Source organism: Malania oleifera, chromosome 13 (assembly GCF_029873635.1).
Source record: "Malania oleifera isolate guangnan ecotype guangnan chromosome 13, ASM2987363v1, whole genome shotgun sequence".
In the NCBI taxonomy this organism is placed as follows: Eukaryota; Viridiplantae; Streptophyta; class Magnoliopsida; order Santalales; family Ximeniaceae; genus Malania; species Malania oleifera.
The window spans coordinates 65466496-65594763 of record NC_080429.1 but is presented as its reverse complement, the minus strand read 5'-3'; the positions used below and the strand labels follow the sequence as shown (position 1 = coordinate 65594763).

Sequence of the window (128268 nt, the reverse complement as noted above, 5' to 3'; positions counted from 1 at the left end):
ATCTCAACTTCAATAAATGTTTGCGATCTCTACATGGTCGCCCCTCAAGGTCTCCTAGTTGAACTAATGGTCCAGACTCTTCGTATCTCTGGCCCAATTAGTCTCAAGTTCTCGACCTGGTAGCCCCTTAGGGTCACTTAGTCGAGCACTTGGTCAAACCTTGCAGCATTTCTCTTTCAGTCTGAACCTTGGAGTATTCTTTTGTGACCTAGTTGCCCCCTATGAATTGTGAAAATTCATATATATATATATCCTGTAAAAAGTCAACCTACATTTAACATTTATATACTAAAAATATACCTTTCCTTTTTTACATTGTTATCCTGAAAATATCATTCACTTATATCAGTTTATTTTCACATATACGTATCTAAATAAATAGTCCTAGGCTTAGAAAATGTAATTTAAACAATTGGCATTTTAAACCCCTACAAAAACATATGCACGTATATTCATAACATATTTCATTTTCCAATTAATTCATACAAATCTAGTTTAATATATGAATATCCTTACCTGGTTTCTTGAATTACGCTAACAAGGACCTCGAAAAGATACTTGCGGCGCTCACGCGAACCCTGAATAAAATATCATAGTTTCATTAAATCAATCCTAAATAAAATACTATTTTAAAATTTCTTAAGCCCATAAATTCCAAATAAATAATTATACTCTCAAATGTAATCAATTTACTTAATTCCCCAAATCCCACTCTCGCTTTGGAGTGGTGTCTAGGAAACCCAAATTAAAAATTTACTCCGACCAAAATGACGATGATCGAGACTAGGACTCCGTGGTGGTACCCGATCGTTGATTTAGCTGAATATTTAAGGAGAAATTAAGGAAATAGAGGGAATATACCTTTCCCCAAGAGTGGTGCCTACGTCGCTCCCATGATAAATCTGCTCTGGTAGAAATGTTGATGGCGGAGATAGTAACCCAGTGGTATCTTTGGTTTTACTATCAACCGAATATTGGCTGAGAAAATGAGGAGAGAGAGGAGGAGGATGGAGGAGTGAGAGAGGCGTAAAGAGAGAGATGTGAAGAGGCTCTGCAGTTCTGAAGATTGGAAGAGCTTCCTAAAAAAGCTACTAATAGATTTATATATATATATATATATATATATATTATACTTTAACCTATATAAATATCTTATAATAAACTTACATTTTATATATATACTCTTATATATAATATACATATATATATATATATCCTCATTCCAATTTTTTTTTCTTTCATACTATTCTTTTTTATTTATTCATTTAATTAATTAATTTAATATTAATTAATTAATAAATACTCTTAATTTTAATTTTTTTTAAAAATTTTTTTCCTGGGTTACTACATTCTTCCATCCTTAAAAGAATTTCATCCTCGAAATTTGCTACCCGATCCGTTTTCACATTTCTAAAATTTATTAACTCACTATATCTCATACATTTCAATACATATCATTATATAAATTTCTACATTATCCATAATTAAATAATATCATCATATAAACTTCTCAATCATTCATAATTAAATTAAATTATTATCATCTTAAACATAAACCCATACCTGCTCCCCTAGCATTCTGTAGCTCAAGTTGGATCAACGAGTAAACTCGTCCTAGACCACCTCTACCAAGTGGTATCTGTTGTTTTCCTCGATCTTGATTCTATGCAGGTACAACAAGTAACGATTTCCAACAATTCTTCTTAATATGCCCCAGTTTACCGCACCTAAAACAGCTAGGAGTCTGAAACCAATATTCACCCCTATGTCTCTTATTACATGTCTGACATACAAGGTAAGACTAACTATCCTGATCACCGGGATAACCCTGATCTCCTGCCTCCTGCCTCCTGCCTCGAGCCAACTGCCTCTTTCCCTTTCTTTCTTGATCCCTAACTAACCTCAGCCTGAAAACTAGATGGTGCAGGCCTCTTCTTTTACTCTACAGGCTCTGTGTTGCTCTGGATGCTCTTTTCTAGCACTGAAGTCTTATCTACCAAATCTAAGAAATTCTGAACCTAGAATCCCACCACCAATTCATAAATTCTGTGTCTTAGGCCTTTTTCAAATTTCTTGGCCTTCCTTACCTCATTCAGAATTAGGAACAGAGCAAAACGTGACAATTCAACAAACTTGGCCGCATATTCTTTGACTGTCATATTTCCCTACGTCAGGTTTGTGGACTGTCATATTTCCCTGGGCCAGGTTAGTGAACCCTTCAATCATTTCCTCTCTGACAGATGAAGGAAAATATCTATCAAAGAACATCTCCTTAAATCTCTCCCAGGTTAGAGCTATCTTTACCAATCTCTATTCCTCTAGTAGTTTCATCGAAAGCTACCAGTGTTTTGCATCTCTAGTCATCTTAAATGCGGCATAACTTACCTTCTGCTCGTTCGTGCAGCCGAGTACCTCCAATATCTCTTCTATCTTCTGAACCTAGTTCTTTGCAATCACCATATCAGGTCCTCCCTCAAAAGTTGAAGGGCTCAACCTCATAAACTCCTTGATACTACTGCCCTTATCTGCAGTTGGGTAGTTCTGTTCTCTAGAATCCTTTCTTATTTCTGTCATAACCTATCGGGCTATACCCCTCAGCATCATAGAGGTACCAATATCCTCTTCACTTGAAGTCTTTAAATCATCCATTCCTTCTACCTCTACGTCCTCATCTCTAGAATCCATCCTGAAGTTAGAACGGAAAAAAGATAAAAATTCCATTATCATAATCCCTTTCAACATAATCATTAATATAAATTCCGATATACACCTAATTTTTCAATTAGGACTAGTCTCACAGCTTAAAAATGAAATCATCTAAGGTTTACTGTGGCTTTTCTGAGGCTGCCGACTGCTTCAAAAAAATCACAGGAAATCGTCGACGTATTTTCGCCTTTAAACTACAAAACAAAATCCTATACTTCTCAACACCTAACCTATCCATCTAGTATCCTCGTCGTAACTAATTCCTATACTTTGGTATAAATCATCCCTAGGTTTGCAAATCTCAAAACCTAATGCTATGGCATTTCCATAACCAGGCGATGTGAATCTCATCACACTTCCAGCTAGACATTTCTCTAATACCATCCGTAACGCCCAGACCCTCTAAGTGGGTCTGGAGTGCTACTAATCCATTCATTTACCTACTAACCAACATTCTAATATCATTTATGTAGCAGAAAATATAAATATAATCTTCCAACAATATAATACCATAGTTTTTTACTTCTATCTATATACCAAAATCAACTTTTCATCCACCTGTATTTGCATATTTACATATCTCCAACAATTAGTATTCACAACCACCCATCTCTTAAAAGACTTCAAAACATAAAGCATAAACTTTATACATCCCAAAATATCATCAACATTATACCCTTTCTTTCTATAACTCAAAAATGTCGTAATAACCTCGAGCTCTCTAAGCTTGATCTCGTGGAAGTCCTAAAAAAGATAAATTTATATTCACGTGAGACATATCTCAATAAGGGAAGAAACAATATATTAAATCAGTATGTGGCCAACATGCAATTATAATCAACATAATATTCAACATTTGCAGATCTTTAACATAATTTCTGAAATCATTTTCTAAACCTAATCAATCAAATGCAAGATATTTTACCTACGAGAAAACCTGAGGATATAGGTGATTACCCGCCCATACAAGTAACACCCCTCTGCTTTGATACTTTAGGCAACCTGAAGGTCACAATTGAAGCATATCAGGGCACTCACCTACTCAGTAAGCCCTCAAGTGAGGAAGTAATCTCATACTCACACAGTTCATCCAAAGGTTTACCAGCAAAGGCTCCGGAGAATAGGGAAATCGACCTGCCCATACAAGTAGTTTCCCTCTGCCTTAGTATGTTATGCAGCCTACTGCTACACCTAATACTAACCAGGGCACTTGCCTTTCTCAGCAAACCCTCGGGCGAAGAGTTTGCCTCGCAAAAACGTAACATGTTCTACAAGTATAAATAATGACACTACCATAATATATTATTTTGTCTGTTATTATTCTGCATTTCTCACTTTACATTTCTCTTTCCCATTTCACATCATTCATATTTCAAATTTGATTTCCATTTCATTCATTTTCCTTTCATTTTCATTTTCATTTCATTTCATAATATACCCAGCATCTTTCAGTTGTTTTTGTGTTAGTCCCAGCATCTTTCAACTGTTTTTGTGTTAGTCCCAACATATTTCAGCTGTTTTTGTGTTAGTCCTAACATATTTCAACTATTTTTGTGTTAGTCCCAACATCTTTCAACTATTTTTGTGTTAGATCACATAGAAATGCGCTAGTCTGCTACCCAGCATCTTTCAGCTGTTTTTGTCTAGCATCTTTCAACTGTTTTTGTTTCTATGGTTGTATTAACACTCACATACAACATATTTCATATATTGTTTTCAAACTTAGTTCTTTTCCCGTACATCCTGTATCTTATGCATATAACATAATTCCACACAGAATTCTATTTTACTCATATCACACTATTTAATGGTAAAATTCATATATATATCCTATAAAATGAGCCAACCTACATTTAACATTTATATACTAAAAATATACCTTTCCTTTTTACATTGTTATCCTGAAAATATCATTCATTTACATCAGTTCATTTTCACATATACGAATCTAAATAAATAACCCTAGGTTTAGAAAACGTAATTTAAATTGTTGGCATTTTAAACCCATACAAAAATATATATATATACGTATATTCATAACATATTTCATTTTCCAATTAATTTATAAAAATATGGTTTAATATATATTCTCCCTTACCTAGTTTCTTGAACTACACCAACAAGAACCCCGAAAGATACTTGCGATGCTTACCCGAACCCTGAATCAAAAATCCTAATTCTATTAAATCAATCCTAAATAAAATACTATTTTAACATTTCCTAGACCCATAAATTTCAAATAAATAATTATACTCTCAGATATAACCAATTTACTTAATTTCCCAAATCCTACTCTCGCTTTGGAGTGGTGTCTAGGAAACCCAAATTTAAAATTTATTCCGGCCAAAATAATGACGATCGAGATTAGGACCCTGTGGTGGTACCTGATCGTCGATTTAGTTGAAGATCTAAGGAGAAATCAAGGAAATAGAGGGGATATACCTTTTCCCAAGAGTGGTGCCTACTCCCACGACAAATCCGCTCCGGTAGAAATGTCGGTGGCAGAGATAGTAACCCAACGATATTTTCAATTTTACGATTGGCCGAATATTGGCTGAGAAAATGAGGAGAGAGAGGAGGAGGACAGAGGTGTGAGAGAGGCGTAGAGACAGAGAGAGATGTGAAGAGGCTCTGCAGTTCTGAAGATTGGAAAAGCTTCCTAAAGAAGCTACTAAAAGATTTATATATATATCCTTATTCCAATTTTGTTTCTTTCATTTTTATTTGTTTATATAATTAATTAATTAATTAATAATTACTCTTAATTTTAATAAATTTTTTTAATTTTTTTTTCTGGATTACTATAGTGTGTGTGTATTCTTTCAGCTAATCTTGATTATTAAACAACTATAACATTTATACACAAGAACTCATTTGCCACACACTGTTATAGTTTATTTCTTCCTTACTGAGAGGTGTCTCACCTTAGCGTATTATTATCTTTTTAGGTCTTTCAGGTGATCAAGCTTAGAAAGCTCTGGGGGCCGGGTTAGTATTTTGGTAAATTTTGAGTAGTTGTAAGAGCAGTTATGTGTAAAACTATGTTTAAATTTTTGGTTATGTAATATGAAGTGTATGGACAGGTGAATATACATTTTGGGTTGAATAGTATAGAACTCTAGTATTTTATTTGAGGTTGTTTAATTATTTTGTTGCGTGAATAGTATCAGAGACGGTGAATGGTCTCATCACACCCCGGGCCCCACCTGGCAGGTTCGGGCGTGACACTGTATGTACAAAAAAACATCACAAATTAGTGTCAATTAATCTCAAAGATAGTTTTAGATACATAATGAAACTCTAATAAAATAGCTAGCACATTAGTTGCAAAATGTTAAAGTAAGCTTCAAACTATAGAAGATGGCCTTCACCTCAATTCCAACATACACAACCAGGGACTTGTTCTAACTATAGCACGTTAATAGTAAATGAATGACAAAATTAAACAAAATGAAGGAACTTATATAATCACAAAAAAACCAAAAAATAAAATTCCAAACTACATTTCAGCCTTCCCCAAAAAAAGAAATAATAATTATAGAAAACTCATATCTTCTTTAGATGTCCACACAAACACATAACCCAAATCTTAATATAAAGACCATTTAGTAAACCAGTCTTATCTAAAACCTATTTAGTGCAAACAAGTGCTCCCTTTTTAGCTTACAATAAAATTGTAAAACAAAGAAAAAGAAGAATAAATCCATAATCACACTCTTGAAATGTTAATACAGTCATAAAATTTCACAAGAAAGTGCAATAGAGATGACATCAATTCACAAGTAAGCAAGGAATTTCAACTTCCACATGTCCAAGCAATAGATCATTTTCCAGCTGCGGACAAATTAAACTATGCTTAGCAGCCAACAAAATGTTGAAGGGAAAAAAAATAAAAAATAAACAAATCCGGACAAGATTTCCTTCTTGTGAAGAAGAAGAGATAGAAAAGGAAGATTTGTAGAGGAAAATGATGATGGGGTTAAAGAAGAAGTACCTAGTAGCGTTGCCTAGAAAGGCGAGAGAGAAGGTTCTTGATTAGCTATAACCAGAGAGAGAGAGAGAGAGAGAGAGAGAGAGAGAGAGAGAGAGAGAGCTTTACCAAGAGACAATGAGGAGAAGAGGAGTCAAACATATTTGATTCTTCGGAAGCAAAGAAATTCACATGAATTTGGATTTCTAAAACCTAACCCTAGGCTTGGATTTATTTTTATGGATTTGGGACCTAGAGGATTTCACTTGGAATCCAAAGTCAAGCTTAAGTTGTGCTCCCAAATAATGGATTTGAAATTATGATCTCCAAATCCAAATCCAAGCCTCCAAACCCAGTGATCCAAACAAACCCATAAAGTTAATATAAAATTTCAAAATATACATAAAAAAAAATCATCAAAGAAAATTGCTCAATGAATATATCTCACCCTTAATTAAAGAAAAACTAATAAAATGACATGATGTATACATATAAATAATGAAATCCATTTTATTTTCTAAAATAGAGAAAAGTATAAGAAATTATAGAAAATATTTTTTACTTCCCAGAAAATCTAAATTTCATATACTTGAATATTACCCCTAGATAGATAATTGAGCCTCTCAAATCAAAATTTGGTCATCTGCTTTCTTTTCCAAAAATTTTTCAAAAGACCAAAAAGGGTTGAAAATTGATTTTTCATTAGAAAAAAAATCAAAGTTGTAGGATTTCAGCTGTAAACTTGAAAAGATTTTCCACCTTAAAAAATATTTTAACTCACACAATCTAGAATTTTTATTTAATTATCTTGGTAAATGGCAAGTGACACCTTGATATTTGCTGATTTTGCAACTTCATATATATATAGGCTTTTAAGGGACAAATTTTGATCACAAACACATTTTAACAATCCCCTTTGATTGTCTTATCTCTCATTCAACTTAAAACATAAATTGCATTTCAAGATTTGAATTGTTCTTACTATTGAAATTTCACAAAATCTGGATCAAAATGGGGTGCTAATAATTCTGCAGTGTATAGATATGAATAAGTCGAGTGTTACCTGGTAAAGTTTGAGCCAATGTCATTGTTTCAGATCTATTATGCCAATATACTTTCTTAGCAATTATATGAAAAAAAAAAATATTGTGGAAGCATCAATATTATAATTGGCATGCTTTAAGCAACAAAATTGTTTGTCATTGGTGATGACCACTATCTCGTTGTGCCTTGTTGAGAATCACAAGCCAATGTTGTAGTTTAGAGTTGGTGTCAAATTGCTTGTGGTTTTCAGGTGCACAAAATGAAAGTAATAATCATTTTGTTAATGTAAGACAAATAATAAAATATCAGATGCTATAGAAAGACTTAACTACATATTCATCCAACAATCTATTTGGAATAAGATCAACAAACCAATCAATCTAGTGTTGATCCAAGAGTACAACGGTCCTAATAGATAACTTTGACACAAACTAAATTGCTTAAGCACAATCACAATGCTAAAAACAATGGTCCGTAGTTTTCATCCTCTTTGAGAACAAATAAGAGACATTGACATTGCAAGTTAAATAAGATTCTTCACTATTCAAGTGTTGAGACCACCTTTATAATTATAGGGGGCAATGACATTTTCGAAAATCTCATTCATGAGAATAGAATTCATATTTCGAGGAAGTGAGGTGTCACAAGTATCACATTCCCATGCTCTAACAAATGTGGAATGAGATGTCATAGGTATCATATTTCTAGAATCTTTGAAAGATAGTGTGTAACAAATGCCCTCTTAGTGTCTTTTCGACTCCACATAAACTTGCAGGAGAACTAAGACTTTTGGAGACGAGATTTTAATAATTGTGGAAGCTCTTTCAAAAATTTATTATTATAGTCGCTCTTTCTTTGCAAATTAAGGATGTAATAAATGGACCAAATATGCACGATATCAAAACTTTCACATGTGACACTTGTCAACCATAACCAATGCATTTTTTTTTTACTGCTTTGTGAGGATTTGTTTGACAATATTTTTGTTTCTATTTATTTTTAATTTTCCTTCCATACAATGAAGAAACAAATTATATATAAGGGGATTCCCTTGTCATCTTTCTAAAACCCAAAATTAACCTCATATAAATTATTTTTTATTTGTTAAAAAATGAATATTTAAGGGTATAAATGTAAAAAAACACATTACAATTAACTTTTAACCATTCCTAGAAAATTAGGAAGTAGTTTTCTTCCCTTTAACCTCTTGTTTAGTTTCTAAAATGCTCTTATACTATTTAAATTTTAATTTTTTATTTATAATTTTTAAAATTTTTCTAAAAATAAAGAATCGTGAAGCGTGATTAGTTTTAGTTTTAAAATTATTAGTCAAATAAGTTACTATTTCTACTTTTTGGTTTTTAATTTAATTTTTAGTTTTAATTTTAATTTTTTTAATATGATTTTAGGTAGATTATTTTTATTCCCAATTATTATTTAGTTATGTTATTACCTTCTACCGGAAAGAAAAAACAACATCAGAAGCAAAAGCGGACGCTGAGTTGCATATCGGCCGTACCGGTGCTCCTTCCCTGTTTTCTCGCATCTTCACCGCTCTCTTCCCTTTTGATCCTCGACCGCACAAGGGTGCGCCATGCGTGACTGCAGCTCCATCACTCCCACACAGTGATCTCGAAGATTTCAATCGAAGGCAGTGCAATTCAACGATCATGGCTGGCTGGATCTCCTCCAAACTTAAAGTCGCCGAAACATTCCTTCAACAGGTCCTTCTTCTTTTCTTTTTCTCTGTTTGGCTTCCGAGGAAAAAATTGAGGGGCAGAGGCGGAATATTAGCTCTTAGATCATGCATTGATTGTCGTCTGCTTCATATGACGTAGAAAAAATGACATCACCTTAATTGAATTAAGTGAGAGTTTACAGCTTCAGTTTTCTCATCAATCGAAAGGGAGCATTACGATATGGATGTTTGGTTTTTTTCGTTTCGGTTGTTTTGAATTTTATTGTTCCAATTATGTTGCGAATGCTTCCAGTGGTTGTATTATTATTCTAGGTCATTTTCATTTCGAATCTGGCGATTTTGATCGTTTAATTGGATTGTTCAGATTGATCAGCAAGCAGCAGAGTCGCTGGGGAAGAGTGAGAAGCCACATGCGAATGAGCTGAATTATGTCAGCCCTCCTAGATCTGGCGGTGTTGTGCCTTTGAAGGATCAGCTGAAGAAAAGAACTCCGGAAGCTGATGATGTTATTGGTAAATTACGCAGTGATCCTAATTTCAATTTAGTCAATAATTGTGACCGTGATAAGGAAATTTCAAAACCCCTCTCGAATTCCAAGTCTATTACTGATAGTGATTGGACTGAACTGCTTAGTTCGGCCAATCAGTCAAAGCCTTCCACATCAAATCGTGTGCCTGCAATTCGTGGTGTGAGGAAAGATGGTAGGAAGCAAGGGAGCTCGGGCTCAAATTTGTTGGGATTGGAGGCCAGGAGGAACCAAAAGAGTAACAATAATGTTGTTAAGTTGGTGCAGAGGTCGGACATTGTGAATGGCAGTTTGTCAGATGGGAAGCTAAGTGATGGGGAAGAGTCTAGGATATCTAGTGTGGAATTGCAAACTGATGGAAACTTTCGTGAAGGACAAGAAGTTGACTGCAAGTCTTCAGGTTCGGACTCTATGGCGGAACCAAAGCATGATACCAATCAAGAAAGCAATGGTGTATTATATTTTATTGGGGATGGAGCAAAGCTACATTCTAGGGATGTTTCTCAGGAGGTAGTTTCACAGTCTGATAATAAAAATGATCCATTAGAACTGGTTTTGGAGTCAGGTATTGCTGATAAGCCCAAAGCAGCAATGGAGAGTTCTGTCACTGAGGATATGAATGGACGTTCTTCTTCAGCCAGTGATGCAGGGTCCGATTCGGATTCAGATTCAGGTTTGACTTCTGATTCAGAAAGTGATCATGAGAAAGAGGAGAGAAAAAAGAGGAGGGAGAAGATTATGGCTGAGAGAGTGGCCGCAAAAGCTGTTGGGGCGATCAAAGAGCATGAAAATGTGGTTGCTCGATTGGAGGGGGAGAAGCAGAGCTTGGAGAAAATACTTGAGGAACGGGCCAAGCAGCAGGCAGAAGAGGTCATGCTCTACAGCATTGTTTTATCTTTTATAGTTATTAAGTAGTGTGTTCTTAAATTATATGTGCAACGATGAATCAGAAACTGCTTCAATTGCTTTTAATTTATCAATTGTTTCTGCAAAAAAAGAATTTACATTATGCTTGTACACAAACTGTAAGCAATAAAATAATTATGGAGCAACATTTTGTGTTATTATGCAATCAAACTTTATTTACACATACATAATCATAGAACAGCATTCTATATTAATACGAGTAAGACCAGTGTAGAAGAATGTGGGATGAGGTATTGCTTATCTACGACATAAACCATGCTATAATTTCTAATTCGAGGCATTAATATAAATTGAAACTTGGGGGGCAAAGTCAAAATCCTACATTTCCTGAAGCGGAAACAAATTTTATCCTTACGACAAATCAACAATGAGTTGATTGAATTCTTTGTTAACCTAATCTGAACCATCAGAATTCTTATCTCCTACAATGTTCCCTATATCATTCCTCCTTCATCTAGGTTTTATGAGATTTCTGATCAAACTTGAAGTAGTCACGTGAAGCATGAAGCCCTCAGTCTAGATCTTGGCCCTTAGAATCCCACTCAAGATTTAGAAGGAAAAATTGGCTAATTTCATTGGTATTTCTTAAAAAAAATTGGGTTAGGTAATGTGGAGGGGCAAGCTAGATGCTGATATTCTCAAATAATTGTTCACTATAATTCTCTTCTTTTCACTTCCACTCTCATTGCTTTGTCAACTGATGATTATCACAGCCTTGGCTGCTGCAGGCCATTATAGGAGGAGATATTAGGCAATGTCCAGTCGAGATCGAAGGGAAATCCTTTGCCCTGAGACTGGATAAAGTAGGAAAGGGGATTTTATTTTAGTTGTTGAGCATAATGCAGTATAGGGGTCGTTTGTAACCACTTCTCAATAAAATGCTGAGCTGAAAGAGTGTTGAATTTGATTAATACTGGTGTAAGTACTGAACTGGAGAAGTTTTGAAAGAGTGAAAGTCACAAGGTCGTGTCAGAAAATAAGTACTGATTAGTTGTGATTGTTAAAAAAAATTAGACATATTTCTTCCTTTAATAAATTGTGGTAGTTCAATGCATGCATAGTTGCATGCAAGTAAATAAATTAAATTATAAGAGATTATACTTACGTGAAAATTATTTTAAGTTGTTAAATTTATAATTCTTATGTTTTAATAAACATATTTATCAATAAAAATTTAATTATATAATTTTTAATAGACATATTTATCAATAAAATGTAATTATATAATTTTTGATACATGCTAAACACATGTTGCCTACAGAGGTTGTGTTAATGAATTGCGCTGCTTTAATATTTATTGTGTGATTCTCATTTGCTTACATTGCTTACTGCTTTTGCTTACTTAGCATTCAATGATTGTGAATGTGTTTCTACGGTAAACTGCGGTATACTTTCAGTTGACTAGTTAAGCAAGAGTGTTTTAGCTAGTGCCGCATTGCCTTTCACAAGGTGTGAAGTGTTCGGCCCATGACAGTTGGTATTGGAGTTTGATTAATTACTTTGTGAATTTGGTTGCCTTCATATTTTGGGATTATGTGAAGCATCGGTAAGACATCATGAGAATTGAGAGAATTGAGGTGCTAGAGGAGCTGATTGATTCAACCAACCATTTGACCGTGGAGATGGCCAAACTTGCTACACGTCTTGATGCATTGGAAAGATTACAAAAACATCATCATGGTTCTATTGTGGAAATGTTAGAGGACTTCCATGCCACAATGGAAGCTTTATAGATTCAAATGAGTAATTTGAATGGCAATATGAACTTGATGGTTTGTGCTATGGGAAATTTCAACTCTATGAGGATAAAGTATGGAAGAGCAAAGGTGTTGGAATCTAGAGCATATTGGGGTGCATGTGATGCTAAGAAATTGGAGAACTTCTTATTTGACATGGAACAATACTTTCGTGTAGCAAAAACTAACTCAGGGGAGGCGAAAGTATCCATGGCGACTATGTACTTGAGTGATGATGCTAAGCTGTGGTGGGATACTAATTACGACTAGAGACATAATGGATGGTGTCTAATTGATTGTTGGGAAGGCTTGAATAGAGAGCTCAAGGCTCAATTCTTTCCTAAGAATGTTGAGTACAATGTTTGACGCAAATTGTGATATCTCAAACACATGGGCATATGAAACAATATTTTGTTTTGATGTTGGGTGTTTAGGACATGTCAGTGAGTTCTATTCCTTAGAAGGGTTCTAACTATGGGCAAGAGCATAATTTCATCGACAAACAGTTCAAGACTTGCCTACTTCACAAGCTTCTATGGAATGCTTGATTGACTACGCTAAAGAGAGTTCCACAATGTCCTAAGAGAGTGGCATGGGTGGAATCAGCAGAAAGTCTTTTAGAAGCGAGAACGCAAAACGGGGGAGTCAACATCGAGGCATTAACTAGCTTCTTTGCCTTGATTTTTCAACTCATTTAGTGGTAAGGGTAAGTTGGCATGCTTCTTATGTCGAGACCCTCACAAAGTCATTAATTGCCCTCACAAGTCATTGCTTAATGCATTGCAAGCTTCCATTGCATGTAATGCGGTTATTCAACATTGTCTCACCAGCCGAAGCATGTATAGAGACTCAACTTGAACTTGGAGAAGGACTTAGGATATATGAAAGCGGTTAACTTTGTTGCTTAGCCTACTTTGGGAGTAGTCAAACAAGTAAGTGATACTTCGAGTGGAATTCTTGAGAGAGATTGAGGCAGTATCGATGCTGTTTGTTTGTTCCCTTTGTCTAATGGGAGACCATCCTTACATGGTGCAAGCTGTTGCTAAGAAAGGGGATGATGAGAAGTTCCTCTTAGCCATACAACTCAAGAAAGGTTTGAGAAGGGGCGAACAAACATATCTTACCATGTTGGTGGTGTGCGAAGAAGTAGATCAAGAACGAGTGCCTATTGCCATCCAAACTATGTTGGATGGGTATAAAGTTGTGATGCTAGACAATCTATCTCACAACTTGCCTCCATGACGGATTGTGGAGCATGAGATCGAGTTGTTGCTAGGGGTGGAGCTACTTACTAAAGGGCCAATACTAGATGGCACCTCCAAAATTAGAAAAGTTGATGAAGCTACTTGATGAGTTATCATAAGCGGGCTATATACGCCCTTCCAAAGCAATGTTTGGAGCATCGGTGTTGTTTCAGAGGAAACATGATAGGAGCATGCGGATGTGTGTGGATTGCCGCGTTGTGGTGGCAATTACTACCCATACCCTAACCCTCCCATACCCATGATAAATAAAAGGGTTAGGTACACCCATATAATTATATGGGTCATAAATAGGTGACCCATTTTGACCCATTATTAAATGGGTTAAATGGGTGTACTCGCTTAACCCATCAACCCATTTAAATTTCCAACCTTAATTAATCTATTTAATTTATCACATTTAAAAATATGCTATAAGTAAATAACTAATATTATAATTTGAATTTTTACGTATGTAATGTAATTATGTATTGTTCGGTTTAATAATTTGACTTGATTTTCAAACTAATTAATACTCATGCATGTTCGTAATTGCTTAATTGGCTCAACTTATGCATGTCTGTAATTATGTCAGTATGTGATTATAGTATTGTCTATAGTCTATATTCATTATTTGTAATTAAATTATATAATTATGTAATTAAAATTATAATTAAGAAATTTACATGCATAATTTTATAATTATGGACAACTCGGTTACAATATGTACGTAATTATACAATTATGTGTATGTAAGTAATTTGATTTACTTTGATTTTTCAAAACAATTAATATGCATGCATGTACGTAGTTTTACATAATTGGTTCAATTTAGATATGTTTGTAATTTTATTGTTATGTAAATATGTTAATTGTTGACTATACTTATTATTTGAAATTAAATTACATAATTACGTAATTAATATCGTTATTCAAAAATCTATGTACATAATTTTGTAATTATGAGCAATTATAAATGTATACAATTAAATTGGTTCATATGCATACATGCTTGGTTTGATTTAAATATGTTTGTAATTACGTAGTTATGTAATTAAACAACTCAATTACATTGTTAATACTATAATTTGAAAATGTATGAACATAAGTTTATTATCATGGACAATTTGATTTGAAAATGTATGAAATGACGCAATTATGTATGTGCGTAATTGATTTAATCTGGTTTTCCAAACCAATTAATATGAATGTATGTACGTAATTACATAATTGATTCGATTTAGTTATCTCAGTGATTATATAAATATGTAATTATAGTATTAATTATACATATCATTTGAAATAAAAATTGATAACTATGCAATGAATTCTATAATTCGGATATCTATGTACATAATTTTGTAATATGTTAGTAGTTGGGTTCGAATATGCAAGTACTTGTGTAATTATATGTACATAATTGGTTTATTTTACTTATGAGTGTACGTAATCATGCAATTATGAGTGTACACAATTGGTTGGATTTGTTTATACAAACTAATTAATATGCATGCATGCATTTACGTAATTACATAATTGGTTGATTAAAATATATCCGTAATTTATAGTTGCGTACGTAATCATTATTATCGGTTTCAATTACCTCTTAAAATTAAACTATATAATTGTTTATGAAATCAACATTATAATTCGGAAATCTATATACATAATTTTGTAATTGTGGATATCGTTTAAATATATATGTATGTAATTATGCAATTACGAGTGTACATAATTGGTCGAGTTCTGTTATGCAAATCAATTAATATACTTGCATGCATATACGTAATTGCGTAACTCATTGATTAATATATATCTATAATTATATTGACATGTAATTATAGTATTTGCTATATAATTTCCATTTGAAATTAAACTATATAATTTATTATGTAATTAATTCTATAACTTGTAAATCTTTACATAATTTTGTAATTATTGACACATCATTTCAAATATGTACCTAATTATGCAATTATGAGTATACTTAATTGATTCAATTTGGTTATGCAAACCAATTAATATGAAGGCATGCATGTACGTAATTTACGTAATTACGTACATATTTTTCAATTGTGTGATAGATCGAATAACCTTCAAACATGGCGGGAAGTTGTCACAATGATAATACTTGAAGATAGTTATAAGTTTCAGTTGGTATTCAACTATTGATTTCATATGCTTTAAAATTAAATGGGTAAATGGGTTGACCCATGTCCAAATAGGTATGGGTCATAAATGGGTTAAATATTTTATATAAATGGGTCATGAATGGATGAATGGTTCTTAAATAACCCTACGCATTTTGACCTATACCCACCCATTTAACATGTCTAGTGCCGCACACTCAACAAGGTGACTGTGTGCAACAACTATGCTATTCCACTAATTGTTGATATGTTTGATTAGTTAAGTCATGCCAAGTACTTTACCAAACTTGACTTGTGGTCAGACTACTACTAGGGGAGGATACTAGATGATGATGAGCTGAAGACTACTTGCATGATGTAGTATGGGATGTATGAATTCTTGGTGATGCCATTCAGGTTAATTAATGTGGCAATGACATTCTGCACATTGATGAACCAGGTGTTTCATGAGTACCTCGACAAGTTTGTCGTGGTGTACTTGGATGACATTGTTGTTTATGAAAGAGCATCTACGGAACATGAAGAGCATCTATGGAAGGGGTTCGATAGGCTGAAGGAGAACTACCTTTATGTGAAGAAAGAGAAGTGCTCTTTTGCTTAAAGGAGCATCACATTCATTGGTCATGTGATTGAGCATATCTGGATGGATATGGAGAAGGTGAGAGCTATTAAAGATTGGACGATCCTAATGACAATGAAGGAGCTGTGTTCATTTTCTCAGACTCGCCAACTATTATTGCAAGGTCATGAAGTAGTACTCAAGGAGAATTGTCCCATTGACAGAATTGCTGAAGAAAGGCCATAGATGGAATTGGACAGAGGAGTGCCGGGAGCCTTTGACAACTTGAAAGAAGCCATGATGCGAGATCGGTACTTGAACTTCTAGACATCATGAAGCCCTTTGAGGTACGGACATATGCATTAGACTATGCCCTTGGTGGAGTTTTGTTACAGGATGGGCATCCCGTTGCGTACGAGAGTCATAAGCTTAGTGAAGTTGAGCGGGAGCACACAACTCAAGAGAAGGAAATGTTATAGGTGATACATTGTTTCCACATGTGGTGACATTACCTACTTAGGTTGAAGTTCTTGGTGAAAACAGATAAATTGATTGTAAGTGACTTCTTTACACTTCCAAAGTTATCACCCAAACAAGACCGTTGGCAAGAATTCCTGGCAGAGTTTGATTTCTCATTGGAGCACAAGTTGGGATGGGTTAGCCAAGTCATGTATGTGTTGAGCAAGAAGGCCTAACTTGCAGCCTTATAGATGACACACACTTGACAGCAAGGTGTTACTGTGACAATGCGGGATCACATTAAGGAGAACGTTATTAAAGATCCAATTGCCCAAAACCTTATGAAATTAGTGGAAGAGGCCAAAGTGTGCCAATTTTGGTTAGAAGATGGATTGGTGATGACGCATGACGACCAACTCTTTCTCCCTCAAGTTGGTGTTAGAAAGACATTGCTAAGAGAGTGTCATGACATCATGTGGGCAAGCCATCCAAGATGGCATCACACTTCGGCATTGTTGAAGTAGAGGTACTATTGGCCACACATGCATGATGAGGTGGTTGAGTATTCCTAAACTTGTTTCACCTACTAACAAGACAAGGTGGAGTAGAAGAAGATCACAGGGCTATTGGAGTCTTTTCAAATACCAACGAGATTGTGGGAGATTGTGGGAAAATGTCATGAGCCAAGCTTGTTTAGGGCTTTGTGCTTGCCTGTGATCGCTTGCCTTGTGTATATGGGATGGGTAACCGCCATGTAAATTGTAGTATAGGGTTTATTCATTTGAGTGTGTGTACGCCTCAATGTAAAATGAGATTATGACTCCTTGGTCAATTTTATGTTTCCTAGTGCCAAAGCTTGAGTAGCAAAAATAGCTCATTAAGAGAGGGTGAAACTCACTAGCATTTGTAAACGTAGTTAGCTTACTTGCCTCCCTCGCTAAACACAAGTTGCCTACGGAAGTGTTCTTAGTGAATTGTGTTGTTTTAGTGTTTATTGTGTGATTCTCATTTGAGTGCATGATTGCTTACTGCTTTGGCTTACTTTGCATTCAATGATTATGAATGTGTTTTTGTGGTAAACTACAGTATACTTTCAATTGGCTAGTTAAGTAAAAGTGCTTTAGCTAGTGCCGCATGACCCTTCACAAGGTGTGAAGTGTTCGGCTTGTGACATCGGTGTGGGGGCCACCCACATAGAAATCGGGGGGAGGGGTTGCTCTAGCCTAAGAAAGAGAGAGAGGGGGTGGGGGAAGATAAGTGAAAAAAAAGGGTAAAAAAAGATATGGAAAGTGGAAAGGAGTGGAACCCACTCAATGTGGGGGGGGGGGGGAGCGAAGCTTAAAAAAAAAAACCGCAAAAACCTTGGTAGTGACATGTGTTTCACTCAAGGTTTAGCAATCATGTCTAGTACAGATTAGCAATGTAAAAGGTGGGGGGTGGGGGGAGAGGAGAGAAGATTATACTAAGGATGCCAATGATATTATTTATTTTCTATAATATATTGTTGTACACAAAGAGATACATTACTTAACAAATATATTTTGTTTTGTGTATATATTTCTTTTCTATTTTGTTCAAATTCAACCATTTTTTTTTTTAGTTTCGTTGTTCAAGTTGTTAATAATTTATTTTTCAGTGATAAATTTATGATAACTCTATTCTAAGGCTATAGCTTAGGTTGTATATTATACATTTTTAGTCTAAATTTATTATATTTTAAAGACTTTAACCACTAAAATAATGGAACTTGTTTAATTTACTGTATTTTTTATATGTCTAATAGATTAGTTGTGTATATCTTATTACTTGCCTAATAGATTAGTTGTGTATATTGTATTACAAGCCAATCCTAGACAGATAGGGAATTATAAGTGACAAGGGGGTTGAAACACAAGTTTGGTTGGAGATACTGACCCTGATGAAACAGTGGTTGGTTCTGTTTAAGGTTAGTAAACATATTGTTGATACTTTGAATACTTAGGACTGAACCTTCTTTGACAATGAATATGATTTTCCAGAAATTATGAAGAGGAAAACAATATACATATTTTGGGTGTTGGACTCGCGAGGATGATTATTCCCCCATATTTCCTTCAGTTGGGTTCTCTGGAACCTTATCTTTGATGAAGGGCAGTATCGTGATGAGAGAGAAATTGAGTTCGAAGAAACGGGCATAGCGAAGGTTGTTGGTCTGCTTAATACATATGTATATATATATATTCCAAAATAAATCAGAGAAGCTTGGTAATGATCTTTTGGAGACTTGTCACGCAAGGTGAGTCTTCTGGACGAGGGAACAATAGCTGCTGATAACTCTTCTTTCACCTTGATTCTACTTCTCTTCCTTGTATCATTCTTATACTCCTTGCTAAAATATTGTGAATGCTTTTTTGTGTACTCAAGGGGGTGTTGTTAACTCTGGTAAAGATATTCTGCCTTTGCATAGTTGCTGCAGACGAAAAGGATTATTTGTGCAAAGACAGTTAGGTTCTAGAGGAGTTGCAGCTATAGAATCATCGGGGGATGAGAGGACAATCAAGACTTACAGGAATTGTTGGAAAAAAGAGCGAGTCATTGATGGAGGACCACATTTGCCACTTTTTAAACAGCTTAATAGAAAGTGTAGATTTTTTTTTTTTGAAATTTTGGATTTTTTATTAGAGATGTCTGATTACATCCGTAATTTTTAATTACTTTGGGGTTAGTTTGTAATTTTTGATTGTTTTGGGGTTGTTTTTTGTAATTTAAGTAGTGTTATCTTTAGGAATTCTTTGTTATCTTTCTTAATATATTTCTTTTTCTAAAAAATAGAAAAAATTGAGTCTTACAGATTTCCTTTCCCCCACAGCAGTCTATGTCTCCTTCTTCACGTCTTTTCTCTCTTTTTCTCCCTTCTCCTTTCTTTCTCTCTTCCTTTTTCTATTTCTCTCCCTTAATTCTTCACTTCTGTTGCTCCTTTAATGTCCTACGTCAGTCAGGTCTGGATGTTAACGTTGTTACACTCCTAGGTCTTATGAGTGGAAAAGAGGAGGGTGGAAAATGATTTACGAAAACTAGCATCCACTATCAATTACTGGCTTCATGCGCTTGTTTTTTTCTTTTTTTTTTTTTGGGGGGGTGGTATGGTTGAAGAGAGATGGGGTCCTATGGTTTAGGATGAAGGTGCTAATTGGAATCAGAAAATTTGGAATCCAGAGATGCCAAATTCAGTATTGGTGCTACTCATTGGACCCTTTGGAAATTCATTTCTCAGATATTGCAATTTTTTTTTCTTGGGTTAAATTCTGTGTGGGCAATGGGAAAGAGTTCGCTTTTTGGAAGATCTGTGGATGGGGCAGCAGCACCTTTTTGTTGTGTGTTTTGTCACCTTCATAGTCTCAAGTTTCGATAATGCTGCAATTCCTAATTTTTTTGGTTTTCGAGGGGGCTGTTGTCTATTGAGATTTTTATTTGAGGAGGAATTTGAGTGAGAGGGAAGTTGGGGATTTGGCCCAACTCTTGGGGGTGTTAGATTCTTTTTATTTGTCTTCTCATGCTGATTATAAAGTTTGGGTTTTGGATGGAGTGGGGTAGTTTTTCTGAAAATAATTTTTCTATCAGCTCACTCTTGATGTTAATGGTTCTCGTTTTCCTTTATACTTCTTGATTTGGAAAGACAAAACTGTATCTATAATCAGGGATATTTGGTCTGCTCTTTTTGACAGGTTCATGCTAATGGTTTGCTACTGGTTAGAAGACTTTTGAAAACTTTGTCTTCAAATGTTTGCTTTCTTTGTTTTTGAACTAGTGAAATGAATGCGCGTTTATTTTTGCATTGCCCGTTTTTCAGTTGGTGCAGGATTTTGGGTGTGTTTGGAGAGTTTTGAGCATGCACATAAATACTCTGTATTTGATTGGAGTATGTTCCTAAATTTTTTAAGGGGTGGGTGATGGATCTAGGGATGGTGTGGAGTGGGTTTCTTTTTTAAGCTTCTTTATGATGTTCTGCTTTTGGTTGTTTCTAGTGTTACGACTCATGGATGTGCAGTGAAACTGGAGATTCTCATTGTTTTAATTTGTTTTTATTTTCTCTTTTACTTGAGGAGGACTTCTAGTCCCTGATGTATTATAATCTCTTTGTTTTCTAATATATTTTCTTTTGTAAAAAGGAAGGTATTAAGTTGGATTGTTAGGGGTCTGGGAAATTTTGTTGAGTGTTGTTAAGGAGCTTATTTGCAGGGCCTCCCCTAACATTGTTATTTTAGAAGAGTTTAAATTAGAAAGTGCGGATGGGTTTCTCATTAGAAGTATTTGGAACTCTAGGTTTAAGGATTGGCTTTGTTTAGCCTCTAGGGGTTCCTTGTGGGATATTCTTGTTATTTGGGACGCTTGGTTTGCCTGTAAGTTCGATAAATTGTTCAGACTTTTGGTTTTGTTTGATGTTAAGGGCTGAGGTTAGTCGTGGTTTACTTTGGTGTATGTGGCTAACTGTCCTTGTTTGGGTGGGTTTTGTGGGAACAGTTGGGCAGTGTTTGGTTTAAATTTTGCCTAATTGGTGCTTAAGGATGATTTTATTGTTACTTAGTTCAACAGTGAGGAATAGGGGGGAGGGGGTTCTAGGATCACATTTAGCATGAGAGATTTTGATTCTTTTATTAGAGAATGTGATTTGCGCCACGTCTAGCATGCAGTTCACTTGGATTGTTGCTGGTTGTAGGTTGCCATAGTGATTGATCGGTTCCTTTTTACTATTGGTTGATGGACACTTTTACTAGCCTAGCTCTGGAGGTGCTCCCTAGAGTGGTGTCAGATCATTGCCCCTTACTGCGTGAGTCTAATATAGTGAAATGGACTTGACTTCATTTAGATTTGAGAACATGTGGTTGACTGATTCTGCTTTCAGGGTTTGATTAGGGAGTGGTGGGTGAATGTTTAGTAGAAAGGTGAGGCATTTTGTTTTGTGAGGGGGTTGAAGTTTGTAAAAAGAAAAACATAAAATATAGAAAGTGGATCTTTGGGGATGTGCACACTAGAAAAATAGATATTTTTCCGTTAAATGGTTTGATGGATGTATTAGAGAAAGAGGGCTCTCTTTTGGAGGATTTAGCACCTAAAAGTGTTTGAGAAGTCCTTTTGAGGGAGGAGGCTGTTTGAAGGTAGAAGACTAGAATAAAAAGGGTTAAGGATGGGAATTGTTGTACAAAGCTTTTCCATAGGATGGTGAATGGTAGGAGGAGAAGAAATTTTGTTAAGAACTAGAGTATGATATGGGTGTGGTTTGTAGGAATCCTTAGAGTATTGTTGAGATAATCATCGATTTTATTGGACTTCGTTTTCAGAAAAGGATGATGGTGGCCTGGTTAGAGAGGCCATATAAGGAAGAAGAGAATAAAAGAGCAGTGTTTGACATGGAAAGAGATAATGCATGAGGGCTGATGGATTTATGATGTTTATTTTTATTTTTAAATTTTTTTTAAATGACTTGTTTTTGGATGAATATATTTTTATGAGTTTAGAGACAATGGTGTGGTAGGTAGAAGTATTAATCCAACTTTAATCGCTCTTGTTCCTAAGGATTGAGTTCTTAGTGTAGAGGATTTTACTCCATTAGTTTTGTGACGAGTGTTTAAAAATTTTTGACCAATGTTCTTTCTAAGAGGTTGACTAGTGTATTGATGGATACTATTTCTCATTAATAGAGTGCCTTGATTGCTGATGTGCGAATACTACATGCAGCTTTGCTAGTGCATGAGATTGTGGAATATATTGTTAGAAGAGGAAGGAAATGTATTGTTTTAAAATTGGATTTTGAGAAATCTTATGATCATGATAATTGGTTTTTTTTAGAAAAGTTTTTGGGTAGGAAGGGATTTAGGATAAGGTTTTGGGTAGGAAGCTATGTTTAGGGGTTTTGGTAGAGGGAAGCAGAGGAAAGCCTTGTGGTGTTGCACTATTCTTGCTATCATTTGGATTTGGTATATTTGGTCGGAGAAATGCCAGAATTTTCAGGGATGTTGCCACTTCTCTTGACTTGCTTTGGGGCAGAGGGTTGTTTCTTGCATCACTTCAATGTTTGGAAAATGGTTTCTTTATGCATGTCTCTTTGAAAGATTTGCAGTAGAATTGAATTTATTTGCTTCATTTGAGTTGTCTTGTGATTATTTATTTTTTTATTTTTCTGTTTTCCTTTTTTAACTGCAAGAAATCTTGTTCTCTTTATTTTATTTCATTCCCTTTGTTTGTACTTTATCTTTCCTTCTTTGATGCAATTCTTTGTTTATCCAAAAAAAAAAGGTGGTAGGAAACTTATTAATCTACTTGACCAAATAAAATCTCTTTTGAATTAAAAAAGATCCAAACATTCTCGCTCAGATCCAAACATCCTCTCTTAGATTTACATGTTCCATTACAGATTTTCACCTTTATATCTGTATACACATACCTAATGCACAGCATTGAGCATGTGTTGTACTGCAATCCCATTATCATTCTACAAAATGGAACATTCTGCAATCTGGCTAACTAGGTGACATTATGTCACACCCACAGTTGGTATTTTTATGTTGTATGATTCCTTCTCCTAATGGTTATGTTTTTGGAATTGTTTAAACCAGTCATACTGTTTTTTACAAGTTTCTGGTTTTTTAACAAGTTTCTGGAATTGTCTAAACTGTCATCATACTGCGCCTTTGACTCTGGCATTTAATTGTATGGTTACTTTCTGGCTTTTTTCTTGGACAGGCTTCAGAACTGCAAACAAGTACGATGGAAATGATTGAAGCTGTTGAGAAAGAGAAGGAGAAACATAATAATACCAGAATGGAAGTCCTTGCACGATTAGCTAAACTTGAGGTAAATTTAGATATTCTATTTTTGCTTTCACATATTTTTGGGGTTTTATAAATTTATAATGCTGAGGGCGGACCTTGGATCAACGGTAAAGTTACTCCTTTGTGACCGGTTGGTCACGGGTTTGAGTCCAAGGAAACAGTCGCTCTGCATAAAATCAGGGGTTAGGCTGTGTACACTGTGATGGCCCTTCCCCAACCCTCACAAAGAGAGAAGTATTGTGGCGGCCTCTATATAGATAAAGAAGTATCCCCAGGCCACAAGATTTCTCTTTATAATGCTACCTTTATTCTCTCTATTTGTGATGTTTTCCATTATATGCCATCTGATTTCTTTAAGTTTGAGCAATGTATATTCGTGGATTGCTTTCTTCACTACCAAAGGTAAAAGTTGGTTGCAGACTGCAAATGCTGATCTTGCAAGATCCCTTGTTTCTGCACAGTGGAATCTTGAAGTAGAGGTATGTCATTCATATTTAAAACCAAATTTAATTTTTGAATTGTCATCTTTATTCTTGTTCTGTCGGAAAGAAATTTCTCCTCTCATTTACTCAAACTAACTCTTTGGTGTTCTGCAAAGAGTTTCTTAGAGGAGTTTCTCTGTGATTTGCAGAGCGATTGGTGGCTTTGCTTCATTAATATTCTCATGTTGCTTTGTTTTTGGCCTTTTTTATCCTTTTGTTCAATTTTTTTGTCCGTTTGTTGTTTAATGGATGCCTCATCTCCCATTTGTATCTTTTCTCCCTCATCTCTTGCTAAATTTTTTTTTTTTTTATCAAAAGGAAAAAAAATTCACCATCAATTTATTTCAATTGGATGTTTGGAGTTGCTTTAGTGTTTTTGTCTTTTTTTTTTTTAAAAATATTTTTAAATTAACAAAAAAGCCGTCTTCCATAAGCACCATACTCTGAACGTCAAAGTGAGGCAAACAACTTAACTCTCCTCAACGAACGGGTAGAAATGTTTTTGGTTGTAATGTATCATACATGTTTTACATCTAGTTAGTCTTTTATATAAGCCTCAAGTTTTAAATTGTGCTTATCCTTGATATCTTAAATAACTCCTGAATACTTTTGCTACAAAAATCCATGAGAAGGAGCCTTACTGCCTCAATTATTTGTTATTTACATATTTCATTCTTTTACTGCTGCTTTTGTTCTCGTCAGATTTATTGTCCCTTTTTAATAAGCTTCATGACAATTTGTTCTCCCATCTTTTAAAATGAAACAGAAGTATACTTAACAGGTTATTAAGTTATAAATTCTTCAACATATGGCTTGAAGTCAGTCATAATTGAATTGTCAATAGCTGCATGCTTGTATTTTTCTTGCGAGAAGGGTGCACCTAGCACATACGGCTCATAGACTTATTTAAATTGTCAACAGCTGCATGCTTGTTTTTTCCTTGTGAGAAGGGTGCACCTAGCATCTTAGTTAAATTCAGTGAGTGAAGGGTAAAGGCCAGGTTCAGTAATTGACCTGATAGATGGTGGGCATCTGCCTTTCATAGTTCAATGCATTTGCTTATTTGCAGTAATGGGATAAGTAAATTCAAGAAATTAGGTCATTTTCTTCTTCTACCAGACTCTTTTTGAGGATCCATGTGCAATCAAAGTTGCCAAGATATTGAGGTCTTTTCAATCTCTACACCTAACAGTTCTTGATTGGGTATTTTTAATTACTTTGCAAGCAAATTTACCTTTCTTACATCAACTCTTGACAGTGACATGGATTATTATCCATGTGGAAATGTTTGATGTGACTTGTCCTGTGTATGTGCGGATTCAATCTTGACTACAAAGGTCCATTAGTTACTTGCCTTCCATTTGGTTTGCAGAATGAAATTGAAGCAGGAAAGGAATTGAGGCATGAATGGAATCAAGGTTGTAATGGAATTGCTTTGGAATGCAATTACTGTGTTTGGTTAGTAACATGGAATGACAATAGGAATCTAGTTTTAATTTCTTTCTAACATTTGGTATTCTTCAATGACTTCTATTATGGAATGGAAAATAAGTCATTTTTTTATATTAAAAATCCCTAATACATAATTATTTAATTTTGTATTATTATTTTTTATTTTATAATAGTGATTTTTATTAATTTAATATTATTTTTTTGATTGTTGTTATCATTAATTTTTGTTTTTTACACTAATTATTATCCTTAAAATAATAATAATTTTTCTTTTTAATTATTTTTATTGTTCTTTTTGTTATTATTATTTTATAGTAATAATTATTGTTGCCATTGTAATTATTATTAGTTATTATTATTTTTGTAATAATTATTATCTCTGAAATAGTAATAATTATTATTTTTGCATTTATTATTATTGTCCTTGTTATTATTATTATTTAATAGTAATAAATATTATTAGTTGTTATTATTGTTGTTGTAATTATTGTTAATTGTTATTGTTTTTATTATAATAGTAATAATAATTAGTATTATTAGAATTTGTTGTTGTTTTTAGATTTTTTTTTTAATTATGAAATGAGTCCGATTCCATGAAATGAAGATCGATTCGAGTCTATCTGAACTGGAATCGTGATTCCCCCATTTGTAGGAATCATATTCCGGGTGAAATATGATTCCATCTTTGATTCTGCAAACCAAACACAGGAATGCAATTCCATTCCTGAAATTTGATTCCATTCTAGGCCTAATTTTGCAAACCAAATGGGAGATTGGCATGCATGGTGGTGTCACTGGTGCTAGTTCTTTACAATGGATATTATGAGCTTTAACTTGTGCACATTCTTATCAAATGCTCTAACGTCAATGAGCGTAAGCTTGTACACTGTTTCATCTACGTAAGGGCCCACATTTTGGGCTTTGGCTTATCTGGCTGTTGCTTGGCATCAGATTGGCTTAATTGTATGCTCTAGCCTTCTGGCTTGTACCCTCTGCCGTGTTTTAGTGTGAACATTAGTTTGGCCACATCATGATACAGAATGCAAGAGCCCAAGTTCAAAAAATTTGGGGAAATTTTCAAATTCTGTCATTAAACAAGGGCCTTGTACTTATTTTTTCTTTTGGTTTATTGTTTGGTAATTTTTGGAGTTCTAATTTACCTTAGTAGATAGCATGTAAGGGTTTTCTCGACTCTTGAGAGGGGAGGAGAGTCTGCCTTGTACACAAGTTACATGGAGGTTGGAGGAAAATTTTGGCATGTTGATCTTTTATTTTTTGTTATTTATTAGTTGTTTTTTTCTGGATTGTTCCAGGCCTTTTTTGGGAGATGTCTCGTTCTCCCTTGTGTAAATTCTCTTCCTATTAATGAAATATTCTGTTGCTGACAACAACACAAAAAAAAGGGGTGCAAGGGAGAGGGCCTAAAGAGGATAATGGGACAATCCCTAGGAAGCTCAAGTGTGTGAGGTAGTAGTTGAGGGAGTTCTGGTGGCTGGATATAACTATGGAGTAGGGAAGTACTTTAGTGAAATAGAGTAGAAAGAGAGGGAGAGTGAGAAAACTGTTGCCTAGAATGTGCCAAGACTCCCACTTTAGTAAAAAAATGCAATTCATATGGGGAATGGCCCTGGGTCTAGGTAATTTGGTGTCTAAAAGCATTCCCTTAGTGGAAGTGGTTATGGTGTTTCCCTTCAGAACCTAACTCTTTTTGGCACAAGGATATTTGTATCAAATTTGGTCTTTCAAAATGGGTGGGATGCTATTGCAGGAGTTAATATTACGTAACTTGAGTCCTTGGAATTTGCATCTCAAATCTATCCGTCTTTCTTTCTTTATGTCTGTTATAAAGTGGGTAATGGGGAGTGAATCCATTCTTGGGAGTGACAATTGGAATGGGAATGGGCCTTTGGCAATTGATTTCCCTCTTTTACTTCATTTATCTAATCTTCATGAGATTCCTACTGCTGCCTTCCTCATTTTGCAAGATGGGTGAGCTTTCTTTGGATTTTCATTTTAGGAGGAATCTCATTTAGAGGGAAATTAATGAGCTTGCGTCTTTGACTATCATGCTCAATACTTTTTGTGTCCAGGTGGGTAGTGATGAACGTGTTTGGAGTCTTGACTCTTCTGGGGATTTCTCGTGCAAATCTTTCTTCTCTCATTTGATCTGTGATCCTAATGGCAGCCCATTTGCTTTTTATTTTATAATCTAGAAATCTGAAGTTCCTTCAAAGATCAAGGCCTTTTCTTGAGCTGCCATCCTCGAGAAAATTAATATTAGTGATTTACTGCAGGAGCGAAGACCTAACAGGGCCCCATCTCCTGACATTTGCGTCCCTGCTTTTGGAGTGGGGAAACTTGCTCTCCCTTGTTTTTACATTGTTCCTTCTCTTGGGGACTTTGGAATACTTGTTTGGGATATTAGTGAAAATTGGGTCTGTCCGGCTTCTTTGGAGCGCTTTTTCGTTCTTATGTGTGGAGGTTTTGGTAAGAGGAAAGAGAGGAAAGTTTTGTTGTTTTGTTTGGTTCTGACCATTATTTAAAGCTTTTGGTTGGAAAGAAATGCTAGAATCTTTCCAGCAATATGCTTTGTAGCAGAGTAGTCTTCTTAGCTTCCCTTTAGTGTTTGGCGAATGCATTCTTTTGGCATGTTTCTTTGGAAGGCATGCAGCAGGATTGGCTGGTGTTACTTTGATATGTACTCCTTTCTTCTTTTAATACAATTCTTCTTGTTTATCAAACGACAAGGTTGTGTGAGTTATCCTCGAATAAGAGAATGTCAGATTGAAGCTCAGCCCATGAGAAAGGATACTTTTTGTTCAATGAGGTAATGACACATGGATGGGGTGAATCAGATGAAAAGGGACATGTGTTGCGAATGATCTGTTAAATGCTCAAGTAGCTCAAGAAAAGGTTTAGGGCTTAGGACTTGTTAAGGAATCTTTATTTGAGTGTCTTTGAACTTGGATTGGTGGGGTGATGGCATGATGCTGCCATGTGCGCCCATGACCAATCCCCAATGTGGTGCTGCGAATTTGCGAGTCCGATGTCCTGCAAAGGTGCATAAGGTAATCAGTAATCAGTTCATAATTGCATGCAGCTAGTCCAATGTGGAATGATTACACGATTGAGGGGAAACGAGTAATTTCAAGCATCTATAGATAGTTACTAAGCTTAGTGATTGAGCCACAGGTTGTTTATTGTACTAGTTTGATTAGCTTCTAATATGGAGTTGTTTGCGCACCATATTAGCCACTCTACCAGCTCTATGATTAAAAATGGCCGACTGAGCCAAAGCCTTGATTTTGAAGGAAACACCTTAGTCAATTGGATGAATTGTGGGTTTGGTTATGCTTTGGTGAAGAGAAAATGCAAATCAAGAATTACATGAACTCGAGTTTAGTTGATGAAATGAAATGAAATAAAAAGGATGAAAAACTTAATTGAATAAAACATGCAAACTCATGTTACAATATATTTTGACTAAAATTCCTCTATATCACTAGAACCATAATGCTTGCGCTCCATTGCTTATTAGTTATTTCCTATTCCTATTCCGAACTAACAGATATGACTCAGTGTCTTATGGGAAGTGGTCTTCTACTTCCAAAACAAGGTCTCATACGATTTCTTTCAGTAAGTTACTTGGCAGTTCGTAACTCCTGTTGCTAGTTTGATGGCACATTCTTCCCCCATAATAACAGTGGTGGGATGTGTTCTCTTTGCAGTTATCCACTTGGCCCATTCTTTTGTGGCTACAATTTTATGCCACATGGTTATCTGTCAAATGTTCTATTCGTCAAATTAAAAAGAATTACCTTTGGCTGCAGATCAGTTTCTGCATGTTGTTCATTTATTCGTTCCCATAGGAATTTCCATTGATGGCCCTATAAGGACCCCTGCATATATATATGGATGCGGTTGGAAGTGATAGACATGAACATTGTTTATAGATTTCGAGTGTCTTTGATAAAATTAAGTTTTGAGCCATGTTCTATAAACTGGGTTCTAGATGGAACTGGGTTAGTCTTTGAATCTGGATGCTGAATTATTTTAGTTGTTTGGTAATTAACCCCTGAATATGTCTACGAGTTAGGATTTGGGAGATGAAGAGACGTGTGTCATGACAGATATGGCGCATCATGGAATTTGCATTTTTTAGGGGCAAAAATAGCCAAGACCCTAAATTGACCTCATTGCGAATTAGCAATTAGAATATAAGGGTAAGTTTCTGGAGTCGAGATTGTGTTTGAACTGTGAGGGGTGTTCGATTTTTATCCCTGGAGGTTTTGGATGGAAAAAGTTGGCGAAGGTATGGGCAAGTGTTATAGTTGGTGGAAGATGTCCAAGTCTCAAGAAAAGGTCGTGACTCATTCTTTAGGGAATCCTTTACTTGGGTTGTCTGGAATGAACTTTTTGGTATTTTTGGTGATAATTGGGTTTGTACCTTCCACTTTAAAGGCTTCTTATATGATCACTTTTCGGCCTTGTGGTGATGCACTGTTATGGCTATTATTTGGCGTGTCTGGTTGGAGAGAAATGCGAGAATTTTCAAAAGGGTGGCTATTGCTAATAATTTGCTTTGGAGTAGAGTAGTATACCTTTTTTTTTTTTTTTGAAATAAAAGAAGGTACATTAGATGGAGAAAGAGAAGTTACATTGCAAGCTGACAAGAAGTTGATCCCAAAACAATAAAATAAAATAAAATAAAATAAATTAAAGTAAAATACATATAAAAAAGAAAAAGAAAAATTAACACAACTAAACAAGGAACCCCCTCTTTAATCCTTTTCCTTCATAGTTCACTGAGCTCTTCAAGTTAGCTAGCTCCCTTTGACCCTTTTTAGCTTTGTTTATTCACCCATCAAAAGCACTTCATTTCCCCCAGGATCACAAAATTTCAAATCCAATTTATCCATGAGATCTTGAACTTCAAAATCCTTCCCTTAGATCTCCTCCACTGGTGTTGGTAAAATACCATCCTTACGCCGCAACTCATTGACCAAATCTTCATTTTGAAATAAAGAGACCCCTTCCAATTCTCCCGAAGGGTATGGGCGTGCATATGATAAGTGCCCTAAACCATCACTGGTGTCAGAAACATATCCATATTGTTCCCTAATTTCATCTAAAATAGTAAACCCTCACCACAATCAAACTCACTTAGACCATCGCTTTCATTGTCTGATAAATCCCCCCATTTCAATACTTCCTTTTCTTTGCTAATCCCATCACAGGAACTGCCTGTCTTTTTCTTGACATTTATGTTTTCCATAATAACTAACTCCTTCTAAATTCCTCTTTAAAATCTTTGGCACTACCTCACCAGATTGTTCTCTATTTTCTTCGAAAGGTTTTTCATATCCACACCCATCTGCAAAATCTTCCGACGAGTATAAACCTTGGGACTCTTAAATCCCATTGCCTTTGGTCTGAGGCATCAGATATCCTACCCAAAACACCATCACCCTTGTAAACCTTTGCTGCAGCATCCTCTTGCTACAGAGCACAATCATTTACCAAAACTCCAGAACTGTCTGAAACAAGACTTTCCTTCATCACCTCTTTCTCTTTAACCCTTTCAGTACTGTTACTACTTTCTGATGAATATGGCAATCCCTATTGGCCAATCTGCTTTGAACCTGAACATTGGAAGGTATGATTTGTATCCGGAATCTTCTTGGAAGACAGCCTACCTGTTTTGTCCCTTGTCTGCCTACACTAATTAATGGAGAATTCTTGGTTTGAAATGCAGGAAACTTCTGTTATTCCTCAACCTGATTTCCAACTATTAATTGCTGCACAAGCTGAGAGGATCCTTCCGTAATAGCTTCACACAAGTGCTCTCTTTTTGACTCCCAGTCATCCCAGCCAAGTAGCCTTTGTATTTTGAAACTGCATTGGAAGGAACCTCTTGGGTGTTATTTGAGCACTGAACATTTTCTTGAACATTTAAACCAACTTCTTGGGCCTGGCCCACATTATTCTGACAATGGGCCTGTTTAAAAGAATGATCCATTTGAGACTGGCCCAACTCAGAAGAAACCTCTTTAGTTTCCAGAGGATGGCCCAATCGGTTCTTACCAAAACTATGGGCATGTTCAATAAGTTGGCCCAACTTAGTTGAAAAAGGATACTGCTCCTCCTTCAATTACCTGGCCCAGATCCAAGACAAAAACAAAGCTTCCCAGCCCAATATTCTTTGTCTCGTCTTCCCCAAGCACAACCCTAGTCGCCTCTATCATCTTCCATGCTCCTTCCGAAACCCTAGATGCCTGAGCTGAGTGGACACTCTTCTCTGATCGAACAGCTGAGGCTGATTAATGGCAATTGCTGCTGACTTTGGGAGCTCATCCTTGTTCAACTGAACCACACCGCCACATGTGCAGCACCTATCTTCCTTGCCGGCTGCCATAACTTAACCACTAGAAAGGGCTTGATGATCGCTACCCTTGCCTCAATCTATATTACCTTCCAGCATGACCTGCCTCTGCGATCTGAAGCGTGGCTTACCTTCTGCACCTATTTCACCCCCATCTTTTCGAATCTACTTTGCAAGGTCATAGAAGACACTTTCAAAGCTTTGCCATCCCTCACCTTTTACGCCACCAGGAATGAACACTGAAAACTTCCTACGATTTCAGACCAACTCTTAACTCTGGAAACTTTCCCACCTTCGTCCACCTTATTGACAGCCAAAATTTTGTAATACCCTTTCGAAACTCTGAAAACCTCTCTCCATCTGACCAAAAACTGACAACCCTTTGACGAACCTCGAGACAGCCTCTTTTGATAACCTCACCCATCTGTTATGAATAGCATTCTTCTCGACCACAAGCAGAGAAGAACTCTCCTTGCCCTTGTCCTTGTCCAAAAGCAGATCAAAGGATTTTCCTTCGATCTGAACCACTTGATTTGTCATACCTTAGGCCAAGCTTCATCGCAGCGAATGCACGATAGGGGAAGGGGAATAAATCATTGTAACCCCCTCCCTCTTCCTCTTTTATCTAAATAGAGTTTTACTACCAGTCAATTAGATGTTTTAAGTGAGTTGTGTAAATATTGTCCTAAAGTATACCCTCACATGGTAAACACAAAAACCGTAGTGTGGTATATCTTGCGTTGCTGTGGGTGTTGGCAAACGGATTCTTTGACCATGTTTCTTCGGAAGACCTGCAGTGGGACTGGTTGGCTCTGCATTGAGTTGGCTTTCAGTTTATGATGAATTTTTCTTTGTAATTTATTGTTATTGATGTAAAGGGAGGATTTTTATTCACCTTGTTCTATTTTGCATTTTTTCTTCTCTTTCTTTTTTCTGGTGTTCATTCTTATCTCTTATAATAAATTCTTTGTTTATAAAAAAAAAGTATTTAGGGAATCATGTTTGCAGGCATTGGAAAGATGTTTTGATCGGAACTTCAGAAGTAGTGAGGCAGCGAAGGGCGAGTTGCGAAGCAGTAACTGTGGAGGTTCGAAAATGGGGCTTGTTGGAGTGGCAGCAGCTGGTGGTTCAGAAGATTTAGGGCAGCTAGGGTTTATGAAAGGAAGGGGCTGGTTGCTTGTGATGCTGTGAGGTGTGCAGGGTTGGAGGGTGTTGGGATGGGGGTTCTTTATATTTCAGTGCACTCAACTTTTGGGAAATTAAAGGCTTTTCCATTGGTCAGGTCCATTTTCAAAATATGCATGAGAGCCCAACCTTGCCTCAAGGTTTAACTGATGGTCCAGCCCAGAGTCCATGGGTTTTAATGGGTGGAACGGTCCACTTGCAATAAAGGGGTAATTGTAGCGATCTGACCCAGCTTATGGTCTCTAAAACATTTGGGACTTCGTCTGGCCTGATTGGAACTGGTCTGTAGTTGTAGTTGGGGGGGGGGGGGGTTCTCAGCCGGAATCAGGGCAACCAGCTTGTTTTTCTTTGCAAGCTGGAACTGCTCATCTGGTGAATAGTAGCTGTGTAGAGAAGGAAAGATTGGGGGGGGGGGGGGGAGTGTTTAGAATCTAGGGTCTGATGTTTACAATGAAGAATTGCTGTACGAACAACATCAGGTTCTAGGCATTTGCCCTTCCAGACAAAAGACTGTTTTTTGAATAGTTTCATAAGGCTTCTTTGGGTGGATCTTTTGTCTAGTGGGGTGGGAAAGAGATGTTTATCAGTTAGGTGTTCAGGGAGCTTCTTCGGAGCCTGTTGGTTGTGAAAGCTATGTGATGGCGCTGAAGCCTCAGTTTTCCAGAGGTCAACTGTGTGCTCAAGATTGTAAGGGATCGCTTGCTGAGGTGGAGCAAAGGTCAGGGGTGTGAATGCGGGATTTAACAATTGTAAGGTATGTTATAAGGCGGAATGTACCAAGGTGTATAATAATCTGACAATAAGACAGGAAGGGTTCGATTAGAGGGTTTTCTTATTGATAAACAAATGACTTTGATGTGCAGCATGTGGATAAATGAGATTTTTAAAAGAAATACCAATGGAGTTTTTATTTATTTATTTATTTTTTGAATTTTAATTTATTGAGGAAGCTCTGAATGCTTCCAAGATGGGCTCAGGTAAGAAGAATAGTGGGATCATTGTCTTGTGGAGAAAAAGACATGGGGTGATGCTTTGGAGAATGCAATTACTGCATTGTAATTCTTTTTATTTTTACTTTTTGATAAAAAAAGAAGATATATTAAGAGAGAGAATATACAAGCAGAGTGAGGATATTGAATCCTCAAAAAGAAAATGGGAAAACAAATGCAAAAACGAAAACAAAAATAAAAAATAAAAATAAAAAAATAAAAAAATAAAAAAATAAAAAATAAAAAAATAAAATTAGCGAAGAAAACCCCTCTTAAGCCCTTCCCATCTCATGGGGATCAACATGCACCTCGAGTATTTTTCATGGATATTGTGACACGTGGACAACCACCCGAAGTCCACCATTAGATGTGAACTTTATTTGCAGCAATTGAAGCTTCTCTTAGAAGCTAGCTTGGAAAGAGGATGACAGCTTGCAAGTGTCTTGGTTTTTCAAGAAGCATGACAACTTGCAAGTCAAAAAACTTTATTTACAGCAATTGAAGCTTCTCTTGGAAGCTAGCTTGGAAACTTGCAAGTCAAAGAACTTTAATTGCAGCAATTGAAGCTTCTCTTGGAAGCTAGCTTGGAAAGAGGATCACAACTTGCAAGCCAAAGAACTTTAGTTGCAGCAATTGAAGCTTCTCTTGGAAGCTAGCTTGGAAAGAGGATGACAACTTGCAAGTCAAAGGACTTTAATTCCAGCAATTGAAGCTTCTCTTGGAAGCTAAGAGGATGACAACTTGCAAGTCAAAGTGTCTTGTCTTCTTTATTTTATTTTTGTATTTTCTTTAATCTCTTAAGGAGTCATGTGCAAGGCATGTGCATGCTCATGTAAGGCTATAAATATGCCATCACTTGTATTGTAAAGATCATTGCATTATCAATTAAAAAGAAGCCGTTGCTTAGACTTGTGAATCTTGTTCCTCTCCTTGTGAGTGAGTAGTGTGAGACTACATTCTGTCTCCCCGGAGATTGGGTGGTGAGAGACCATGACAACATCAACGTCATCATCAAGCTTCGTCAAGCTTCGTTCTTGTCTCAAGATTCCTAAGGATCAACAAGCTTGGTCGTGGTGTGAATCGAGTACTTGTGTGTTTTGGTGTTTGTCATTCTGAATCTTTTTGTAAGCTCATTTCACTTCCTTGTTTGAGACCATCTAAAGACTAAGATAGCCCCTAAAGGTACCTTGTAAGCCTTAAACTCTACCGAACCCTTGATTGAAAAAAAAAAAAAAATATTGTTCATTCTCTTTGAATCTTCCTAGATTTTCAACATGAACATGCTTGCTAGTACCATGCTTAGGGATATTTGATTTGTATGCTAGGACTTGTGATCTAAGACTTCTAATATAACATCTTTTAGAGTGAACTTGATTACTTAAATGAAATTATCAACTAAGGGCTTTTAAACCAAATCATATATGCTTTCAAAATCTCAACAACTTGTGATCATTATAATATGTTTGTGATGTTCATGCTTGGTTAATTCAATTCTTCCCATAGTTTGTGATATTATTTGTGTGCTACAAAGAGGGTCAACCATAGGACTAGGGCTACTTAGAACCTTCCCACATCATATTCGTATCAAAGCCTAGGTTAGGTTCACATTTGACCCTACTTTGTGTGACCAAACACCGTTCCAAAGGGCTGCCCTAGTGTTGGCTGAGTCCTTCCCCAACCTTTATGATGTCCATTCGAGCCAGGAATCCTTACCGAGGTCGTAGGACTGGTGTTGAGAGAGATGCCTCAATAGATGAGCTTCAAGATCAAGTTCGTGACTTGAATCAAGAGCTAGTTGAGACTTGAGACCCGCCGAAGACTAGATAGGTTGGAAGTCCAATTAGTCCATAACCCACCCCAAGACAATTTCTAGCTGCCCCTTAAGCGAGGCAATGATGATGAACAACCTAGAGAGCCACTTGTGCCTCCTAGAGAAAGACCTCCTCTTCCTCCACAAAGGCGAGTGAATCGCCGAGATGACTTTGTTAGGAGATCCCACGTCATGAGCCCTATGCCCAACATTGGGGTGATGAGGACTATGACGTTGATGACTTTCAAGGTAGGAGACCTTACCATAGGAATCATCGTGATCCTTACGAGGATGTGATGAGGCAAGTAAAGATAGAAGCCCCCATCTATGATGGACAGATGGACCCTAAAGTCTTCCTAGATTGGTTGATTGAGATGGATTCCTATTTTGACTGGTATAGGATGACTGACCGTCATCAGGTCAAGTTTGCAAAAATGAGGTTAATGAGGCAAGCCAAGCTCCATTGGTTGAATGTCGAGAGACAAGAGGTGAGGTTAGATCATAGGCCCATTGAGCATTGGGACCTAATTAAGGATAGGTTGAGGGAGAAGTATGTACCCTTTAGCTATATAGAGCGCCTTATGGATCAACTCTATAGTTTACGTCAGGGTAGCATGAACGTGTCAAAATACATGAGTCAATTCGATGAGTTGTCTATAAGATGTGGTGTCTATGAGACTGTTAGTCAATAGATTTCCCGATTTTGCATGGGATTAAAGCCTGAACCGAGGAGAGAACAGTTTCCCCATCACATTGATTCCCTTGAACAGGCCTATAATTTAGCTCATGACTTTGAGCAAATGAATAAAGTGCCCATAGGAAAACGGTTTGGTGCCTCTTCAAATAAGCCATACTCTCGAAAGGTAAAAAGTTATGACAAGTCCCGACCAATGCAAGCGGGTCAAGTCAACTCCTGAGGAGCAATCCCACAGTCTAGCAGCCTATGGACAAGGGAAAAGCACGCATGACTAGATCTTCTCACTGGAGTTTTGGCAATGCAGTGTGTTTTAGGCGCCATAAATAAGGACACTTTGCCAAACAATGTCCCACCAGTAACTTGGCACTTGATAGGGAAGATGGTGAGGATGAGCATGAGGTGGATCAAGTATATGTTTCTGAAGTTGTACCTAGTGAGGATGAGTTGTCAAGTGAGCCAGATAAGAGTGCCCAGTTGCGTGTGATGAGACGCTTTATGATCATTCCCAAGGATCAGGAGGACTAGCGTCGCACTTCTATTTTTCATACTTACATCAAGTGTGGGAGTAAAAGTTGCAAGATGATCATATATGGTGGTAGTTGTATGAATGTTGTGTCTAAATCCACAGTTGAGAAGTTGGGATTGAAAGTTGAGCCACACCCACAACCATATAAGGTAGCTTGGATTGATGCTGCTACCATGCCCGTTAGCCATAGATGCCTAGCCCCCATTAAGATTGGTGATTATGAGGACGAGATTTAGTGTGATGTCCTTCCCATGGATGTTGCCCATATTTTGTTAGGACGACCTTGGTTGTATGATTTGGATGTCTTACATAATGGGTGTGCCAACACTTATTCCTTTAGGTGTAATGGCAAGAGAATTGTTTTGAGTCCACTAGAGCCAAAAGGTAAGAAAAAGAAGAAGGAAAAGAAAAAAACTGGTGGAAAAATCATTGAATTTCATGAATAAAAAGTAGTTTGTGTAGGAGAGTCGAGATACATAGGTAGCGTATGTGGTTGTTACTAGGGAGACTGAGGCACCCCATCCTGAGCATGAAACACCACTGGAAGTATCACCTATACTTTTTGATTTTGAGTATGTCATCTCTGAGCCACCTAGTGAGTTACCTCCCATGAGAGACATTCAACATATCATTGACCTTGTTCGTGGCTCATCTCTGGCTAATTTACCACATTATAGAATAAACCCGAGAGAACATGAGGAGTTGATGAAACAAGTGAATGAACTGAAGTAAAAGGGTTTTATTCAGGAGAGCACGAGTCCATGTGCCTGCCCTGCTCTCCACACTCCCAAGAAAGATGGAACTTGGAGGATGTGCATCGATAGTAGAGCAATCAACAAGATCACCGTCAAGTATAGGTTTTCCATACCTAGATTAGATGATATGCTTGATCAGATGGTAGGATCCAATATTTTTTCAAAATGGACCTTAAAAGTGGATATCATCATATTAGGATCAGACCAGGAGATGAGTGGAAAATTGCCTTCAAGACGAGGATGGGTTATATGAGTGGTTAGTCATGCCATTTGGGCTAACTAATGCACCGAGCACTTTCATGAGAGATATGGCTCAGATATTAGGCCCTTCATTGGACACTTTCTTGTATTTTACTTTGATGATATATTGATCTATAGCCAAACTAGGAAGGAGCACCTTGTCCATTTGAGCAAAGTGTTTGAGGTTTTGAGGGAGCAAAAGTTGTATGCCTATTTAAAGAAGTGTACTTTCATAACTACACATGTCATCTTCCTTGGTTTTGTTGTGTCTGAGCATGATGTTTCTATTGACCATGATAAGGTCAAGGCCATTAGAGATTGGCCTACTCCCTGGAACATGCATGATGCGAGGAGTTTTTATTGGTTAGTCACATTCTACAGGAGGTTCATTAGGAACTTTAGCACCATCATGGCCCCCATTACAAACTGCCTCAAGAAAGGAGAATTTACATGGTCGAAATCTTTGACAAAAATCCTTCTTGATATAAAAGATTTGATGACTAAGGCACCATTGCTGCACCTTCCAGATTTTCAGAAATTATTTGCGGTTGCATGTGATGCCTCAAGTGTAGGCATTGGAGGAGTACATAGTCAGGAGGGACACCCCATAGCCTTCTTTAGTGAGAAGTTGAAATGAGGCAAAACAACGGTATTCTACCTATGACAAGGAATTTTATGCTGCAGTACAGTCACTACAACACTGGAGACACGACCTCCTTCCTCAAGAGTTTGTCTTGTACTCAAACCACCAGGCCCTTAGGTATTTACATACTCAAAAGAAACTAGGGCATAGACATATGAAATGGGTTGAATACATATAGCAGTACACCTTTGTACTCAAACACCAAGTTGGTGTTGAGAACAATGTTGTTGATGCTTTAAGTTGAGTTGTAGCCATTATACAAACTCTTCAGGTGAAAGTTTTTGGCTTCGATAGCATCAAGCAACAGTACTCCCAGTGTAAAGACTTCTGTGATATCTTTTCTGATTTGCTGCAGGGAGTTCCTAGACCTCACCCAGACTTTGTGATTCATGATGGATTTCTTTTTAGAGGAGCTAGACTGTGTATCCCATCCACATCTTTTCGTTACCAGCTGATTTGGGAATTACATGCTGGAGGTGTTGCGGGTCACTTCAGTAGAGATAAGATCATAGCTATGATTGAGGATAGGTTCTACTGGCCTAGTTTGAAGAGAGATGTTGTTAGGATTGTTTCACAATGCCATACTTGTCGAACAGCAAAGGGTAGGAAACAAAACTCAAGATTGTATACCCCTTTGCTGTGCCACACATCCCATGGCAAGATATCAGTATGGACTTTATGTTAGGTCTCTCTAGGACTGCTAGGGGAAATGATTCAGTGTTTGTTGTTGTGGATAGATTTTCAAAAATGTCACATTTTATTCCATGCAATAAAACACATGATGCCTACATGATTGCCATTATATTTTTTAGGGAAATAGTGAGACTTCATGGTCTTCCCAAAATCATTGTTTCTAATAGGGATGTGAAATTTGTGAGCTACTTTTAGAAAACCTTATGGGCATTACTAGGTACCAAGCTCAAGTTTTCTAGTGCATATCACCCACAAATTGATGGGCAGATTGAAGTGGTAAATAGGAGCCTTGGGGACCTATTGAGATGTTTGGTAGGTGAGAACATCACAACTTGGGACTTATGCCTTCCTATGGCCAAGTTTGCGTTCAATAGTTCGGTGAATATGACCATAGGGGCTTAGTCCATTCCAGGTTGTTACATTATGTAGTCGTAGGAAGCCTGTAGTTCTCATTTCATTACCACCTGAGTCTAGAGTGAGTGAGCAGGCTGATAGATTTGCAAAGCACATACATGATTTACACTCTCAGATAAGAATGAAAATTAATTTAAGCAATGAGCATTATAAGTCTATTGTTGATGTACATCGCAGGTTGCTGGAATTTTCAGAAGGTGATATGGTGATGGTTCGAATTCGTCCTGAACGGATTTCTTTAGGAAAGGTAAGAAAGCTTCATGCCAAAAAGATGGGGTCATTCAAAGTTCTCAAGAAAAATAAGTTCTAATGCTTACATGTTAAATATTCCTGATGATCTCGGCATAAGCAATGTATTTAATGTTGAAGATCTAACGCCTTAATTCTTTTGCAAAACCTAGCTTTACTAACTCTGTAGATGAACCTACTTCATTCATGACTCTAGTTGCACTAGAAAAGCCAAATTTACCTTTACCACCACCATTAGTCCCACCAAATAAACTCGAGCAAATTGAAGACATTTTGGAAGTAAAGACAACAAACACACGAGCTGGAACGTACCAAAAGTTTCTGGTCAAATGGAAAGGGAAACCACTATTAGAAAGTAGTTGGATTCTTAAAATGATGGCCTTCGTCTCAACCCGGAGCTATATATCGAGTACTTTTGACATTATTCTCCAGAGGAGAATTCTTTTCGGTCGAGGAGAGATGATGGGGATCAACATGCACCTCGAGTGTCTTTCATTGATATTGTGACACGTGGACGACCACCCGAAGTCCACTATTAGATGTGAACTTTATTTGCAGCAGTTGAAGCTTCTCTTGGAAGCTAGCTTGGAAAGAGGGTGACAACTTGCAAGTGTCTTGGTTTTTCAAGAAGCATGACAACTTGCAAGTCAAAAAATTTTATTTACAGCAATTGAAGCTTCTCTTGGAAGCTAGCTTGGAAACTTGCAACTGAAAGAACTTTAATTGCAACTTCTATTGGAAGCTAGCTTTGAAAGAGGATGAAGACTTGCAAGTAAACGAACTTTAGTTGCAGCAATTGAAGCTTCTCTTGGAAGCTAACTTAGAAAGAGGATGACAACTTGCAAGTCAAAGGACATTAATTCCAGCAATTGAAGCTTCTCTTGGAAGAGGATGACAACTTGCAAGTCAAAGTGTCTTGTCTTATTTATTTTACTTTGTATTTTCTTTAATCTTTTAAGAAGTCATGTGCAAGTCATGTGCATGCTCATGTAAGGCTATAAATATGCCATCACTTGTATTGTAAAGATCATTGCATTATCAATTAAAAAGACGCCTTTGCTTAGACTCGTGAATCTTGTTCCTCTCCTTGTGAGTGAGTAGTGTGAGACTACATTCCGTTCCCCGGAGATTGGGTGGTGAGAGACCACGACAACATTAGCGCCATCATCAACACTGCACACTGACTCCTCTTTCATAGCCCACAGCCACAACCTTCCTCAAGCTTCATTCTTGTCTCAAGATTCTGAAGGATCAACAAGCTTCCTCGAGCTTCATACTTGTGTGTTTTGGTGTTTGTCATTCCGAATCTTTTGGTAAGCTTGTTTCAATTCTTGGTTTGTGACCATCCAAGACAGCCCCTAAAGGTACCTTGTAAGCCTTGAAACTCTACCGAACCCTTGATTGAGAAAAAAAACCTTGTTCATTCTCTTTGAGTCTTCCTAGATTTTCAACATGAACATGCTTAGGGATATTTGATTTGTATGCTAGGACTTGTGATCTAAGACTTCTAATATAACATCTTTTTAAGTGAACTTGATTACTTGAATGAAATGATCAACTAAGGGCTTTTAAACCAAATCATATATTTTTTCAAAATCTCAACAACTTGTGATCATTATAATAAGTTTGTGATGTTCATGCTTGGTTAATTCAATTCTTCCCCTAGATTGTGACATTATGTGTGTGCTACAAAGAGGGTCAACTGTAGGACTAGGGCTACTTAGATCTGTCCTACATCACCATCATTGTATTCTTAAGGTAGATATAAACGGTATGTGGACTGGGAAAATCTGTCAAGCAGATTGGTAGCGTGCCTGATTGGTGATGGTGAATAAAATGTTTGGAATTTTTTTTTGTTGTGATTTTATTATTTTGAATTTTACAATGTACTTGCATATATTTTATTTAGGGCATCTTTCAAGCCAAGAAAATAGTATCTAGGGTTTTTTCTTGTGTGCCAAGTTCATTAGTCCTATAAATGTCTGACCATAAGGACTTTTAAGGAGATTTTGATGAATATGAAATGAATTCTCATATCCCCATGTTCCTCAGGACTCTGGTCTTGCAACACTTGGTCAATGCTTTTATGACGTATTATGTTTTATGACAGCAGTAGTGACTAATGAATCACCAATTTCATGAATACAACTAGTTTGAGATTGTTTTCTAGTATGTAGCGACCATTTACCTTATTGTGGTCTTAAATTTTCACAAAATTGTTGAAATTTCCCTTGAAAATTCTGCTTTCTGCCACCTGCAAAGTTGAAATGGCAATCAATTTCTGCCTTATGAAATTTATGTTGTAAGTTCCACAAATCATCTGAAATTTGTCAAAATCTCAAAATTTGAGTGAAGTTTTTCAAAATTTTGACTATGGAACAAAATTTCCTTGAAATTGAAATTTGAGATTTTTAAAACCCAAAAATTGAAATTTCTTTTCTAAGAATTTTTTTTTTAGTTGAATATGATGTGAACATTTGGACTTTGAAATTTTGAACTTTGATGTTACATATTAGCCCCATCATTTATTCAACCTTTTATGTTTAAGTTAGTTGTATTTCTAATGTTTAACTGATTATGAACATCATTTTGATCAATAGAACATATTTAATATGATTATTGTATTGTAGCTGTTGCACCTTATACACCGCATAGCTGTCTGTAATGTATTTTATTTAATATTTACTGTATTTTAGCTCTAAATCTTGCATTTTTGTGTCCATTAACAGTTTCTGAAGCTTTGTTAAAAATTCCATGCTTTACTACTACATTTATTATTATTATTTTTTAAAATCAAAATCGAAATTGATGTCTACATTGAAATTTCTTTTGAATTTTCTGTACTTTTTGAAATTGTAGTTGAATCCTGAAATTTTAAACCTTATGCCCCCAGTATGAATTAAATTCATAGTAATTTGTGTTGTTTAGGAATTAGCTCTCCTTGCGGTTGTAGTCCATGTGCTATTTATTCTAGATAAAAGGTTGTTGCCTCGTCAATGAGCATCATTGTCACTATGGTCATCATCTTCACCATTGTTCATCATTTGACTGCTTTAGTTTGTATCTATCTTCATTTTGGGATCCCAACAACTTGTCAGTTGTTTTATTTAGCTGAGATGAGATGTCTACTTTTATATATTTTCCTAGATTTGGCTTTTCTTTGAACATAAAATATATTATGCTGGACCTCGTTGTGCTGGATCTATGTAATTTGTATAGTACATCAATTAAGCTTTCTGCGTGTGTGTGTTTGTGCACATGTTTTTGTGGAGTAGGTTAATAGAGTGGCAGAACTTCGACAACAACTTGGGTTGAAACAAGCATCCCACGAAGGTATGGTTTCTGGATTTTTAATGTTTTAAAGGTTATCATTTTAATAGAACCTTAAGCTCTTTTTGCTTAGTTTTTTTTTGGTTGGTATGGCAGGGCGACCACTGTTAACAATAGTTGTTTGGAATAACTATATATTGTACTGAAACTCTCTGTTACCTAGGATGTGGTTGCTTATTGAATGATAGCTATTCTGAGAAGTTGATAGGGGTTCACTGTAAAGCCATGATCCATAATTTTGCCCAAACGAGCCTGTTTTTCAAGGGATATGGCTAAGAATAAAGAGTTAGGATCTTTAGGATTAATTAAAGTGGGCTAATATTTAGGAATACAAATGTCCTTAGGATTTATGTAATGGATTAGATATTTTATGCTTGTAGGTTTTGGTCAGTCTTGGTAAGTTTGTGAGTCTTGAGAAAATAGTTTGCTGGAATTTTTTACCAGTGAGGGAAAGCTTTGGTATTGGGCATTGGTCGTGGGACAACAATAGGTTAGGGATTAGGGGATAAAGGAGTAGCAGAGTTTGGGTTGAAACATATTAAATGGTGGACAAGGGCAAGGACCCTTAAGAATCTTCTCTATCCTACTACAAGACTTGTCTAGAAGCAACATATTGCGAGAATTATTTATATGTCGGTTGGTGAAGTTACGAGTTCAAATTGTGAAATGGCTTCTCCAAAAAGCAGTGGTAAGGCTTTGCTTGCCATGCCTCACTAGTCGTTGGTATAGGCAGCACGGTAGCATTTTATATTGGAGGATGTGTATGCTATATGGGAATATACAGGTCCCTGATATGTAAGATAAGTCCAGAGGCTGCCAATTGGGGGTAGTGAAATCAGTCAATGATGCTATGATAAGGCTAAACCAAGGGTTGTAAGTTATTATTGCTAAGGGTGTTTTTTGGATTTTGGTCCACAACTTACGTTTATTGTCTATAAAATTTCAATCTCTGGCATTTGAGCTCACCTAAACAAGTGAAGGTTGTGTGATTACAAATCCAAGAAGAGGATTTTTCTTTGCTTTGCTATAAGGAACATAGGGCCACAATGAACAATTGAAGCAAGTCCTTGTCTAATGGTTGCGTCCATTACTGTTAATTACTTAGTTTCTCTCTCTCTCTCTCTCTCTCTCTCTCAAACTTGCTGTAGGAATGGCATTAAGGCAAACTTGGCTTGGCTTGGCTTGTTGCAAGGGATATGCTAGCAACTGGTTGAATAATAGTGAGTGCTAGGCATGGCTTTAAAAAACTGTGGTAGTCAGTGTAATGGTAGTGGATGTGATCACTGTGGATGTCAATGATGGGTAGTGGACATCGCATCCATGAATAAATTTTTTGCATTAGACAACTTGTTAAAAACATGTACATTCACATGTTTTGATCACAGAATCCTACACGTTAATGCTTTAAATGTTTTTTAAGTAAATTTTAATCAATCCAGATATAACATATACTGCAGGTATTGGAAGTTATCTTGGTTTCTTTAGTTGCTATGCAAAAGAGGAGTATACATTAGCTACTTTTCATTACTTTAATCATTATAAGTGACATTTAAACTAAGAAATCATAAATATAATAAATTGCAAAATGTGGAATGTTCATATATCAAGAAAGAACATAAATGCATATAGATAGAAAATATTTTTGTCTCCACTGGAAATGTATATCGCAGTTTTACCCACCTCTTATTACTAGTAACAAATTTAGGGTGCGATGTGAGTTGCACATTTGTTTCTTAGAAAACCCATTTGTGGGGGATTCGGTCCTAACTATTGGCTTTTCCTCTTTTTTATTATCTTTCTTTGTTGTATAATGGGGCTGTTTGTTCTTTTTTGCTTTGTAATAGGGAGAATTTTTCATGGGATTCCCATTTCCTTAGGTCTCTTAACAATAGAAAGGTGGAGTTGTTATCGACTTCGTTGTGTTTGTTGGAGGGTTGTCGTCCTTCCAGTAGGGGGGATGTGAGGAAATGGGTGCTGGATTCTTTCTTTGAGCTTTTGACCTTTTCTTGCAAATCTTTCTTTGAGTTTTTTTGATCCAGAAAAACATGTCTTTCTTGCTCTATCGTTGTATTTAAAAGGCCAAAGCTCCCTTTAAAATTATGGCTTTTATTTGGTTGGTTGTTCTTAATTGAATCAACACTAACAATCAGTTGCAGAATAGGATGCCTTCTAAGGCATTATCTCTGGATGTCTGTGACTTTCGCTTGGATAGTTCTGAATCTACTTCTCCTTTGTTTACGTGTTGTTCTTTTTCTTGGAGGAACAAGGTTTTTATTTTATTGGAGAAAATTGGGCTTGTTTGGAGTTGTTGAAGGATATGTTGGGCATTTCATTTATGGTGTTCAGCAGGAGTAAATACAGGTAGCCTTATGGAAATGCGAGTTGTATGCTGTGTTGTGTGGTATTTGGATGGAAAGGAACACTTGCATTTTTAAGGGGAAGGAAAAATCTTGGTTTTTGGTGTAGTTTCTGGAGGATTTTTATCCTCCTTAAATTGTAATTATTTCCTCTCATTAATATATTTGTTTTATTGTATATAAAAAAAATATAATGCAGTGCCAGTAGGAGTCTGTAACATAATTTGTGGAGACCCATACAGGGACTTTCATAGTGCCCTTGCAAGCTGCCAGCTTGGGGAAAAATGCATCAAGAATTATACATTATATAAACAGAAGAGAAAAGAATGATGATCATGCCACACATTTTCAAAGCAAAAAGGGGGTCCCTACTTAACCTTGCTAGACTCTCAACAAAAGAAGGAAATGATTTGACACTGGTCTAGAGCAAATACTTGTGAAAAATTAGAAAATCATAGTTCCACTCACTACAAAGCAAAAACCTATCTAAATGACTAGCAACTGCCTCTCTGCACCCACTGACCAAAAGAATAAAGCATTAATGAAGGAAGTTCCCTTAATCTAGACTCACTGATAAACCTATCCAAATTCTGCAAACTTGTGGCAATCCTGCCTACCTTTTTTTCTCTCCAGGAAATCTTGCAATCCACCTAGGAGAACAAAATCAATACATTGCATGTAACTCATCTAAAAAATAAGACCAAAGAGTGAGCCTATTAGGACTGTAGACTAATGAAAGCCATTGGTGACCTGTGTCTTTTAACTTCCAACAAAGCCGAGAGTGGAAAGAAACCTTCTAGATTATCAATTTAGAACTAGAATATTCCAAACAATAAGAATACCCGCAGGTGCCCATGAGAAGGACAGTCTCCCACTCTATACACCCACCCTTCCAAATACTTCTAACTACTCCCCCGTGCACACAATCATGTTTAGTTTCTTGATAGAAAACCATCTCATGGGAATGTCTATTCAAAACGTCCTTAATCAACCTCCTCTCCTAACATCCCCTAGTCCCCTAAGACTTCAACTAATAACCTTCCCCACCCTCCACGCTCCCTCCTTTTACAATAAAGTTGCTAACTTATTCAATTCTTTTTCCTCTAGCATGAATTTGGAGTAATGACCACCTTCAACTCTTGCCATAGAGGACTAACTAACTTAATACCAATACCTGTAAGAGTTCTCATGGGTCTAGATTGCTCTCCATACACTGCATGTAACTCATCCCAAAAATAGGACCAATAGTGGGCCTAGTAGGACCACAGACTAAAAGAAACCGACACTGACTTGTGCATCTAACTTCCAACAAAACCGAATGGGAAAAAAATACTTCTAGATTTTCAGTTTTAGCATTAGAGTATTCCAAACAATAAGAATACCTAGAGCTGCCCATGAGAAGGGAGAGCCTCCCACTCTATACAACCACCCTTTCAAATACTCCTAACCACTCATCCATCCTCATAATCGAGTTTACTTTCGTGATAGAAAACCATATCATGGGAATGTTTAGTCAAAACCTCCTTGACCAATCCCCTCTCCCTAACATCCCCTAATATTTCAACTAATAACCTTCCCCATCCTCCATGCTCCCTCCCCAAATCAGAAAAGTTGCTAACTTATTCAATTCTTCTTCCTTTTGCATGAATTTGGAGTAACGACTACCTTCGACTCTTGTCGTAGAGGACTAACTAACTTAATGCCGATTCTCTATAAGATTTCTTGTGGGTCTAGTTTGCCTCTCACCACTCCCCTCAAAAAATAAGTAAATAAAAGGGCTAGTAGCGATAACTCCTATCTTATTAGTTTCTTTCTTTTGGCTTAAAGAGATATTAGTAAATATGGAATGGGAAGACCTTTTTAAGTGAGAGTCTCCTTTATTATCCTCCATTGTCAGCAATGTCTTAAATTTCAATTTCAACTAAAATTTGGAGGCTACAAAAATGCGGAAATTTCAATGAAAATATCTACTTTGATTTTGATTTAAAAAATGATTGAAATTACTAGTAAAGCATGGAGTTCTTTTACCAAACTCTAGAAATTGTCAATAAACATAATAAAGCAAGATTTAGAACTAAAATATTATAAATGAAATACATCAATGATATGTATGTAGTGTATAAGGTGCAATAAGTGTAATATGGTAATCTTATTAAACATATTCAATTAAAGTAAATGAAATCCATAAATTAGTTAAATATTGTTTATAATAAAAATGCCAATAATTCAAAAATAATTGACATTTGACAAAATAAAAATGTTGTACCTAGTATATAACTTTAATTTTCCACACAATTTTGAGAGTATGAAAGCTATCATTCATATTTTTCTTGCAAGAATCTTTAGTTTCAATAAAATTTATTAATTAAGAGAAATTTCTATTTGGGTGTTAAATTTCAAATTTTAAATTCAAGGAAAATTTATTTTATAGTTAACATTTCTCCAAAATACTTCTAGCATACAAATAAATCTTCATAATGATGATTGAAATAAACTCATCAGGCTGAGCCCAAGAAAGCATAATCAAATAGATCATGATATTGATGTCTTAGACAAACTTCTGCAAGTTGACTCCAACAAAAATATACTTAAATAGACCATAGAAATGATGATTGAGACAAACTTCACCAAAGTAATCAACAAGAAGCTGATCAGCATTTGAATATTAGCTTTTAGAATTTGATGACCATCCATCGCTAATTTTTCTAGAGTAGCAAATTGTTCCTATAATCCAAATAAAAAAGGTAGCATCCTTTCTCATTATCATAGATAGGTTTTTCAAACCAAGTAATGCTGAAAGCCCTCTTCTAACTGTTATGAGAGGGTGACAATCTTGTTTGGAGATCAAGCGATATTTTTTGCTTGTGAAGCAAATAGGGTCTTTATGCAACCATGCTTTCAATGCGTCATTTATATGTGCTTTTTTGTGTGGACAAGTAAATTTTAAAAAAAATGTTTCTCAGATTTTAAAAATGTGTTAAGTGGTTCCCCATTCTTATCAAGTGCAAGGCTTGGTTGCATTGACTTATTCCATGGCTAGTAATGTTGATCAATTCCATTGCTCATAGACAAGTTCTCCCTTCACCCTGCTTGGACTCGTAAGATTTTATGGTTTCTCTAGTTCATTTCATCTAAATATACTGATATTAAATTCTTCATTGACTGTTTTAGATCTTATGTTCCTTAGGGAGAAAAATTATTGATTGATTCTGATTTGTTAGCTTATTCTTTTTATTTCTGGTAGAACTCAAGAGGAGGATCTCCCATACTCGCCAAACTGGAACATCTCTAATCCAGGTGAGTGATGTTCTGCCTTTAAGGATGGTTGTATGTAACTATGTCCATGGCAGGGTGCTGTTTCTCATTTTCATTCATATGCTTGTTCGAGCTTACCTTTAATATTCTGTTCTGGAATGCATTTAATTTTTATGGGTTCTTTTCTCATGAAAATTTTGTAGTTGGCTGCTTCAAAAGGAGTTGAGTTTGAACAGGAGATACTTGAGGCAGAATGCTCCTTCATAACTGATGAAATTGGGCAACTGCAAGATAAGGTTAGCGTATCATGGTTTTTTTAAGTTTTTAAAGAATCATTCTTATATAATGTCAATATGTTGTCTGAGCAATGGCAGTGTGAAGTTGTGTCCTTCACTTCATCTTTTGGTGCACTTGGAATGAAACAAATAGGAGTATATTTGAAGAATGGGGTGTAAGAGTAAGGTGCAGAGGGAAAGGAGCGCATGTGGATGTTGGAGAATTTTATGTATATATGAATTCATTGAGGATTTAAGCTATTTTGGCGTGTGTTTCTTTCCTCATCCTTCCACCATTTCTGTTTGTATATCCATCACCAGGGGGCGCATGCATGCATGCTTGCGTATATGTTGTAAATTAGTAATTGTTACACGATAGTGTGTTGGGAAGGTATTATAATCATTTACTGGATATTGGATATTTAAATAGAACAGGCAATTTAAGTATTTTTTAGGTTGTCCTGTTATTACAATTCTTCAACATGGTATCAGAGCAAATAACTGAAATCTAAAGCCCTACAGAGCTGCTACCACTGCCAAACCAAACCCTAAGTTCCTCAGCTCTATGCCTCTCCATCATCCGAAGAGTACTACTAGTATCTGGGCAAGCTGGACCTTTAGAGTCTCCGGGAAACCATCTGACACCCCTGAGCTGCTAGTCTGTGACCAGCTCTTCATGGCGCATGACACAGCCGCTGGAGGTGACCTTGACTTCTGAGGACTCTGGTGTTGGTTTTTCAAAAAATGTTTTTTCCCTGATCTAGTTTGTTATGGTTTGAATCCTTCCATAAGCCATGCTAAGTCTTCATTTTCCATGTTGTATTGCTGGAGTATCAAGCTTTGTGATTTCTTGCCTGCTCATGCTCAGATGTTGCAGACCTAGTGTGAATTAGGATAGTAGGTCTCTAATGGTAATCAAGATTGCAGAAAGGAGATTAATCACTGATTTTAGTTGCCCCCTGATGTTTGCATCCTTTGTTTGAGGAGTGGGGAATTGAGAGACTTGCTCACATTTGTTTCTTCATTGTTCCTTCACTCTGGCTGTTTGGAATAAACTATTTGATATCTTTGGTGAAAAATGGGTTTGCCCCTCCATGTTGAAGGATTTTTGACCTATTATATTTAGGGGGTTTGGCAAGGGAAAGGTTGGGAAAGCTTTGTGGCAGTTCACTGTTATGGCTAGGGGTGAGCATAATTCGGGGAAACCTGAATTAACTGATCGAAATTGGTCAGTTTGGTTCGGTTAAGAGCACAGGATCAATCGGTTCGGTTATGGTTTTACAAAGTTCGGTTAATCGATTAATTAGTTCGGTTAAGAGGAATGTTAATTCGGTTAACCGAAATAACCGATTTAATAATTAATTAAAATTTAAATATAAATTAGTATATGTTAATTTGTTAATATGTTAATTAGTATATGCTAATTTGTTAATATGTTAATTAGTATATGTAAATTTGTACTATGTTAATTAGTTAATATGTTAATTAGTATTTGGTAAAAAATCTACAATTATAATATGTTTTTATTAATTAATTACAAATTAATTCGATTAAATTCAGTTAATTGAATTACCCAAAAAGGTAATTTGGTCGGGTTCGGTTCGGTTTGGCCCTTCTATTCGGTCGGTTCGGTTAACAGTTCTCATTAATCGAAAATTTCGGTTGATTCAGTTAATTAACCGAATTTGGCTGAACCGACCGTTTGCTCACCCCTAGTTATGGCTAGTATATGGTTTGGTTGGTTGGTTGGGGAGGAATGCTAGAATTTTCAGAGATGTGGCTACTTTGCTTTGCAGTAGAGTGGTTTATCTTGCATTGCTATAGGTGTTGACAAGTGGTTTCTTTTGTCATGTTTCTTTGGAAGACCTACATTGGGATTGGTTGGTTCTTGTTTCATTGAGCTGTTTTTTTTTTTTTTTTTTTTTTTGTGATTTTGCAGCTGGTTTTCTTTTTTGTGAAATTAGGATTTCTTGTTCTCTTTGTTTTATTTTCTTTGTTGATATATATTTTTTCCTCTTCTAATGCCTTCGTTTATGAAAAAATTAGTGGTGAGTTCTCTTGGTTGTGCGTTAAATCAGTTCTATCTGGTAAGGGCCTTTGGAGGAGGACCAAGGCCCTTGTATTTTATATGTGAGAGTGACTAGAGGCGTTGTTTGCTTGAAATTGTTATGGAATTCAAGAGGAAGAATGTTATGCTTAGAAAGAATGAGAGAGGTTGGATGGTGTGATAATTAAGTATACATTAGGCGTGGTGGCCTTTATTTCAAGCACTGAAAATGGCTTTGTGTTATTGGAGTGGTGGAGAGACTTGGAGATGCCATGAGTTTATTTCAGTGAATGTCAAAAGAACTATTGAACCTGATAAGGGGATTGGAGGACCTGAAAGATGAAGTGTAGTTAGGTTATCCAAAGACGTTAACATTTGCAGAAATGCTCGGGTGCCAGTGACTGAGAGTTTGAGACGTTATGGCGAGGAGTTGCGTGATTGTATGGATTTGGAGATATTTGGGCAGACAGTTCAGCCGTTATATCATAAGGAATGCAATGCAGTTTTGGAGGGGGGGGGGGGGGGGTTTGTTGTGGGGGACAAAGTGTCAGTTATTTGGGTTTTAAATGGTTTTATAAGAGAAGGGGACTGGGATTGAGGTTTTTATTCTAAGTATCATGGACATTACGGTAATGGCCTTTTGGGGCTTAGTGGTTCAGCCTGTTATAGTTAATAAGCCAGCAACTTAGAAATGTAAAAAGAGGCCAGCCCCTTGGTGCATCAAGAACAGGGTTAATAAGCCTGATAGCAATGGGAATACAAGGCTTTCACAGCGGAAAGATTTCACCCCAGAGCTGAAACTAAGTGACAGGAAGAAGGAAGGATTTCAACTGGGATATTGCTTTGAAATTGGATTTCTTGCTGGAAAAGGTTAGAATTAGATTGCAGCTATTTGATGAAGATGACCTTGTTAGAAATTCCAGCTGATTGGTGTCAGAGAAACTGCTGCCTACGATTGATGAAGGGGACAGTGGAAGAATCTGAAATGTTACAGAATTTGGTAATGCTGTTGAATCCAAAGGTGGCTTTAATGATTTAGGGGATGTGAAGGCAGGGCTGAGAAGGAGGGTCTGTGACTAGGGGAAGGCTGTGATGTTGATAGTTAGCGGAGAGGAGTCTCTGTTGTCTGAGTACTATGATGAGGAAGATGATGAGTTTGAGAGCATTCGGCAGTTGGATAGTGGAATATTAGCTGGTTAATTGATGATGTTGAATGAGCGTAAAGATGAAGATAGTGAAACTGATGATTCTATAAAAAACATTATGTCGTGTTTGACCCCAGTAAATTTAGAGGAACACTTCCTTTTTTAGCAATATGAGAGAGGAATTATGGACTTGTGAAGGACCTCCGAGAATGTACAGGTTGGTGTTTGCCATTTGAAGGAAGCTATTAACCAGGAGGCTCTGGTTGAGGAAAGAACTCTGGCCCTCGTCCTGTTGGGCCAGCAATGTATATTGAGTTTTAACAATAGTCAAATGATGATGGGAAGTAGTGAAGCTATTGAGGATATGTAGAATTTATTAGATAAGATTGGGTTGTAGTTAGTTGCTCCTGAATGCCAGGAAAATTAAACTTGGCAGTTTGGCACTTACATGAAAATTCACAAGAAGAAAAGCATTGGCATTGGAAACTGAGTAACTTAAAGTCCCATTAATTATGATGGACGCAATTGAGAAATTGGTTCTCTTCATAGGCTTTATCAATCTCATTGTGATTTTCTTGCACTCTAAAAAATGATGTACCTAGGACTCTTGTATATTTTATATTTAGAAATTTGATTTTCACTTTCTTTATTATAAAAGTCTTTCTTTCTAGGTTCTTGAACTCAGAATGCGCCTTTGTTATAAGTTAATATAGAAAATATATATGTTACCCCTGTCCAATTGTTCAGCTATAATCATCACGTGTTAAATAAATGCGTGTGTATTAATATATATATTAATAGCCTTTCGTTTATTCACGTATTTTAAATTTATCTTCTAGTTTCACTTTGTTTCAAAATATAGTTAGAAAAGAGAAAATAACTTTTGATGTGCCATCACCTAAAACAGATTTTCTTGTTCAATTCAGGCAAAGAAGCTCGAAGCAGACATTGAAATGACACGGAAGGAGATGGAGAATCCTACTGAAGTAGAAGTTGAACTCAAGCGAAGGCTTGGTCAGCTTACCGACCATTTAATTCAGAAACAAGCACAGGTATATCTTAAAACATTAATTTGAATTTGCTGGGTGGATATCAGTATTCATGTGCAAATAGGTATCCAGTTTCGTTTTACAGATGTGGACAAAAAGTAATCCTAGTCATTGTATAGTGGAGATGCCTAACATTCTTAATACTTGACTTTTGCCTATATGTAAATATTTTAGACCTGTTTCACATTGATCAAATTATTGATTTATCTGATTCGTGCTTATAAGAAGTCCTAATTGATCATCAATTATCACTTTATGTGCTCACTGGGACTTCAAAGGAACCAAGCCGGGCTTTGGATTTTTTAATTTTATTTTTATTTTTATTGAGAGTGGACTTTCAAGATGCATGATTATGGAAGTTGTACTCCAGAGAGAGAGAGAGAGATGAACAACCCTATCATCCCACCCTGCCTCTGTACCCTTTGTTTGTGGGGTGGGGTGGGGTGGGGTGGGGGGGTGGGGAGGGGAGAAACTCACGTAATCCTTATGATAACAAAACTACAAGCCCTTCTATTTACATTTATGTTGGAGGAGTTTTTGATGGCAATGAAATGAGGGGATGTTGAGAAGGAGCCTCCTAGTATGTCAAAAATAAGTTGGAACCTTAATCCTTTCTACATTGCTATGTCATCTAGAATGTGTTAAGGCAAAAGAGACCAATTTCAGGTTTAGCAAGAAGTTGTGGACCTCTAAGGTTTCAAAAATCACATGGACCTCCCTTGACATTTGATTTTCAGGACACTTACATCCCTTCCATCAATTTAAAGTCAAGTAACCAACTAACTTTTTTTTTTTAAAATATGTTGCCCTTTTTTCTCCTCGCACAACATGACTTAATTCATCTCATGTGGTCATTTTTGTGGGGAGGGATACAATGTCTATAATTTGAAGAAATTCACTCCAATGTGGAGTTGCACGTTAGGGGGATTTTTTTTTTTTTTGTGGGGGGGGGGTTGGAGAGATATGTGTCTTTTTATAATTTTTCAAAGGCAAAAGTCATCAAGTTTCATTAGAGATTTGATAGTAATTGATCTAAAATCAATGTCTCGAAGTTTTAAATCTAGGCTGGTCTTTTTTTTTTTCCAACTCTTGACTCTGTCAACCAAAATTGCTGACTCTATTCTCAACAAAGTATTGCTATTTCAAAACAAAGAAAAAAACAAATGAAACCCTAATTCTTGACCTGGGTAGCATATGGTTCCTCTGAATGAATTAAATGGATCTGGACCGGCTAGTGGATAGGAAAGGAGGCTTACTTTATAAACAGACCAGGTAAATGTACAGGCCTGAGACCAGATTGAAGTAGTTTCAAATTTGTGCCAGTTTCTATAATTGGAGATCTGGCAGCTCCTAGTTGGTCCATTTAAGTGAGTAGGGGCAAAATCCTCTCATTTGTCTTCCAAGAGGCTTTAACAGTCAACCAGGGATCTAAGCTCTAAGGCCTAATGGCCCCCGCTGGGGGGGGGGGGTGTTGGGTTACATGTTGGGGTTGGGGTTGCAGTAGTGGGGAGGCTTAGAAGACATCTAGTTGCTACGTTCTGGGCAAGAGGAATCAGTACAATAAACACTATATCTCACACTAAGTTGTTAGGGAAGGGGTTTTGCTACAGATTAAAAGGAGTTTGTAACGGTGGGTCTACTGGGTGTGATAAATATTCTTCTGATGGGTTGTTGGGTGTGATTCCTGTGGAGGCTGCTAATAGTGGAAGAACTCAGGTGGAGCAAAAGCTTCAGCTGGTTGGAGATCAGATTGAGTAACGAATTGGCAGAGGCTTATGTTTGGAGGGGGTTCATAGACTTGGGGATGGCAAGGATGGTATGGGATGTAATAAGGCTGTGGATATGAAGGTGTGCAAGTGTTGTTCAGCGAGGTAGGAGGGGATAGGTAAGAAAGGCGCTCTTGTTAATAATTGAATGAATTCAAACCAGAAGGTGAGTAAATTCTTAAAAGGAGATTTTTCTGGGAATGTTTTTGCCGAAGGATCTCATAATTGTTCCAAGCCAGATTTAGAAAATGAAAGGAGAAAATCATATTCGGTACTAAAGAAATGGGGTAATATTTTGGACAATGACGGTGAGTATGACACTGATTTTGCCTGTGATTGTGGGTTATTGTTGGATGAATTCCATGAACAAGTTGGTCATGATTCTGATTCTTCTAGTGCTATTGGGCATCTTTTTTATGTACCTCCTCCTCCACTGGAAGGGTTGGAGAATGTATCTATTTCTAAGGTAGGGGGTTTGGGTGAATATTTGGAAGCAAGTAATCAATGTAGGGATATAATTCTACATACCCATGTGGTGGAGGAGGTTAGTGCGAAGAATGTAGGAGGTCAAAAGTTATTGGATAAGATGGAATTTGGTTGGCTGATCTAGGAGGGAATGAAGTTTGTTTGGATGGTGCTAAGCAAAGAAAGGACAGCGTGAATTAGAAAATTTACAATGCTTTATCAATTATGATGGGAAGTGCTTAAAAAGAGGTTTTATTATTTAGACTTTATTAGGTTTTATTTTTTGTTTTCTATCCTTCGCTTATTTTCTACTATAGTAGTTTTTTTTTTCTTGCTCTGAGGATCTCTTGTTCTCGTCTAAGGTGTGATTTCTATTTCCTCTTTCTTAAAATAAATTACTAGGGCTAGAGAAAGATTGGGAAAAAAGATGTCTTTAAACTTTTTAGGGCTAGAGAAGGAAAGAGTAAGGACATAGGTAATATCATATCTAGAAATATTGAGGATGATAGTATCTTTGTTAAAGAACAAGACATAAAAGAAAAACAACAGAGCTACTTTAATAAGCCATGTAAAAAGAAAGTAGATGTATTGATCTTAGATATGACAAATGAGGAAAAAGCTAAAAATTTGAGATTTATTCACAAAATTAGAGTTATTAAAGTTAAGTTTTGCATTAAAAAAAAAAGATGTAAAATTGGAGGATTGAATGACATCTCAGTTGAAGTTTGGAAATGTCTTAAGTGATAGAAAAATTATTTGATTAACTAATTTATTTAACACAATTATAAGAACTAAGAATATGTTAGACAAATGAAGGATACAAAAATAGAGCAGATATTCAAAATTGTAATTACTATCGTGGGATTAAACTTTTGAGTCGTACAATGAAACTTTAGAAAAGGTTAGTTGAACAAAGACTAAGGTCACAAATGAGTTTTAGAAAATCTGTTTGTTTTTATCCCTGGGAGATAAACTACAGAGGCTATATATCTATTAATAAGACTAATGGAAAGTTCAGGGAAAAGAAGAGGGGCCTTGCACATGGTTTTCATTGACTTGGAGAAAGCCATAGGGTACCTAGGGAAGTTATATGTATTCAATAAAAAAAGGGAGTATGCAGGTATACAGAAGTCATTAAGGATATCTTTGGTAGAAAAATGACTAGCCTGAAGAATTTACTAGGAGTATCCAAAATGAGGTTCCATGGTATATGTTTTCTATATGAAACTATTGGTTCTTGTACTTTGCCTCTGCAACACAAATTATCTTTGTACCACAGCCAGTCCCAAGCCCGGATAAAGGAGCAGGGTTGTGTTAGGTAGCTGACCGTCAGTGTAAAACTTGTCAAATATTTATAGAATGGATCCTTACCATATATTCACTAGGGTGTTCCTTACAAGTGATGCTTTGCACTTATACTATGTGGGTGGAGTAGACCGGGTAATGAACAAGGGTGGAGTAGACTGGGTCAATCTAGATGGGAGAGGGTGAAGAAGTTAACATAGGAAAACTAGGATTAAATTAGCAAGTTGAAATATAGGGACACTCATGGGAAAAAAGCATGGAGATAGCGGATACAATGATTAGAAGGAAAATTAACTAATCTGCCTTCAAGAGGGGAAATGGGTAGGGGAGAAAGCTAGAGAAATTGAGAAATCAGGATTTAAACTTTGGCACATTGGAAAAGAGAACATGAAAACAGGGTGGGAATCATTGTAGACAAAGACCTAAAAGATAATGTAGATGTTAAAAGAATAGGGGATAGGATCATAAAATTCAAAATAGCTCATTAGCTCTAGGCTTAGAGATATTAAATGTCATTAGTGCGTATGCTTCCCAAATATGCTTAACAGAAAACCTTAAAAGGCAATTTTGGGATGGATTTTAGCAACAACTCTGTGAATTTTGGACTGATATTTCCATTGGGTGAAAACGACTAGAAACCTAGGAGGGTCTTTGATCATTTGCTTGGTGTCAAACAAACTCAGATGTATGATTGTAATTGAGAAACTACTGTATTCTGGGGAAGATTCACTTCGTAAATTCCAGAGGGAAAGGAGGCTTCAGGGTGGTGGATTTTCTGCGAATCCTCAGGATATAGAGAAGTATGAGGGAGAGAGCCTTGTGTATAATGGGCTTCTCAATTAGCTTAGTTATGCAGGGGTGGTGAAGGATGGAGTTTTTGTTGATCAGAGATGGAGGAATTCCGGTGATTCCAGTTGGAAAATTCAATGTCGTTGAGTTTGGAAAGAGTGGATTTAGGAGGAAGAGATTTTTGGGCAGTATCTAAGCCCAAATCTGTTTTAAAGTTTAAATAATTTCCCCTAAGGCTGCTGGTTTAACAGGAAAGTCATTGAGTTTGGAAAGTGTGATGGCTGAGATATTCAGGCAGTATCTAGGGCCAAATCTGTTTCAAATTAAAAAAAAAAAGAGGGTGGTCCTCCCATGGTTGCTGGATTCATAGGAAAGTTGTTTTGGAAATTGAGGTTTTTCCAAATAAAAAAGAATTTTCTCCTAAGGCTGCTGCTTTGAAAGTTGGGCTTGAAGTGAAAAAAAGAAATTTTACATAACAAATTTTGGACCTGGAGGACTTACTCTAAAGCCTGTATATCCTGTAGGCCTAAGAAAGGAAAAATGGGCTGGCTTAGCAGGTTTGGTCTGGGTGCAAAAAGAGAACCCAACTTAACTAAAAACTCAGGATACTCTAAGGGCCCTTCTTTGAATGATGGGGGCCTTGGTTTACTGCCTTTTGGGAGAGACAGAGACAAAATCACATGGGTTGCTGAAGCTGCTAGAGGGATCAGAGATAGAGTCAGAGATGCTTGAGAAATAAAGGAGGGAGGAGAAAGCTGTGAAGTTGGCTCCATGCATCCCATCCAATATGGAAGAATTACAGGAAGAATTAGAGGAATCTCTGAAAGTACTGAAAAGCAGGAAAGGGAATATCTGTTGTTAGTCCCTCTTTCCAACAGACCAAAAGTGAAGTTGTCAAGGTTTCAAAAGAATATTCAGTTCATGCAAACAGGGAAGATTTTACCAAGAGGGCTGGATTCTTAGAGAAATTTGTGGACATTATAGGAACATCAAGTATGGAGATGGGCAGGGAATCTGACGTGAAGAATTCAGAGTCTAATACACAAAGATGCAGTTTTCCCGATTTTGATACTGAATTGGAAGATTGGTATGAAGGTGATTACAACTTGCTGCTGGAACAGATTCGGGAATATGAGGATGTTTGTCTGATTTCATCTCAGATGAAAGATGTGGGAAATTCAGAGGCTGCTGAGGAACTAAAAACAGAAATCTGGATGAAGATCGAAATGAAATCTGAAGCAAGAGGCTTTCTCAAGGAGGTAGGGAATTATAACAGGTCTTCTAATCAATCTGGTAAGGTTTTTTTCAAGCTTTTCTGTAGGTTCAAGGAATCTTTTTGATGTGGAAGCTTTGGCTGCTAATACTTTCATGGACAATTAGTTTTGTTCCCAGCCTCTATTCCATCCTGTGACTGATCCTAAGTATGGGCCTATAAATTCTAAAACTTGCAAGGAGTTAATTAAATCTGGCAAAGATATCCTGTTTATGCCTGTGGTTGACCTAATTGAAATGAATTACCTTTCTTGCCAAAGGGAATTAGGTTCTGTAGGAGATACGTTAACCCTTGATCCATTGGAAGATGAGAGGGACAGACAGAACCCACAGTAGCTTATAGACAGATTGGCTTGCTCTCTAGTTAATCTTTAGGCCAGACCTTTAAGGTTGTTGGCTCCCCTGCAACCTATGAGAGGAAAAGGAAGAGAGTGAAAAAATAATTGCAAAAATTAGCCTCTACCATTAACTTAGGGGGGGGGGGGGGGGGAGAGAGAGATTAAGAGAGTTAGGGGCAGTGAAGTCGTAGAGTGAAGATTTTGAATTGAAATATTAGGGTTTGGGCTGCCCTGGTAAATGTCATCAGATTAAGGATATCATTGTTAAGGTAGCTATAGACTTAGTTATGCTTCAAGAGTCTAAATTAGAGGTGTACGGTTTTCTTGTTAGGAGCATTTGGGACTCTAGTTTCAAACATTGGTTTTGGTTAGCGTCCATGAGTTCCTCCGACGGTATTCTAATAATTTGGGAGACCATATTTGCAAGCAAATTGGATGTTCTCATTGGTTCTTTTCCTGCTTCTACTCATTTAGATTTAAAAGGTAAGGGCCGATGGTGGTTTACCTTTGCTTATGGACCAAATAACCCTCGGTTTAGGGGCATATTTTGTGATGAATTAGCTGCAATTTTTAAAATGTGTTCCCCTATTGGTGTTTAGTGGGGTGATTTTAATGTTATTTGGTCCACTAATGAGAAGTTGAGAGGTTCTAGAATCACCTCAAGCATGAGAGGTTTCGATACTTCGATTAAGGAGTGTGATTTTAGGGATATTCCACTCTCAAATGCCTAGTTTACTTGGTTTGCATATGGCAATAGGGCAGTGGCTACTAGAATTGATAGGTTTTCGTTTACCACTAAAGCGGAAGATACTTTTCCCACCCTTACTCAAGAAGTACTCCCTAGAGTGATTTTTGATCATTGCCCTTTGGTTCTTGAATCTAATCCTGTTAAGTGGGGTCCTACTCCGTTTAGATTTGAAAACATGTGGTTGATTCATCTGGATTTTTGGAGCTTGGTTAGGAATTGGTGGGGTGAGTGAGTGCACTATGGAAGGCTGGGAAGGTTTTTGTTTTATGAAAAGATTAAGATATGTGAAAGAGAAGTTTAAAACTGGAGTAAGGAGACTTTTGGAAAAAAATATTCTTGAGGAGCTAGGTGTGATTGATAGATTGGACGAGGAGGAACCTCTTTCTGAGGACATTGTGGGTAGATGAGTCCAATTATCTAATGAGTTTGAATTAGTTGTTTTTAAAGAAGAGATGAGTTGGAGATAGAAATCTAGAATGAATTGGGTCAAGAATGTGGATTGTAATTCTAGGCTTTTCCATAGGGTGGTGACTGGTAGGAGAAGAAGGAACTTTGTTAAAGAACTTGAGAATGATAGGGGAGAGGTTATTAGGGATCCTAACCGCATTGTCGACTCGATTATTGAATTTTGCAAGAATCTCTTTTTAGAGGATGAGGGTAGAGTTATGATTGAGGAGCTGGATTGGTGTCCTATATCAACTAATAAAGCTACTTGGCTAGAGATACCTTTTGAGGAAGAGGCGATTAAAAGCTCGAACTTTAAGATGCATAGAGAAAAGGCTCCCAGGCCAGATGGTTTTACTATGGCTTTCTTTCAACATAGTTGGGAGACCTTGAGAGGAGACCTACTCAAAGTTTTTCTTGGATTCTTTCATAATGGAGTGGTGGTGAACGTTTGAGTTCCATTTTTATTACTTTGGTCCCCAAAAAAGATGGTGCAGTTAAAGTCGAGGACTTTAGACCTATTAGCTAAGATTTTGACTAAAGTGTTATCTAAGAGGTTGGCTGCTGTTTTCTAAAGGACACTCTATCTCGTAGCCAAAGTGCTTTTATAGGTAACAAATAGATCCTAGATGCTGTCTTGATAGCTAATGAGGTGGTTGAAGATGCTGTTTGTAGGAATAAGAGGGTTTTTTTGTTGAAATTGGATTTTGAGAAAGCTTATGATAGGGTGAGCTGGAGCTTCTTGGACAAGATTATGGATAGAAGAGGTTTTTGCCTATGGTGGAGGAAATGGGTTAGAGAGTGTCTTATCTTTTGTGGTCTTTTCTGTCTTAGTAAACAGTGAGGCCAAGTATTGGTTTTGTGCATTTAGGGGTCTAAGGCAAGGAGATCCTCTTTCTCCATTTCCCTTTACTGTCGTGGTTGATATCTTGAGTAGGATGATTGAGAGCGGGGTAGATAGGGTTGGTGGAGAGGAGGTAGGTTATGAGAATTACATCATTTCTCATCTTCAATTTCTAGAAGATATTATTCTCTGCCTATAAGATAACATAAGCTGCTTCTTTAATTTGTTGACTATTTCATTGGTGTTTGAGAAAGTGTCTAGGTTGAAAATTAATTTCTCTAAGTGCGATTTGGTGGGTCTAGGTATTAATGTGGATTCTTTTGCTAGGCTAGCTGGTTGTGCCATTTTTTTGACTTGGCCCCTGGTGGTAATCCCAATTCGGTCTCTTTCTGGGACCCTGTTTTTGGAAGAGTGGCTAGGAGACTGGACGGGTGGAAAGGAGCTTTCTTCACTTTAGGGGGTTGTATTACCCTTATCCTTGCTTAACTATCTTCTATCCCTTTGTATTACCTTCCTCGTTTTAGAATCCCATGATATTAGCAAGAAGGCTTGAGAAGTTAATGAGGGATTTCTTATGGTTTAGTGGGGGAGAGGGTAGATGAGAATTGAGATAATCTTGTAGGTTGGAAGACTATTTGTAGGTCTATAAGGGAGGGAGGCTGGGGTCTTGGTAACTTGGTGTCCAAAAATGTGAGGAAATGGTTATGGCGCTTTCCTTTAGAACCTAATTCTCTTTGGCATAAGGTAATTCACAGTAGATTTGGAATGCTACAAAATGGGTGGGATGCTAAATTCGGAATTAATATTACTTATTCAAGTCCTTGGAAGTTTGTAGCTATGATTTATGATTATTTCCTTTCTAAAGTGCACTACAGTGGGTAATGGGGAGCATATTCACTTTTGGGAGGATCATTGGGTGGGGCAGAGGCCTTTGGCTAGTACTTTCTCTCATCCTTTTCGTTTATCAAATCTTCATGGCACCTCACATTTTGTTTTTTTTTTTTGTTTTTGCAAGAAGATGGGCATTCTTGGAACTTCCATTTTAGGAGAAATCTAAATAAGAGAGATATAATGAGATGGTTCTTTTGACTGAGTTGCTCGATTCTTTTCATGTTCATTTGGGGAGTGATAATAGGGCTTGGATTTTAGATCCTTCTGGGGAGTTTTGTTGTAAATCTTTTTTTACCTTCTTGACTTGTGATTCTACTATGGAACCTTTTGCTTTGTATCCTTTGATTTGGAAAGCTAAAGCTCCCTAAAAAATGAAGGCTTTCATTTGGATTGTGATACTTGAAAGAATTAATATCAATGATTTGCTTCATAACAGAAAACCTAATAAGGCCTCATCCCTCAACATTTGTGTCCTTTGCATGAGTAGTGAAGAGACTTGTGCACATCTCTTTCTTCATTGCCCTTTCACGTTTATTTGGAATAAGTTATTCGGTATATTTGGTGAAAATTGGGTCTGTCCATACACTTGAAGGCCTTTTATGCCATAACTTTTGGTTTTGGCAAAGGAAAGGACAGGATAGCTCTATGACGTTGCACTATTATGGCAATTGTTTGTTGTGTTTGGTTGGAAAGGAACTCTAGAATATTCAAAGGTGTGGCTACTAACAATTTTATTTGGAGTAGAGTGGTATGTCTTGCATTACTGTGGATGTAAGCAAGTGGTTTTTTCCGTTATGTTTCTTTGGAAGATTTGCAGTGGGATTGGATGGCCCCGTTACATTAAGTTTAGTTCTCTGTTTAGGTTGAATTCTTTGTAACTAGTTTTTATTTATCTAAAGGGAGGATTTCTTATTCTCCCTATCTATTTTTTTTTTTTCCTTTTCTAATTTTCAGATGTATATTCTTCTCTCTTTTAATACAACTTTTTGTTTATAAAAAAATTGGGAAGATATGGATAGTAGTATACAAGGGATATCAATGTGTGAAAAGACATTTATAGGAGTTAATTTGAATAGACACATTGGAAAGGAGAATATAGGTTTTAAGAGGATATTTGGAGGTCATGTATATGGAGAGAAAAATGAGGCCAGTGATACAATTTTAGATTTTGCCATGTTCTACGATTTGGTTATATTGAATACCTACTTTATAAAAAAGAGAAGAACATTTAATAACTTTTCAAGAGTCGGCAAAATATAAGCCAAATAGATTTCTTCTTAACTAGGAAGGGGGATCGTCTACCATGTGAAAGATTGTAAAGTTATCCTAGGTGAAAGTTTGACTATATAACATAGATTCCTAGTATTATATACAGTGTTTTAAAAGGCGAAGGCGTAAGGTAAGGCGTTTTACCCTCCGTGAGGCGAGGCGTAAGCCTTTTGGGATTGTATTTTTTTAAATAATTAATAAATAAAAAATTATATATATAGTATTAAAATGAGAAAAATGTTAGAATAATGGAGAAAATATTTTATGTATTTACTATTTCCAAACAAAATCTTTTTTTTTGCCCCTTGAATCAGCTTCAGACATTTTAGCAGGTGCAGCAAGATTTAATTTAAACAATTAAAATGTGAAACAAAAACCTGGAGACGAATAAAGAACTCAGACATGTGAGACTTAGAGAGAGAGAGACCGGATGCTGAGAGAGAGAGACCAGATGCTGAGAGAGAGAGAGAGAGAGAGAGAGCAGATGCTGAGAGAGAGAGAGCAGAGGCTTTGAGAGAGGGCAAAGGCTTCGAAAGAGAGAGCAGAGGGTTCGCCGAGCTTCGTTGAGTCTTCGAAAGAGAGAGCAGAGGCTTCGAGAGAGAGTTGAGGTTTCATCGAGCTTCATCCAAGCTTCGAAGAGAGAGCAAAGGCTTCGTCAGGCTTTGGCGATTGAGTAGAGGAGAAGAAACTTTGAGGGAGACCGAAAGGCATACGCCTTGCTTATGAGGCGTAAAAAAGCATGCTTTTTTGGCTGAGGCGTACGCTTTGTTGGCTGAGGCGAACGCTTTCTTGGATTTACGCCTTTACACATACACCTTGAGGCGTTTTTGTCCCAAAGGCGCGCCTCAAAAACGCCTTTCAAAACATTGATTATATATATACACTCACTAAAAAGTAAAAGAGAAAAGCAACATAAATCAATGCAAGAGGATTAGGTGGCGGAGCTTGAAGGGAGAAAATATAGTAAAATTTAAAGATAAAATGATTAAAGAGTGTGATTGGACGATAAGGTATAAGGTAGATGCGAACACTATATGGAATATAATGACTAACTCTATCATAAAGATAACAAAAGCTTTAGGTGAATCTAGAGGAAGAGACTTAGGTAGTAAAGAAAGTTAGTCATGGGATCAAGATGTCCACAAAACCGTAAAGATAAAAAGAAATTGGTATTAAACATGACAAAAAGAGACAAGAAAAAAAGCAAAAAGAGGCTATTAGTGAAGCTAAACATAAAGCTTATGATAGTTTATATTCTAGACTAGATACAAAAGGAGAAATAGACATTTATAAATTTGCTAGACTTAGAGAAAAAAAAAATGCAAAGATTTAGGTAATATAAAATGTATGAAGGACAAGAATGATAATGTCCTAATCAAAGAAGATAGAAGAGAGGTGATAAAGATACTTTAATAAGTTGTTTAATGAAAACCAAACTGAAAGCTTGAGTTTGGAACTGACAATTGAGGAAAAAACTAGAAATATGAAATTTATTCGCAAAATTAAAGTCCTTGAAGTTAAGCTGGCTTTGAAAAAAGATGAAAAGTGGGAAATATATTGGACCAAATAACATTTCAATTAAAGTTTGGAAATATTTAGGAGTTGAAGGAAATATATGGTTAACTAATTTGTTCAACACTATTATATTTAGGTGCTTGTGTGAAATTCATTTGTAACAAGCTAGGAGCATATGATATATATGCTCCTGCTTGAGTGGGAGTGTTGATGGTTATTTAGTCATTAACATTATTATTATGTGTTAGAGTTATGTTCGTAAGGGTATTATTGTAATTGGAATTTTACTTGACATATATTATAAATAGATGAGAGGCCTATCATTGAAGTTGGGCCTTCCATTTTACCCAATTATTCAACAACCTAATTAGGAATGTGTGGAGTGAGATTCTTGAGAGATTTGGGAAGGGTTTAGGTTTATGAAACAAATTAAAGCACCTAAAAGAAGAGTTGAAATTTTGGAATATTGAAGATTTTGGGGATTCTAGGGCGAAGAAAGTTAGCATTTTAGGTGAGATTAATTTGTTGGATGGGAAAGAAGAGAGAGGGGGGGGGGGGTCTTATGGAATGTGATAAGGTGAAGAGAGTAAAGTTGATTAATGAATTAGTGGAGGTGATTTTTAGGGAGTTAAGGAGTTGGACGCAAAAAATGAAGTTTATGTGGGTTATGGAAGTTCATTGTAATTCTATACTTTTTCATAGTTTGGGTATTGGTAGAAGGAATATGATATTTCCAAGTAATGGCATTTCTTAGAATCTCATTGGAGTAGGATGCATAGGAACATTCTTATTTGGTTTGCACTGTAAGATTCCTAGTAATGTACATAGGATGTCCATTTCAGTGTTTTGGTTCAAATGTGAGAATCCTGATAGGCATTTTAAAAAGATGACTAGTAAACCCTTGATGTGTGTATAAACAATATATGAAGAATGATCATATTTTTAACACAAAAACCTTCTAAGAATATGTACCTAATTAAACCCATGTCCTAAAACTTCCATCAATTATAAATTGAAAAATTTAGCTATTTTATAATCCAATTAACCAAAATAATTGGGAGCAATATGTTCTGAAAATTTTAATCACTATATTGTGTATTAATGTCCAATCGACCAAAATAGTGGGGGCAATTTGGTCCAAAAATTAGGATTCCTGTGGGAATTGAATTCCTATTAAAGTGGCCGTGACCATTAAGTAAGCTTCTAAGGTTTTTGATATTGTTATACACCACAAAATTGGTGGGAAGAAAATTCATGGCTATAGTGGCTATTGCGGACTATGACCGTTATGTAACAATTGCTACAATCGTTAGTTAATCACTACAAGACAATGATGAAAAAACTATATTTTTAATTTTTTATTACTTTTTCTTCTCGTTTTTCTTTTTTCCCCTTTTATAAGTCATCTTGATAAGCTATGTGAAGAGAGAGGGGGAAGAAGAGTATGGTCAAGATGATATTGTTACAACTATATATGCATTTAATATTCACAAGAGATGCATTATAACAATTTGATATGAACACTATTTTTCTAAAAAAATTATTTTGATAATATTAGTAATCTGATATTTCTTTTCCATATTTTTCAACTTAACCTTCTACTGTTTTGAGTTTTTGTCATGTTCAAGTTGTTAGTACTTTATTTATTTACTGCTAATTTTCTTGATTGTTACTATAGTTTTAAAGCTTAGGCTAGAGTTATATAATATAATTTTTTGGTCTAAATTTATTTGATTTTTATTTCTTTAACAAATAAAACAATAGAACATGTGTTTCTTTTTTTTGCTTATCTACAATAGAACATGTTTAATTTATTGTATTATTTGTATGTCTTGTGTACGCTATGTGCTTAATAGATTAATATGTATAATATAATTTTTTATAATTAATTTATCATACATATGATTATTGAAAAGTATAAAAGAAAATATATAATTTGTCTTTCAATAGCGGTTTAAAGTAAATGAAAAATTTATTGCCTTGACGAACATTGTTAAGTTGGACAGAAGGATCCAAAATGCACTTAAACTATTTTTGAAAGAATGGTTAAGAGCTTAAGCTTGTGCGTGCTTGAAAATAATTCAAGGTTGCTACACTTGCTTCTTGTTATGTAACATCTGCTACTCCTGCTTCTTGCTACATTTGTTATTGTTATGCTATGGTACCCCTACCGCTATGTATAATCATCTGATGAAACTGGCCTATGAGGCATGGTGGTAAGGGGATACCCATGTTTTTTGGGAATTCTTCATTCGTAGGAATGTTAAGATCCTCACCACATTAGATCCCGATGCCCAAACAAACATGGGAACGAGATGTCATGGATGTCACATTCCCAGAAATGTTGAAAGATACCGTGAGCCAAATGCGCCCTCAATGTAATCTTGAACTCCTCTATATGTAAAGAGGCTGTAGGATTTTGCCTACCTTAGTAGAAGCCACACCTGCTTCAACATTCCTTTTAATATTATCAATGTATGCTTGACTAGGTTGAGGTTGAGCATGAGCCACATGTTGGGACTAACAGCCCTACTAAACCCATCAACACCTCAAGTAGATGAGTTAGGACACCTATATTGATGATGACTTGCATCTTGTCATTGGGCAATTCATCACCTATTGACCTGACCACATCCTCAAAAGAGACTTTAGGTGTAATAACTCTAGGACCAAGTCAAGGTTGGCTAGGTTCTATATGATGTCTTTGAAAATTCCCTAGTGGGGGGTCACACACATTGTGCATTTATGAGGAAATTAGAGTGTAGATTGAACTAGACTGAGAGGTCATAGGAACTGAATGGAGTGGTGAGCAAATTGTGTGGACTCAGAAACTTGAATATCTTGGGTACCTCCTTGGGCCTTGTTTAAACAGCATCAATACTTTTTCCCTGTTCACCTTCAGCTACTGCAGATCTGACTTTCTTTCCCTGTTGCTTCATCGGCTTTGTTTCTTCTGCTGTTGTGAAAGAAGCAGCAAATTTCTCTCTCTCTCTCTCTCTCTCTCTCTCTCTCATGTGACATTAATGAAGGATTGATGGGCTAAGGTTTCGGATGTGGCTGGTACAATTCAAATGGTAAGAGTTAGGGTTTTGGGTTGGGGCTGGTGAGGTGGTGGAAGGATGGTTATTGACAACTGGTGGGGTGGACAACAGAGATAATGGACCAAAGTCAGGCTTTGATATCAATTGACGGCAAACCAATTGGAAAAAGAAATAGCAGGAAAACAAAATAAGATTAACAGGTAGTGTTTGGGAGCATGGATTTTGGGGCTTGGTTTAAGATTTGTGTGGATTTGGAAAAAAAAGTCTATGCAATTTTGTATTATGTTTTATCCAAATCCAAGTCCTGAAATCCATGCTTCCCAAATGCAGAGTTAGGGTTCTTAATTTCAAAATTGCAGGATATCATGAACATGACATGATGAAGCCTTTAAATAGGATTTATCTTCTAAAAACTAAATGAGGAAACAAAATTCGGAAACAATATCAAATCCATGAAACCAAAAATTATAGAATAAAATCCGACTAGAAAAAACCTAAGCTACACCCACGTCTATGGTAAACAGGAATATCGTATTGTATGATCCCCATCAAGTAGTTACCAAAATTTCCTAGTTGGTGATAAAATACTTTCCACTCTGATTACAACCATTAGAGACCAACAGTAATGATTTCTATTTGATGTGCAAGTTTAGACCAGAAGCAGTTGGTTTAATGATTCTTGCTGAGCCAGAAGAAAAACATGCAAAGGATTAACCAGAAGAGGCTTCCCTAATCTTGTCAGCAGATCATCAAGTGCACTTTTGGGCAGTAATTTTCTGCTTTTGTATAAAAAAGTGAAAAAGTTAATCTTGTATGAAATTGAAAAAATAATTAAATTCCCCACTGTGCATGTAATGGTTTTTACACCATTATAGTATTTTTGCTTAAATGTGATGCCTGTTGATGATGAATGTCGTATTTCACCTCACAGGCAAATTGCATGTGGTCTTTTGTTGTGCAAAAAGTTATGTCTTTATATAATTGTCCTAGTAAATCATAGGACTTTTTTGATTCAATGGCTATTGGTATCCTAACTCCTAAGCCACCAAAATCAGCCCAACTAGTACCTTTGCAACCCAATATTTGAAAACAGCAACAATATTTTTTCCCATAAAACCAAATTTATAGCATAAAATCCGACTAGCAAAAGCCTAAGTTACACCCTTGCCTATGGTAAACAGAAATATCATGTTGTATGATCCCCCCATTGAGTAGTTACAAAAATTATCTAATAGATGGTAAAATATTTTCCACTGTGATTACAACTATTATAGACCAACTGTAATGATTTCTATATGATGTGCAAGTTCAGACCAGAAGCAGTTGTTTTAATGACTCTTTACTAAGCCAGAAGAAAAACATGCAAAAGATTAATCAGAAGAGGCTTCCCTAATCCTGTCAGCAGATCACCAAGTGCACTTTTGGGCTGCAATTTTCTGCTTTTATCTAAAAAGGGAAAAGGTTCAAAGTTTATATCATGAAATTGAAAAGAATAATTATATGCATGTAATGGTTTGTATACCATCATATTATTTTTTGTCTAAAAATGATGCATGTTGATGATAAATGTTGTGTTTTATTTCACAGGCAAATTGCATGTGGTCTTTTGTTGTGTTAGAAGTTATGCCTTCAGCAAAATCATAGGATTTATTTGATTCAATGGCCATTGGTACAACTAGTCCCCTTTACAGCCCAAGCGTGAGAGTCCCTTATTATGAGAGCAGTTATATCACATGAACTCAAACCAGTCATGCAAGAGTGGACCCCACCCACACTTTAGTGGCTAGGTTAACCGCAGAGGGCAACTGTCAAAACATGGCTTGAATTTCTGCAGTGATCTCCTTACTCATAGATGATATTTAATATCTTATATAATTAGTGTATTAATTTATCATAAAATTGGTCAAGGATGATGGGCGATTCTAAATTCTGTTTGCTCAAAACAGGTCGAGGCTATTTCCTCAGAGAAGGCAATGCTGCTGTTCAGAATAGAGGTATGCTCTCACTCTGGATGCATTGCTGCCACAGTTTTAGATGCATTCTAGTGCAGATTTTCTGTTTTACACTTCAAAACCCTATTTGAATTTTCTTGGAATTATTCTCTTCAGGCTATCTCAAGGTTGCTGGAAGAAAACAAGTCAGTGCTGAATGTCTCTGATGTTTCGAGTACCTCCTCAAGGTTTGATTTAGAATCTGGAAAATGGGACCTATCCAATTCAAATCTGATGCCTCAGTTTGAAGACAGAATTCGTTCAGGCAAACAACATTTAGGGTCCCTGCTTCGACAATTGGATGCTATTTTTTCTGCGGGGGCTGTGTTTCTACGGAAAAATTCGACAGCAAGACTATGGTCTGTGGTTTACCTTGTATGCCTTCATGTATGGGTCATTTATATTCTTTTATCTCACTCTCAAGCATCAGATGGGGGCAGACCCGGTGCTGTCATTTCCTTGGAGAACATCAATAACACTGCTGGTATCTGAATTCCTTTTACCTTGTGGTGTTTACCTGTCTCTGCATTTTTTTATTTTTATTTTTCCAATATTTAGTTTGGCCTCAGCTTTTGGGAGGCCCTTGTTGCCAGGGGGGTTTCGTGCATTTTTCGCCCCTGGCCAATACCACAACGAATCTGTAGATTTGTATTTGCAAATCAATGTATATCTATTTATCCATTCATCTAATAGGGCGTTCTTCCACTCTCGTCTCCACTTCATTTAGAAAAAAAGATCTCTATGTAAAAAATGTTGGCTGAATAGCAAAAGCAATAGCTATTTAGGCAAGTTCTACATATCCTATAACTATGTTAATAACCACTTATGTCTATTACATAAAAGCCTATAATTAATTTATTATCAATTTGTGCCTACCTATAGGTTTCTTTTGATGTCTATATTTTAACATCTTAAAATATTGATAGTTGATATGAAAAAAGCATATCTAAATTATAATTTTATTAAATAGACGAGTAAAAAATAAAGAATTAATTAATTTTATGAGCAAAATAAAGGAAGATATATAGCACACATATATAAAGAGTATTTATTTAATTTGGTGTCCACATTTTTTTTGGAAATACGCCCATCTAAATACTTGTCGAGTGAATATAATTAAATATAAAAACTTTTTACATTAAAAAAAATAAAAATAAAAATAGAAGCAGCAAAAATAGTTATAGTAAATACAAATATTTCATAAATCCTTGTTAAAGTCATAATTTCAGTTCTTTCTTTGTTCTATATTTTTAACATTTTAAAATGTTTCCATAAATTTTAAAATTTGATAAAAAAAATTATTACTTGATTATTTTTATCCAATATTTTATAATAATTTATGATGGGAGAGAGATTAAATGTTATAGATATAAACACTTTTTTTTTTTACTAAATTATAAAAAAAGCTAAAATAAAATTAATTAATTATATAAAAAATAAATAAAAATATATTTACCATGAAGCATGTGTTTAATGGCAAATCCCTGTATGTTGTAGTGCTATGACTATTTTATTTTAAAGAAATAAAAGATTTTTGAAATCAAGGAAAACATTTAAAAGTCTACTTTTGCTTTAGAAGACGGTTAAATAACCAATACCTCTATTGCCACTTAACTATATAATTATCATTAACAACGAGAGGTGTGTGTGTGTGTTTTTTTTTTTTTTAAAAATTAAAGAAAAGATTTAGGAGTCTAATTATGCTTTAGAAGATGGTTAAATAAACAACACTTTCGCTATCACTTACTCAACTAAACAATTACAATTAATTAGTGTAGGCTATTTTGAAAAAATTTAAGGGCAAAGGGTTGCCTGTCTCTTTGCTTTTCAAAATATGGTAAGCACGAGTATGAGCAAACTCTATTTTAGAAATCTAGCGCTTTACCCAATAGGTGTCTTTCGTCTCACAACCTTGGCCATGAGTGGGCAATAACATGCATGCATTAGGCCATGTGGCAAGTGTAAGCAGGCATTACGTGGCAATGTGTCCCGTGGCATTACATTGCCATGGGGTGGACAAGAAACCTACATGCACTCGGTCGTGTCATGGGCAACAAGCGCGAATGAGCTTTGGTCATGTGTAATAAGCGTGTATATGCTAGGTGTCACGGTCCGCCTTTTCCACACCGTTGTGAAGGGCCGTGCGGCGCTAGCTAAAGCACTCTTGCTTAACTAGCCAGCCTTTTGTTTACCAACATTCATCCACGAAGCACTTTCATTAACATTCAATCAGATGGCAGCGGAAATAATAATCAATTCATGAAAGCCGTGGCAACCAAGCAGTAAATATTGAAGCAAACGTAATTCATTAACATATCCTCCGTTGACATGTTGTACTTAGCGAGGGAGGCAAGTAGGCTAAGCACGTTGACAATTGCTAGTGAGTTTTACAATGATTGATGAACACTCACCCTCCCCTAAAGAGCTTTCTAGGCCATTCTCACTCTAGCACTAGGAAACATCAAAGTGACCGAGGAGTCATACTGCCTTATTTGGCTTACAATGAAAGAAATACTAGAAAATAACCCTACACTAGTATTTACATGATGGAAACCCATCCCAAACACACGAGATAAGCGGTCATAGGCAAGCATAATGCCCTGAACAAGCTTAGCCCGTGACATTCTCCCCCACTTATGCGGTCGACGTCCTCGTAGACTTTTGGCAATAGGTACACTTCAACTTTGTCCACGAATGGCTTCAAATCTTCCGCAGAAATCCAGCTGATTTCTTTGTCATTAAGGCATTTCCACTCCACTAGGAACTTCTGCCGCTTCTTCCTTGAGGATATGAACATTCTGTTTGCAAGGATCTCTTCAACATCATGTCTGTTAGGTGGCACTGTCTTCAACTCTACGCTGTTTGACTGACTCCTGCTCAGGTTGTTGGTGTTGGCGTTGAATGGCTTGAGGCAATTGACATGAAATTGCGGTTTTCTCTGTTGATCTGCCCACTTCTTCATCTGCTTAGAAGCTTTCTCCAGATAGGCTTGGGCAAAGTCTGCATTCTGTCTCCCTTCACTGGTGAAGATGTACGCCTTAGGACTCTTTCGTCTGTACGGCTCGCCCACTGTGTGAGGTAACAGTGGCAGCTGGTCTGTAACAAGCTCAATAGGGCTCTTGTTGGTAGTTGAGCGCCTTTGGGCGTTGCCACAGAATGGAGCCACATCAAGTAGTTGCACGCCATTCTTCTGGTTGTCGTTGACACAATGGCACAAGTACTCATTTAGCAGCTCTCTAAATCTCTTCATCTGTTCGTCTATCTGTCGATGATAACTCGAAGAGATGTCAAGATGTGACCTGAATATCCTGAAAAACCCTGTTAAGAAGTTGTCAGTGAACATTAAATCTTGGTCACAAATAATAACTTGGGGAACACCCCAATGTTTCACAACAGTCGCATGGAACAATTGTGTCGTCCCCTCTGCCGAACAGTACTTTGGTGCGGCCATGAAAGTACCATACTTCTTCCGCTCCCCCTTGTCTGGTTGGCAAGTGAGACAAGTTTTGGTATAATTAACCACATCACCCCGCGTGTGCGGCCAATAATACCTTCCCAGTAGTCCTATCATTGGAGTCATTCTCCGCGAATACCCCTTAACGAACTTCCTGCAGTAACTAGTAAGGCCAAGAAAGGAACGCAACTCCTTCACTGTTGAGGGGATCTTTCGTTCTTGAATCCTCCTTATCTTCTCCATACCCCTCCGGATATGACCTTGTTCAACGACTTGACCAAGGAATTTGTTGCTCCACCAAGCGAAAGAGAAATTCTCCTTCTTCACATTTAGACTGTTTCCCTTCAGCCTGTCGAACACCTTCCGTAGATGCTCTTCATGTTTCCTCTGAAACGACACCGATACTCCCAACGGTGTTTTGGAAGGGCGAACACATCCCGCTTCCACTTCATCAAGCTGTTTCCCCAACTCTACTATCTCTTTAGGCGCAATCCAACATGGCCTTTTAGCAGGTGGTTTCACTCCTGATAACAACTTGATCTCTTGCTCCACAGTCCGTCGTGAAGGCAAATTGTGAGGCAGCTTATCCGGCAACACCTCCTTATCCTCATCCAACACCGCTTGGATGGTCGTAGGCTCCAGTTCTTGGCCTACTTCTTTGTCTACCACCACCGTGACTAGACGTGTCTGCTCACCCTTACCCAATCCTTCATTGAGTTGAATGGCTGAAAGGGACTTCCCTTCGTCTCCTTTCGTTGCAACGACTTGCACCATGCACGAGTGATCTCCCATCAGACACAGGGAACCAGCCGAAGGCATCAGCACTGCCCTCGTCCACATTAGGAACTCCATTCCCAAAATGACTGGATAGTCATCCAATGGCACCACTGTGAAATTCGCATGACCTTCCCACTGTCCAAGCTTTATAGCCACTTGCTTGGCTACTCCCAGAGTAGGCTGGGCTACAGAGTTAACTGCTTTCACGCGTCCTGTATCCTTCTCTAAGGATAAGTTGAGTCTTCCTGCTTCCAACTGCGAAACAAAATTATGAGTAGCTCCCGTATCCACCATAGCGCGAGTACTCTTCCCATTTATCCTCAAGTCCACAAACATTAACCCTTTTGCTCGTGTAACTTTCGGTATTTTGGCCTGCTTTTCCAATGCGTTCACTAACCGCACTGAACCCACCCTCGGGACATCATCCTCTTCCCCATCATCTTCCACTGCCTATTCTGCAATAGAAGCCTGTAAGGCATTAAGTGATGCTTTGTGAGGGCACTCAAAAACTCTATGAGGACCTCGACACAAGAAACACTCAATTTTACTCTTCCCCTTTCCATTGGGTGTGTTGAACCCTTGAGACGACGAAGCTTCCTGTGAGGTTGATGATTTAGAGTCGGCTCCCCCACTCTTGGGTTTGCCATTCTTGAAAGACTTTCCACTGTTTCCCTCTCCGCCAAACCGTTTGGACGAAGCGGTCTCATCACCAGCGTAGTCTGTCAAGCGCTCTGCAGCCGCTTGTGCAGTTGACAAGTCTTGAACCCTTTGCCTATGAAGTTCAGTTCTTGCCCACGGTTTCATCCCCTCTAGAAAATAGAACAACTTGTCCTTCTCCGAGATATCCCGAATATCCAACATTAAAGCAGAAAATTGTTTCACATATTCACTGATTGACCCCGTATGCTTGAGATCTCTCAGTTTTCGCCTTGCATTATACTCAACGTTCTCAGGAAAGAATTGGGCCTTGAGCTCTCTCCTCAAGTCTACCCAACTATCAATCACACAGTTTCCATTTTCAATTTCTCTGTACTTGGTACGCCACCACAGTTTGGCATCACCAACCAAGTACATGGTCACAGTATCCACCTTTGCCTGTTCTGAGGCCATCCTCACAACGCGAAAGTACTGCTCCACATCAAACAAGAAGTTCTCTAACTCCTTGGCATCTCGGGCACCCCCATACGTCCTGGGTTCTGGCACCTTGGTCTTGCTGACTCCCGGAGTGTTGGAGTTCCCCATAGCAAGAACCATCACATTTACCTTTGCATCCAGATCTGCCATCCGGGCTTGCAAAGTTTCCACAGTGTGGCGAAAGTCCTCTGACATGTCGCCTATCAAACCTGCTTGATGTTTTTGTGATCCCCTCACTTCATCAACAAGTTCTCTCATCTGGGCCACCTCCGCGGCCATAGTGTTGGTTGACTCTTCAACCTGTGCTTCCAGCACGCTGATCCTCTCAGCATTGTTTGGTGCCATGGTCACTTACCAAAGCTTTCCAAACCCAACAACGAAGGCAATCGAATTCACGTAGCAACTCAACCTTGGGCTCTCACCAAGTGTCACCGACTTGGGCTCTGATACCAAATGTCACGGTCCGCCTTTTCCACACCGTTGTGAAGGGCCGTGCGGCGCTAGCTAAAGCACTCTTGCTTAACTAGCCAGCCTTTTGTTTACCAACATTCATCCACGAAGCACTTTCATTAACATTCAATCAGATGGCAGCGGAAATAATAATCAATTCATGAAAGCCGTGGCAACCAAGCAGTAAATATTGAAGCAAACGTAATTCATTAACAAATCCTCCGTTGACATGTTGTACTTAGAGAGGGAGGCAAGTAGGCAATTGCTAGTGAGTTTTACAATGATTGATGAACACTCACCCTCCCCTAAAGAGCTTTCTAGGCCATTCTCACTCTAGCACTAGGAAACATCAAAGTGACCGAGGAGTCATACTGCCTTATTTGGCTTACAATGAAAGAAATACTAGAAAATAACCCTACACTAGTATTTACATGATGGAAACCCATCCCAAACACACGAGATAAGCGGTCATAGGCAAGCATAATGCCCTGAACAAGCTTAGCCCGTGACACTAGGCCATGCAATAAGCACAAATGGGCATATATCTGTGCTAAGTTATCAAGTTGTGCAATTTTTGTAGTAATGTTGATTGGGTGACCAAATTTGAAGGGTGAAAATCGCTCGCCTATTGACGTACTCTTGATAATTTATTAGCGTAAGTTCTCAAAGGATAATCGAATTCTTGACCTTAGAGTCACAAAAATCACAAATTATCCTTAACAATTGAACAAACTTGACTAACTTTCTAACATATAAATTATATAAACTAAGTTTATATTATGCATTTGTTATCAAGTAAGCACAAGCCTGCATGCGCTTGATCATGTCATGGGCAACAAGCGTGAATGCGCTTGGTCATGTCATAGGTAACAAGCATGTATGTGCTAGGCCATGTGGTAAGACATTGACATGCAGTGGCAGCGATGCGCATGCACTTGGTCATACTGTGGGCGATGGTGTGCATGTGTTAGTTAGGTCATCTGGTAAGCACAAGCCTACATGTGCTTGGTCATGTCGTAGGCAACAAGCATGCATGCGTCAATGTAATAAGATAATAAGAATGGAAGTGAGAAAAAAAAAAAAGAAAAAAAAAATTTAATTTTTTTTTAAAAAATTAAATTAAATTGAATATTTAGTATTATTATTAATTTAATAATATAATATAATAGTATGTTAATATAATATAATATAATAGTATATTAATATAATATAATATAATATAATAATATAATATTGTAATAATATATAAAATATAAATAGATCAATCCCGAAGGACCCTAAGATCCTTCAGGCACGCTACATAGAGATTGTTTCTCTCTTTTCGTCTCATTCCTCACTCCTCGTTTCCTCTCCCTCTCTCCTCATTTTCTCGGCTAATATTCAACCAGTCAAAAAATCAAAAATACCGTAGGGTTCCTATCTCCGCTACCGACATTCCTATCAGAGCGGATTTATCGTGGGAGTGACGTAGGCACCACTCATGGGGAAAGGTACACTCCCTCTCTTTCCTCAATTTCTCCTTGAATCTTCGGTTAAATCGATGATCGGGCACCACCACGGAGTCCTAGTCTTCATCATCATCATTTTGGCCGGAGCAAATTTTCAATTTGGGGGTCCTAAACACCAATCCAAAGCGAGAGTGAGATTTAGAGAATTAAGGAAATTGGTTGTTTTCAGGGGTTTAATTGTTATTTGAAATTTATGAGTCTAGAAAATGTTAAAATAATATTTTATTTAGGGCTGATTTGATTAAATTAGGGTTATTAAATCAGGGTTCGGGTGAGCGCCGCAGTCATCGTTTTGGGGTTCGTGCTAGCGTAGTTTCAAGAAACCAGGTAAGGAGATTAAGTTAAGTCAGTAATTTTATGGAATTTGAATCAATTTAATTGTTATATTTATATATATAACTTGATTTGAGGATTCAGAGGTTATTTTCGAAAACCACGTTTGGATTGATTCATTTTACAAAATTAGGATATATGATATGTAATTTTGTAGAAAATGAACGGTGGATGATTGAATATATATATATATATATATATATGAATGTGTTTAAATGTGAAATTGTGTGGCAGATGATCTGAATGGATTGGAAATTATAAAATATTAAATTTTTTGAGGAATACTGGAAATACTTGTGAAAATATTGAAACTGTTTATGGAATGCAGGAGTTTGAAATAACAGCCAGTGGTCGGGTATTGTTTGATTGGCCAAGGGTTAGGATTATTATTTGATGGTCGAGGGTCGATTTTTAATTGACAGCTATACGCTAGGTTGTATTTTGTGGTCAGGGGCCAAGTTTTTGGAATAACAGGAAATATATGTGAATTGATGTTTTAAATGGTGGTTTCTATTATCTAAATTGCATGATATGCTCTAAGAACTCTGAGGACAAGTTAGTTGTAGGCACAATACCATTGCCAGGGATTTATTATGTGGCTGTGTGCACCCACACCTGTGTTGAGAGGTGTAGGCTGACCTTGTCCAATTTGCCTACGTGAGGTGAATGCACCCTCCTGAGTAAGGGCAATTAGACTAGTAGCTGGAGTTGTATATACCTGCGGGATATGTTAGCATAGAGTACATATGACTGTTGTTTGGGTGGATCCCCCAAGACATTAGTTCAGCCTTCGGGCCACACAACCCTGACCACGGGGGTTTATACATGGCGATTAGTCCTAGGGAATTGCCTTATATGCATATATGTTGATTTATGTGAATACGGATAATTAATAAGATAATTTTGAGGGCTTGCTAAAAAAGGTGAGTGCCCTAGTAGTAGTAATGGTATTAAAGTAAAGGGAAGCTACTTGTATGAGTGGGTAATCTTTCCTATCCTCGACTAATTGTGTGTGTTAGTGTAAAATAAGAATGATTTCATAAATGTGTTTATCTATTTAGTGAACATGTTATTTTCTGTACACTAAAGGCATGTTAGTCACACACTGACATTAACTTAGTCTTTCCTTTACTAAGCTATGCCTTACCCCTATTTTACAAACTATCTTTTCAGGAAATCTTAGGGATCGGGTCTAACAGGCTAGAGGAGCCGGGCTAGTGATTTAAATTTATGTAGATGGTGTGTATGGATAGAGATTTTATTTTTTTTTTATAGTTTTATGTGATGTAATTATGTGAAAGTGGAGATATTTGTGTATAAACATTAGTTAGAACTCTGGTAATGTAATTTGAGGATTTTGTATTTTATTTCCGCTGGGTATATGTGTTTCATATATGATGAATAAGGTATCAAGTTTCCGATGCATACATGTGTTTCATATATGATGAAAAAGGTATTAGGTACATAGACGTCACTAAAGTAGCACTTCGAGCTCACGCGGCGAGTCGGGGTCGTTATAGGTGGTATTAGAGCCTAGGTTTGTTAGGTTCTGCAGACTTTGACGGTTGATAATTACTAGAGTATAAGTTGAGATAGGATAAGGATGAGAGTGAGTAGATTAGGTTGGGTTTTGGTCTGGAAGCTTAGAGGCGGAGTTCCTTTGACGATTTTTTATGTTTTTCCTGGAATGATGATTTCAGGAAAATCATGGTAAATCCATCGATGGTTTTGTTTTTGGATTGAGAGACTAGAGTTTGGAAATTTAGGTTGGGATGTTAGGGCGGTCAAGTAAGTGTGTGGAGTCAGTGTTATGTTGGAGACTGATATCTTGTTTGTTAGCTTTGGTGCAATCCCAAGGGGGGCGGGGGGGGGGGGTGAGTTGGTATTTAAAAAATTTTATTCCCTAGGTCAATCCACTAATCAACAGTATTACACAAGCCTAAGGTCAATCTACTGCATGTAAAATAAATCAATGCAAATATACAATGGAATTTAAACTGTAATAAAAATTTAATCAAGCATGCACAATAAAGCAGTAAAGGAGATGACACCCATAAATGTTATCGAGGTTTGGCCAAATTGCCTACGTCCCCGCCTTGACTAACAAGCACAAGGATTACCACTATAGGCTCACTTAAAGGGTGGAGCAGTACCTAAACAACCAAGTCAATTAACACAGGGCTGATATCAACTTACGCAATCCTTCTGGGCTGGATTACCCCCCCCTCAGGCCACGCCTGGAAATATAGCAATATTCACTCAATCAAATGGTACAGTGATTGTGCTTTCATGTAAAGTAGATATGTACCCAATATGCGCAAGTAATAATCAATTAACACTAAACATGTAGGAACTGTAAGCTCAGTGGTGTATGTGTGCAATCTACACTCAATATAATGATTTTATCTAATCAAGCATAAGAGTATTCAAGCAAGCTAATCTTTGAAAGCAAAGTATATGAAATCTCAATATCAGTTTAGTGTTTCAAAGATGCTAGCAATATTTATTCAAACGAACTCAAAAATATTTTCTCAACTTGTATTTAGCGCAAGAGTTGTTTGAAATTTAAATTTGTAAAATATTTTGCACACACAAAGCAAATAAAGCTTTAAGGAATCTTGCAATGACAATGTTAAGGTCCTCAAGCTAATGAGTTTTTCCCAGCACAAAATTTATCAAGTAAAATCTGTGGGATAACTCTTTGCTTAACTCCCCAAAATCAATATCAAATAAACAAACAAGCAAATGGGAGTATGAGCAAACTATATAATCAATAACACAATATAACACTCTCACATGGATAGGATGTATCAAAGGAATGAATGTTTGAGAGCATATGAAGTGGAATAGGCAAAAATAGGTTTTTAAGATTGAGAGGATTTTTGCTAATTATTTTGGCTAATCTCATGCTAATTATTCCAAATGAGGGGATATTTATATACTTCCCAAAAAATATAACCGTTAAGGACATAAGTAGAATAATTAGAAAAGTTTTAATATTATTTAATTAAATTAACCCTATTTAAAAAAGTTAACCGCGATAAAGATTATGGGGCAACCTGAGAGCACCGGTTGACTAGGACAAGTTTGGTCGACCCAAGTTCTTAGGGTTCGGTCAATTGGGCCAAAAATTAACTGCCCATTCGGTTGACCGGATAGGTAAGTCTGAAGGCGATTTTTCAGTTTTGCGAGGTTCAATCGACCAAGGTCAATTTGAACTGAGCATATCGGTCGACTAGACCGTTGAGTTTCCACACATGGGAATTCGGTTGACCAGGTTGGTGGTATTCAAAAAGTGCTCGGTCGACCTGGTCTGGGTTCGGTCGACTGGGGCATTTTGTACATGGGAGTTCGGTCAATCGAATGTGCACATTTTGTGCTTTTCGGTCCTGTTTTGAGCACTCAATCACCCATTTCAAATAGTCATTCATATACATGCATGAGTGAGTGTCCTAGAGTCATTTCTAGGTATTTTTGAAGACACCAAAAAAATCCAATATCGGTCGACCAAAGGGTGATCCCTAAGGTCTTTTTAAGGTCATTTTCATTTTGAGGAGATGTGTAGGGACCTAGAGTCATTCTATGGTCTTTGAGCTTTGTAGTTCTACATGCATGATATGCACCAATTATTACAGACCATTCCTACTTAAATATTACAAACCCAAAAAGATAAATATAAATTACAACACAAAACAATCTTTAGGGTCTTTGTCTTCTTCAAGTCCATGTGCGTGCACCATATGATACCTTCGATTGGTCCTACACACAAACTCATTAACCATTAAATATCATAGTATTTGTCATGATCAAAACGGGATATGACCAATAAGGTCAACATTGTCGGTTTTGTGATAGAACTAGGGGAATGAATCTTTAAACTGAGAATCCATATGTATTAGTAGTTTCTTCATTTCATACATGCTTCAATTATGATAAATGAGGAGTTTCTAAATCGGTTTTTATCCTATCTTCGGGATGGATTCTAGGGGAAATGACATCATAGCTAGAGGGGATAATCACGTAGATACTTCTGGTGAGGATAATGTTGATGCTTCGGTAGTGCTGTGAAGTATAGCGTGGTAGGCTAGGAAGGAGAACTGGAGGGACTCTAGAGAGTAGGATCAACCACCGGTTTGTCAAGGCTGCACTTTTCAGTAGTTTACCCAGAAAAATTTGTCAATTTTTGTAGGAGGAGTGAACCCGGTTGAAGCTGAAGATTGGGTTCAGGAAATAGAGGAACTGCTGGGTGTGCTGGAGTGCATAGAGGAGGAGAAGGTGCGGTTTGCCACCTTTAAATTGGGAGGGGAAGCAAAGAGGTGATGGAGATAAGAAAATATGGTTGAGGAACAGCGTCTAGGGCATACATCTATCACCTAGAGCTGTTTGAAGAAGGTCTTCTTTGACAAATACTTCCCTATTGCATCGAGAGGCAAAGGCTTAAAAGTTCCTGCATATGACCCTAGGACCCATGATTGTATAGCAGTATGCAGCTAGGTTCGTGGAGCTATCTCGTTTCGCTCCTTATATGGTCCCAGATGAGCCGAGGAAAGCTCAGATGTTCAAGAGAGGTCTGAGGTAGGGAATACGCACACAGGTGGTGGTGTTGTTGAGTCAGAGTTTTTATGAACTGATAGACAGGGCCATGGCAGTTAAGGCTAGTATTCAGGAGGAAAAGAGAGCTACAAACTAGAAGAAGAGGCCTTTGCCTTAGGGATTTCAAACCAGCACTAGTCAGGGCTCATGGAGGCAACCTGGTAATTTCTAGGGCTAGGGATAGGATACGGGATCTCAAGGTTGTCAGGGGAGTTTGTAGCGTCCTATCTGTTCCATATGCCATCAGAGGCATTGGGGTGAGTGTAGGGGAGGACTAGCTGTATGCTATCGGTGTGGTGGGGCTGGACATATGGCACAAGACTGCCGTGTGACATTAAACTATCCACCTCCACAATATCAGTAACGAGGAGGTAATCAGGCATCCCGAGAGGGTCACCAGAAAGGGAGTTGAGATTATAGGATATCCCGGTAGTGAGGGATTTTCCTGATATATTCCCCTATGATTTTCTGAAACCACCTCCTGATCGTGAGGTAGAGGTTACTATTGATCTAGTTCTAGGGACAACATCGATTTCTAAAGCGCCGTACAGAATGACACCGACAAAATTAAAAGAGTTAAAGGAACAGTTATAAGAATTATTAGATAAGGGTTTATTAGGCCCAACGTGTAATGTTGAGAAGCGCCGGTATTGTTTGTGAAAAATAAAGATAGGTCAATGAGAATGTGCATCAACTACATATTTTCATATTTCCATAAGTCGGCTAAAATAGTGGGGATAGTTTAATCCTAAAATTAAGATACCCATAAGAATGTAAGACACTAAGTAGGCAACAATTGGACTCCTATGTTTTGGGGAAATAATTTATTTCCTAGGAAGTGATGTTATCACCATAATTTGGAAACAAACATGAGAATAAGATTTCATGGGCATCACATTGCCAAGTATTTTGAAGGGTCCTATGAACCAAATAACACCAAATTGAATCATCTTTAGCAACTTACCTAGAAGGAAAATCATAATGATGCTTGGACCTTTAGCAATCTGCTATCCAGAAGGAAAAGCATACATGTTAGGACCCAGAGCTTTATCTTTTCGCTCTATCCTATGCGAATCCTACTTGGCAATGGGACACCAATTTAATTACTTAGGCATTGGATCAGTTGGGATTTGATTTGTATATAGACTAATGTAAAATCTTCGGTTGTTGTCTGCAATTGATTGTGGCTTTTGAAACCATCTTTAGAATCTAATCCTTATACCATTAGCAACTCTCTAGCACAAATGAATATCACATTTTCCTTCCTGGTCCATTTTACACAAGATTTATGTTGTCAGACAACGTCCAATCACTGATCATAGCTGACTAAATAACTCCATATGTATTGTATTTTATACCAAAAAATCAAGACACGTGTTTATTGTATACTTGTCCAGTCACTGGAGCAAGATAATGGTTGACTTAAAGTCAGTATACCAGGACTTAGACTTGTCATAATTGCGATCCATGTTTTTCATTGAGGATATTTTTCCAACTATATTTTGATATTCAATGTTTGCCAACATAGGTTAGAAGTTGAGTCTTAAAAACTATTTGAAGCAAGAAAAAAAAATATATAATAAATTTAGAAACCAATTTGGTAGAAAAATAATACTTTACCCTGATTTTAAAAGTTTAAGCCTGTGCATTAGTATGGCTTTGAAAAAGAATTGGATGATTAGAATTCCAAGGAATGTTTAAAAGCTCATATAATTTTTACTCAAACGAATTACAAAGTTATGATGAGAGTTTTGAAGTGCCTTCTATACATTTGATCTGATAGGAAAATGATTACACATTTTGGTATGAGATGTTCTAGTAGGTAAGGTCCTTGATGAGTATGGTCATCATTGCAAGTTCTCTATTTAAAGATGAGGCTAACAGGTAAGAGATGTTGAGGGTTGAGGCTATGAGTTAGGACTGATTTTAAAATAGTCTTCAATGGGGAAATGACTTCCTAGTTGACTTATTAACATGAATATTGTGGATTAGGATGTAAACCTATAAATGGAATGGTTATCTATTTATCATATACTTAGTTTATTTCCAAAAGAAAGTAGTACTTGGAGATCCAAATGGAGTGCTTGTAAAAGGATAGAATTTGGACACATGTCTGGGATTTGTAGTAGCAATGAAAGAAATATACAAGTTAACGAATTCCAAACTTTTTTACCCATAGGTGATGAATTTTTAGATATTCTTTCCAGATGATTTATTAGGGTTACATTCAAGAGGAGATGGAATTCAATATTGAGTTGGTGCTAGGAACGGAGCTTGTGTCAATTGCTTCGTATAGAATGACATTAACTGAACTAAGGCAACCTAGGGTGCAACTAGAAGATTTTCTCGACAAGAAATTTGTTCGACCTAGTATATCATCATAGGTTGCAACTATGTTATTCACTAAGAAACATAATAGGACCTCAAGGCTATGCATTAATGATTGGAAGTTTTATCATGTTACATTAAGAATTGGTATCGACTTCCAAGGATTGGTGGATTATTTGATTAATTGGTAAAATCCCAAAATTTTTGAAGATTGATTTACAATCTAATTTTCACCAATTAAGAATTGGGAATTACACATCCCAAAGACAGAACTGAGTACACAAAAGGTCGCTACAAGTTCTTAGTGTTACAAATTGGGGTTACCTATGCACCTTGTATTTTTATGGATATAATGAATCAAGTTATTCAACTATACTTGGATCAATTTATTATAATTTTATGGATGATTTTTGGGGTATTCAAAGACTTAAGAAGAGCATGAACAACATGTGTGATTAATTACATAAATATTATGAGAGCATTAGTTATATGCTAAACATGAAATGTGGGTTCTGGACAACTAATACGAAAATTTTGGATCGTGTCATAAACAAAGGATAATTATCTATTGATTCTTATAAGATTATATTAGTGTTAGATCTTGGAAGACTGGAGATGGAAATTGAAGTTGTTGAGTGATGGTGCTGAAGCAAGGTGTATTAGGACAAAATGTGTAATTCATCAATTTATGTTAGTGACTAGTTCTAATAGAGTGATTTAAAAGATTAACTAAAAACTTGTTAGGTTAGTGATGAATTTTACAAGGGGTTGTATTAAACAAATATTGAGGACAAAATTTTTATAAGGAGGGAAGAATATAATGCCTTGGAAGATAATATGAATAGAAGTGTAAAAAAAGAAAAAATTTTAAAAAATAAATTACTTAAAAAAAAAATTAAATTAAAATAAATATTTATTATTATTAATTTAATAATATAATATAATAATATAAATATAATAATAATATATATAATATAAATTGATCAATCCTGAAGGATTTTGAGATCCTTCAGGCACGCAACTACAAAGAGATTGTTTCTCTCTTTCCGTCTCACTCTTCGTTCCTCACTCCTTGTCTCCTCTCCCTCTCTCCTCATTTTCTCAACCAATATTCGGTCGAACGAAAAACTAAAGATATCGCTGGGTTCCTATCTTTGCTACTGACATTCCTACCGCAATGGATTTGTCGTGGGAGCGATGTAGGCACCACTCTTGAGGAAATGTATACTCCCTCTCTTTCCTTAATTTGTCCTTGAATCTTTCGTAAAATAGACGATCGGGCACCACCACGGGGTCCTAGTCTCGACTGTCGTCATTTTGATCGGAACAAATTTTTAATTTGGGGGTCCTATGCACCACTCTAAAGCGAGAGTGGGATTTAGGGAATTAAGGAAATTGGTTGTTTTCAGGGTTTTAATTGTTATTTGAAATTTATGGGTCTAGGAAATGTTAAAATAATATTTTATTTAGGGTTGATTAGATTAAATTAGGGTTATTGAATAAGGGTTTGGGTGAGCGCCATAGGCATCGTTTTGGGGTCCCTACTGGCGTAGTTTCAAGAAACCACGTAAGGGGATTAAGTTAAATCAGTAATTTTATGGAATTTGAATAAATTTAATTGTTATGTTTATATATATAACTTGATTTGAGAATTTGGAGGTTATTTTTGAAAACCCCGTTCGGATTGATTCATTTTACAAAATTAGGATATATGATATGTAATTTTGTATAAAATGAACGGTCGACAGTTGAATATATATATATATATATATATATATATATGAGTGCGTTTAAATGTGAAATTGTGTGATAGATGATATGAATGGGTTGGAAATTATAAAATACTGAATTTTTTGAGAAATATTGGAAATACTTGCGAAAATACTGGAACTGTTTATGAAATGCAGGTGTTTGAAATAACAGCCAGTGGCCGGGTATTGTTTGATTGGCTAAGGGCCAGGATTATTATTTGACTGTTGAGGTCGAGTTTTAATTGATGGCTATACGCTGGGTTGCATTTTATGGTCGGAGGCTAGGTTTTTGGGATAACAGGAAATATATGTGAATTGGTGTTTCAAATGGTGATTTCTATTATCTAAATTGCATGATATGCTCTAAGAACTTTGAGGATTAGTGAGTTTTAGGCACGGTACCGTCGCTAGGGATTTGTTACGTGGCCTTATGCGCCCATACTTGTGCTGAGAGGTGTTGGGTGGCCTTGTTCGATTTGCCTACGTGAGGTGAATATACCCTCCTGGGTAAGGGCAATTAGACCAGCAGCTGGAGTTGCATATACCTTCGGAGTATGTTAGCAGAGAGTATAGATGATTATTGTCTGGGTGGATCCCCCATGACATTAGTCCAGCCTTTGGACCGCATAACCCTGACCACAGGGGTTTATACATGGCGATTAGTCCTAGGCAATTGTTTTATATGCATATCTGTTAATTTTTGTGAATACGGATAATTAATAAGATAACTTTGAGGGCTTGCTAAGAAAGGTGATTGCCCTGGTAGCAGTAATGGTATTAGAGCAGAGGGAAGCTACTTATATGGGCGGGTAATCTTCCCTATCCTTAGCTAATTGGGTGTGTGAGTGTAAAATAAGAATGATTTCATAAATGTGTTTATCTACTTAGTGAATTGGTTATTTTCTGTACACTAAATGCATGCTGGCTACATACTGACATTAACTTAATCTTTCCCTTACTGAGTTGTGCCTCACCACTACTTTACAAACTATCTTTTTAGGAAATCCTAGGGATCGGGTCTAGCAGGCTAGAGAAGCCGGGATAATGGTTTAAATTTATGTAGGTGGTGTGTATGGATAGAGATTTTATTTTTGTATAGTTTTATGGGATGTAATTATGTGAAAATGGAGATATTTGTGTATAAAGATAGTTAGAACTCTGGTAGTGTAATTTGAGGATTTTTTATTTTATTTCAACTGCGTATATGTGTTTCATATATGATGAATAAGGTATTAGTTTTCCACTGCATATATGTGTTTCATATATGATGAGTAAGGTATCAGGTACATAGACATCACTAAAGTAGCACCTCGTGCCCACGTGGCGGGTCGGGGTCGTTATAGCCATGCTATGTGATAAGCACAAGTGGGCATCCAATGGCATCCCATTGGCATGTGGTGGGCAACGATGTGCATGCACTTGGTCATGTTGTGGGCAACGACATGCATGTGTGAGGCAATGTGCTGAGCTCAAGAGTGCATGTGCTTGGTTATGTCATGGGCAACAATGTGTACACAGTAAGCACAAGTCTGCACATGCTTTGTCATGTCTTGGAGAATGGCCTGAATGTGCTAGGCCACGTGGAAAGCCCAAGTGGGCATCCCACTACATAACATTAACATGTGAAGGGCAATGATGTGCATGCATGCGTTCATGTCATGGTAACAACGTGCATGCACAAAGCCATGTAATGGGTAATGATGTGCACGCACTTAGCCAGGTAGTAAGTATGAGTTAGCATCCTATGGAAACACTTAGGCATGCATTGAGCATTAGCCTGCATTCAATAAGTATGACTTAGCATATTGTTGCATCACTTGGACATTTATATGGTAAATATATATGACTTAGCATCATCATATTGACATATGGTGGGCAAAGCATGCATACATGTGCTTGATTATGTTGTGGTCGATGATGTGGTTATCTAGTAAGCAGAGGTAGGCATCTCATGGCTTCATATTGCCATGCAATGGGTAATGACATGCATGCGCTTGGTCATGTCCTAAGAAATAGCATGCATGCACTAGGCCATGCGGTAAGCACAACTGTGCATCCCATTGCATCATATGTAGTGGGAAGTAGCATGCATACACTTGGTTATGTTGTGGGAAACATCGTGCATGATTTAGGCCATGGAGTAAGCACAAGCAGGCATCATATTAGCATGTGATGGGAAATTGTTAGCTTTGGTGTGATCCTAAGAGGGGGGGGGGGGTGAATTGGGTTTCAAAAACTTTTCGACTAAATTAAACATTTACGCCGATTCACCACATATCATGTCCCATTCAATGTACACGCGTGTATGTAAAATAATTTTAATAGTGAAAGTAAACATACATGTACGCAGTATATCTTATTTAAATCAAATGCATGTATGCAAATAATTATGACATTAAATAAGATAGAGAGAATTTAAATAAGATAGAGAGAGCGACACCGGATTTGTTTTTTAGGTTCGACCAAACCAGCCTACATCCCCGCTTTGGGCATACCCCCCAAGGATTCCACTATACCTACTCACTTAATTGGGCGGAGAAGAAGCCATTTACATCCTCTCCTTACGGGGTGAGGAAAACCTCAAATCAATTATTAGGCTGAGCTGAACTAGTCTCACTTACGGGGCTGAGACTCCCCAGTTCAATTATGGGTTGAAGCCAATCAGTCTCATTTACAAGGCTGAGACTCCCCAGTTCAATTAACAGGCTGAACCCAACCATTATATTAAAACCATTTTTGTACATAAAAATGCTTCTGAAAAATACAAGCAGAAATGTATACAATAAAGTTCAAAATAGATGTACTCTAATATGATATGATTTATGCTCAGTAGAGTAAGGGTGCTTAAATATATTTAAACCCTAATAAGAGATTTTCTCCAAAAAAAATATATATTTCAATAATAATATGGGAGAACCTAGGGTTTTTGGTCTTAAGAATATTTTTGCAAAAACGAAGATGTGTGATCTTCGATGTTGAGAGAAATATGCACATGCTTCAAAGATCAAAATAAAATAAGTATTTCTCCAACAAAGATTAGCAGTAAAAAGTATTTGGAGAAGTTAAGAGTTATGCTCAAAAATTGGTTTTGGAATAAACTCAATCAAAATAGATGCCCAAGCAAAATAAATACTCTCTTACAAAAAATTTTCCAAATAGCAATAAAAAGAGTAGAAGAATGTAAAAATTTACCCCAAGGAAAAGAATTTTTGCAATGAAATCAATTTGAGGGAACTTTGATTAAGAAATAGTGACCATTGGGGACATGCTCGGTATTTTGGATAAGATTAATTAAAAATTAATGATGTTTTAGCCCTTAAAAAATTTCCAACCCAAGAGGTTTTGGGTGGCTGAACTTTAGTTCGGTCGCCCGAATAGACTTAGCTCAAAAAGCCATTTTTAATTTTTCGGGTGCCTGAGTTCAAGTTCGGTTAGCTGAACAAAAGTTAGAAACTTTTTGTCAGCAGTTTGGGTGCCCGAAGCTAAGTTCGATTAACCGAACACGTGTGTTCGATCGCCCAGGCTTATTTTGAACTAAAGTGCTCGGTAGCTCGAGTTGGTGAAAAGTGCTTTAACATGGGTTCGGTTGCCCGAGGGAGATAGGGTCATTTTTGGTTCGGTTGCTCAAAGCCAGGTCAACCCGCTGACTTCCTAGGGGTTCGGGCCCCTGGGGTGTTTTGAACACCTGGGGTTCGGTTGTCTGACCTCTCACAATTATGCTTGTTATGTTCAATTTCATTTCAAGTTATCTCCTTATTGTGAATGTGAATGGGTATTGTGTTGTGCATATGTGTAGGGACCTAAGGTCTTTTCTAAGGCCGTTTTGAGATAGTCCCAAAAATTCGGCATCGGTCGACCGAAGGATGATCCCTAAGGTCTTTCGGTCCCTATGGTCAATCTAAGGCATTTCTGAGCATACAAGACATATGATGCAGATGTATGCATTATTAAAGACAAGATATAAAAATTAAATGCATATACAAATTAAAATGAACATCTTTGTCTTTTGTCTTTTAGTCTTTATAGAATACGCTGAATAATATGATCTTTATGTTCCTTTAGGCTTCCATGTCATTTACCTCATGTGTGTGCTAAATCATGAACCTGTTCAAAAACACTAAATGCACACATGAGATATTTGTGCTTTGCCAGTACCAAAACATGGACCGGAATCAAAAAGTCAACAACAATGATATACATTCACTTGGTCATATCGTGGGCAATGGCGTGCATGCACTTGGTTGTGTCGTGGGATACAAAATGACCAAGGAAACATCAACCTGTCTTAAGAGTGATATCAGACCCTTTTTTTTTTCTTTCTTTTTTTTTTTTGTTCTAAAGCAATACTCAACATTTTTAGGAGATGGTTTCCATTATGGGAGACGCATAAGTAAAGCTACCTCCATTTTTTTTTTTTTTTTGACATTTTCTAAGTTCTGGTGTAATTAATATTAGTTATATAATTAAAATTGAGAAAATTAAAAAAAAATAGCAAATAAATTTGAAAAATTATGGAAATTTTTTAGGAGGTAGGCGGTGCCATTTGGAGATTGGGGTACTTGAATTTTAGGTTTTGCATGATAGGAAGGCTAGAAACATGCTGGGCAAAGTTGTTATGCATAGTGTGCATAAGCAATATAGGTTTTTTGTGGTTTGGCTATTAAGAGGGTGAATCATGACTTTTAAGGAGCGTGTGGGCCGCCACATTGCCACCTAACTCCTAGATCCACCCATTTGTCGGCATGCACCTGAACTAATACACAAGGGTTTGGGCATTTGTGCATGAATACTTAGTAAGGTGAACTGTGTGTTGGCATGAAATAGTATTAGTATGTCCCCACTCTTGATGTTTTGTGCAATGGCCTTTAGGCATTCATGTTCCTTTTAGGCATCCCCTTGCCTTATGTAATACCTTATAGGCAAGCATATGCATCACTAGCTAAGTTTGTTTAGGGCATTGTGCTTACTTGTGACTGCTTATCTTGTGTATGTGGGATGGAGTATCATTATGTAAATGGTAGTATAGGTTTTATGCTTTGAGTAGGTGTAAAACTTAGTGTAAAAGGGGAGTAGGTGTAAAACTTAGTGTAAAAAGGGAGTAGGTGTAAAAATTAGTGTAAAAGGGGAGTATGAATCTTTATACAATTTGATGTTTACTAGCGTCAGAGCTAAAAAAAGCATATAAAGCTCTTTAGGGGAGGGTGAGTGTTCATCTGTGTTTAGCCTACTTGCTTCCCTCACTAAACATACGTTCCTTGCTAAGGTGTTGTTAATGAATTATGTTGCTTCAATGTTCAAAACTTTCACCACTTGCTTGACATTTACTTTCATAAATTGCTTATTGCTTCTTCTTACTTTTCATTCAATTGTTGTAAATGTGCTTTCGTAGTAAACCACGATAGCCTTTGGCTAACTAGTTAAATGAGTGTAGCTAGTGTTGTATGATCATTCCCAAGGTGTGAAACATTCAACCCATGACAATTGGTATCAAAGCTTGGTTACTTCCTACATTAGTTCAATTGCTTTTATTTTGGGATTGCATGAAGCATTAGTAAGAGACCATGCCAACCAATATTGAGAGAATTGAAGTGCTCGAGGCATAGACTAATACTACCAACAATGTAGTTATAGAGATTGTCAAACTTGCTAAATGTATTGATGCTTCAAAGGGATCACATAAATATCAGTAGAGTTCTATAGTGGATATGTCAGAGGAGCACTGCCATACAATAGAAACTCTACAGGCTCAAATGGCATAGCTGACTACCAAAATGAACTTGATGGTTCTTGCTATGGGAAATATCAATGCTATTGAGTATAAAGGAACCAAGGTACCAGAACCCAAGGCGTTTGGAGGTGCCCATGATACTAAGGAGTTAGATAATTTCTTATTTTATACGGAAAATACTTTTGCGCGATGAGGATCGACTCATAATAGGTGAAAGTAACAATGACCACAATAGGTGAAAGCAACAATGACCACAATGTACTTGGTTGGTGATACTAAGCTATGGTGGCATACCAAGTACAATGAAATTGAGAATGGACATTGTGTAGTTGATTTTTTGGAAACTTGAAGAGGGAGCTCAAGGCCTAATTCTTTCTTGAGAATGTTAAGTAAAATGCTCGACACAAACTAAGAGATCTTACGTACAATGGTTTAATTAGATAGTATGTGAAGTAGTATTTTTTGCTTTGATGTTGGATATTCGGGACATGTAGGAAAACAAGTTGTTCTATTTTATTGAGGGTTTGAAACCATGGGCAAGGATATAACTTCATCGACAAGAGTTTAAGACTTTCCTACCACACAAGCTATTGTGGAACACTTGATTTATATTGGAGAGGGTTCTACAATGTTCAAATAGAGTGGCATAGGCAAAAATAGTGAAATCGCTTTCAAGAAGGGTGAATCCAAAAGTGGGGGAGATAACACCAAGGCAACAACTTACAAAGAACCTTTGTCATATTGATCATTCAACAATACTCACTGGTAAGGGTAAGATGACATGTTTTTTTTAATGTCTAGGCTCTCACAAAGTTGTTAAGTGCCCTCACAAGTCATCACTTAATGCTTTTCAAGCTTCGATTGTAGAGAAGGCATTGCAAAATGATGAGGATGAGGACGAAACCTCAAGGATGGGGGTGCAATGTCGTTAGTCAAAAAATCAAAGAGGAAGATAGAAGAGATGAAAGTTACCCAAGCTAAAAATTTAAAGTTTGTAGACTTGTGAATCAAGGGAAGAGCATTGGTGCTATGGTTGATACTAGGGCTACCCATAACTTTGTTTTACAGACAAAAGCACTGAGACTCAAATTGAACTTAGAGAAGGATTAAGGACAAATGAAAGTAGTTAACACCACATCTTCGCTTACTTTGGGAGTAACTGAGCAAGTGATTGTGAAGCTTGCTAATGGGTGGGACATGCATATTTCACAACTCTGTCATTGGATGATTTCCATGTGATTCTTTGAATGGAATTCTTAAAGGAGACTAAGGTGTTATTGGTGCCTTTTTTTAATTCTATTGTCTGATGGGAAACCACTTTTGCATGGTGCAAGCCATTGGAAAGAAAGGAGATGAGAAATTCCTTTTTTCTATACAACTCAAAAAGGGATTGAGGAGTGGTGAACAAACATGTCTTACTACGTTGGTCGTAGATGAAGATTGAGGCCAAGAGTGGGTGCCTACTACCATACAAGTTGTGTTGGATGAGCATAAAGTTGTGATGCTAGACAAGTTACCTTACAACTTGCCACAATGATGGGGTGTGGATCATGAGATCAACTTGTTAGTAGGAGTGTAGTTGCTTGCTAGATGGCTAATCAGATGGTGCCTCTATAGTTAGAAAAATTAAGGAAATAACTTGATGTGATATTAGAAATGGGATATAAACATTCTTCCAAAGCACTATTTAGAGTACTAGTGTTGTTTTAGAGGAAACATTATGGGAGCATGCAAATGTGTATGGACTACTAGGTGCTTAACAAGGTGACTATGCACAACAAACACCTAATTCCACTAATTGTTGATTTGTTTGTTCTGCTTTTCATACAAAGTACTTCACCAAATGTGACTTGAGTTCAAGCTAGTATTTAGTGAAGATAGCATATGGGGATGCGCCAAAATGACTTGTGTGACACAATACAGGGTATATGAGTTCTTCATGATGCAATTAGGATTAATAAATGTGCCACATGAGCCTTTGACAACTTAAAGCAAGCCATGATGAGAGATCTGGTACTTGCTCTTCCAGACATCATGAAACCCTTCAAGGTATAAATAGATGCATCATATTATGCCTTTGGAGGAGTCTTGTTATAGGGTGGACATCTTGTTGCCAATGAGAATTGAAAGCTTAATAAGGCAGAGTGGAAGTACACAAATTAAGAGAAGGAAATGCTAGTGGTGTGCGACGACATTACCCACTTGGGTCAAAGTTTGTGGTGAAAACATATGACTCTGTTGTTAGTCAATTCTCTACACAACCCAAGTTATCACCCAAATAAGTCCATTGGTGAGAATTCTCAATGGAATTTAATTTCTTATTTGTGCACAAGGTGGGGTGGATGAACCAAGCTATAGATGCACTAAGTAGGAAGGTCAAGCTTATGGCTTTACAGATGGTAGCTAACTTGATAGTAAGTAAAGTCACCACGACAATGCGAGAGTGCACTAAAGAAAGCCTTGCCAAAGATCCAGTTGCCCAAAACCTTATGAAGTTGGCAAGAGAGGGCAAAGCATGCTAGTTTTGGTTAGAAGACAAATTGTTGATAACATATGGTAATTGGCTCTTTGCTCATTGAGTTAGATATTTAAGGAAGACATTGCTAAGAGATTGTTGTGATATCGTGTGGGCATGTCATCTAAGATGGCATCACACTTTGGCATTAATGAAGTAGAAGTAGTACTAATCATGGATGCGTGATGATGTGGTTGAGTATATCCAAACTTGACTCACTTGCCAATAAGACAAGGTGGAGTGAAAGAATACTATACGATACTTTCATACTCACACTAAAGTACTATTTGGTCTAAGAGACAACATAGCCATTTTCAAACTCATTGTGAAGTATTGGGACGTTCCTTAAGACAATATCAATGACCGAAACAAAAGATTCATTGGAAAATTTTGGAAATTTTTTTCAAAATCCTCGATTCATAGCTTGGCATCTCTTTGAGTTACCACCCACAGACAGATTGAGAAGTGGAGAGATTCAATGGGCTACTAGGGGAAGTACTTGTGCCATTTCACCACTGATTAAAAGAATTAGGTGCAATTACTCAATGTGGATTAAATCTATTTCAATGACTAAAAGAGCTTAACAACCAACAAGATTCCCTTTGAGTTTATTATAAGCCAATAGCTATTTTTACATTACACAATGGACGAGTTGTATATGTAAACAACCCATTTTGTCGGGGGCTGATATAACAAGCTTGGAAAAATTTTATTCTATAATATAAAAAATACAGAAAAGAAAAATTGAGATACAAGGAAATGAATTTTACATTGGAAATAATTTTTTTTTTTTAAAAATAGAAAGTACAAATATAAAAAAAATAAAAATAAAAATAAAAATCTTCAATTCCATATTGGCACCTGCACACACGCATAAAGGAGAAACGGTTACGAAAATAAAAAATAAAAGGTGATTGACAATATAAATGTAATTGAACCTTGATTGATCAAACGGATAATTTGTTTTAAGTTTGATTGAGCAATTAGAAATTGGTTGATCAATCAAATTCAATTTAAATTAATCCCTTAAGCCTATAAATAGAGGCTTTTGAAAGTGAGATAGATACACAATTACAGAGAGAACATAGGCAATTATGAGAAAAGATAAAGAGTTTTGATTGGGAGATAAATAGACAATTTTGAGTGGGCTAGGAGTTTGAATTGTTGAAAAATTGAGGAATTTAGGATTCATAAAAGGAATTCAGGAAAGTCTAAAGGAGTTTCAAAGTTAAGATTTAGAGGCTTGGAGGAGTAGCACAAGTCAGAAGCTCAAGGAATAGCAAAGCAAAGGATTAGGATCAAAGAAGAGTCAAAGAACTAACAATGGATTTGAAGACCGGAGGAGTTGAAGATTAAGGTTGGTTTTTCTTTTCAAATTTTTCTTTAATCCTGCTTTGAATAATACAAATTTGAAATTTTGTAATGTAAACATAGTATTAAGGTTAGGATCCAAATTCGACCTGTTAATTTAGATTCGATCCATATATGGATCTGATCCATTGAGCCATAACCTATGACTCGTTAGTTGGATCAGAACAGAAAGCTCAAGACCTAGCTCCAATTTGGACCTAGGTTTACTACCCAACTCCGTTCAATCATACCCAAAGCCCATCAAATCCAAGTCCATAAGCTTAATTGGATTTTGGCCCATTTCCCATATTAAGCTTATTGGGCTCGACCTAATTAGCTAAGCCCAGTTTGACTCGTTTCCCATATTAAGCTTACTGGGCTCGACCCAAATAGCTAGTCTTAGTTTAATTTTAGCCTCCCAAGCCCAATTTGTCCTAGCCCATTTAATTAGGTTTAAATTAGGTCAATTGGAGGCCAAAAATTAAATTCCAAAAATATTTGCCCCAATTGGAATTAAACCAAAATTCAATACAACCAAAATTTAATATAGGCTGACGTCACCCTACTACAGTGAATTTTTAAAAAAAAAAATAAAAGGAGCCACGTGTCACCATTGCAGGTGGACACGTGGCCCACTAAGCCAAACTGGGTTGAGCTCGGTTCAAATCAATTAAACCGATCTATTTTCTGAATCACAGGTTTTATTTATTTATTTTATTTTTAAATTTTAATTTATTTTAAATTTTTAAAAATTGTAAAAAATAAAAAAAATAGAAAAAAATATTTTAAATATTATGAAAAATAAATGAAAAATATTTCAGTTATTTGGACTCAAATAATAAAAAAAATGGAAAATAAAAATGAGAAAAATGAGAAAAAAAAAGTCTTTAAAAATCACAGAAAATTTTAGAAAAATGTTGAATTTTTTTTTTTAGAAAATTCCTATAAAATTTTTGAAAAATCTGGGAATATTTTAAAAGCACTCTTACTTATAATTTGATAATTTTACTTGGTTTTTATGTGTGTGCATTCCAATGATTTAACAAAGGGTAAAGAAGTATTTCGAACCTCATATATATTAGTTCTTAGGGGGGTTTATCTAACAAGATGCCCTCATTTGGAAGTCTTATTAGATATTCGTAAATCACACTGTAGTTTTCATTTTCCTTTTCAAATTTTATTTATTTGTTTATTTTAAAGGAGTTAATTAAAGATTATTAGATTCAATTTAGGGATAATTCATGATTAATTAGAGACCGTTCATAGAACAGGTGTGTAGGGGGTGTTGAAACCTTGCCCTCGCATAATTGAACTCCCGATCCTAATTCTGGTTAATGCAGATCGAGACTACTGGTTCCTTGACCTAAGATTAGTCTAAAAGACCAATCAACAAATAGTAATTAGGTGATTTAACCGCACCTAGGTAAATAACAAGCTAGTGGTGAGCGACTCCATTAAATTTTTAATATTATTATTCCTCACTATTCCGAACCCTTCTCTGGTACGTTGCGACTGCTTGGCGACTCCGCTAGGGACCTAGAGAGTCAAGCCATTAATTATTTATGAATTATCCCAAATATGAATGTATTGGTCATTTGACTGCTCCATGATGTTTTGTTTGTAAATATGGATGATGGTTGCATACTTGTGAATATTTTACCTATATATGTAAAGCTTGTATGTATGTTATGGAATGGATGGATAAACATGTGCAGGGTCTGATGATATATGGGGATCAGGGCATAGACTTTTGAAATTATGTGGGCACACACATTTTCACTAGCCTCCTACCCGAGCTTTACCTTTTAGGAATAGATAGGGATTTAGTATCGTTAGCTCTCATGAGACAAGGTCTTTAGGGGCGCACGAACCACTCCGCTCAGTTTATAGTTTGTCCAAACCCATTGGGTAAGGATAGGGGATATGTTGGGAACCTATTGTTGTTAGGGAATAAAGCTTGAACCACACATATCTAACTTTAACTTCCTACCTTAGGATAGAACCTTGGAGAAAACCTGTAAGTGATAAATCTACCTGGGGTTAGGATAGGAGTTTCATCCTTCTTCATATGACTTAGTCCATAAATTTTTTGTGCATAGTTTCGAGTTTCTTTGTGTTGTTTCCTACATTATGCATGCATTTTAGGCATACACACTACTTAGCCAAAATTTTGGATAAACCCCAAATCACCTTATGGACAACCCAGTAGTGGTATAAAATGAAGAAGAATAGAGGTTCAGCAGTATTTTGGAGTACAATAGAGTCATCATAAAAGTAGTTGAAAATAAAGAATTGAGATTATTGAAAAAGTAATTAAGGAGCAATCTGGTCAATTCGGTGCATTAAGTGAATTAATCCTCCCAAATCTCTAACCATTGTGCCCTCAAGAAGTTCCCACTCTTTAGATAGGACTTTTTAAGTTGCCAAGTCTTGCCTTAACAAAAATAGTGGTTCAAAGAAACAATATGACTATAAGAAAAGGTAGGGTTACATGAAGGAAATTTTGGCTGAGGAAACATATATCGAGAACTAAATTGAATGTTCAGCAGATAAGGTCAACTCTTAGGTGTTAGCAGAGGAAAATAAATGTGTCTGCAAGTTGAGGAAGATAACTTAATTCTTAAACTGAGAGGATTGAATATCAAGAGTTGGGTTGATTTGAGAGTTTTCATTAGGTGATGTGGTTTTTCCAAGAATTTTGGTAAAGTGGTTGTTTTAAGTTGCAGCTCGTTCATGCATAGGCATGCATGCATGGTCATTGCCAATGGGTCACTGCTCATATTCCAGTTATCTATAAAACCAGCATGTCATAGTGTAGAACTAAATTACGGGGTCAATATTGAGCAACATAAGACAATTTCACATCCTTATAACACTAGACAGAAAGCTAGAATTATGAGTGAACAATTGGAAAACCGCATAATGGGTTTGGAGTAGAGCCATGAGGAGACAAGCCAAGATGTTAAGGAGATTAAAGAACAGATGAACAAGCTAATGGAACTACTGGTTACCATAAGCAAAAGGAAAAATATGCAAGTTTCTAAGACCATGGTTGAGGAAGAGCCCTTATTTTCGCTAGGATTCGCAGTTGTTGGCGGAAATCCACCATCTCAACTAGTGAATGCGGCAATTGGTCTAGGTATGTGTATACAACCATTTATTTCGACCGCACCAGTTTCAGGGTTCCCATCAATAGGAAACACACAAACACCACTAATTGTAATCCTTCATTCCAAATAAAAAGGAACAACTAGAGAAGTAACTAAGGAACATATTCTTGACTCAGAAGCTGATTGTAAATATGAGATACTAGAGGAATGCTTGCGAGTTATAGAAGGAACAAATACGTTCAGATTAGTGGATGCATTCGACTTGTGTTTGGTACCTAATTTGGTTCTACCCCCATAGTTCAAAGTCCCAAAAATTTAATGGGTCCAAGTCTATTAACTCATTTGAGGATGTTTTGTCATAAAATGGTTGCGCATTCTGATAATGACAAATTGCTCATTCATTACTTTCAAGACAGTTTGGTTAGGGCAGCTATGAGATGGTATATCTAGTTGGATAGAGCAAATATTTGTACCTGGAAGGATCTAGTGTAACGCCCCGAATCCTTAAACCCGAGTCCGGCGCGTTATACCTGATAAAATCCCTGATAATCCATAATCCATAATATACGCAGTGAAAAACATAAACATAATCTCCATATAATATAAAAACCATAATCAATAATACCAGAGTTTGCTACCCCTATATAACATCTTTACTGTTCATCCAACACCTGCATTACCATAAATACATACCTCTCCAAACATTCAAGTATTTTCATAATCATTCCTTTCATAACTGACTTAAAACATAACGACATAAAACATAAAATATATACATCCCCAAGTATTATCAAACATATACCCTTTCTCGTTATGTTCCTCAAAAGGCTAAAAACCCTCGAGCTCTTTAAGCCTGACCTCGAGGATGTCCTAAAAAAGAAACATTCATATTCAGGTGGGACACATCTCAGTAAGGGAAGAAACAATATATTAAAACAACGTGTGGCTAATATAAGGTATATAGATATCATTTTAATAACATTTTCAAATCATTATCATAACATTGAAATCATTTTCTAAACCTAAACAATCACATGCAAATATTTAACCTATGAGATTACCCAAGGATAGGGGTGATTACCCACCCATACAAGTAGCACCCCTCTACCCTGATACTTAGGTAACTCTAAGGTCACAACTGAAGCATTCCAGGGCACTCACCTTACTCAGTAAGCCCTCAAGTATTAGATTTATCTCATACTTACACAGTTCAACAATGGTTTACTAGCTAAGGACCTAAGGATAGGAAAATCTACCCGCCCATACAAGTAGGTTCCCTCTGCCCTAGTACGTTATGCAACTTCTACCACATCTGAAGCTACTAGTACACTCGCCTTCCTTAGCAAGCCCTCAGGCGAAGAGTACGCCACGCCCAATAACATCATATTCTATGTACATAGGTTCTTCTAATATTATAATACTTTACTTCTTTCTGTCATTATTCAATCATACATTTCTATTCATGTTCATAGCTTAAACATTGCATTGCATTTTACTTCATGTAATCATCAACATTACATTGTTCACATTTGTCATTTCATTCTTTTATCATTTCATTGCCATTACATTACATTTTCATTTCTTTCCTTCGTACTACAGCCGGTCTTTAGCCATTATCAGTTAGTCCACATAGAAATGCGCTAGAATCTACTAACACAACTCCTTTTAGCTATCATCAGTTAGTTCACATAGAAATGTGCTAGAATCTGCTAACATGGCTGTCTTTCAGCTGTCTTACATTTACATGGTTGCATTTAACATACACAGGTAACATAGTCCATATCATATTTTATTCTCATTACTTTACTTATTTAACCTACACCTCATACATTTAACATATATTTGCACAGAACCTCATGCCACACAATTTAACAGTGAAATTCATACATATTCCTGTAAAATAGGCCAACCCACATTTAACATTTATATGTTGAAATACATTTCATTTCTTACATAATTCCTCAGAAACTACTTTTCACTTTCGTCAGTTCATTTCCACATGTACATAACTAATTAAGTGGTCCTGGGCTCAGAAATCATAGTTTTACATGGTTGGCATTTTAATAATTCACACCAAAACACACATATAATATAACATAAATTATTACCTTTAATTTCATAAAATTTGATTTAATATATAATTTCCCTTTACCTAAATTCTCGAACTACACCGACAAGAATCCCACACAGATGCCCGCGGCGCTCACTCGAACCCTGATTCAAAAACCTTAGTTCCATTAAATTATTCATAAATAAAATACTATTTAAATATTTCCTAGGGGCATAATTTCCGAATAAATAGTTATACCCGCAAATATACCCAATTTTCCAAATTTACCAAATCCCACTCTTGCTTTGGAGTGAGGCTTAGAAAATCCCAATTAAAAATTTACCTGCGTCAAAATGACGATAATTGCAACTAAGACCACGTGGTGGTGCCCGATCGTCGATTTAATGGCAAATTTAAAGAGAAATTGAGAAATTAGGAAAAAATTGCCTTACCCTAGGAATGGTGCCTACGCCACTCCCATGACAAATCTACTCAGTAGAAATGTCGATGGCGGAGTTAGGAATCCAATGACACCTTCCGTTTCCCGATCTGCAGCAAATCTGTTGAGAAATTAAGAGAGAGAGAGAGAGAGAGAGAGAGAGAGAGACGAAGATGGAAGGAGCACGCAGAATAATTCTAGGGAGGGGGCGACTTCCTCTGTTAAAAACAAGATTCTTCCTGAAGCAAAGCTTCAAGAAGTTAACTTTTACATATATATATATAGATATATATATTAAACTTAAACTTATACATATTATATATATATATATATATCTTATTTCAATTAGTTTTTAAAAATTCTTTCATACTATTTCTTTTTATTTATTTATTTAATACATCAATTTAACAATATTTAACTAATTAATTGATTAATAATTTTAATTAATTAATTAACTTTATTTATTATTTTTTTCCTAATTATTTTAATCATTTTAATTTTTCGGGTCTTTACATCTAGTGCATGCCTTCATAACATAGTATAGATATATGATTGAAATGGCCTCGGACAAGTTAACCTTACAAAATATGGAGAAAAAGACGAGTGAATCATTTAAAGAATATGCTCACCGATGGAGAGAAGCAGCGGCACAGGTGCATCCTTCAGTTAGGGATAAGGAGGCCATCTCCTTGTTTGTTAATACTCTCAAGGACCCATATTTTGGTCATCTTACTGGAAGCACTCCTCAAAATTTTTCCAATTTGGTGACCACAAGGGAAAAAATCAAAGGTGCATTCAAGATGGAAAGGATGAGCAACTCAAAGTTAGGGGCTAAAAAGAAAGATTAGGAGGTACATGCAATACAAAAGCACCCATACAGAGGAAGTAATACTAGATGGTAGCAGAATGTTCAAGTCTTTGAAGGAAGACTTCCAAGGGAGATAAAAAGAATAGAAGTTCAACTCATCCTAATGACCTTTGCAGAATTGTTCCTGCAGTTAATGAAAGGTCAATTGATTGCCCCAATACTAGGAGTGTCAATACAACCCTCTTACCCAAAGTGGTATTTACCAAATGCTCGATGTGAGTATCATGCTGGGGCAATAGGCCACTCAATTGAAAAGTGTTGGCCCTTTAAGTACAAGGTGCAAGCTTTAAGGGATGTAGGGTGGCTGTCTTTTGATGAAAAAGCCAATATACATGGCAATCCATTTCCTAATCATGGTGAACCATAGTACAAGGAAAACAACAAAGATATGAAGAAAGAATGCTCATTTAATCGACTTCCATGTTAGTTTGGAAAATTGACTGGTTGAAAACTTGGGTAGTGGAACATCATGATACATAAGTAAGGGTGAAAATCTGAATTAAATGACTTGTGCACCCAATGGTGATAGAACCAGTGAAATCCTTCATTCTTAAAAGGGACAATTCTGTAAAAAAATTCTTCCAATAATTTCAAAATAAGTTCTTTTTGTTCATATTATTTTGAATTTTAAATGAAATGCATTTCAATTGCATCTTAGGGTCACCTTTTTGCCAAATTTTGTCTGGTTTTGCTTGTGTTTTGTGTAGGGATATAGGAAACGATTTTGCCAATACAAAAGATCTACAGCCAATAATTTTGAGAATCCATTCAATAGGGAAAATAATAATAATAATAATAATAATAATAATAATGTAAAAAAAAAGAAAAAAAAATGAAAGATAAAAAATGGAAAAAAATGGAAAAATCCTGATTAGTGCCAAGTGGAGCAATGTGTCCTTGATAATTTTAAAAGGATGAATTAGTCCAAGAGAGGATGCTGAATATTCACAAGGGTCCCTGTGAAAAATGGACTCCGAATTGAAGGACCATATGTTATAACTCTCAGGAGGGGTATTGCTGGTAGCTATTATCTAATTTGTTGCTGTAAAAAAAAAAGGTTTTTGCCTAATGAATTGTTTGCCTTTTTTTTTTTTTTTTTTTTATGAGATTAATGGAATAGGGTTTTTCGCCTTTCTATTCTAAATTGTGATTATTGTCTTATGGGTGTAATGACCGTGTCTTGATCAAAGGATGGGTGGCCGTCTTTGGACAACTAGTATTCCTAAAAGAACCAAATAGTGCATTAAGTTACCACTTGATACTCATTTGGGCCTAAATTTTGAACCAACTTTTTCATAAAGTCAATTTATCAAAAAATAAAGCTAGGTTTGGGTCCTCTAGTGTTTGGAAATTCATTTGAAGCAATGGTTATTGCAAAGAGGATGGTAGGCCATCTTTCTGCTACCCAAAAGAGAATCAAAGAAGAAATTCCTTACAAGCCCTGTTGAGCCTGAAAAAAATTATTTCTTGAATACAACATCTAAGGATCACCCCCCACACTGGGGCAATCTTAAGAAGATTAATATAGAACCCCAAGTCAGTACCAAATAAAAAGGGGAACCAAAATCCTTTCATAAAAGGAAAAAACAAAAGATGTAGTAAAAGAAAGGAAATATAAAATATAAAAAAAGAAGGAAAAATCAGGGGCAATGCTTCATAGGTGATCCTTGGCAAATGACTATCCTAATAAAATGAATTTGAGCCTTGTTAAATATTTTCCTTCTTTAGTCTATATCCTCACCCTACATTACAGTCCAAATGAAAGTCCTGACCTGATTGGTATATACCAAAATCCCAGGTAAATTGTCAAACTCGATTAAGGGTCAAAACTATGTTTTGACTTGATCCTAATAAAGGTATGTAGGCAGCTTTTTTATGGAACAAGTTCGGTCAAAATTTTACACTACTTAGGGCATGAATGTCATTTTAGGAGGGGGCTTTTGAGCCTTAATTTCCCTATTCTTCTATAAGCATGTTTCCTTAGCCTATGTTTTGTCCCGTGTCTTAAAGTCCACCCTGAGATTAGAATACTGATTAAAATACATGATAAGAAACTAACTATAATTCAAGATGGAAAGGTTGAAATAAGTTAATTAACACAAATCAAGAAGGTATCATTAGAAGTTGGCATCAAATTTACAGTAGAATTTTGTAGAAGTGGGTGTAGTAGATGGACAATGTTGGTTATGCTTGTTCTTATAAAGAAAGCAAGTCCGAGGTAAAAAAAAAAAATTAAGTTTGGGGTGAAAATAAAACAATAGACGCGTTTGCCCAAAGCTACACAACATTAGAGTACTGGTAAAGCTATTTTCCTGCTAAACAAGCACAAAAACCAGGTAAGTAGACAGATTTGAGCATTTTATTTGAATCCTTAATGAGATTGTGTTACTTGATTGCATATTTATTCATTTAAATTTCAAAATCATTTAAACATTAAGAGTGGAGTCCTTAAAATAATGCCATTTTCAAGAAAACTCAGTGAAGCTTTTCAATATTTTCAAGATAAATAGGTCCAGTTGAATAGATTGATCACAAGCAGTCTAGGGCAGATGACAAGTCAAGTTATGAGTAAAATTCAAGTGTATTTTTTGCTCAAAATTATCGGGGCATCATTGATAAAGCATGAGTTTCATTTCCATATTGAAGTTTAAAAAATGATGAGTGAAATGGAGATATGGCAAAGCTGGGTTTCAGAGTCTTGTATGTTGTTTGGATAGGCATTGGCATGCCCGAAGAAGGAAGTTCGTGCATCCCCATACACTGCATGCATAACATCAAATGTGTTAGGAAGTCATCCACTTGTATTTTGTGAAAATCATGGCATAAGTAGAGTTAGGATGTGTTCTCATATCATGGACCAGCATGTTCATATCATACATGTTTTCTTGCACAAAATTTGTAAATAGTGTTCATTCCAATTCTCATCCATTCAATTTATTTGTCTTCTATAAATTGGAATAGTTGGCATTTTACCTAGGGTTCCTAAATCCAAGTAATTCCTTCCAAATTGTTCTGTCTCCTTTGGATATTTGGGATGTTGGTTTTCAAGTCTGAATAGTTCCATTCAAGTTGTCTTGACTATTTCAGCAATCCGAATAGTCACATTCAAGTTGTCTTGACTATCTCGACAATCCGAATAGTCACATTCAAGTTGTTATGACTATCTCGTTAAATCGAGTTGTCACATTCAAGTTGCTCTAACTATCTTGTTAACTCGAGTAGTCACATTCAAATTGCTTTAACTATCTCCTTAACTTGAGTAGTCATATTCAAGTTGTTCTGAATATCTCATTAATTCGAGTAGTCACATTCAAGTTACTCTGACTATCTTGTTAATTCGAGTAGTCACATTCAAGTTGCTCTAACTATTTTTTTAATTCGAATAGTCACATTCAAGTTATCTTGGCTATCTCAAAGGCTTGTGACATTGATAGTTCCCTAATCCAAGTTGTCGCATTCAAGTTATTTTTGCTATCTCAGAGGCATGTGTCATTGATAGTTTTCAAATCTGAGTAGTCCCATTCTAGTTATTTTCGCTATCTCGGAGGCACGTAGCATTGATAGTTCCCAAATTTGAGTAGTCATATTCAAGTTATTTTGGCTATCTCAGAAGCATGTGGGATTGATAGTTCTCAAATGTGAGGAGTCACATTTAAGTTATTTTATCTATCTCGGAGGCATTTGACATTGAAAGTTCCCAAATTTTGGTTATCTCGAGGGCATGTGGCATTAAGGGCTGGGGATATAAGCCTTTTAAGATTTTTTTTTTTTAGATACAAATAAGTAAATAAATTACATATATTTTAAAAATAAAGAAAAAAACCACCAATATAATTTTTAAAAATCAAATATAATTTCTAAACTGCATGTTGGCCATTCAAAAAGTGGTAGCTTGAATTCATTACATAAATCATGACAAGAGATAAGATATAACATTAAGAAGTTCAAATTATTTTCAAGATCTATGATGTAACTTTCAATCATTTTGGAAAAGCTGATTACAAGAGTTTTAGACATCAACTCATCTTATGACATTGCTTTTATATAGACATAGCGTAAAAGGTATGCTTTTTGCATAATGCGTAAGCCCTATTGGCCTAACAAGGTTAAATCTCGTTTTGACGATAACAAATCAAGGTTATTTAAAATGTTTGTTTAAGTATAGTTTCAGGGCTCAAAGGTATTCATGAGATCAAGTTCGAGCATTTGAAAAGATTGAATAAAGATTGCACTTAAAGCCATGAGTAATGATGAAATTAAAATATATTAAAGAAAGAGTTCAAGCTGGCCACAAAGAATGGAAACTAAAGCATGAAAACTTCGAGTTTAGATAGTCTTATTTTACAAAAGTTTCATGTAAGTACTTCACAATTTCAATATGGATGTTTTAAAGCTCTTAAGAATATCATTGACTTAAAGACCTGTTTTTAAAATCATGGAAAATATCTTTATAAAGTCTCATATACATTTTTCCAAAATCAAAGTCAAGTTTTGAAATCAAATTTTGAAGAAAAAAGAAGTAGCAAAAGGACAGACGACTGATATTTTAACATCAGGCGACTAACATATTGTTTTGGTTATTTATAAGCAAACAGAACCAAAGTAGTCGATTGACCCCTTAAGGCATAGTCGACTGACTCAACACTATTTTTCAAAATACACTGAACTTAAAAAGATCAGGCGACTGACCCTCGAGCTTAGTCAACTAAGGTATATTTTATAACTTTTAAACAGCGTTTGTAAAGTTTCCAAATTCGATTTCTTGGGTCCTAAACTAAGAGAAAACTTAGGGAAAATGGTACAAAACTTTTCTACACTATATATATATAAATGATATTTTCGCAAACTAGACACAACATACAAGCACATACGAATCATATTTTGAAATCTCTCTATTGAAAGCTTGTTAATATTCTGCTGAAAGTCATATTGTGCCATTGCTAAAATCTTGTTGAAGTTTTGATTCGATTTCATGAATTACTCACTCCCAAATTAGAATTCTGGTGATATTATTCTGAGCTTCATCTTCTATATTGTGTTTTGATTGAAGTATACTGATTTTGAATTGTACTAATCTGCTCTAACTAAGAGTACTACTTGTACAAACAAAGTTGATCCTTGTTTCTATTTTGTTTGACAATTCAAGATTGTTGGATCATTGCCTAGCGAGAGGGGTGTTCTTGTTAGAGAGGTATCTCCACCTCGAATGGAGAGAGGTTGGAACTTCGCTTGGTAAATAAGTTGGAAAGGAATCCTCATAGCGTGTTGCTTGGGGCAAGGACGTAGGCTGCTAGTCGAACCTTATAAAAAATCTGGTGTTCCTATCTTCTTCCCTCCATCTTTTTAAATTATTGCAAGTATATCAACTGCGTGTATGCTTATTTGAATGCTGAGAACTTATTGGTTATTAGGGAATTGCTGGAAAACTGATCAAAGGAACTATATTGATTTTTTGTTGTTGAATTGAAAAATCATATTATACTTGAATACTAAATTACTAAATATTGGGAGCTTACTGAAATCCTGATTTTAATTAATATTTGAATCAAGTAATTGATTGGTTGTATGATTGGAAATATTATGAATATTGATGTTTTGAGAATACAGCTGAAATAAACCTTGTGAATCTGAATTTCTCATTGAAGATATATTACAGGGTATTTGAGATCAATATTCTGAAATCCTATCTTGATATTTTTCATTGAAACTTATAGTGGATCTTGAATATTGTTTATTCATAGAAGATTGAATTCGGATTGAGATAATATACAAAGGATTGTTGCTGATTAGTGTTATTGTGTTTGTGTGACTGTTGGAAGTTAATTTGAAAAGGGTAATACTTAACTAAGGTATTTATAAACTAAAGTTATTAATAAAATTTTAAAAACCCAATTCACCCCCCTCTTGGGATTACACCTTAATTCTTAATTGGTATCAGAGCCCTAGGTTGTAGTAAATCTTGAACTAGAAGCTACATAAAGATCCCTATGACACATGTAGGTGTATCCCTGTTTAGCGAAGGCCAATCTTCGTCTAGGCCACCTATCTTATGCGGTGTTAATTACACCTTCTAGAAATAGCAAATGAGAATATTTTTACAAACCATGGATTGGAAGGTCTAGAAGGTAGTCACACATGGTGACCTCATTCCCACTAAAACTATAAATAACAAAGAAATACCTAAGGAAGAAAAAGAATTGACCGACAATGATATGAAGATGCTGTAGATAAACTCAAGTGCAATGAGTGCACTATATTGTGCCTTATATGCAAATGAATTCAATAGGATCATAGGATGCAAATCAGCTAAGGAAATCTCGGATAAGATTGAACTTACTTATGAAGGAACGGTTGACGTAAGGGATAGTAGAATTGACATGCTTACCAGTGAGTATGAAGCATTTAAGATCAACCTTGAAGAGACTATCACTGGTATGTATACTAGGTTCACTCACGTAATAAATTCCCTTAATGTACTAGCAAGAAACTACTCTACTTATCACTGGTATGAATTAATAGGACCGCTTCTCACGTATGATATGGCAATAAATGAAAGAGCTAGTGGAAAATCTAAAACTAAGGAATCCATTGCATTTAAAGCCTTAAATGAAAGGTCTAGAGATGAAGATGAAGAGGTAATGGATGTTAATGGTATAGCCTTCATAACCAAGAAATTTGCAAAATTCTTTAGAAGAATAAATTTACAAGAAAATTTAGAGGCTCAAAAACCGATAAAGGAGAAAGTAGCAAGAAGGAAACAAAGAATGAACCTCCTACATGCTATAATTGCCACATAAAACTGAATTGTCCACAACTTAAAAAGGATTCTAAGAAGAAAAATAAAAAGGCAATGAAGGTCACTACATGGGACAATGTAAGTTCCAATAGTTCAGAAAGTGAATCAAGCGACCAAGAGATTTCTAACGCTTGCCTTATGGCTTGGGACGATGAAGAAGCACAAAGTTCCTCGTCAAAATCATTTTATGATTCATGCAATGAATCTTGTTCATCTGATGAATCTAATGATGAGAGTATGCCATTTTATGAAGAACAACAAATAGAACTGTTCAAAGTCTATAAGATTCTAGTTAAAGTGACTAAATGGTACACTTTGTTGAAAAATAAGAATGAAGCAGTAATGAAAGAATTAGAATCTCAAAATCTTGTTGAAAGAGAAATGGACTTAAAAATTAAGAGATTAGAAAGCAAGAATGAAAAGATGATGAAAGAATTGGAAGATCTAAGATCCCAAACTTCTATGAAAAATGAGAAGAATCTATATATTTCTGAACTAGAAAGGAAAATAAATCAGATGGCTAAAAAACTGGTAAAGCTACAAGCTAATTGTAGAGGAATAAAAGACTAAAAAATACTTGGTCTTGAAAGTAAAATAGAGGACCAATCTAAAATTATCTCCAACTTTATTAGAGGAAAGGAGAACTTTGATAAACTAGTTGGGTCTCAAAGAATGTCATTAGACAAGAAAGGCATAGGATACAATGGAATTGAAAATAAGATGAAAAAGAACCTATATATGGGGTACTTTGTAAAAGCTTCCAAATATTGTGCAAGTACCTCCTCAAATGCTTGCACACACACACCACATGTTTCCTATGTAAGGAGAAGGGACACAAAGTTTGAATCTCCATTAAAGAGAAAGGGTGTGAAAACTAAACAGGTTTGGAGAGTAAAAGAAACATCTCTTATTAAACCATTAAAACCCAAGAAAGCATGGGTACCAAAATGATAGCATAATTCTTGAACTAAGGCCTCCAAAGAGTAAGTTAGCTTGCACTAATATAAGAAGAATTTTAGCAATGACTATAAGTGTGCTCTGATAGTCAATAATGCTTAAAATATAAATTACAAATATATATGTCTACTATAGTAGAGATCTTGAGAAGCTAAGTAAAGATGATTCTTGACTCTATAAGTCCAGTCCTGTTTTGATAATGAAAAATCACTTGGTATTTGTCCTATGCAATTGAGTTTGTGAACAATATCATGATTTAGAATGCACGAACGGTGAACTTGTATGGAAGCCACGAGGAACCTAAAGTACATATCACTTGGCGCAATCTATGGAACTAGAGGGATGAAAGGATGATGAAGCAAGCTTCAAATTCAAGATCTTCAATGGAATGAGTATTTAGAATTGAATGTATTTACATATGTCATATGATATAACTTGAAGCTCAAATATACCCTATACATACCTTAGGACTCATGCATTTAATGAAAAATACATTTACATTAGTTCTAAGTTGAAAGAAATTTTTCGAGGCAAATTTTAGAGGCCTCGTTGACAAACCCAATGGCCTCGTCGATGAATGTATGAAGGCCACTCGGTGATGAAAAGTGTTGTCTCATCGATGAACAAATACCAAAAGCCCAAAAAGTTCAGATAATGCTCTCGTCGATGAAGATTGAGACGCTGATTCACATTTCAGCGGGGACACAGACAAAAACTCTTATTTTTAAATGATCCAACAGCCAAGATTGAATCATATAGCAAGAACTTTATTTAAACATGCCCAAAACCCTAGAGACACAAGAAGAAACACTTTAGAGAGGCTAATCTTGTTATCTTGTGCTAAGTGTGTCTCCACTCAAAAGATCTTGCCAATACTCTATTGCATTCATACTTCTTGGGGAAATCGTCTCAGTGTTTTTCAAAAAGGGATTTCATCTACACATTTGCAAGCAATATGTGGTGATTGAGGTTTGGTCAATAAGTGATTTATTCAAGGTTTTTCTTTATCTCTCATATTATTACATCTAAGATTTTTATTGAGAAGAAAAATCCTTGTTTTATTATTTGAAAGGCTTAAGTGAGAAAGGTATTTTCTAAAGTCTGAATCTTTGCAGATATTCAAGCTTATATTTTAATCAAAGATTTCATTTTATAATATAGTTGCAAAAAAATCTTGACAAGCAAATCCTAAGGATTTTACAATACATAGCCTTGAGAAATAGTTGTGAAAAATACTGATTTGTGTTCAGTTCCTTGAAGAAATTTTATTATATATATATACAAAGATCATATATTTGTTGATATACAAATATCATTGAAAACATCTTACACACTCATTGAGCTTCATTGTTTTTGTCATATGAGTATGTATTAGGTTTCTATTGTACTCACTAGCTTTGTATAGAAGCATTTGAGTTTTTGAAGAAATTGTAACTTTATTTTGTATTCACGGTTCAGGTTGTGAATTGGGGTTGAGGAGGAAGCTACACCTCTTGTAAGCAGTAAATTGTAAGGGAGGCTTTATCCCAGTTAAAGGAGCAAATTTTAGTGGAATCCTTGAGTGGGTTGCTCAAGGCGAGGATGTAGGCTGGGGTAGGCCGAACCTCGTAAAAATCATGTTTGTCTTCTCTCTTCCCTTAACTCCTCTAAATTTACTCCTATATTTAAATTATCTATTAGTGTGTATGAATTGAGCATTTGATAAGATTGTGAGTAATTGGATAAAATTGCTTGCTTGACAAAGCCACACGTTAAATTGATTAATTGTGAAACGTTGAGCTAGTTATTAAGTTGATTGCAAGTTTGTAATTGATAGTTTTCAAAATTAGAACTAAAAGGACTTATTTTTTGAAAAAACCCAATTTACCCCTCTCTTGGGATAACACCATATTTCACATTTGGTATCAGAGAGGGTTTACATAAACTTAACTATTATTTTTTTAAAAGATCAAAATGACACACACCGGTGTAACCCCATTCGGTGAGGGACACTCGTCCACTAGACCACCAATATTCTGTGGTGTAAATTACACTAATTGGAAACAAAGGATGAGTATATAACTTTTAAATGTTGATTGGAAAGGGTGGAGAATATTTTCTAAGGGAAACCATGTTCCTATGAAAGTAGTTGATAAAGTAAATGTACCTAAGATAGAAGATGAGTATATTGATGATGATTGGAAATTTGTTCAAATAAATGCTACTACTATAAATCTTCTATACTATGCACTAGACATTAATGAGTTTAATAGGGTAATGGCCAATAAATTTGCTAAAGAAATATGGGAAAAATTAAAAGTAACATATGACGGCACTAAGTAAAAGATAGTAGGATAGATATGTTGACTAGTGAATATGAAGCATTTAAAATGATTGCTGATGAGTCTATTCAATCCATGCACACTCGATTCACACACATCACGTATTCATTAAATGTTCTTGGTAAATCTTACCCTACTTATAAGTTAATTAGGAAAATCCTTAGGGGACTGCTGCTAGTTTGGGAAGCTAAAGCTACTGCTATAGCCGAAGGAAGGAATATGAAAGAGATGTCAACATATCAGATAGTGATAAATGAGAGAAAAATGAGCAGAATAAAGTAAAGAGAGTTACAATTCTTAAGGCATTGTTTAGCAGTTCTATTGAAGGAAGTGATTCAAAATCAGAAGATGACATGGCTTTGCTAACAAGGAAGTTCGGAAAATTCCTAAAGAAGAATAAGAAGCTTAACAGAAAATTCCAGAACTCCAAATCAGAAAGAGGGGAGTCTAGCAAAAGGAGACAAAAGGATGATCTTCCTACATGCTATAACTATATAGAAGTTGGGCATATCAAGTCATATTGTCCCCAGCTGAAGAAAGTGTCCAAAAAGAAGAAGAAGGCACTAAAGGTTGGTTGGGATACTCACAGTACCAGTAGTTCAGAATCTGAATCAAGTGGTGACCAGATTGCAAATTTATGTTTGATGGCTTATGAAGACCACGAGGTACTATCTTTCTGCTCTGCTTCATATTATTATTCCAGTGATTCAGAAAATGAAAATAGCATGCTTTCTTATGATGAATTGAAACAAGAATATTTGTACACTCTTAAAATGCTTGATAAGAAAACTAAGAAAATTTCCGATTTGAAATGTAAAGTAAAAGAACTCTCAAAGCCTTTTGAAAAACTGAATGAGTCCCATGCATCTGTGGTAAAAGAAAAGGATTTAGAAATCGAGGAGTTGGAAAGAAATTTGAAAGACAATTCTAAAACTATTCATAAATTCACAAAGGGCTAGATTAATTTTGAAAGACTTCTTGGGGCACAAAGAAATTGACTAGATAAAGAAGGACTTGGTTTTAATGGAAATAAAAATTTGAAACAAAAACATCTTTACATGGGTTATTTTGTAAGAGAATCAAAAGCTTATGCTCCATCAAAAGCCTCCTATAAATATACCACAATGTTTAAATGTAAAAGGATGGGTCATATAAAATTTGATTGTCCTTTTAAGAATAAGGATGTTAAAATGAAAAGGGTATGGAGAGTTAAAGGAGTCAAGCACTAACCCCCGTTGACCCAAGAAAAAAATAGGTACGAAAAATAGTTACTTACATGTCTATTGCAGGTATGCTTGAAATCATCCCCCTTGAAAGATAGATGATATATGGACAACAGATGTTCACGTCATATGACTGGGGATAAAGCTAAATTCGCATCCATCACACCAAAGGACGGATGATTTGTCACTTCTGGGGATAATGCAAAAGGAAGGATTATAGGTGTTGGTAAAGTTGGTAACGATTCATCACTCTTTATAGATGATGTTTTACTAGTTGATGGTTTAAAACATAACTTCTTGAGCATAAGTCAACTGTGTGATAAAGGTTATAAAGTATCATTTGAACATAACAAGTGCATTGTTGGACATAAAACTGATAACAAACTTCTATTCACTGTTGAGCATCATGAAAATGTATATATCACCAGCTTTGCTAACTTAACTTCTTAACGTGTTACATTTTTCTTTGCTATGAATGAAATTAGTTGAATTTGGCATAAGAGACTAGGACATGCAAACATGGACTTAATATCTAAACTAGTTAAGGGAGACTTAGTTAAAGGATTGCCTAAGAAAAAATTCATGAAAGAAAAATCTGTGATGCATGTCAACTAGGAAAACAAGCAAGATCTAGTTTTAAGAATAAGAAAGTAATCTCTACTACTAGGCCATTCCAAATGCTACATTTAGATCTATTTGGTCCAAACCCAATTCATAGTTTAGGAGGAAAATTATACGCATTCGTTGTTGTTAATGATTATTCTAGATTTACATGGCTACTATTTTTAGGTCACAAAGATGAAGCATGTGAATAATTTATTAAACTGTGCAAGAAAATTCAAATTGAAAAGGGATACACTATCACTAAAATCAGAAGTGATAGAGGTAGAGAATTTAAAAATCAAGGTATGGAGGAATACTGTGATTCATTGGGAATATCTCATAATTTTTTAGCTCCTAGCACACCACAAAAGAATGGTGTAATTGAAAGAAAGAATAGGTTTATACAAGAAATGACTAGAACTATGCTTAATGAACATAAATTACCTAAGTACTTCTGAGCGGAGATAGTAAATACTGCCTAATATGTTCAAAATAGAATCTGAGTCAGACCTTCTCTAAATAAGACTCCATATGAATTATGGAATGGCCATAGACCAAACATCTCATATTTCCACATTTTTGGGTGCAAGTGCTTTGTACTTAGAGACAATGAAGATTTAGGAAAGTTTGATGTGAAATTTGATGAAGGTATTTTTCTAGGATATGCCTTAGATAGTTAAGCCTACAGGATATATAATAAACGAACATTAACCCTTGTAGAATCCATTCATGTTGTATTCGATGAATCCAATCCATTTGCTCAAAAGACCGATGAGGATGAAATTGAGATTAATAATGAATTTGAAAAACTGTCTATTGAAAATAATTCAGATAAGAACACTGAAGTTAAAGAAACATCTTTTGAAGATAATCAAGTGGAAAAAGAGATTAATGAACCACCTAGAGAATGGAAGTACATAAAGAATCATCCTACAAATCAAATTATAGGAGAACCATCATGTGGTGTAGCTACACGATCATCACTTAGAAATATGATTAGTCATTTTGCTTTCTTATCACAAGAAGAACCTAAGAATGTGAGTGAAGCAATTGAGGATGAATTATAGGTAATATCTATACAAGAAAAAATAAATCAATTTGAGAGAAACAAAGTCTGGACATTAGTTCCTAGACCTGAGGATAAGACAGTTATTGGAACAAAATGGATACATAAGAACAAGAAAGATGAACATGGAATAGATGTTAGAAATAAGGAAAGACTATTAGCTCGGGGATATAACTAGGAGGAAGTAATAGATTTTGAGGAAACCTTCGCACCTGTAGCTAGAATGGAAGCCATTCGAATGAAGAAGTATATGTAGAACAACCCCCAGGTTTTGAAAACCTTAAGCATCCAAATCACATTTATAGATTAACTAAAGTCTTGTATGGTCTAAAGCAAGCTCCTAGAGCTTGATATGAAAGGCTAAGCGGTTTTCTACTAGAAAATGGATTTATTGGAGGAAAGATTGATACAACACTCTTCATAAAGGCTAAAAATAAAAATTTGCTCCTAGTACAAGTATACGTAGATGATATCATATTTGGAGCGACAAAAGAAGAGTTGTGCAATGAGTTTGCAAAGTGTATACAAAACAAATTTGAGATGAGCATGATGGAAGAATTGAACTACTTCCCAGGACTTCAGATCAAACAAGCAAAACATGAAATTTTTACAGATCAATCGAAGTATATTAGAGACTTGCTCAAAAGGTTTAATATGGAAGATGGTAAAATTCTAGGAACACCTATGAGCTCTTCTTTGAAATTAGACAAAGACGAACAAGGTATACCAGTAGATGTCAAACTCTATCATGGGATAATAGGTAGCCTACTTTATCTGACTTCCAGCAGGCCTGACATAATGTTTAGCATATGTTTATGTGCAAGATTTCAGGCTACACCTAAAGAGTCCATTTATTAGCTGTTAAAAGAATACTTAGATATCTGATTGGAACCATTGAAGTTGGATTATGGTATCCTAAGTATACCTCCTTTGAGATTATTAGCTATTCGGATGCTGATTTTACCGGTAGCAAGATTGATAGAAAAAATATGAGCAGCACATGTCATTTCCTAGGACATTCGTTAGTATCTTGGTTTTCAAAGAAGCAAAATTCAGTTGCACTATCCGCAGCCGAGGCTGAATACATAGCGGCTGGAAGTTGTTGTCCTCAAACGCTATACATGAAGCAACAACTTATGGATTTTGGATTATACTATGACACAGTTCCCATAAGATGTGACAATACTAGTGCAATAAACATATCAAAGAATCCTATATCACATTCACGAAATAAACACATGGACATTAGACACCATTTTCTTCGGGATCATGTGCAAAAAGGAGATGTGTCACTTGAATTTGTATGCACAAATGAACAATGGGCAGACATATTCACGAAACCACTTACAGAGGATAGGTTTATTCAAATTAGACGTGAACTAGGTCTGATGCATTATCGAGAAGTTGCTTAGAATTACATTAGACTACATAATTAAGGGGGAGCAACTTACATTAACATTAATATTTGGTTAAACATTTCACATTTGGCAAATTTTTCTCACATTTGGTATTAAACTCAAAGCATGGTGATTGCATGTTAAATTTTTTATGGATACATGATACATGTTGATGCTCATATAAACCTGTGAACTTTAATGATTGATTTGCTTATCCATATATATGTAAATTGACACACTGTGTATATTCACATTGAAATTTAATTCAACAACACAGATATACATTAGTAAGGGGGAAAAGTAAATTGAATAACACAGGGAGATATAGTTTGCAGTACAATTTTGAAATATAAAGGTTGCATTTTTTTTTTTGCAAAGATGAGATATATTTCTGTCAGAACATTTTTATATATACCTTTTTGTTGATGTCAAAAAAGGGAGAAATTCAAGCAAAAATGATTTTTAGGAGAAGTTTGTAAGCAAAAGTAAATTATGATTTTTACTTTGTCAGAAAGAGGGAGAAGTAAGTAATAGTTTTTTTTTTTTTTTTCTTTTTAAAATAAAGGGGGAAAAGAGTATAGTATAGACATATATACTAGCAAAGATATTGCATATTCTACTATGTGTATGAACTTCATTGTGTGTAAACCATAGTGCTATATTGTTGAATTCTAAATTATGCATTCTCTTTCGAGGAGCCTTGTTAGGCGTAACTCATTTTTGCTCGTGTATTTGTCATCATCAAAAAGGGGGAGATTGTTGACTATATAAGTCCAATCCCATTTTGATAATGACAAATCGCTTAGTATATAACCTAGAGTTTTTTACCAAAATATTAATAAAAAAAATAAAAAACACAATAATGAATGAATTGGGGAAAAATTACAAAACTATACCCAATCGACTTTTGAAAAGTTGGTTTGGGCTTAAAAAAAAAATTAAAAATTTGCAGCCTAGTGTCATCGTTGTCAGAAATTAAAAAAAAAAAAAAAAATTTTGATTTGTTAGGCATTTAATGAGGGGAGTGAGGAGAGAGGGGAGAGAGGGGAGGGGGTAGTTCGCAGGGGGGCTCTGATTGCAAGGGGGGCTGAGGAAGTGAGCTTGACAGCTTAAATGGGAGATGGGATTGGGAGAGAGAGAGAGAGAGAGAGAGAGAGAGAGAGAGAGAGAGAGAGAAGACAAAAGGGGAGGGGGGCCGGTTTGCAAGCATGGCACATTGCAAAATTAATTTTTTTTTTTTTTTAAAACTGAGCAAACTGACTAAATTCATATCACCGTACAATTGATTTAATTCATATCATCCTCCAACTGCTCCCCAACTGATAAATATTTATTCTGTCTGCACACTTCCCACTATATTTAACACATAGAGATGGAGTTTGGTCCACTTAATTCATCTATATTGACATTGGGGACTATACATCCTTCCTACAGGGCATGGGATGAGGATCATTCTGACGCCTTTAAAGGGCATTAGTGTGTGCGCACATTAGAGACTATGTGGCATGCCCATTCTTGAAGCATTCCATGAATTCAACGAGCATGGTTCTATCCACTGTACTAGATTCGGTACATTCGCTTAGACCATCATTTAATTAGTGCATTGTTGGAGCGTTGGAGGCCTGAGACACACATTTCATTTTCCTTGCAGCGAGGCGACGATAACGTTGCAGGTTGTCGCAGTCATCACAAGATTACTCATTGATGGCAATGTTGTTACAGGCATGATGTAGCAAGACTAGGATATGCTGTGTCAAAGCCTACTTGGATACAACCCCCTTCACTGGCTGGAGCGGATGGAACGGCGCGTCATTGTTTATGAGATGGATGGATAGGAACTTACCTAATCTTATTGATAAAGCGTCTGAGGAGGCTGTATTGCAGTACACTCGAGGGTACATACTACGTATAATATGTGGCTTGTTGTTCATGAACAAGTCGCAATACTATGTGCCACTAATGTTCATCCTACTGTTGAGTGACTTGGAGAGGGCGTCGACATATAGCTAAGGTAGCGATGTTCTTGCATGGCTGTATAGAGAGATGTGCCAAGTTGGTCGTGGGCAGGCGCAATCAGTTGGAGGTCCACCATTCCTCTTGTAGGTTTGGGCATAGGAGCGCATGCCCTTTCTTGCTCCAATTAGAGTTGGCCTACCACATCTTCCTGCTGATGTCGATGATGGCCTATTCCAACTTGTGGTCAAATGGCAAGCTTTATTTCATGCTGCACACATCCCTCAGCATACTCTGCGGTCATATCGATATGACATTGATATGATGCGCGAGGACCAAGTAATACCATATATATTGCATTTGAATCATTCAATATGGGTTCAGAATGTTTACTATTGATAGTAATTTTCTAACCTAAATTCATTGTTAGTAGTTTATATGGATGTCGTACACTGTGGATGTCTACATGAATCTACCCCCTATATGCCTCATAGGTGTACAAGTTTGGCTAGTTTGTACTCCTATGATTTGCTTTTAGATCATGGGGTGGCACTTTTCAGACCATGTAATGTGGCAGTTTGGGCTGAGGTAGCAAATCCCTCATCCAACTTAGACAGGTTACGATCCCAAAAACCATAATTCGGATCTACACGATTGTGACCAGCGCGACAGTCATCAAATCAACTGGAGCAATAAGTACAAGCATACTATTCAGAAGTGGCAACACAGACTGGAAAATGACGTCTGTATACTTAGGGAGCTTCCACTCCCTAGGCATCCACGTGCGGAAGACGGATATAATGACTGGTACCAGTTCATCACGATTCGCTACATGAGTAGAACCGCCAATTTACACATGATTGTGGTGAGTGAAAAAATTACTAAATGCATGTAAGGAATAGACCCTGAATTTATCATTAGCTTATTGGTACTTTCAGAACATATTTTGATGTAGGAGCACATGATAGGTAGCATCCACTTGTCAGACTATGTCCTGACATGTCCTGCTAGACCGATTGCGGAGGCGTGTATGCAGTTTGTCACCGAGGAAGCTCATTGATCAATTCATAGGTCTCCTCGCACCAATGTAGATAGCCTCTAATTAGATGATGATGTTGCAGCTGTTGAGTAGGCGTTGCAAAGGAGAGGTTGTGGTGGACCTCGATGGAGCCATTTGGGGGGGGAGGGTTATATTTGAGTTGAGGTGTGTGGGGGGGGGGGGGCTCCCACCCAACCATCCCAGTGGACGCAAGGTGATTAGGGAGCATCAACACCGTAGTTCACACCAGCACAGACCTCCATTTAGCATACAGAGGCTTCTTCTTCCCATATGCCATATGGGCAGTATCAACATTAGTACGGGGCATCCACCAGTACACCATACTAGCTGAAGGCTCTGCAGTCCACACAAAGTGACCCACCCCAAATGTATCGAAAACAACAACAATACCACCAATTCCTGAGCTCATCGCCGATCCCATTTTATTTTTTCGTTGATGGAGGATCAGTTGATGCTGGACTGGAGGAACATATCCCACCAACAACTGAAGGTAGCGATGGTATGAAAGGGTCAGCTAGACATCATAGAAGGCAACATCAACCACCACAAGAACAATGCCAACAGTCGCCCAGACAGAGGAGACCGCGACCATGTGGACTTAGTGACCCAAGCTATTTCATTATGCATGTTTACTTTAATGTTTTTCTTTCTGAGTAATGAATAATACTAAGCATATTTAACAAAAAAAAGTCTATTTATATTCTTTGTACGAAATTTTATAAATTTATAATTATAAATTGAGCACAACTCACTATTTTCAAAAGCTAAAAGGCTTAATGGTAACTCATAAATTTCAACTACAATACACATTAAGTACATATTTGGAAGTTATTATGATAGTCCAGCATGGTCATGCCCTCCTAAGCAACCTTGGACACCGATTGTGGTTGTGACCCTCTTCATGGCAAAACTCGCACCTTATCCTCTAACCACCCTCTCGTACATCCATTTCGTTATGCAGTCTCAAACTTTTGGAGCATCCTTTCTGCCTAAGCAACTTTCAGTTATCGTATAATGTTGGCGCCACTAGATCTGTCCAATATTGTTCATAGAGGACTGGGATGAAGTCCATCATATATGTCGCATAATGCTCCTGCACCGTGAAACAAGAGTCAATATAGCCAATGTACCCCAATCTCCTAGCACCGCAAACAACTAACAAGTGAGAACAAGGGTAGTGTAGATTCTGCCACTTCCCATATGTACATTGGCGTCCCTCTATGTCAACTGTTTGAATATTTCAACCCTTATTTTGTGGTCGTAGTGCAGTTTAAATACTGAACAACCCCCTTTCAATGTTGAAGTTGATAACCTCATGTCCAGCATATGCCATTTCCCTCCTTTGCATTTGCAACAACATATGTGGCGTGTAACCATTCCCTGAATCCATTGCTTGCTGAGATGCCTCCTGCTGGGTACTAAAGTACTGCGCAACTCAATAAAATGTCATTTGGACAATAGCCGTTGTCGATAGACTATGAGTTCCTTTCAGGACGACATTAAAACATTCAACAAGATTTGTGGTCATGTTTTCGTACCTGATGCCACCATTGTGACATTGCATCCACATGTGAGGAGGGATCTCTTCAAAAAAGACTTTGCAATTGGCCCACCCTTTGTTAGGATTCTTTCCATCCTACTATTGAATTTTCTAACTTGGTGCTCCCTACTAGCTGTTTCAACCATCCGCTTGAGCATTGTATTGTGCACCCTTTGGCTGAAGTTGCTAACAACGTGATGCAAGCAAAACCAATGGTGCGCATGTGGCAGTTGCCAGTCATCGTTTTGACGAACGGCAGCAAGAATATCGGCATGTCTATCTGATATAAGACACAAATTATCACGATCAATCACTTCATCTCAAATGCACTTAAGGAACCAGGACCATGTGCGTGTGCTCTCCTCCTCAAGGATGGCAAATGCTACAAGAAAAATTTGTTGATTTGCATCACAAGTCGTTGCAATTAACAATTTACCTCTATATTTTCTATACAAGTGCATTCTGTCCACACAGAGAACTGGAGGACAATGACAAAATCCCTTTATTGATGCTGTGAATGACTAGAACACACATGTCAAAATAGCAGCATTGTTAGCATCAAGGATTTCTATCCACGCCCATTTCACCTTTGTACCAAGATTTGTTTCACACATAGCATGCATCCACTTTGGAAGCATTTGATGTGAAATATCCCAATCTCCAAACACCTTTGCAATTGCCATTTGCTTCCCAAGCCATTCCTTTCTGTATGATACATGGTATTAGTACTTTGACCTCAATTGTGCTTACAAAGCTGCAATGGAAGCACCGGCGTCACTTTTGATTATTTCTACGATTTCATTTGCTACTAAGCAGGACTTTAGTTGTGGGTGGTCTTACGAGAGAGTCTCATTTATGCATGTATGTGGCCTTATATATTGTATAATTTCAAACATCTCATGCATTCTGCATTGAGTTGCACGCAATCGCCAAACACAGCTCTCATCTGCACTGCACCTAACCATCCATGTTGTTGGGGTAGGTTGCACTACCTAAAAATTGTGGTGTATTTATGCATGGTGGACACGCATGAAGTGCATGAGGTCATCCTTCATGTTGAAAATCATAGCTTTCCCAAATTTCGAGACACCATCCCATCGTCTGCCCTCGAGTGAACTTTCAACTTCAGTTTTGATATGACCGGCTTTGAAATCGACTATGTATGCTAACGGTGGCACGTCGCGTACCCTCTTGTGACCGACAGGTGTGCTCTGAGGAGGCATGACAACTTCTTCATGGTCAACCTCATATGCAGTTTGTGCACTGGCTTCATCTACTCGTCGGTCTGCCTATTCAAAATCCTATTCTTCCTCTAGTTCACAGTCACAGGCCATATCCGATTGCATTGGCTGGACCGTGTATGCCCCCCTATCATTCATGATAATAGATGGAGCCATTTGGAAGTATGGTATGAGGATAGCTCCAGTTCAACTTCGGCCATGCCTATACTTTGTTGATGGTTGTGGTTCGTGATGATAATTGCTTCCTATATTGAATTCTTACAAAGTAGACTGCTCACCTTGGATCTCGGTTGACAAGAATTTCGGCTGAAATGATGTACAGGGGATGTCATTCAAATCTAATGCTGCAGTCACTTGTGAAAGATTATCAAATAGTCTGCTCATCTCACCGGTATCATATTCAGTATATGGTTGAGAATGGATGAATGCTTCACCCTACAAACTTGGGGCTTCACCCATATTGTTGCTACAAGGAATGCATTTAACGAAAATCTCAACTACATATACGTCCAGATAAGAACTCTGTGAGTCCAACGCAATTAGGACGTCTGCATCAATTTTTATTGGGATGTCAATGTACATGAAATTTCCACCACCCTCATTGCGGATATCTCAATGTTAGTTCTAACATATACTCATTTGGATCAATATCTAAGCCTTGATATATTTTGCATTTCAAACTTTCTAACTTCATCCTCCTTCGAACTCGAATGGCTTTCGTTGGCCCAGTGCTGCACTCAATACTAGTTGATCCATGAATAATCTCACCGTCAATGTATAATAAAATTGTCACGTTGTTAGCTTATGAATTTGACGTCATTATGATTTCTCAAAAAAAAAAAAAAAGTTTATCTGAAAGAGGTGGTGAAGGAGGTTGGAGGATCAAGGAATAAATGAAAGAAGAGAAAGCTTGAGTGATGGCCGAGAGATGATGAACGAATATATAGGGGCGTGCATAACCAAACCGACTTTTGGAAAGTCAATTTTGATTTTTTCAGTTATTTTAATACCAAACCGACTTTCCATAAGTCAGTTTGGACAATAGAATTAATTTTTTAATACCAAACTGACTTTCCAAAAGTTGGTTACACTATTTACGTACGTCCACGAATGCATGGAAGGAATTTTTTTAATACCAAATTGACTTTCCAAAAGTCGGTTTGCTCACTTTAAAAAAAAAAAAAATTTACACCCCTATGCATGGCCATGCCATGCATGCAGAGCCAGACACCCCCCTTCCCTCTCTCTTCTGTCCTATCCTTTACATATGCATGCACCCCCCCCCCTTTTGTCTTCTTCTTCTTCTTCTTCTTCTTCTTCTCTCTCTCCCCATCTCATTCCCCTTTAACCCATCAGACCACCCTCTTCTCTCTCCCCTCTCCCCTCTTTGTTTCCCTTACGCCTACACTGATAGGCTCACTTCCCCACCCCTTGCAATCAGACCCCCCCTGCCCCCCTATGAACAAACCCCCTCCCCTCTCTCCTCTCTCCTCTCTCCCCTCATTAATACCTAAAAAGTCAAATTTTTTTTTTTATTGTCGACAACGATGAGACCCGATAGTAATTTTTTTTTTTTTTTTGCCTTTTTAAGCCCAAATCGACTTTCCAAAAGTTGGTTGGGTATAGTTTTGTAATTTTTCCCTAATTCATTCATTATTATGTTTTTCATTTTTTTATTAATATTTTGGTAAAAAACTCATTTGACCTATGCAATTGAGTTTGTGAATAGGATCATGATTTAGAATGCACGAATGGTGAACTTGTATGGAAGCCACGAGGAACCTAAAGTACATATCACTTGGTGCAATCCATGGAACTAGAGGGATGAAAGGATGATGAAGCAAGCTTTAATTTTAAGATATTCAATGGAATGGGTATTTAGAATTGAATGTATTTACATATGTCATATGATATAACTCGAAGCTCAAATATACCCTAGACAGACCTTAGGACTCATGCATTTCATGAAAAAATACATTTACATTAGTTCTTAGTTGAAAGAAATTTTTCGAGGCAAATTTTAAAGGTCTCGTTGACGAACCCAATGGTCTTGTCAACTAACGTATGAAGGCCACTCGGTGATGAACAGTGTTGTCTCATTGACAAACAAATACCAAGAGCTCAAAAAGTTCAAACAGTGCTCTCATCGACGAACTCATAGCCTCGTTGACGAACGAGTGTTATACACTCGTCGACAAACTTACCCATTCGTCAACGAAGATCGGGATGCTAATTCATGTTTCAGTGCAGAAACGGATGAAAACTCTTATTTTTAAATGATCCAATGGCCAGGATTGAATCATATAGTGAGAACACTATTTAAATATGCCCAAAACCCTAGAGACACAAGAAGAAACACTTTAGAGAGACTAATCTTGTTATCTTGTGCTAAGCGTGCCTCCACTCAAAAGATCTTGCCAATACTCTACTGCATTCATACTTCTTGGGCAAATCATCTCATTGTTTTTCAAAAAGGGATTTCATCTACACATTTGCAAGAAATCCGTGGTGATTGAGGTTTGATCAATAAGTGATTTATTCAAGGTTTTTCTTTATCTCTCATACTATTACATCTAAGATTTTTATTGAGAAGAAAAATCCTTGTTTTATTATTTGAAAGGCTTAAGTGAGAAAGGTTTTTGCTAAAGTCTGAATCTTTGTGGATATTCAAGCTTATATTTTAATCAAAGATTTCTTCTTAGAATATAGTTGCAAAAAAATCTTGACAAGAAAATCCTAAGGATTTTACCATACATAGCCTTGAGAAATAGTTGTGAAAAATACTGATTTGTGTTCAGATCCTTGAAGAAATTTTATCATATATATATATATACAAAGATCATACATTTATTGATATACAAATATCATTGAAAACATCTTACACACTCATTGAGTTTCATGTTTTTTATCATATGAATATGTATTAGGTTTCTATTATACTCACTAGCTTTGTGTAGAAGCATTTAAGTTTTTGCAGAATTGCAACTTTATTTTGTATTCATTGTTCGGGCTGTGAACCGGAGTTGAGGAGGAAGCTACACCTCTTGTAAAGAGCAGATTGTAAGGGAAGTTTCGTCCCAGTTAGAGGAGCATATTTTAGTGGAATCCTTGAGAGGGTTGCTCAAGGCGAGGACGTAGGCTGGGGTAGCCCGAATCTCATAAAAATCGTGTTTGTCTTCTCTCATCCCTTAACTCATTTTAATTTTTGCCTATATTTAAATTATCTGTTATTGTGTATGAATTGAGAATTTGATAATATTGTGAGTAATTAGGTAAAATTGTATGCTTGACAAAGCCACACATTAAATTGATTAATTGTGAAACATTGAGCTAGTTATTAAGCTGATTGCAAGTTTGTAATTGATAGTTTTCAAAATTAGAACTTAAAGGACTTAATTTTTGAAAATACCCAATTCACCCCCCTCTTGGGATAACACCGTAGTTCACCATGATGAATTCTAAGAATCAATCCAAAGCCAAATTTAACTGAGCATATCATGATTAATTGATAAGATAGCATAATCAAGTTAAGTCATTCCCAAAGGACAAAAGTAGTTTTTCTGAGCTTATATAAGTTAGTAACTCAATGATTATATTAGAAGCTACTACTAAGAAATCCAGAGAATTCACAAATTCCATGTAGAAGATTTATCCTTATTCAATCTATGGAAAATCACTTAATTCCTAATTAATACAAGGATATTAAAAGAAATTGAAATGGATTATAAAAATCTTAAAGATGAGTTTCCGAGCTTATTGATGACTATTATATCAAAACAAATGAATATAAACATGACATTGTTGGCCACAATCAAAGGATGGATTATACAAGGATTAAGTTAGAGAGTAATGAATTCAGGAGATGTAAGCACTAATGACTAATTTGGAAAGCCATTTGAAGCTTGGTAAATCCATATCCAAAAAAAAAGAGTTAAATCAAAAGAGAGAGAATCTAAAGTAAATTAGGTTTATTACATAGTAGAGAAGTAATTTGATAGGGAGAAAGGATGAGTGGTTGAGTCAGGAAGTAAGTCAAAATTCTGAAGGCCAGGTAACTGGTATCTTACCCTCAGTCGACTGATCACTCTCTGACTTACTAGTTTCTTAGGATCAGGCTCATCAATCAACTGACTCGCTATTGACTTGTGAAAATTTGAAGAAATACATAGGTCAAGCGATTGACTCTTTAAGCATAGCTGAATGACCCACAACAATATAAATATTAACTGTTTGTAAAAACCCTAATTTTCACTCAGTCTACTGACCCTGTTTCTCTTCTCCTCAAAGCCCTTTCTCTTTCATTCTTGAGTGTTCCCCCATGACAAATATTCCAATTAATCCCTAAAATATATCCTCCTACTTCATTCCCATCTTATTTTTAAGGATTTCACCAGTTCATTTATTCTCCAAAATCATGCCAAGGACAAATACTATGGCAAACAAAGGATCTTCCTTTGGGCAAGATGAAATCACTATTATTGAGTCTTTGCTAATGACTCCCCATGCCAAGCAACTTTATCGTGACCATCTTCAATGTACTGAATCCGTCTTTGGTAAGGTCTTCGATACTACATTCTTTCAAGATGATTTTCCCTTTATTTTGCCTATGTTCAAAGCTTTAGGTTGGTATCATTTTATTACATATCAATCAAAAGGAATGTATCCAAATTTGGTTAAGCTCTTTTATGCCAATCTAAACAATGGAGAAACTGTGACCTCCACCCAGGTCATGGATAAATCGTTTGCCATTACTCCCCAAACCTTAGCTGCCGTTCTAAAAATAAAAGAGGGAGAATTTGAGTCTCCACCTCTTGGCCAATCATGAGGTATGGCTCAAAATTTCACCCCTGAAGAATTTCTACCTCTTGTTATGTCTGAAGATCCTGCCTACTTTGGTCATCCTCCACTTTATAATCAACTAAACTTGTAGGCTCAAATCCTACAAAAGCTCATTACTTACAATATCTTGCCTAGGATAGGATCTCATGATCATGTTTTTTATGTTGATTACTTTGTACTGTGGTGCCTGCTTAAAGGAAAAAAGCTTGACTTACCAAGCTTAATTTTGAAATAGATGATATCTAGAGAAGAAGCTCGTAGGGTTATTCTTCCCTATGAAGGAATTCTAAATCTCATCTTTGACCATCTCAGTGTAGCTACACCATCCTCATTGTTCATCAAGAGAACCCATTATGACATATTTTCTTCCACCGCACTTAAGCAAATGGGGTATAAACGTCATGA

The 128268-nt window shown here is 36.4% G+C and overlaps 1 protein-coding gene across 1 annotated transcript; it reads left to right on the top strand.

The window, feature by feature from the left end:
- Positions 1-9198: 9198 nt before the first annotated feature.
- Positions 9199-71169, top strand: LOC131146219 (golgin candidate 2). Its single transcript, XM_058095653.1, has 10 exons — positions 9199-9444; positions 9784-10815; positions 23738-23848; positions 24246-24305; positions 43619-43676; positions 49275-49327; positions 49489-49581; positions 53679-53804; positions 70435-70482; positions 70597-71169. Exons 1-10 carry the CDS (start codon positions 9391-9393, stop codon positions 70969-70971), a joined length of 2010 nt encoding a protein of 669 aa, XP_057951636.1. The 5' UTR covers positions 9199-9390; the 3' UTR covers positions 70972-71169.
- The last annotated feature ends 57099 nt before the right edge of the window (positions 71170-128268 follow it).

What these genes read in the sequence shown, in the direction of transcription:
- LOC131146219 (XM_058095653.1), top strand. Translation starts at nt 9,391, where the DNA reads ATGGCTGGCTGGATCTCCTCCAAACTTAAAGTCGCCGAAACATTCCTT. An exon ending in AGTGGAATCTTGAAGTAGAG is followed by an intron (nt 24,306 to 43,618) that starts GTATGTCATTCA and finishes TTTGTGGAGTAG; the next exon opens with GTTAATAGAGTGGCAGAACT. An exon ending in TGCTGCTGTTCAGAATAGAG is followed by an intron (nt 70,483 to 70,596) that starts GTATGCTCTCAC and finishes TATTCTCTTCAG; the next exon opens with GCTATCTCAAGGTTGCTGGA.